Source organism: Glycine max, chromosome 8 (assembly GCF_000004515.6).
Source record: "Glycine max cultivar Williams 82 chromosome 8, Glycine_max_v4.0, whole genome shotgun sequence".
Classification (NCBI taxonomy): Eukaryota; Viridiplantae; Streptophyta; class Magnoliopsida; order Fabales; family Fabaceae; genus Glycine; species Glycine max.
The window spans coordinates 38,947,235-39,091,413 of record NC_038244.2 but is presented as its reverse complement, the minus strand read 5'-3'; the positions used below and the strand labels follow the sequence as shown (position 1 = coordinate 39,091,413).

The 144,179-nt window shown below is 32.3% G+C and overlaps 11 protein-coding genes, 1 non-coding gene and 1 pseudogene across 13 annotated transcripts; 8 read left to right on the top strand and 5 right to left on the bottom strand.

Annotated features, from left to right (window-relative positions):
• The first annotated feature begins 25,293 nt into the window (after positions 1 to 25,293).
• Positions 25,294 to 26,725, top strand: LOC121175332 (leucine-rich repeat extensin-like protein 3). Its single transcript, XM_041018497.1, has one exon. It carries the CDS (start codon positions 25,791 to 25,793, stop codon positions 26,691 to 26,693), a length of 903 nt encoding a protein of 300 aa, XP_040874431.1. The 5' UTR covers positions 25,294 to 25,790; the 3' UTR covers positions 26,694 to 26,725.
• A 403-nt stretch (positions 26,726 to 27,128) lies between these two features.
• LOC100807794 (proline-rich receptor-like protein kinase PERK12) lies at positions 27,129 to 31,768 on the top strand. The gene is made up of 7 exons (XM_003530596.5): positions 27,129 to 27,690; positions 27,802 to 27,888; positions 29,099 to 29,169; positions 29,284 to 29,360; positions 29,827 to 29,974; positions 30,776 to 30,937; positions 31,268 to 31,768. The coding sequence occupies exons 1-7, from the start codon at positions 27,336 to 27,338 to the stop codon at positions 31,571 to 31,573; spliced, it is 1,206 nt and encodes a 401-aa protein (XP_003530644.2). The 5' UTR covers positions 27,129 to 27,335; the 3' UTR covers positions 31,574 to 31,768.
• Positions 31,769 to 31,806: 38 nt separating this feature from the next.
• On the bottom strand, positions 31,807 to 35,573 carry LOC100807261 (transcription factor bHLH90). 2 transcript variants are annotated; one of them, XM_006585885.4, is made up of 8 exons: positions 35,368 to 35,573; positions 35,057 to 35,257; positions 34,848 to 34,896; positions 34,106 to 34,174; positions 33,478 to 34,026; positions 33,169 to 33,390; positions 32,882 to 33,061; positions 31,807 to 32,451 (listed from the first exon to the last, which is right to left on the bottom strand). In XM_006585885.4, the coding sequence occupies exons 1-8, from the start codon at positions 35,463 to 35,465 to the stop codon at positions 32,326 to 32,328; spliced, it is 1,494 nt and encodes a 497-aa protein (XP_006585948.1). In that variant the 5' UTR covers positions 35,466 to 35,573; the 3' UTR covers positions 31,807 to 32,325. The 2 variants fall into 2 exon arrangements, with proteins under 2 accessions (XP_006585948.1, XP_003530643.1); XM_003530595.5 differs by having other exon boundaries at positions 31,810 to 32,451; positions 32,882 to 33,058.
• An 8,117-nt stretch (positions 35,574 to 43,690) lies between these two features.
• On the top strand, positions 43,691 to 44,503 carry LOC102668895 (uncharacterized). The gene has a single exon (XM_006586481.1). The coding sequence runs from the start codon at positions 43,691 to 43,693 to the stop codon at positions 44,501 to 44,503; it is 813 nt and encodes a 270-aa protein (XP_006586544.1).
• A 12,036-nt stretch (positions 44,504 to 56,539) lies between these two features.
• LOC102668752 (uncharacterized) lies at positions 56,540 to 57,773 on the bottom strand. Its single transcript, XM_006586480.4, has one exon. It carries the CDS (start codon positions 57,443 to 57,445, stop codon positions 56,894 to 56,896), a length of 552 nt encoding a protein of 183 aa, XP_006586543.1. The 5' UTR covers positions 57,446 to 57,773; the 3' UTR covers positions 56,540 to 56,893.
• Positions 57,774 to 76,473: 18,700 nt separating this feature from the next.
• LOC100810291 (proteasome subunit beta type-1-like) lies at positions 76,474 to 79,955 on the top strand. The gene is made up of 7 exons (NM_001289230.2): positions 76,474 to 76,678; positions 76,779 to 76,886; positions 77,102 to 77,183; positions 79,038 to 79,167; positions 79,246 to 79,388; positions 79,482 to 79,568; positions 79,646 to 79,955. Exons 1-7 carry the CDS (start codon positions 76,632 to 76,634, stop codon positions 79,718 to 79,720), a joined length of 672 nt encoding a protein of 223 aa, NP_001276159.2. The 5' UTR covers positions 76,474 to 76,631; the 3' UTR covers positions 79,721 to 79,955.
• Positions 79,956 to 80,075: 120 nt separating this feature from the next.
• On the bottom strand, positions 80,076 to 87,655 carry LOC100806732 (uncharacterized). Its single transcript, XM_041018496.1, has 8 exons — positions 87,510 to 87,655; positions 87,328 to 87,384; positions 86,999 to 87,124; positions 84,788 to 84,857; positions 84,318 to 84,410; positions 84,071 to 84,184; position 83,179; positions 80,076 to 80,804 (listed from the first exon to the last, which is right to left on the bottom strand). The coding sequence occupies exons 1-8, from the start codon at positions 87,653 to 87,655 to the stop codon at positions 80,764 to 80,766; spliced, it is 648 nt and encodes a 215-aa protein (XP_040874430.1). The 3' UTR covers positions 80,076 to 80,763.
• A 3,098-nt stretch (positions 87,656 to 90,753) lies between these two features.
• TRNAK-CUU (transfer RNA lysine (anticodon CUU)) lies at positions 90,754 to 90,826 on the top strand. Its single transcript has one exon. It is a non-coding gene; the product is annotated as a tRNA-Lys (tRNA).
• A 1,742-nt stretch (positions 90,827 to 92,568) lies between these two features.
• LOC100809760 (zinc finger CCCH domain-containing protein 1-like) lies at positions 92,569 to 97,087 on the top strand (annotated as a pseudogene).
• An 8,595-nt stretch (positions 97,088 to 105,682) lies between these two features.
• Positions 105,683 to 109,312, top strand: LOC100809224 (probable nucleoredoxin 1). Its single transcript, XM_003531958.5, has 4 exons — positions 105,683 to 106,277; positions 107,204 to 107,683; positions 107,803 to 108,282; positions 108,412 to 109,312. The coding sequence occupies exons 1-4, from the start codon at positions 106,188 to 106,190 to the stop codon at positions 109,072 to 109,074; spliced, it is 1,713 nt and encodes a 570-aa protein (XP_003532006.1). The 5' UTR covers positions 105,683 to 106,187; the 3' UTR covers positions 109,075 to 109,312.
• Positions 109,313 to 111,092: 1,780 nt separating this feature from the next.
• Positions 111,093 to 114,638, top strand: LOC100808684 (uncharacterized). Its single transcript, XM_003531957.5, has 6 exons — positions 111,093 to 111,297; positions 111,897 to 112,028; positions 112,105 to 112,266; positions 112,732 to 112,854; positions 113,348 to 113,491; positions 114,000 to 114,638. Exons 2-6 carry the CDS (start codon positions 111,903 to 111,905, stop codon positions 114,447 to 114,449), a joined length of 1,005 nt encoding a protein of 334 aa, XP_003532005.1. The 5' UTR covers positions 111,093 to 111,297; positions 111,897 to 111,902; the 3' UTR covers positions 114,450 to 114,638.
• Positions 114,639 to 115,701: 1,063 nt separating this feature from the next.
• On the bottom strand, positions 115,702 to 123,832 carry LOC100808162 (pantothenate kinase 1). The gene is made up of 10 exons (XM_003531956.5): positions 123,375 to 123,832; positions 120,683 to 120,892; positions 120,027 to 120,073; positions 119,512 to 119,628; positions 118,857 to 118,976; positions 118,664 to 118,758; positions 118,482 to 118,575; positions 118,152 to 118,283; positions 116,887 to 116,999; positions 115,702 to 116,165 (listed from the first exon to the last, which is right to left on the bottom strand). Exons 1-10 carry the CDS (start codon positions 123,457 to 123,459, stop codon positions 115,937 to 115,939), a joined length of 1,242 nt encoding a protein of 413 aa, XP_003532004.1. The 5' UTR covers positions 123,460 to 123,832; the 3' UTR covers positions 115,702 to 115,936.
• Positions 123,833 to 138,687: 14,855 nt separating this feature from the next.
• Positions 138,688 to 142,404, bottom strand: LOC100807631 (ADP-ribosylation factor 2). The gene is made up of 7 exons (XM_014779316.3): positions 142,196 to 142,404; positions 141,453 to 141,622; positions 140,951 to 141,021; positions 140,720 to 140,839; positions 139,585 to 139,703; positions 139,421 to 139,502; positions 138,688 to 138,958 (listed from the first exon to the last, which is right to left on the bottom strand). The coding sequence occupies exons 2-7, from the start codon at positions 141,598 to 141,600 to the stop codon at positions 138,953 to 138,955; spliced, it is 546 nt and encodes a 181-aa protein (XP_014634802.1). The 5' UTR covers positions 141,601 to 141,622; positions 142,196 to 142,404; the 3' UTR covers positions 138,688 to 138,952.
• Positions 142,405 to 144,179: the final 1,775 nt, after the last annotated feature.

Here is a 144,179-nt window from a genome sequence, read left to right as displayed (position 1 = left end):
GTTCTGAAGCGTGATGTCGTGACATCCTGTACGACATCTGTCCCCTGGTATCAGAATTTCAATTGGTATCAGAGCCAACACTCGAAATCACAGAGTGAGATCTGGGGAGATAAATTCTGATGAACATGGAGAAAGAAGGAGGACCAGTGAACAGACCACCAATTCTTGATGGAAGCAACTATGAATACTGGAAAGCAAGAATGGTGGCCTTCCTCAAATCACTGGATAGCAGAACCTGGAAAGCTGTCATCAAAGGCTGGGAACATCCCAAGATGCTGGACACAGAAGGAAAGCCCACTGATGAATTGAAGCCAGAAGAAGACTGGACTAAAGAAGAGGACGAATTGGCACTTGGAAACTCCAAAGCTTTGAATGCACTATTCAATGGAGTTGACAAGAACATCTTCAGACTGATCAACACTTGCACAGTGGCCAAAGATGCATGGGAGATCCTGAAAATCACTCATGAAGGAACCTCCAAAGTGAAGATTTCCAGATTGCAACTCTTGGCTACAAAATTCGAAAATCTGAAGATGAAGGAGGAAGAGTGTATTCATGACTTCCACATGAACATTCTTGAAATTGCCAATGCTTGCACTGCCTTGGGAGAGAGGATAACAGATGAAAAGCTGGTGAGAAAGATCCTCAGATCCTTGCCTAAGAGATTTGACATGAAAGTCACTGCAATAGAGGAGGCCCAAGACATTTGCAACATGAGAGTTGATGAACTCATTGGTTCTCTTCAAACCTTTGAGCTAGGACTCTCGGATAGGGCTGAAAAGAAGAGCAAGAATCCGGCTTTCGTGTCCAATGATGAAGGAGAAGAAGATGAGTATGACCTGGATACTGATGAAGGTCTGACAAATGCAGTTGTGCTCCTTGGAAAGCAGTTCAACAAAGTGCTAAACAGAATGGACAAGAGGCAGAAACCACATGTCCAGAACATCCCTTTCGACATCAGGAAAGGCAGTAAATACCAGAAAAAATCAGATGTAAAGCCCAGTCACAGCAAAGGAATTCAATGCCATGGGTGTGAAGGCTATGGACACATCATAGCTGAATGTCCCACTCATCTCAAGAAGCACAGGAAAGGACTCTCTGTATGTCAATCTGATACAGAGAGTGAACAAGAAAGTGATTCTGACAGAGATGTGAATGCACTCACTGGGATATTTGAAACTGCTGAAGATTCAAGTGATACAGACAGTGAAATCACTTTTGATGAGCTTGCTACATCCTATAGAAAACTATGCATCAAAAGTGAGAAGATCCTTCAGCAAGAAGCACAACTGAAGAAGGTCATTGCAGATCTGGAAGCTGAGAAGGAGGCACATAAAGAGGAGATCTCTGAGCTTAAAGGTGAAGTCGGTTTTCTGAACTCTAAGCTAGAAAACATGACAAAATCAATAAAGATGCTGAACAAAGGCTCAGATACACTTGATGAGGTGCTGCTGCTTGGAAAGAATGCTGGAAACCAGAGAGGACTTGGATTTAATCCTAAGTCTGCTGGCAGAACAACCATGACAGAATTTGTTCCTGCCAAAAACAGGACTGGAGCCACGATGTCACAACATCGGTCTCGACATCATGGAATGCAGCAGAAAAAGAGCAAAAGAAAGAAGTGGAGGTGTCACTACTGTGGCAAGTATGGTCACATAAAGCCCTTTTGCTATCATCTACATGGCCATCCACATCATGGAACTCAAAGCAGCAACAGCAGAAAGAAGATGATGTGGGTTCCAAAACACAAGGCTGTCAGTCTTGTTGTTCATACTTCACTTAGAGCATCAGCTAAGGAAGATTGGTACCTAGATAGCGGCTGTTCCAGACACATGACAGGAGTCAAAGAATTCCTGCTGAACATTGAGCCCTGCTCCACTAGTTATGTGACATTTGGAGATGGCTCTAAAGGAAAGATCATTGGAATGGGAAAGCTAGTTCATGATGGACTTCCTAGTCTGAACAAAGTACTGCTGGTGAAGGGACTGACTGCAAACTTGATTAGCATCAGTCAGCTGTGTGATGAAGGATTCAATGTAAACTTCACAAAGTCAGAATGCTTGGTGACAAATGAGAAGAGTGAAGTTCTAATGAAGGGCAGCAGATCAAAGGACAATTGTTACCTATGGACACCCCAAGAAACCAGCTACTCCTCCACATGTCTATCCACCAAAGAAGATGAAGTCAGAATATGGCATCAAAGGTTTGGACATCTGCACTTAAGAGGCATGAAGAAAATCCTTGACAAAAGTGCTGTTAGAGGCATTCCCAATCTGAAAATAGAAGAAGGCAGAATCTGTGGTGAATGTCAGATTGGAAAGCAAGTCAAGATGTCCCACCAGAAGCTTCAACATCAGACCACTTCCAGGGTGCTGGAACTACTTCACATGGATTTGATGGGGCCTATGCAAGTTGAAAGCCTTGGAGGAAAGAGGTATGCCTATGTTGTTGTGGATGATTTCTCCAGATTTACCTGGGTAAACTTTATCAGAGAGAAATCAGAAACCTTTGAAGTATTCAAAGAGTTGAGTCTAAGACTTCAAAGAGAGAAAGACTGTGTCATCAAGAGAATCAGGAGTGACCATGGCAGAGAATTTGAAAACAGCAGGTTCACTGAATTCTGCACATCTGAAGGCATCACTCATGAGTTCTCTGCAGCCATTACACCACAACAGAATGGGATAGTTGAGAGGAAAAACAGGACCTTGCAAGAGGCTGCTCGGGTCATGCTTCATGCCAAAGAACTTCCCTATAATCTCTGGGCTGAAGCCATGAACACAGCATGTTACATCCACAACAGAGTCACACTGAGAAGAGGGACTCCAACCACCCTGTATGAAATCTGGAAAGGGAGGAAGCCATCTGTCAAGCACTTCCACATCTTTGGAAGTCCATGTTACATCTTGGCAGATAGAGAGCAAAGGAGAAAGATGGATCCCAAGAGTGATGCAGGAATATTCCTGGGATACTCTACAAACAGCAGAGCATATAGAGTATTCAATTCCAGAACCAGAACAGTGATGGAATCCATCAATGTGGTTGTTGATGATCTGTCTCCAGCAAGAAAGAAGGATGTCGAAGAAGATGTCAGAACATCGGGAGACAATGTAGCAGATGCAGCTAAAAGTGGAGAAAATGCAGAAAACTCTGATTCTGCTACAGATGAATCAAACATCAACCAACCCGACAAGAGATCCTCCACTAGAATCCAGAAGATGCACCCCAAGGAGCTGATTATAGGAGATCCAAACAGAGGGGTCACTACAAGATCAAGGGAGGTTGAGATCGTCTCAAACTCATGTTTTGTCTCCAAAATTGAGCCCAAGAACGTGAAAGAGGCACTGACAGATGAGTTCTGGATCAATGCTATGCAAGAAGAATTGGAGCAATTCAAAAGGAATGAAGTCTGGGAGCTAGTTCCTAGGCCTGAGGGAACTAATGTGATTGGCACCAAGTGGATCTTCAAGAACAAAACCAATGAAGAAGGTGTCATAACCAGAAACAAGGCCAGACTGGTTGCTCAAGGCTACACTCAGATTGAAGGTGTAGACTTTGATGAGACTTTTGCCCCAGTTGCTAGACTTGAGTCCATCAGATTATTACTTGGTGTAGCTTGCATCCTCAAATTCAAGCTGTACCAGATGGATGTGAAAAGCGCATTTCTGAATGGATACCTGAATGAAGAAGTCTATGTGGAGCAGCCAAAGGGATTTGCAGACCCGACTCATCCAGATCATGTATACAGGCTCAAGAAGGCTCTCTATGGATTGAAGCAAGCTCCAAGAGCTTGGTATGAAAGGCTAACAGAGTTCCTTACTCAGCAAGGGTATAGGAAGGGAGGAATTGACAAGACTCTCTTTGTCAAGCAAGATGCTGAAAACTTGATGATTGCACAGATATATGTTGATGACATTGTGTTTGGAGGGATGTCGAATGAGATGCTTCGACATTTTGTTCAACAGATGCAATCTGAATTTGAGATGAGTCTTGTTGGAGAGCTGACTTATTTTCTGGGACTTCAAGTGAAGCAGATGGAGGACTCCATATTTCTCTCACAAAGCAGGTATGCAAAGAACATTGTCAAGAAGTTTGGGATGGAGAATGCCAGCCATAAAAGAACACCTGCACCTACTCACTTGAAGCTGTCAAAGGATGAAGCTGGCACCAGTGTTGATCAAAGCCTGTACAGAAGCATGATAGGGAGCTTACTATATTTAACAGCTAGCAGACCCGACATCACCTATGCAGTAGGTGTTTGTGCAAGATATCAAGCCAATCCGAAGATAAGTCACTTGAATCAAGTAAAGAGAATTCTGAAATATGTAAATGGCACTAGTGACTATGGGATTATGTACTGTCATTGTTCAAGTTCAATGCTGGTTGGGTATTGTGATGCTGATTGGGCTGGGAGTGCAGATGACAGAAAAAGCACTTCTGGTGGATGCTTCTATTTGGGAAACAATCTTATTTCATGGTTCAGCAAGAAGCAGAACTGTGTGTCCCTATCTACAGCAGAAGCCGAGTATATTGCAGCAGGAAGCAGCTGTTCACAGCTAGTTTGGATGAAGCAGATGCTGAAGGAGTACAATGTCGAACAAGATGTCATGACATTGTACTGTGACAACATGAGTGCTATTAATATTTCTAAAAATCCTGTTCAACACAGCAGAACCAAGCACATTGACATTAGACATCACTATATCAGAGATCTTGTTGATGATAAAGTGATCACACTGAAGCATGTTGACACTGAGGAACAAATAGCAGATATTTTCACAAAGGCTTTGGATGCAAATCAGTTTGAAAAACTAAGGGGCAAGCTGGGCATTTGTGTGCTAGAGGAATTATAGCAACTACAGCAATCTGAACGTGCCCAAACGAATCACTTAACATTAATAGCACGTTCACTACTGAACCAAGGAAAATTCGACCGTTGCTTCACACGACCCTCTACATTCCTCATTCAAATCTATATCTGCTTGGCATTCGTGTTTTTACCAGCATTTCCCAATAGCCTTCTGAGATTTACGAAATCATTCCAAACGCTCTGCTTTTCCATGGCTACCTCATCAAAAGAAACTGCAGCTTCTGGTTCACCATCTGTCCCATCATCTTCACACCAGGAACAACCTGAACTCAACATCCAACCCATCCAAATAATTCCTGGTCAAGCCTCTGTCCCTGAGAAACTGGTTCCCAGAAGACCACAGGGAGTGAAGATTGCTGAAAACCCTAGCCCTGCAACGAGTCCTAGGGAAGTAGACACGGAGATGGACAAGAAAATACGCAGCATTGTGAGTAGCATCTTGAAAGACGCCTCTGTTCCTGAAGCTGATGAAGATGTCCCAACATCGTCCAACCCAAATGTTTCTGTGCCTGATGTCAAGAAAGATGTTCCAACATCTTCCGCTCCAAATGCTGAAGCACTCCCTTCACCCAGTGAAGAGGGATCAACTGAGGAAGATGATCAAGCCGCAGAGGAGACTCCTGCACCAAGGGCACCAGAACCTGCTCCAGGTAACCTCATTGACCTTGAAGAAGTAGAATCTGATGAAGAACCCATTGCCAACAGGTTGGCACCGGGCATTGCAGAAAGGTTACAAAGCAGAAAGGGAAAAACTCCCCTTAAGAGGTCTGGACGAATCAAGACTATGGCCCAGAAGAAGAGTACTCCAATCACTCCTGCCACATCCAGAAGAAGCAAGGTTGCTATCCCCTCCAAGAAGAGGAAAGAAATTTCCTCATCCGGTTCTGATGAGGATGTCGAACTAGATGTCTCGACATCTAAGAAGGCCAAGACTTCAGGGAAAAAGGTGCCTGGAAATGTCCCAGATGCACCATTGGACAACATCTCTTTCCACTCCATTGGCAATGTTGAAAAGTGGAAATATGTGTATCAACGCAGACTTGCGGTTGAGAGAGAACTGGGAAGAGATGCCTTGGATTGCAAGGAGATCATGGACCTCATCAAGGCTGCTGGACTGCTGAAGACTGTCAGCAAGTTGGGAGATTGCTATGAAGGCTTAGTCAGGGAATTCATTGTCAACATTCCCTCTGACATATCTAACAGAAAAAGTGATGAGTATCAAAAGGTGTTTGTCAGAGGAAAGTGTGTTAAATTCTCTCCTGCTGTGATTAACAAATATCTGGGCAGACCTACTGATGGAGTGATAGACATTGATGTTTCTGAGCATCAAATTGCCAAGGAAATCACTGCCAAACGAGTCCAGCATTGGCCAAAGAAAGGGAAGCTTTCAGCAGGAAAGCTAAGTGTGAAGTATGCCATTCTGCACAGGATTGGAGCTGCAAACTGGGTTCCCACCAATCATACTTCCACTGTTGCCACAGGTTTGGGTAAATTTCTGTATGCTGTTGGAACCAAATCCAAATTTAATTTTGGAAACTATATCTTTGATCAAACTGTTAAGCATTCAGAATCTTTTGCTATCAAATTACCCATTGCCTTCCCTACTGTATTGTGTGGCATTATGTTGAGTCAGCATCCCAATATGTTAAACTACACTGACTCTGTGATGAAGAGAGAATCTCCTCTATCCCTGCATTACAAACTGTTTGAAGGGACACATGTCCCAGACATTGTCTCGACATCTGTCTCGACATCAGGGAAAGCTGCTGCTTCAGGTGCTGTGTCCAAGGATGCTCTGATTGCTGAACTCAAGGACACATGCAAGGTGCTGGAAGCAACCATCAAAGCCACCACAGAGAAGAAGATGGAGCTAGAACTGCTGATCAAAAGGCTCTCAGAGAGTGGCATTGATGATGAAGAAGCAGCTGAGGAAGAAGGAGAAGCAGCTGAAGAAGAAGAAGAAGCTGCTGAGGAAGAGGAAGATGCAGCAGAAGAGACAGAATCCGATGATGATTCTGAAGCCACCCCATGATCATCCGACCTTTAATTTTGTTTTTACTTTTATTAGATATAGGGGCATGTTCCTTTGAACAATTCATTGTTATTGGTCTGTACTATTTGCACATTAATTTCATGCATCCTACTTTTGCCAAATTTATGTCTAAAAAGGGGGAGTAATAGTATTATGCTTGCTATTATGCATGATTCTGAGTAGTAGGATACTATGTATGATGTATGGCAGTAGGAAACGATGTATGCATGATTCATGATTTTGAGGGGGAGCTGTATGACGTTGAGGGGGAGACTGCTGCTGCTGATGATGCCTGATGATTGATGTAAGCTACTAGAAGATGCTGCAGTAGGAGCATGAAGACAGGGGGAGCAGATAGCGGATGTCACATGAGATGTCTCGACATCCTGAAAAAGACTAGTAGCTGATAGAAGATGAAGCAGTAAGCATGGAGACAGGGGGAGCAGAAGCAGAAAGCTGATGTCACGCGAGATGTCTTGATATCCTGGAGAAGACTTGTAGATTAGCAACTTGAAGAATTTCCGCTGTGCTTGATTACTCTGAAAATGGAAGTTGCTGATTCCACATGCATAACTGCTCGTACCTGCTCAGGAAGTGTCTAAGTATGTTTTAGACAAAATTTGCCAAAGGGGGAGATTGTTAGTGCTTAGCACTACTGAGTTTAAAAAGGTTGGCTAAGATTTTGTTAAAACATAAGCACTTAGACAATGAAGGAAAGCTGGAGTTGCTGCACATGATGTCCAACGTTATGTCAAGGAATAAGATCGGGCTGCATAATGCACAAGGCAAGATAAAGTGTCAAGTGATGAATTGAAGTTGAAGGATCCACGATGTCGGATACAATGTCCTGACATCCTGCTCGAGAATACTGGAAGTGCTGTACAATGCAAGATAAAAGTCAAGTGAAGCATTGAAGCTGCAGGATCCAAGATGTCGGATACGATGTCCTGACATCTGGCCCGATAATACTGGACATATAAATCTGTTATATCTTTAACAGATTATTGTGCAGTTAGCAAGAGATTAGAAGATCTATCTTTAGGAACGAATTAAAAGATCATTAAAGTTCGAATTTCAAAAGTAGAAGAGTTCGTTCAGGGATTAAAGATTAAAGATTAAAGATTCAAACTAAAAGATCAAAAGTTATCTTTTAGTTCTTTAACTGCAGATTTTTCAGAAGAAGATAGATCTCCTCCAGCATCAAGAACTTGCAGCCCAGAATCGTACACGGCTATATAATCATGGAGGCTGCACGAGTTCTGTACCAAGTTCGGGGATTGAAAGAGTTATTTTGTGTGTTTTGGGACTTGAGTGTTTTTGTGAGCCACCTTGATGGTATACTAACATCAAGTGTTGGACCTGAGTGTGTAGAGTTGATCTCTTGTGTGTAGAGTTGATCTCTATTGTGTAGGGTTGATCCCTTTTGTACAGAGTTGATCTCTGGAGTGTCTTTGAATTAATTGTAAACACGGGAGTGTGAGTGAGAGGGAGTGAGCAGAGGTTCTCATATCTAAGATTGGGTCTTAGGTAGAGATCGCACGGGTAGTGGTTAGGTGAGAAGGTTGTAAACAGGGGTTGTTAGACCTTGAACTAACACTATTGAGAGTGGATTTCCTCCCTGGCTTGGTAGCCCCCAGATGTAGGTGAGGTGCACCGAACTGGGTTAACAATTCTCTTGTGTTATTTACTTGTTTAATCTGTTCATACGGACACATACAATCTGCATGTTCTGAAGCGTGATGTCGTGACATCCTGTACGACATCTGTCCCCTGGTATCAGAATTTCAATCACATATTCAATTTATCACTTATACATAATTTTAATCACAATTTCATGATCCCAATATAACTATTTATCATGTTAATCCTATCAAAAACACAAACAAATTATATAAAAATATTTCTCAATCCACCAGCAGTTAAACCCCTCAAACAATTTCACATAATCATACCGCAAGAATTTCAATACAATAAACACCCAAAAACAAACCTCAATTTGATCTCCTAAGGATTCCTATACATGTTCATTCTAACCCCAATTGCAATAAACTCATCCCTTATCTCTAAGCGGGATCACGTGTGTTCCAGAAATGATAGCGGCATCTCTAAAGGTTCCCTGACATTACTCAAGCTTTTCTTCTGGTTTCTCTGATAAGGTTTCCAAACTTTGAAGAAAAAGAGAAGAGATTGAAGCCTTCATTCCACTGTTTTCATGAAATGAATATTTCTCCCTCCCTAGACATTTTTTTGAAAATCCCAACGGTGAAGATGTGAATAAATTAATTAGGAACATGGTGTCCAAATCTCACAATAATCCCACGGTTAAGGATTCCAGGATCTTAGTTTTATTGGAATAGGTTTTGGGTCTCTATGAGAAAGGAAAAGGTTACGATGCGAAGGGAATTTCTATCACCTTCGATATGTTTCACAATTTACAACGGTGAGAATATTTGGAAATGAGTTTTGAACCTGGTGCTTAAATTTCACGACGATCCAATGGTTAAAAAATTTGAGATCGTCATTTTACTAAGACAGGTTTGAGTGTATGCAAGAAAAAGAGAGGGTTTTGGGAGGAAGAGAAGGGAAAACGAAATTGAGAAAAAAAGAAAGTTATTTATATCAGTCTCTATTTATAGCTAGGTACTCTCAGTCTATTATTTACTCTATTTTTCTTTATTTTTATTATTTTATAAACAAATACTCTATTTTATTTCTTATCAAATGAATAAATCAAATATTATTTTCTATTTCCCTTCAAACCATTATTTTAATAAAGCTATTTCTCCTTATTTACTTAATTATACAAAACCTCATCATTTTTTCTAAAACTCATTTATTTTAAATGAAAAACCTTTTTAATTAATTTCACGAAAATTGGGATGTTACATAGTTTCATCCTCTCCAACTTGAATTGGATCCAAGTTTTCTTCCAAATCCAATTTGTCTACGTCCTAACCTAGACCTTTATTCTCCCCATGCTCATATTCCATAATCCACTCATCATCGGATGAAAAATCATCAAAATTGATAACAATTGGTTTTCTTGGTTGCTTCTTCTTAGCTAATTTTGAATTAGCCATCACAAAAACAACATCATTCATTGTGTTTTGCTTCAGTCTATTCCTTATCTTTGTGTGGACCTAAACAAATGAAAATCCACACATGTATTAGAACCAAATAGTAGACTAGTAATTCTATAGTTCATATTGGAGTGGAGAAATAACGACTCGGACAAATCACACCAGAATGAGAGGGGTCCAAAGGTTGTGCAAATATGGGACTATGTAATTGAGGATGACTTAAAGAAATTAATTGATATTATCTATACCAACAAGATGCATCTACTTTTCGATAACCCATCACTTAAGAATTCCACAGTTAAGTGTGCTTAGTTTGTAGCAATTATAGGATGGGTGACCTTTTGTGAAGTTTCCCAAAAAGCGTGTGAGTGAGGACAAAGCACATTGAAAAGTCTTATGCTGGTTTATGGGGATAGTCATTGATTCTAAAAGCAGCCAAAAAAAATTGTAGAGGCCTAAAAAAAAGTCTCTACGAAGGGTTCTGACCAACAAAAAGTTGAGTGAAGTGTCATCGTGTGAAGTATCGTAGTGTGTGAGCTGTTTACATGTCAGAAATTTAGGGTTGTTACAGAAAAAGCTCACCATCCCAAAGAAACTCCAATTACACTTAATAACCAAATGAGCTACATTTCAAACATAGTACATGATCGACAAATTTTTTAAGTTTCGGATGCTTATCCCTATAAGACTCCCACCAATCTGTTGGAGTCTTTAAATTAAGTGTCATGCCTATCAAGGAACAACCAAAATACTTAGAACTTTTTTTGAAATCATCAATTTGAACATCAATAATAGTTGGTCCATCCTCATCCTTCATCATCCTTGTTAGGTAATCCATTAGACTTGGTTTCACTTCCAAATCAGGTTTAAATTCATGATGATAATGCATTTAAGGGTTAAGGAAATATCCTACAACATGCAAAGGCTTGTGAATTTTCTTGTCCCGCCTTTCATCAATGATGTTCCACAAAGGCAAATAACTAAAACATAATATAAATTCATTGAGTCAGTTTTCTATTTTCTGTTTTCAAAACTAGTAACTGAATAAGTAAGCATATAGGTTATATACCTTTTTTTAAAAAAGCATTGAAAGCCTTTTGTATCTTTTCCTTAGCTTGGCCCATGGCTTCATAAATGAACCCTATGGCTGGTTTTTTTTATTCTAACCAACCAATTGAAGCACTTTAATTAAAAGCAAAACACCCTTCAGACAAATTATGATGTTCTTCCAAAATCCTTATCCAAAACTACATCCTCCACTATTTTTCCATCCTTAGTTTTTGCAAACCTACTAGATTTCCAATAATTTTTCGTAAACATTCTAATTAGAGCTCCCTTGTTCTCATGAAGGCACCCCAATGTCAAGTAAGATGTGGCAAAGTGAGTAATGTTTGGCCTCACCAAACCTCTTCCTTTAGTGATGAAGTGTTATAGTAGAGAAATGAGAGAAGTTCTAGAATAAATAAAGGTTTTTGATTCTTCTACCTTTTGGAATTGTCTTCTCTTTAGTTAGGACCTTCTTCTCATAGTCTTCCAAAATTAAGTCAACACAATGTGTTGCACAAGGTGTCTAGAATAGGATTTTTCTTTTTTCCATTAACATTTGATCAACAACTTTGAAGTTTGTTGCATTATTTGTAACAACTTGAACAACATTTTCTTCCTCCACCTCTTCAACAATGTTTTCCATGTTCTCAATTTTTTCCAGTTGTTTTGGATATCACAGATGCATCTATTGACTTCAAAACATTTTCCCCTTTGGGCTATTCACTAAGAAGTTTATTATTGTCCTTATTTTCTTGTCAGTCCAGCCATCAATCATAATTATGCACCATGTTTTCTTCCATGCTTATTTACGTGCTTGTAAAACAATTGATCTATTTTTCACTCCCTCCTTCAAATATTTGAGTCTAATCTCATGATAAGATGGATGCTTAAATCCAAGGCCATGCTTTCAAACCTATTCATACAAGCAATGAATTCTTCACTCTTTGGCACATTGAAAGGTATTGCATTGTTGTAGAAAAACTTAGCAATTGCTTGGCATGCATTCTGTCTCATTCCTTTCTTAAACAAGTAATTTAAAGAGAGAACAAGGGAGAAAGTGAAAGGCATTATGAGTGCTGAAACTGGAAAGAGAGAGCAAATGAGTATGTGAAAGGAGTCTCATTTTTGTTAGAAGAAATTAGGGGAATTGAGAATTTAGTGGGTGGTAGATTTTGTTTTAGGAGGGAAACAATGGAGTGTAGTAAAATTTTGGTTTTAAGGAAAAAAAGGAGTGCAGTAAAAACCACTCAGAATAAAAAAGGAAAAAAGTGGGTTGCTAGGGTTTTTTGGGCTACAAATTTTTGGATTTTTATACAGGGTCACAAACCCAACCCACGTTCAAGCCAAATAGGAACTCACACACGAGCGTTGCACCGTTGCGAGTGTTGATCTTCCATGACAATCCAACACGATCCAGCAAAAACATGATCTAGACCAGGCGTTGTAACGACCCGCCTTGTCGCTATAATATCACCACTCTAAACTGCAAGAAATTCAATTTTTAAATGAAAACTCCGTTAATTTGCTTATGAAAAATGAAAGTAATTTTTTTTTCTCGATATACATTCACCAAACAACGCGCCATTACATAAGTGAAAACATATATATATATATATATATATATATATATATATATATATATATATATATATATATATATATATATATATATATATATAGGAATAGTAACTCAGTACACATCATTCACATAATGGAAAGTAAATTTGTTCATACATATAATTAAATTTGTGATTTACATCCTCAATTCAACAAAAAGAATTATGGAACCAGCTATGGAAGAGTTGATTAATAAAACACAACTCTCTCCTAAAATAATCTCAACGTCATCACGTCGGCTCGGCGGCTCCACAAAAGAAGCTCACTTTTCGTACTCTGCTGCTATCATTCTACTTCCACGAACAAAGGTTCGCGATCATCATAGGTACCAATCACACGGTATAAAATTGCAAGGAGTGAGTTTATTATAAAAGAAATTAATACAAAAAAATCAAATAACCACAATTAGTAAGAAAACATTAACAAATATCATAAGCTTACACAAACATTCATTAGTCCAACACACACACAACAAATAGTCATCATTCGTCCATAGTTCCAATCAATCATGCTCGGTATGATGCATGCACCTGACCTTAACTCTCAAATGCAATGTGATATCATCCCCAAGGAAATAGCCTAAGCGTGTCCATACGATACTCTCACTTTGGAAAACTAGGCAGTAAGTGTCGATGTCACCTTGTCGTGCACAGGCAACTCCCCACCTCCCCCACTGTGATCAGTTTGAGTCTCAAGGGAGTTCCAAACTGAGTGACATGCCCCCCAAGTACAAGTATTTTTTCTCATGAAAAACTACGAGTACTTACTGACAAATTTTGTACATTTTCCATGCAATATGAAATATGAAACATGGGCACCATCAATGTACTGACCGTGGATAATTAAAGATTTTAAGTCATCCCTCTCCAAAGATGCTTAAAACTCTTTAACCACTATATTTCCCCCACCAAGGATATCCAACAAGGTTATTGCACCCCCCACGTACATACACAACATACAACGTATGAAACATGGGCACCATCAATGCATTGACCATGGATAACTAAAGATTCTAAACCATTCCTCTCCAGAGATGCTTAAAACTCTTTAACCACTCTATTTCCCCTACCAGGGATATCCAACAAGGTCACTGCACTCCCCATGTACATACACAACATAACATCATCATAGTGCATTTTCAACATCATCAACATTTCATCTCAATATCATCATCAACATCACAAGCAATCACATTCACATACATACACATAAATTCATGCCCGGGATTCACATTTCCCAGGTCTTCAAGCAACATAAACCTCATACAACAACAATCTATAATACCACGAGACTCATATTTTTTTAAGGAAAATTCTAAATTAAAGAGGAAACTATAGGATTCAAACAAACTCTTATGCCCATTTAAAATTTAATAAAGAAGTAAATAGAAGAACACATATAAAATTTTGGGCAGAGTCTCATCTATATTTAAGACTTTTCCCAAAAATTCCAATCAATACAACAACAACATCATTGACAATTTCTATCATCAGTAACAAACCTATCACATCCCATTAGTTAAAAATACAGTTTTTCTTGAAAACTAGCATGCACATCAATAACAAATATATCACATCCCATTAGTTAAAAATACAATTTTTCTTGAAAACCAACATGCAACAGGGACAGACATACATCTCTATAGTTAGGTTCCCTGACCCCAACTATGGTATTAAAAACTGTAAACAATAATAAACTCCCCTCACCTATCGTGAGCTCTACGTCAATTTCTCTTTGCGTTGCCCAGAGACCTCTCTCGTTCATGTTCGTAAGTCCAAATGCAAGGTTCTATATACCAAATTGAAGGAAATTTAGTATAAATTTTAGAAACAAGGTTAATGACAACATTCGAGGTCAAATACCTTTGTCAAAACATCAAGGGCTAAGGGGTGTTTCAGATTCTACTAAAAGGAGACATCATTTTAAAATTCCGATCACGCCAATGTGACTGGGATTCAATGAAGGTCACAAAAATAACATCAATGTTATAAAAAGATAACTTTTACAATGTTTCATTTTCAAGGGTTTTTCAAAGGAAGTGTAAAAACATCCAATAATGGTTCCCAAGTCAGAAGAGATGCAAAGATAGACTCAAACTAACAAGGAGAAGGCTTAGAATCACGATTACCTCGAAGAAACTGCGAAGGAAGGATTGGAGGCTTCGTTCTCTACCAATTCCTCGAGTTGAGTTTTGAAGATTCCATTCCGATTAAACTGTTCTTCTCTTTGCGGTGATCCAACGGCAAGCAAAGGTGGCTCATGGCGGTCACCAGTGGTCAGTGGTGGTGGAGGAGGAGCTTAGGGTGTTGGGGGAGGGTTTAGGGGAAGTGAAGGAGGAAGAAGATGGTTGTTTTACACTTCTGGACACATTTGAAGCCTGCAACACTCGCCCAGGCGAGTTTGGCTCGCCTGGGTGAGCTGATCCAACTCCATTTTTTCTGCTTTGGTAAAAAAATCATATCTCACACTCAAGATGTCATATTGCAAATAACAACAGTCAAAGTGTGGATAATTGTCTTAGGAACCTCTAGACAAAATTTGAAGACGATCCAACGGTTAACGAATCCGAGATGACAATTTTACTGAAATAGGTTTAAGTAAAATCTGAAATCTCATAATTTCAACTTAGTTCAACAAAACTCCTCATAATTCAATATCCACATCAAGAAATTTACACATGACTAATTCAAGTCATACCTCAACTCATTTAAGTCAACCATATAGTCAAATAACATAATAAATACAATTAAATATCGATTAATAATTAGTAATATTTTAGGATGTTACAAACGCGAACTCGCATAGGTTGAAGAAGATCGCAAATAGCATACAAGCTTATTCTCCAACTGGCACAATTTTTACTACCATGCTTTCTAAGCCTTCATGTATATGATTTTTGTTGGTGGGATTCTTGTCTTACCACTATTTATGAGGATGTATTTAGAAATAAAAATAGTCTTCCTAGGCATAGATTTAAATGATTGTAATTTCTCTTGTTACATGAGTTTTAGTTTATGTCCCCCATGTATCCTTGTTATCTTTTCTCTTTTTTTTTTTTTTGAATAAGCAAGAGGAATGTTGTAGGCGATTGATAGGAAAAGAAGTGTCAACCTTATTGGAATGTTTGAATATATATTCTATAGTACTGATCCTTTTGCATTCTCCTATTATTTACTAAAAAAATTAAAAATTTTATATTTCTAAAGGCATAAAATATATTATTAGTGAAAAGTTCAAGGTGGAGATTAAAATATGTAAGGACAAACATTGTATTAATCGATAAAAAAATAAAAACTTTATTAAATCAGTATAGAGATTAAATGTTCAATTTATAGACAAAGTTGTCTTAATTGAGATTAAAAAATATTTTTTAATGTGTATTTTTGGGTATATTTTAATGTTTAAAGGGATAAAAAAAAAACTAGTTTATTATATTAAATTATATTTTTAATAATTTATTTTTTTAATATATATTGAATATTTTTATCTCAGATACTTATGGACACACGCTAAGAAAATCAGAAGAGAAGAAAGTAGAGCCAAGAAGAAAAAAAAGTGATTAATTGGTTAATGTTCCTTTTGCTTGATGATGTGAATTAAAACTGTAAGTGGCTCTTACAAAATATAAATGTTGGATCATATCTCAAGAAATTAAAGGGTTAATGAAAAAGAAAAGTATAACTATGTATTTTCCTTACGTAGAAATAGGTGATATTCAAATCTAATTAATTGCCTAACCATACCTTTAGGTTTTTTTTTAGGATTATTATATACTAGAGAGATATCATTTTTTAAATTTTTTTACAATACTATTTATACAATAAAAAGAAAAATTAAATGTATTAGATAATATGTGTAATATGATTGAGATCCAAAAAAGGTGAATATATAAAAGTTATTGTAAAGATATTTATTGTAAAAATAATACTTAAAAAATATCCTACATAAAAATATCATGGAAATATTATTTTCAGGTGGAAAAAATAATATATATGGCTTATAAGAGATTAATTTGTAATTCTCAAGTGGGAAAAATATCCTACATAAAAAAATATGGAAATAATATTAATAAATTATTTATCGTCATAACCTTTTCTGATAAATTCTAAGAATCATATAGTAGGATTTTAGACTTGGCTTTATAAGCAAAGCTGCCAAAGAGTAAAAAATAATGTAAATTCCAACCCCACTTCATGAGAAACTCTTTGAATAAGTTTAAGCTAGCCAACTATTCTGCTTATACGACTTCGTAGTTCGGACTACGTAACATTTATTCAACCCTAATTTTTTTAATAATTAAATGCACATTAGAAAAGATGTCCTTTTAATTTTTAATTATACATATTTTAACATGATAGAGCATCTTCTATGATAGATAGTTAAAAATAAGCAATTGTTACGTAGTGATTTATAGGGTTAAAGTTATTAACATAAAAGAGATATGGGTTATATTAAAAATAAATAATTATGTATATAAATAACTCTTTTTTAATTAACTGTTACATATTAGAAAGTGACACATCTACACACGCATACACGTGTGTGTATATATATAGATATATGTGTGTACTTGAAGTAAGAGAACGTTATGTTATTAAATTCTTTTATGTAGGAATAAAAATGTTACTATTAGTAATTTAAATTAATCAAAGAAATGAATAAAAAATAAAAACAATTTTTTTTTGTTTTTAATTAAGATGTACTAATAATACGTAACAATAAGTAGAGGTTATTTTATTCTATTTTTTGAAACGATGAGATTGTAGTACCCATCGAGACGGTGTTAGCAGCCTAGTTGTTAGTTGCTACCCACCCCGGTAGTTGAACACATTAGACAAGGAAACATCTATTTTATTTTCATCGATTGTAATATAATTTTGGAAGCTGAAAATAGAACGTGTTTAAGACCTCGAGTATTAATTAAATAGCATACTGGGACAATCTTACTGGTTCAACAAAAGCATCATCATGCACTATTTAAATGTTTCAACCATCGTGAGTGACTCTCTTTGCAAGCAGGATCCTCTTCCTTCTGTTAAGCAAACAAAAAATAATTACACGCTCTCGATCATATATATATATATATATATATATATATATATATATTCATCTTAGTTGGCAAATTGCAATTGATTATTTGATGTTGATTGTTGAGAAAGTCACGCGCGTTAAATTGAACTATAGGACGAGGAGGAGGACTTCTTAAAAACAAACATTCACCGTCAATAATTACTACGAGACAAAGTGAGTAAAAAAGAATTTAGTGCAAATGGGTGGCTGAAAAACTGAAAAAGCAGTAGAATTTCATAAATAAATAATTGGGCTGTACCTTTTTTAGTATTACATTCAACACTCCATAATCGTCATGCATAAAAAAAATACTCCATAATCGTTGGAGTTTGATTCGCAAAGACGCAAACACAACAGAGTTTCTTTTTTTAAAACAATAGAGTTTGGTTTTGATCACACTTGAATATATAGCAGTTTTCAAGAATAAATCTGAGTGTTAAGAGATAATATTATACGCGAGAATTTGTGTATGGTTTTGTTTAGAGGATTTGTATATGCTTATTCAAGCGGGTTTTTGATAATGATAACTGATGGAAGAGATTTGGAGATAACACAATTAAATAACAAATTCATTGGGATTAATGGAGTCTTTTTTACCAACACATGTGGCCCCTATATTTTAAGTGATTTCAGGTCGACATAATTGATACAGCTAACTGATATAATTAATGCCATAAGTCCAGGATAAGATGGAGTTCTTTAGCTACTGATTGGGATGTTTATTCCGTTGGAAGACGTTTATTAAAGGGAGTAGATTTAAAAAGCAATTTGCCAAAATTGAATTTAGCAATGATTTCAACTTTTATTTGTTTTGAAGAAGTCTCTTTACTTGTACATAAAGCATTTAAGTCTTAGACTTATTATGAATTTAAAATAAATAAACAAATAAAGTCAATTAAAAATATAAAACTAATAAATTATGAAAGAAAATAATTTTAGGCTCCTACTAATTAATATCTCTTTTTATGTAACTTGATCATTTTAGGTGAGTTATTTCATCTAATTTTTCTTCAATACTAACATCAACAAAAATTATCCAAGAGGTGTATTCACCTTCATTGATCACCTCCAAAATAAATATTGAATTCTAAATAGAATATTACTTGTATACTTATTCGAGTGAAAACTAGTTGACTCATTACAAATGAGTGATTCCTTTTAGATGAGTGACTCAAAGAAGAGATTTTGTTCCTCTATTGGGTTCCCTAGTCTATCTCAAATAGCTTTCTAGCCATCATTGAACTGAAGCTTCTTTGCTACGCTACTTCTATGAAAATTGTAGTGAAACAATGCAATAAAATGACAGAAAGCAATAAAGGAAAATGATAAAGAAAGTAGTAAATAAAACAATAAATGATTAAAAAGGATATATTTGGTTAAGGACCTGCTTTACACCCAAGTTTTCCCGGTTGATAATGATAAAAACAGTTACAAACAAGTCAGTTGATCCTAACCCATTACCCTAGATTTCAGTAGACCATGAATTACATGATTTCAACCTCTTATCCTCTTAACATTGTCACCCACGTCTCCTAAAGCAACTACACGTTAGATCATGGGTATGGTACTTTCACTCTTCTAGTTTTACCTTTTTTGTCCTGTGTTGGCTAAGTATAGGCGTTCTATTGTTGGCTATCTATTAGACGATTGTTGTCAACCATTTTGTATATGTTGACTATTTTTGGTGTATGCTTCCATCATGGGTAGTTGTCCTAAAAACTATCCTTGAGCATTTCCCATGTTTTGACCTTTGTTTACTTCATTCTTCATGCAAAGAAATAGATGTTAACTTCCACTACCTACTTCTCTTATTTTTTAAGAAATCATGGCTTCATATGCATTTAGCCTTGAAAAAATTTCTTGCAATTGCCTTTCAGGTTCAAATCTTTCCTCCAACTTGGTCTCCCTTGAAATAGGTTTGATTTTGGATCACTTCTTAGTCTAATTCTAGTGCACTAGCCAACATAAATAGTCGTTAGTCATCAGTCACCAGAAATAGTCTGTAGATGTAAAAAATAATTATTTTAACTATTAGCCATCAAAAAACGATTACTTTAGTCGTTAGTCATCTTTAAAATTGGGCCAAGCTAGAATCCGTTTAGATTAAGCCGTATTAGTCAATGACCATCGAAGATAAATGACTAGCCTCAATAACAAAAGTTTTTAGCGCCAACATATCTTTGCTTCCAAATTGTGTTAACTTTTGGCTTCTACAAATCGACTTGCAAATTTTCTTGGTGATCCTAATCAAGTTATTAGCCTATAAATACTTCTTCTATGGCTAACAAACAAGTAGTTTCCGCTATTGAATGCAAGTCTACTGATAAATGACGTGTCTAGTGATTCTGTATTTAACCTGTCAAGATAAAAAGTGCATAAAAGGCAATTAAAAGTGAGAAGCCTTTCCTATCCAAACCAATTGTCTTCAATGTATTGTTCTTTTTTTTTTTTCTATTCCAATTGTACCAATATATGTTTTATTACAACGGCTAAAGTTAGTCCTTCTAAGGATAAATTGCCTACTATGATTGATGTGGATTCCCCAAGTTAGTCCTTCTTTGGCTAGCATATCCCTTCCAAGAGTCATTAATTATTGACCACAAAGAAAAGGAAAAAAGAACTAAACCACTGAATGTTGCAGTTCGTATCAATATTATGGAATCGCACCAATAATTCACGTATGCATCACATGATTCAAAGTCATTTGTGAATTGTGATTCATAGCATGATGCAAATTGTGAACTTGTCGAAGCATACTATATTTAATCATGCAATCCGAATCTTGAATCATGCATTTCTAAACTTAACAACTATGCATAATGCATAAAATTTCTAAAAAAAATCAATACACAGGGAACCAATTTGGCTCACAATTAATGGAGAAAAAAAAAAGGAAAAAAAATGTAATGCAGCTATTAGGATAGTTCACTTGATGACGATATGAAATTAAGTAACTAATGATGTTGCCAAAAAATATCCAAGGATATTATACCATAAAATATGAGGATAACTCTATGTAACATTAGTGTTCAAGCATGACATTTACTTTGTTGTATGAAACAGATGTCAAAATTCAATAACAATATTTAATAAAAAGAAAGTAATTGTATTGGCTAGAAAAAGAAAAGTAATTGTATGTTATATATATTTAAGGTTTAAAATTATTTGGTCCTTTAATTTAATTTTTAAATTTAATTTAATCTTCCTATTATTAAAAGGTTTATTTAGGACTTATAATTTTTAAAAGGATAATATTATTTAGTATGACAATGGATTTCATGTAAATAGCACAAATGCTTTTTTTTTTTTAAAAAAAATTCCACTTTATATTTGTATGTTTTTCCTTCCTGTAAGCGCGGTACATATAATAAGAGAATATTTTCAATTTTTTTTTATGAAAGTAAGTAAAAATAATAATAATAATTTATGCAAAAGGTGTAGTATTTTTTTGGTGCGAACTATGATATTTTTAGGTCAAAAATTAAGAATTAATCCTTCAAGGTAATTTTTTATTTAACTAATTTTTTGAATACTTTGTTTTACTAAATAGGGAGAATTAAGGGTGAGAATAAGTCAGACCAGACTTTGAAAGGCCTGAGTCTAGCTTACGAAAAAAATTTTAGGCTTGAGCCTGACCTATAGCCTATCAAAGGCTTTTATTTTGACTCGGTCTGACCTTTTTAAAAGTCTAGTTTGGCCTGATAGTCTTTTTAAAAGTCTTATTCTCATTAAATCTTTAATATCCCTTTGCTCTAGAGTAGGAACGTTAGGAAAGTTAAAGGAAAACGAAACGTTAATAGAAATAGGCCAATAAAAACAATGAGCAATATAAAAGGACGCATGACTCACACCTAAATTATAATTAAAGTCTCATTTGATTATAGGAATAGAAGTTATGAAGCTGTAATGTGTAATCAAAGTCTGATAGTTTAAAAAAAAATTAATTGTACCCAAAAAATAATATATATATATATATATATATATAGGCCGGCCTATCAGGCTTTTTAATAAGTCTAAGTCTGGTCTATTTAATTTAATAGGCTTTTAAAAAAGTCTGAGCCTAACCTTTTAATTAAATAGGCCAGTTTAGGTCAAGCTTTATGTAGGTCAGGTCGTAGGCCCCTGTAGGCCGGCCTGACCTATTCCTACCCCTATGGAGAATACTAATAAACTATTTTATTACGGAAGAATATGAATAAAATATAACTAATGGGATTATTGTAAATATATATTTTTTTGGTTTATTATCTTTTCACTTAATTAATTCATTGATTATTTTATTTTATTTGAGATACAAAATATAAGTAAAATTAATGTCTAAAATTTATGTAAAATTATGGGGTGGGGTCTTTCTTTCATCTTCTTTTCCTAGTAAATTAAGTACAATATATGAAAATGATAATTTTAAGACAAGTAACAAAATCTATACTTAGTTTATGGAGATGGACATTTTTCTTAAAGAGAAATAACATATATAATATAAAATATGAAATTTATTTTCAAAAGAAAATAAGAAAATCTATAATCAATTTACGGGGAGAAATATTTTAACTAAGCATAGAAATTATATATTCAAATATAAAATATTAAGGTAATTTCCATTGAGAAACCCTAACTTACCTAGATGTCGTCTGGGGGATAAATAAAGTTTGATTGAGAGTTATTTCCATTGAATTCGGATACTATCCTAAAGATAATTTTTTTAAAGCAAGTAACAAAATTTATACTTAATTTATGGGGAGTAATTTTTTTACTAAAGATAAAAAATAAATATAAAATATAAAGAATATTTTTAAAAGCAAGTAAGGATATCATTACTTAATATACAAGAATAATTTTTTTTTCCAAAGATATAAATTATATTATATATAAAATACAAAATATGAAAATGATTAAAAAAACAAAAACTATATTTAATTTTTAAGGAGTAAATTTTTTTCCTAATTAATATATATTTAATTACAAAACTAAGAGAAATTTGAATCAATCAAATTAGGATTATTAACTTCTCTATGACAAATTAGAGTAAAAAAAGTATAGGAAAATAATTATTTATTTTAAATTTAAATTATTTTAAACAAACATTATTAACTTCTCTGTTATGTAATTTTTGTATGTCGTCTTAAAATTTAATTTTTTTAGAAATAAGATATACTATATTATAATTGAATATCTTATTTTATTTAACATAGAAAGTATAAATAAAATTAATATCTAAAATCAAATTATAGGCAAATGATGTGTTTTTTTATTTATTATCTTCTTACTCATAGTTAAATTCTTAAAAAAGATACTTGAACAAATTTTAACTTTTTTTATATTGTGTATATTTAAACTTATTTTATATATATATATATATATATATATATATATATATATATATATATATATATATATATATATATATATATAATACAAAACATGAGAATAAACAATTTGTGTAATGAGAATAAGTAGAAAAAATTTACACTTAATTGATGGGTATGGACAATTTAGTTGAAATCAAATAAACATTTAAATCATTATGATAAAAGAATATATTTTAATTCATTTTTATAATATTTGTAATGTATTTTTTTCTTTCTTTTTTTACTTAACTAATTTTTTGAATACTTTATTCTACTTAAATGGAGAATACGGATAAACTATGTTTTATCACGGAAGAATATGAATAAAATATAACTGATGAGATTAATGTAAATGCTTTTTTTTTGTTTATTTCTTGCTTATTTTCTTTTCACTTAACTAATTCATTTAATATTTTATTTTACTTAAAATATCAAGTATAAGTAAAATTAAAGCCTAAAATTTACATGTAAAATTATGAGGTGAGATTTTTCTTTCCTATTCTTCTCCGAGTAAATTATGTAAGAAATATGAAAATGATATTTTTAAGACAAGTAATAAAATTTATACTTAATTTGTGGAGATGAACATTTTTCTTAAAGATAGAAACAACATATAAGATACAAAAATATGAAATTTAATTTTAAAGAAAGTAAGAAAGAAATTATATATTCAAATATAAAATATTAGGATGATTTTTTTATGGTCTTAATCCTCCAATTCATTAGGAAAAAGGGATTCTGACTAATTTAGAGTTCACCCGGGAGGTAAATGAAGCCTGATCGAGAATTATTTCCATCAAACTCAAATACCTTCCTAAAGATTATTTTTTTAAAGCAATTAAAAAAATTTATACTTAATTTAAGAGGAATAACTTTTTTACTAAAGATAAAAAATAAATATAAAATATAAAGATGATTTTTTAAAAGAAAGTAAGAATATTAATGCTTAATATACGAGAAGAAAGTTTTTTTCGCAAATATAGAAATTATATATAAAATACTAAAAGTACCATGTCAATGGAGTTTACTCTACTTGACCAACCAACATGTAGGTACAATTTCAACTTCATCAGTTGGTAACAGTATAAATGTATATAAAATCATGTTAGCTTTGATCTTCAATTGGTAAATTATATTACTCATGTATTAGTACTTCAATTATTTAGAATAATTTTACACAGATTGAACTATTATTTTGCATTTTTGGAGTATAAGTACAATTTTTTTAAAACAAGTTAATACAATAGGTGAATTTGTATGTAATATGTATAAGGAAACTTAAATTCAAGGTAATATATCAAATATCAAATATCAAATGAAATAACAGTAAGATCATGGTACCTGTAGTCCATGCAAGATTTCTGACATTGGAAGCTCAAGAAAATGTGCAAGATCAACAAACCCAACCTCTTTAGCCCTTTTAACAACACCCTCAATTTGTAAACAGATAAAGATTAAAAGAAGAAATGTTATTTTATATAGATGCAACACAACAATATCAGAGAAACATGTTTTTGAAGCAAGATTAGTGGTCTTAGCTGCAACGCAACAATAAAATGTAAAATTATTTTTTCTTTAAATTGAATCATATACTAATTACATTTCGTGATAGTTTACAATAAATCAGTATGTCCGTGCATTGTCCGGGCTCTAATACTAATAGTTCTATATAGGGTAATGTGGAACACAAGATGTATTCTAAATTACTCAATCCGATATTATATTGCATGACTTCCGAATCACCTATTCCATAAATATGCTAGTTATGGATTGAATCATCCAGAATGCATATTGTATTATGGAATACATAATTAATAATGGTTATCTGATTTTCATGGTTCCACTAATGGAGGAGTCCCTTATACATGCTACATATGGATGTTTTTTCCTATGGCCTTCTCCTTCTCCAACAAATTAACATGGTTGGAGCGATGACGAAGGTGGAGGAAGTTGTGGCGGTGGTGAAAGGAGTGGGAGATAAGAGGAAGAGGAGGAGGATGAGATAGGGGAGAAGGGTATATATGTTTGGGATATTTAAAGTTGTAGGGGTGCAGTAAGCAATTGCTGTATTTCTCTCTTATATAAAAATCTTAAAGCCCATTTATTATGGAGCAATCAGCAAGCCATTGTAATTTGTAAGAAGCTCATGGACTCGGGTCAAACGAGAGATATGTTAATCAACCCGGTTTAAATTGCGCGGTAACCCGAGATTCAGGGAGAAGAAGAGCACGCGGCAACAAAACATAACCGAAGAAACAAAACAAGAATCTAAGAAAATCACGAAACAGCACAATCTACGTGTCTCTTTCCCTAAAAAAAACCATGCAGCACAGAGAGATTGTAGGTTTCGTGATAGATGATTTTCCAATGGCCAACATTTTTGTTTTTTTTTTTTCTCTTTTGGTTCCCCTTTCGTTCAATCCAGAGACACTCACACATACTCTCTCTCAACCATCCCAACGCGTTGCATCATCGAGCTGGCAATTCTGTTCGCAGAACTTGCGCAGTTCGACGAATCCATGTTGGAACATAATACAACAACAATCCATGTTGACGTTGTTGCTTTGTTTTATTCCTTTTCTCAAAACCTAGGTTTGATTTGCCAGAACCTGTTTCAATTCCATTCACGTTACCTCCGTTTAAAAAAAGGAGGTGAAGGGGTTTCAATTTTCTTGCCATTCTGAGAATTTATATTTATATATATAAACACATTATATATATAGATTAATATGAGTACAAAACATACCGAAGAGGACAATGATTCTTCTTATCTAACTATACCTAACAAAGATAAAAGGAAACAAAAGAGTTCTCATGATAATGACAAGGAATCGGCTCCATCTCCAAAGCCTCCTGATTTAGATACTCAGGAGAGTGCTCCGTCCAACTCCCCACCGCCATCACCACCGCCACCACCGCCTCAGTTGAAACTGCCAATATTATCACCACCTCGGTTGAAACCTTCCTCAATATCATTGTTGTCACCACCATCTAAAGATTTAAGTGGATCACCATCATGGTCACCGCCACCTCCACCATCACGGTCACCATCACCTCCATCATCCTTGTCATTGCTTTCATCGTCATCACCCCCACCATCACCTTCATCACCCCCACCACCACCTTCATCGCCCCCACCACCACCACCACCTTCATCACCCCCACCACCACCTTCATCGCCCGCACCACCACAATCAGTGCCATTGCGCAATAACGGCAATCCTTCTCCTCCTCCTCCTTATTATCCACGTAAACAGTCACCGCCACAATTCCATGCTCCACCTCCTCCTTCTTCGCTTCCTCGTAATGCACCCTCCAATGATTCAACTCCGCGAACCTCTGACAAGCCACGATCAGGCCACCATGGCAAGCATGGTGGTGCTACTTCTTCCCATACAAACTCAACGGGTTCTTCTCCCAATCAAACCTCTTCTGATGATAATTCAGAAAAATATATTGGCTACACACTCATTGGGATTTTTGCTGTTGCCTTGGTTGCCCTAGCTGTATCTCTTGTTTTCGTGTTTAAGAAGAAAAAATCAAGAGGGGATGCCCATGTTACACCCTATATGCCACCCCTTAATATTCATGTAAAATCAGGTAATCATCTGTACTCATTTTACTTAGGATAAAAGTATAAAACCTAGATTCATTTTAACAGGAATATTGTTGTTGGTGTTGTTCTTCCATAAAAAGGTGGTCAAGAATCATCATAGTGCTAACTAATCTCTGCGTGACATGTAACGAAGTGTAGTTAATTCTTTCTAATAACTTGAAAAACTTGAATACGTCTTACATAGAGATTGTCTATCTGGGATCATAAACTCATGATGGTTCAAGACTACCTAACAATTTCTCCTTTTTAGGATAACCCTAGTGGTCGATAAAATGCAGGTTTTGATTGAAGAATAATATCAACTACCATTATCGTTAAGTTGTCATTTTAGCTATCAACAATACTATTTTGTATGAATGAGTTTTTTTCTTCTTCTGGAAATTGTAACAAATAATTTTTTAACTAATAAGGAGAGGAGTGAGTGTCTGAATAGGGAGAGAAATTATGGTTTTGAGAGAGAGAAATTTCACTTTCATGCATGTCTTTCACCACAAGTTTTCATACCAATCAGCATCTCTCTTTTCTTATTCATTGCCTTGCTACGTTTGATTTTCTTGTCTAATTGTGATGGCCATCAGGTGTTAATGGGCATTACTATGTACAGCAGCCTATCCCATCACCTCCCCTTGCAAACAACTATGGAAATGGGAATGCGAGCATGCACCATTTAGGAGCTTCTTTCGACTCAGCTCAGTTCAAAAGTGCTCAGATAGTTTTTACCTATGAAATGGTTATGGAAATGACCAATGCCTTTTCTACTCAAAATGTTATTGGGGAAGGAGGGTTTGGGTGTGTTTACAAAGGTTGGCTGCCAGATGGAAAAGCAGTTGCAGTAAAGCAGCTTAAGGCCGGCGGTAGGCAGGGAGAAAGGGAATTCAAGGCTGAAGTGGAGATCATCAGCCGAGTTCATCATCGGCATTTGGTGTCATTAGTTGGTTATTGCATATGCGAGCAGCAAAGAATTCTTATCTATGAGTATGTTCCTAATGGAACACTCCATCATCACTTGCATGGTAACGTGAGTTTCCCTTGATTTTTTTCTTTGAAAATGATAATGGAGTTCATGTTTTCTCTGTATTTCATTTGGTTCTCATGATCATATATATATGTGTGTATTATTACAGCAAGTGGAATGCCAGTATTGAATTGGGACAAGAGGCTAAAGATTGCAATAGGCGCTGCAAAGGGCCTGGCATATCTGCATGAGGACTGTGAGCATATTTGTATTTATTTTCTTCTCTTATAAGTTCTTATAAAGAAGTTATCTAAACAGAAACTATATATCAAGGGGATGAACCTTAGTTGGTTGAGCATGGTGTGAGTTATTGTAAATACCTTGATAACTGTTTTTGATTATTATGGATAAAAAAAAACCTGTATATTCTTCCAGTGGAATGCAACATTTAAAAAAAAAGTGACAGATAGGGAAATAATTGTGCTAATTGTGTGTGGAAAATCTGATCTGCACAATTTAATTTTAGGGGGAAACCAAACGGTTTAAGTGAGCTTGGTTAAGCTGTACATTATATGATGTGTGTAGGTTTTCAAGTGATGTGTTTTCTTTTATCGACAAATATTAGTTGTTAGTATTGTTAGTTTATGTAAGCAGAGGGATTCGAACTCGCAACCTCTCTCCTCTTCTCTTCTTCCATCATCACTAGACCAACCTTATATCTCCTTTCAAGTGTTAGAAAGTAGTGTTAACAATAACATGATACAAGTGAATATACCCGTAATCCTTGTCAACCGAGTCATAATTTTCTGCAATCTGAAGACACTCCTAGCTACCATGTAATTCTGGGTTAACAGATCATTAATTCTTAACTTGTTATCATATCATCCCTTAACTGTGCATGATGTTTGATGGAAGTTACAAGAAGGATAAGGGATGTACTGATGTAGAAAATTTTTCTGAAGCAGAGAACTGTCCCAAAGCCTATAAGATCTTACAAGTTACAATTGAATACCTCTTAAATCTCAATAGTGTTATGAAGTTAATTTCACGCTTTAAGAAAGATCTGTGTTACTTTTGAGTCACTTTGTCTATCTATGTTTTTATTGTATTTTAAGGAGAATAGAAATGTTGACAATGCTTTGGTTTTTTGAACATTTCTCCAAACACCAGAGTGGTTATTATCAGAAGCAGAACAAAATTTTGGGAGGGAGTTGACAACTATACAAACCATCTCAAATACAAAGTAGAAATTTAGAAGAGGAGGCATATTTTTAACCTTTTTGTGGACTTAAGGAATTAAGTATGTGGACTTAAGGAATTAAGTAGCACATGAATTTTGTTTTTGGAAGACAACTCCCTGCAATCCACTACTGGATTTTTATATTTCATATTTTATGTCAAAATTTCTTTTGTCAATGTTAATTTTTCATTTCCATGAATAACTAAAGTATTTTATCTATCTCTAGGCTGCCAAAAGATTATTCACAGAGATATAAAGTCCGCAAACATACTTTTGGATAATGCTTATGAGGCACAGGTATGCATATATTTTGTTTCTTCATGTACTATGATGAAATTTATTTTTCAATCTAGACACAAATTTTCTCTAAATGCAACGTCCAGATACTAATTCACCCTTGTTTTAACACAGGTTGCTGACTTTGGACTTGCGAGGTTAGCCGATGCTTCCAATACCCATGTATCAACTAGGGTTATGGGGACCTTTGGGTATGTTTCCTTTGCCTTAACACAAACAAAGGATAATAATGTATATAGATTATCATGGGGGATTGGGACTTGCAGTGAATGGAAATAAATTTCTAGTTTGAAGAAGGAAATCTTTTGGAGGAACAAAAGAAAAATGCCTTATTCACAGAAATTTTGGTTTTTGGTACCTCATCTGGTCAAATAAAATTTCCTTAGTTGTTTTTGTTGGTTAGTGGTTATAACTTCATTATTCATTAGTGTTATAAATTTTAGAATAAAATAGATTTCAACTTCAACGAGGGTGGCTTAAGTTTTGTTTTTGAAAAAGGTCTTATTAATATTTTAAGGTTTGATTCTACTACCACATGTCGTATCTGTGATCCATCAAAACATGTAGTTCAATAATGTAGATACATTTGCTGGAAAACCTTCTTCAATAATGTCCAATAAAATTACTACACCAACTCGTTTCTGACTTTAATTTCAGGTACATGGCTCCAGAATATGCAACAAGTGGAAAATTAACGGATAGATCAGATGTTTTCTCATTTGGGGTTGTCCTCCTTGAGCTTGTAACTGGAAGGAAACCCGTTGATCAAACTCAGCCTTTGGGAGATGAGAGTTTGGTTGAGTGGGTACGAATATACCTTCTACATATTTTGAAATGTGATACATACTCTCCTCTTTGCACAAAATGTTTATACATCTTTCACTCTCTTCCCTTTTTATCCCATGTCTACATGTCCTATTGGGAAGAAATTATTGAATGGTTAGGAATCATCACGAATCTATGGTATCGACCAATCTCCAAGTTGATACGTAGTCAACTTCTTAATTTAGGAGAAAGAGTTCTATAAACTCAGCTATATATCGCGTGGAGATTGGTTGAAACTTGTGGTGATACTAAACCATATAAAAAATTCTCCCCATGGTGCCTTTACAATAGATTTTTTGTGAATTAATGAGATGTAAATGCCCATTTCTTTAAATTTTTACCCTCACTTCTCACCTCTGTCTCTCTTCCCTTGCATCATCACAAGTCCCATTATGGTTTTGTAGTACAACTCATTTAAAACATTTGATGTTGTTTATTTAAAAAAGAAATCGCTTATTTTTATTAATTTCTTTACAAGCCATAGAAAAAACGATTATTTCCACTAAATTAATTGTTTTCAAACATATACAAGCTACTGCAAATAGGTGTAACCCCAGGAAAGTATGAAACACTCATTTCTCTTTTTTCCTTCCCTTATCTCTTCCCTTTCCTTTTGATGAGTACCAGAGACAATAGTATAAAAGTAGAAGCCAAGTTTATGGATAAAAATACTAATTTTAACAGTCCATTTTACAATAATCAAGCTATGTTTGTGTCACAAGTTAACATGTTCAATTGATGACTCTGGTTATTCTATTATGAGATTGTCCTGTGCCTACAGGCTCGTCCACTTCTCCTTCGTGCAATTGAGACACGTGATTTTAGTGATCTAATAGATCCAAGACTCAAAAAACACTTTGTGGAGAATGAAATGCTCAGAATGGTTGAGGTGGCCGCCGCTTGTGTTCGCCACTCAGCTCCTAGACGGCCTCGTATGGTTCAGGTGATAACAATACCAAAGATCTATGTTCTTGTGCATCCACCTACTATTTAAGTTTGTGCTTGTTATCATTTGACATGGGATGACTATCTTTGTAACAATTCTATCTCAACTCATTAAAGACATTTGACAAGGGTTAGTTAGTTAGTTACATATCTGGCAATCTGTTATGACAGTAGTATTTGGATGGAAACATTTCTGTTGTAATGTGACTTGTATATAACAGCTACATGAAATGATTTTCATTGTTGTATAACATCAGTTTTTTTTTTAAAAAAAAAATCATATGATACACTGATAATATTTACTAATGTTTCTTGTGGTTGATATCAGGTGGTAAGATCCTTGGATTGTGGAGACGAAAGTTCTGATCTATCTAATGGGGTGAAATATGGTCATAGCACGGTTTATGATTCTGGTCAATATGATAAAGAAATTATGCTATTCAGAAGGTTGGCCAATGGAACCTTTGTCGATTCTGATTTTGAGATATATAGTAGAGAATACAGTTTGTCAAGAGACACCTCAATGACCTCAAGAGGATCCCACCAAGAATTGATACGACATAGTTCTAGTGGGAGTTTGAATCTAGAGCTATCAACATGCATAGGACCAGTATTGAATGAAAACAGGGATTGAGGGAAAGCACACAGCAGCGCAGCACTGACCAATGGGCATAGATATAATGGAGTTAGAGGCTGCTGCTTTTAACCCAATTAGATTCCCCAAATTCTTCTAATGGACCATGACACTGCATGACCATCAAACCACATCCCATCCTGTATAGAAGCTTCACTTAATCCTTTTTTCTCTAATTTTTGTTCTATTTTCTTTCCCTCTTTTTTTTTTTTTTTTTAATTTGAGGGAATGTTGGCAGCTTGTAAAAAGATAAGATTTTTGAGGTCATTTTTTTAATCACTATTATCAGTAGATGTCTCTCATTGATGTTGGATTTAGAAGATTTGAGTTTCTTACTGCACATTTGTGATGATTCAATGATATTCAAAACAAAATAGTTCAAAATGTATGGTATTTGCAAGTTGGGAATATTTCTGCAACCATATTAGGCCTCAATCAAGAAAAGATTGATTACTAAACACATAATATGGCTTTGTTGCATAAGTTCATAACCATAGTCAGGAATTAGTAAACTGTTGTTGCCGGTGCCAAGAAAAAATTGGATATACAATTTAAGCTTCTAGTACAACTTCTATATAGTTGCGTGTGTTGTTTGTTTACAGACAATAACCAAGTCCTTAGCTAACAAGTGATTTTTCAACTTGTTCTCAGAATTGATGACTTTGCTGATAACTGTGTCATTCAAGTGCTTTGTTTCTCACTTGTAAACGAAATTTCCATGTACAGGGTGTCCAAACTTTGAAAAGAAACTCTTACTTTCTTGAACTCTTCATATCACCACCATTTTCTCGAACTTGTTTGCTACTTTGCCTATCATCGCTTGTCTTCTGTATTAAATACTCTTTAAGTTTAGTTGGGTGAATATCCTGTTTGTTTGCCTGTAGAAAAAATTTTAATCTCATTGCATTAGGAAGGGGATCCTATGAACTAATGTAGTGAAGGGGGACTGTGAGAGACTGAGTGAGGTGGTGGGACAGAAGGATGAAATGAATGCTTTCGGATAAAAGTTCTAATCCACCTAAGTTTTTAAATGTTGCAGGTTACATTTTTTTTTTTCATGAATGAAATCTTTTCTACTTTTTTGGTCTCGCCCAAAATTGTGTAATCCCTTCACCTCTTTGAAGGGAAAAGAGTAGTGGAGCCATATCCAATTTATAAACCCAAACTGGAATGTGATAAGTAGTAGTTGGTGTTGGACTTGGAGTCCGGCGCCAAATGACCATAAATTTGTTCGTGTATTTTTATGGTGCTACTGCTCCATATATTCAGCAAATTATTGCACTTTGCTATGAATTCTTATATTCTTACCTTAGCCGTCAGAATGTTAAGGACTTTGCCATCAAGTGTGGTCATATTGGCACTATCCACCTTTAGTCCAATTGAATGTATAGCTTCCATCAACTTTGAGAACCCACCTTGCGTCTGCTCACTGCATAACTTAATTAAGAAATCTGTCTTGCTAATGTGATGCACTTCTACTTGCACCTGCTAACGTGTTAACAGATTACATTAGGTCACTAAGATATGATGTACTGAAATTTAGTTTCATCTAAGATCTGGGGAAAACAGTGAGGAGGTTATGCAAACTCTTGTACCTCCATTTGCATCTTTTTAGTGCAACCAGAAGAACTTTGATTAAGAGGAGGGTTACTTCTGGTTCCTTCTGGTTTTTTGCCTTTTGTTATCATCAATTGTGGCGTGTTCTTCTCACATTCCTGTTCTTCCAAATCCCTGACCTCATCTTTAAGTTCTCTTACTTGTGTTTGCAATTCCTTTATATGGTCAACCGCGTCGGCAAGAATTGCAGCTCTATCCATCTGCCAAATTTTAGTTTTTCAGATATTAGACTGAATTAAGAAGGACAAGCATTATAAATATGCTTCTAAGTTATGCAGTTTATCTACCTTGGTTATCCTTGGGACTAGAGACCGCAGTGTAAAAAGCCCTTTTTTTATCTTGTTCCTCCTATTCCTCTCTGTGACAAGATTCTTAGCCTGGTAAACTTCCTTCTGAGACTCCTTGACTGATTTTGATTCATCGTCTTCCTCATTGCTACAATGGGAACTTAAACCTCTCTGCCATTTCCCTGAAGTTTTGTTGTACTTAGGCGTTTCAGTTTTGGGGATGGGAGATTTTTTAACTGGTGGTTTCAGATATTCATGTGGAATCAAGGAAGCAAACTTTGAATCAAATGATGGTTCTTCAGTTGAAGGATTAGACCCACTGGATGGTCCTTCAATGCTAGGATGGGAGCTGCACTGTCTCGTTGCAGGCTGATGGACACTAGGAGTTAAAGTTGGCATGTGTGGTGACCAATGTGAGTATTGTTCCCTTAATGGCAGATGTTCATTGATGTTCAGACTGGTGTAGCTCTGTGCAGATATGGCTTCTTGCTCTAAAGAGACACAACCATGTGCTGTTATGAACTCTATGATATTCATATCCATTGGAATCTGAGAAAGATGAGCACTTCATTAACATAAGAGTTTTCAGTCAGAGGTGTTGTTTACAAGTATCAAGATTTATATCTACCAGGTTTTCAGTGAAGAGCTCAATAAGACCACCAACAATAGGGATCAAAACTTGGGTTCCAATTGAATCCTGTCAAAAAAGTGAGAAATTTAGTTTATGATCTTATTAAACATGGTGAGCTACCATTAATAGTCCCAGTTAAAATGTCAAATATCGTGCTGTGTCCATGACGAATTGACAACTATTGTGCAATATACATTTTTTATGTAACCGATTAGTTACTTTGGGAAGGTGATTGTTTCAGCCTGAAATTTTATCAGGGTTGCCACTGATTCTGGATGTCCATGTATTAAAATTAACTCAAAAGTCATAGCTAGTTAATCAGAATAAGGGAAGAAAATCATTTGCAATAGCCATCAACGAACCAAAGGAGGTACTAGTTGATGCCGTTACAAGCACTTAATAGATGTAAGGAAGTTTCTAGCAACAAATGGGGAGTTTCATGCTAGAATGGAGAGTAAGTATGTGACACCTTTATAAAAAGAACAAGAGGAAAAAAAAATCCCTTTCATTGCATTAAATTTTTATCAGCTGAAAACAAAAGAATCACTCAAAAGAGTAATGTAACATAGTCATTTAGTATTTGGATCAAACAGGTTATCTACATGGGACAAGATTCAAACTTCAGTAAATACTAAAATGTTGGTTTGTTTCAAGCAATATCAGGAAGCCAACGTGAGAGAAAAAAGAAAAAAGAACAACCAGTAAAATATCTGATACTTTAATCCATTGAAATTACCACCTGGGTAAGCCATCTTGCTTGTTGTGATATGGCAACCTCTCCATGCACACTGAGTAAGATAATTAACTGTCGTTAGTGTTTCCTTTCCTAGTTTCCTTGGCCAAATTTACAAAAAAAAAAAAAAAAAAACTGAAAATTTACATACATGTGTAATAAATATTCACACACACACACACACAAACACAAGTCAGAACGAGAGAGAGAGAGACCCAGAATAGAGAGACAATGCAAAAGGAAGCTGAGCAAGAGCTTCACAAGCCTTTGTTCTAACTAGATGCTGAAAATGAAAATGATCATCCCTGCAACTTTGAGCCAAGTTGCACACTTCACCCTTTTCCTCTTCAGGCTTCACCACATCAATGTTCACACTACAACTCCCTCTACAACAGCAACCTACCCACTCAATAAACCTACACAGTGACCAAAATGCATTCAAAACCCTGATTCCCAAATAAATGAAAAATAGTATAAAAAAAGAAAAAGAAAAAATGGTTAATGTAAATTTGTAGTAGATCTAGACCTTGTTGGGTCATCCCCATATTTCCAAACAACTACATAATCCCAAGCATTGGTCTTAACAAGGGGTCTAAGACACTCTACAACACCCAAACCACTCATATTGTGTGTCCTTCAAAATGCAACTTTGCTTTTGGGGACTTGAAACTTTTGTGTATGCTTTATGTTACATGATGGACCATTTCATTTCCATTTTTCATGTACCCTTTATAACAGTTTTCCCAAATTGAAGCACATGATACACGACAAGTTCTTATATCAATTACTACGGAGTGGTGTATCATTCTCATCAGTAGCATATCTCTGACACTGGGAATCTTTGTACCTGCCAGTGAATGAGTGGCAGAAGCTGTTTTTGACTAACTAACCGTGACTAGAAATACAAAATAGTAACCATTTTCAACAAGTTGCTTTGAAAGCAACCCATAACTGCACAATCATTAGATTCCTTTTATTAGTATTTCTTTTTTTCCTTTTGTTTTTTCTGCGGGTTGGATATATATTTCCTGTGGGGTCACATTTTACCATTTCCTTTTGGCCACACCATAAATATTTCGAAGAGAAATACAATTCTTTGAAGAGTTTAATAGGTATGTAGTACTATTTAGTGTATACATTATTAATTAATAAAAAATTATTTGTTATGATTTTTAAGCTATTTATTATAATTAAAAATCAATAAATTTGTTTGTTTTGCAAGTAGATAACAGTATTGAAGACATTTACACCAATAAAGTTTGTAGATGGTTAAGTCCCTTAAATATATTGATCGTGTGTATTAATTTTTCTTCTTTGAAAAAAAGTCAACTTCTCCTAATCTCTTCATTGCCACTTGTTAATTACTAGCTAGATCAATTGCTGTCTAATTTAATCTTCAAAGTTTTGAAATTTGGGCAGTTTCACTGATGAGAAAAATCAAGCTTCATGAACCACGCATATAAAGTGTGTAACCCAAACTTGTTATGCACCATGCCAAAGAATTTTAAAATCAATGTTTAATATAAGTATGGATTATAGTGAAATGGCCTGCATTAGATAAAATTAAAAAACATATATATATTTTTTATTTTTTCTCTCTCTCAACAGAATTTTTCCCTCCCAGCCTGCAACCACCCCTCCCTCTCCGACCCACCCATCGTCACACCACAAAACCCTTTTGCCGCTGTCTGAAAGACAGTCATCACATCACTGTAGAGGAATCACTCGCTCCCAACATCCCCGGCTTGGAACTTTTGTGAAGGCGTCGTCGTTCATGGAAGCTTACGGAAAGAAGCAATCAATTTATAGCGTGAAGAAAAATGAGTTAGAATCAGCAACTGTACATTTCTAGATGGTTGTCACAGATTTGGGGTTGGCTTGTTGATGAAAGAGTTTCAGTTTTTGCTTCAAATTTGGGGATTTTCGTGGATGAAAGTATTTTTGGTATGATTAGTTTTTTATTTGAATCTCTGTTTCTTTCCATCATTATTTGAGGCTTGCTTCCCATTTTAGATCTCACTTCGGATCTGGACGTCTTGGTTAGAGAAGGAAAGTGGAAGAAAAGAAGAGGAGATGAAAAAAAGGAAAGTAGGAAAAAAAATCATCTCTGGCTACAGCAGATAGAGGTTGTCTCCGACGACGGCAAATGAAGGTGGATGGTGATGGTCATAAAGAAGGTTATTGTGTTGAAAAAAAAAACCGTTAATAAAAATGCAAAAATAATAAAAATTATTTTGGTGTATGTTTATCTATGGTATATCTCAAAAACACCTAGATCCAAAGGTCATGGTAACTTTTGCACCTACCAAACAGAGTTTCACCTATGCATGCTAGAACTCGTCTTGTTTTGCTAGGATTAATACATGCATATCTTTATCTTTTGGGTGTGTCAAAAAAAGAATCTTTACTTTTGGGATTTTATGCTTTTATTTATGTTTTCAAGAGTATTTGGGTACATATATTGTCGTACGTTGCTTGTACAGTAAAAATAGTGTGTCATTATCAAGAATGAGAGACATGTAATATTAACATGTTGTATAAATTTTAGAGTGCTTGATACGAACCTCTCAAGACTCAAATATCCTTTTCAATGGATAAAAAACTCATTAACAACAACAAGAAAAAAACTTTTCAAAGATTAATCATGGAGGTGTAAGTTAAAGAAGATTTAATCAAATTAAAGCATAAACTAAAAATTGTCTCATATCTATAATTTGAAAATTGTTTCGTCAACCTTGAAGACATACTCAGTCTAACACTTAAGGCTCAAGTTGCATCTATGAGTTGGAGTTTATTTAAGTGTACTATTTAACTTTTGGGTCGAATACTTAATTAAGCTAATTTCCTTATTTTTAATGTCATTTTCATAGTTATTTTTGGAAACATAAGTTCATATGTTTTTTCATCTTTCTTGGGTCAGCTTTTAGTGTTTTTTACCTTCCTATGTCATTATGATGGTTATTGAAACTTAATAAGTCATTGTGATGGTTAGCGGAAAATAAATATTTGGTGGGAAGTTAATGCCTAGTGAAGTTTGTTCTTGGAAATTTACTTCTTTTGTTTTAAGGGTTGCCTAGCATAGCCTATAAATATGAGTCTCTTGTAAGATTTCAAAGCATAATTTTCAAATTAATCAAATCGAGTGTGTCTCTTTGTGAGAGTTTCTCCTTTGTTCTTGAGTTAAGAACTTTATAGTGTTAATTCTACTAATAGGTCGTAGTTAGAGTCAGGCTTTCTTGATAACTTTGGTTCTAATGACAAGTCGTGATTAGGGTCAAGTTCATCTTTCTATATTTATAAGTTTTCAATACGCTCCGTAAATAGATTCATATCATTTGGTATGAAAGCTTCAACTCTAGAATTTAGGTTTCATCTATCCTTTCTTTGTCTTTTTCAATCCAAAAAAAAAATTGTCTTTGTTAGTTTGTTTCTTCTATTGTGTCAACTTTTGTGTTTTGTTCTATTTCTATTTTAGTTCTTATTTTCTATCCTCTTTTGTTCTCTTTGTGCAAGTTTGTTCATCTTCATTTCTTACATTCTCTCTTGTGTTTCTTTTCTACCCTATTATAGAAAAAGAAGAAGAAAAATTCGTGCAAAAAAAGAGAGAGAAAAAAGAAATTTGTCAAAAAAAAGTTTCGGATTGAAAGAAAGAAAAAAAAAGTTGCAAAAAAATGATAGTGTTCAATATTGTGCTTCAAATTACTTACTACACAATAAAAAATAAAAAAAAAAAGAGTGTGAATTCATTTTATATTATCTTTCACAAAAGTGTCACTTCATCTTATATTCTCTTACTCACAAAATTTCAATTGTGGTCTTATTTGCATTGTTGGTTCTATACACCTTTCTTTGATTTTTTCTATAAAAAATCTCTTGAGTTCCTTGTTGTTATGTTTATATTTTTCTTATTTATATTCTCTTACTCAAAAAATGTCAATTGTGGTCTTATTTGCATTGTTGGTTCTATAAATCTTTCTTTGATTTTTCTAAAAAAAATCTCTTGAGTTTCTTGTTGGTATGTTTATATTGTTCTTGTTCCCCAAAGTTATTATATTACCATTCTCTATTGTTTCTTGTTGAGTAGAATAATCCTTAAAGGCTCATAAGGTGAAGTTGAGTGGTAAAAGGCAAAAGTGGTGAGATTATCAAAGGGGAAAAGTCAAATTGAGTGAAAGCATAAGTGATTAAAACATACTTTGAATGTAAACATGTGAGAGAGTATTGTGTGAGGATTTTAATTTTCTAACTTAATTTTTGTAGCACTTAAAATCATGAGTGGAGGAGAAGGAGAACAAGAGTTTGATCTCAAGTTAATCATAAAGTTTTTTGAAGAAGGATTCCAAGTCATAAATGCAACATTGGATAATCTCCAATCCCCATCCAAATTTAAGAGTCCATGGTGACAAACTTATGAAGATGAGTATTCTAATGGAAAAACTAGAAGGAGAAGAGAAGGTGGATTAGAGCACAACAAATTGCAAAGTTTATCTCAAGGTTCAATGAGTATGGAGAAAGACCGTGATATAACCCAAAATGAGTATTATACCAATTGTTTTTCTTTTGTTCACAACAAACAGAAAATTACACTTGCTCCTTTGTCTCTAAAGAAAGTCTTTGAAGACCAAGAAAGTATGACAAATTAGTAGAAAAGGAGAGTAAAAGAACAAAAGAAAAGAGTGAAGAAGAAGGTGGAAAATCAAAAGAGAAAGAAAAAGAATTGAGAGAAACATTTGAGGAGGAAAGAGTTAAAAGAAAAAGAAAGGCTTAATTGCAAATTCTACCACTCAACTTTCATTATTTTGCAAATTTTATCATCCAAGCTTTCAATTTTTGTGAATTTTACTATCATTGACGAACAATTGATGATTTTGACTTTTGACCTTGGTTGTAATTATCATTGATGTAAAAAGTGACTTTTTACATCGATTAAAATCACAACCAATGTATAAAGTCACTTTTCTATATTGATTATATCTACAATCGATGTATAAAAATATAGAAAAGTGACTTTTTACATTGTTTGGTTACCAACGTGATGGTAAAATTCACAAAAGTCAAAAACTTGGATGGTAAAATTTGTGAAATGTTAAAAGTTGGATGGTTAAATTCATGAAAAAGAAACTCCAATGGTAAAATCCACAAAATTATGAAAGTTGGGTGGTAAAATTTGCAAAAATAAAAATTAAGGAGTAAAATTCACAAAATAATGAAAATTGGATGGTAAAATTTACAATTAAGCCAAAAAAAGAGATAAAAGAAAAGGAAATGATGAAAAATGAGAAAGAAAACGAAAGAACAAAAGATAAAGAGAAATATGATTGTTCTTATTTTTATACTTACCAATTGTTTGATTATGATGACCATCTTGTGAAAGGAATTGAAGAAGTGATGCTAAAGGAGAATGCAAAGTTTTATGTTTTAACACTTTGTTTCTAAGTGATGATTGTGCTTTGAAGGAATTTTAAGAAGTGTTCCCAAAGGAGGAAAGAAAAGCATCACATGGATATGAACTTGAGTTTTCAAAGACACTTGATGTTGCAACATGGGGGCATTGTCCTTTCAAAGTGGTTGAAAAGATCAATGACAATACTTATAAACTTAAGTTTTAAGGTAAGTATCAAGTCATTATCACTTTGATGGTTGTTAACATAACTTTGTTTGATGTAGATGCTGACTTTGATTCGAGGTCAAATCACATCGAAGAGGAAGGGAACGATATGAGTTTGTCAAGGCCCAAATATCCTTTGCAATGGATAAAAAACTCATTGACAAAAACAAAAGCTAAAAGAAGCAAAAAAGGATTTTCAAATATTAATCATGAAGGTGCAAGCTAAAGAAGGTTTAGCTAAATTGAAATCCAATTCAAGAATTGTCTCATCTACAAATTGAAGATTGTTTCAGCAAATTTAAAAACAAACTCAGTCCAACACTTAAGACTCAAGTTGAATATATGGGTTAAAGTTTATTTGGATGAATTACTTAGTTTTTGGTATGAATACTTAATTAAGCCCATTTTCCTATTCTTAATGTCATTTTCATAGTTATTTTGGGGGGCATAAGTTCATATCTTTTCATCTTTCCTAGGTAAGCATATAGTGTTTTTGAGTTTCCTTTGCCATTATGATGGTTATTGGAACTTAATAAGTCATTGTAATGGTTAATGGAAAATAAATATTTTGTGGGAAGTTAATGCCTAGTGGGGGTTGTTAGTGTAAATTTACTTCTTTTGTTTTAATGGTTGTCTAGCATAGCCTATAAATAGGATCCTCTTGTAAGATCCCAAAGCATAATTTTCAGATTAATCAAATTGAGTATTTCTCTTTGTGAGAGCTTCCCCTTTGTACTTGGGTTAAGGACTTCGTATTGTTGATTTCATTGGCAGGTCGTGGTTAGGGTCAAGTTTCTATTTCTATCATTTACCTGTTTTCAAAATGATCCATAAGTAAATTTGTATCAATACTACTACAATGTCATTAATGTCAAAAATAGAGAATAATTGTTAAAGATGCTAAGGGAGATTTCATTACCAATTGCATAATGAAGAAAATTTAACAAAGATGCCTAGTTACTATTAACCGCTATTTAAGTTGACTAGAAGAAAGAAGGAGGAGGACAACAACAACAACAACAACAACAACAATAATAATAATAATAAATCAATAAGATAATAAAAGTAAACCCATAAAATCATAACTATCAATATGCAGGATAGTGTGGAGAGAAAAAGGATTTATTCAGAGGAAAAGTCACCTTGATAATATCAACCACTTACAAAAGATTCATTTTTTCTATCCATGGAGAAATATCCATAATCACACTTAAAAATAAATAAATAACTAGAAAAAGTCATAAACTCTAACTGAATTTTATGACCAACATGAAAATAACGGTTTTACTAATTTGTCCAACAAGTTCTATTAATTTCATTTAAACAATATTTTAGGTTATATATAAATAATTAACCTTTTAACAATTTAAATATTTTGGATAAAATTTTCAAACATTTTCATTCAAAATAAATTTTTTATTTCTTGAAAGATTGAGATTATAATGTTTGATCACTTGAAATATATTAACCTTATGTTATTAGTGGAATCTTTTAGATAGATATTGTTCAAGCTAAGTAGAGAATCCTTGTGATTATCATTATAGTTTAAGTTTTTTTTTTTTACCTTAAAGACAATAGAGTTTGAATTTTCATTGATATTAATTGCACGTGTAGCTTGTTTTTATACCCTATTGACAAACATGGTGTGACATGATTGATAAATAATCTTGTCTCTTAAGCATGTGGTCATGGGTTCAATCCATGACTTGTGCGTATGGAAAAATATTTGTTGGGAGATGACAATCCCTTAAATGAATCTCGGTACCTCAAGGAATTAATCTTTTATTTTTGGCTGGGTATACCTTAGTTCAAACAAAAAAGATATCCTATTATTCACCCCACATATTCAAACAACATGAAAATTAAAATGGTTTTCACATAATTAGTGCTACAACAGTTTCTCCATTTATTTTAAAAAAATAACTACTAAGAGGAGCTATTATTTAGTCTCAAAATCTGAATTGTTTCAAGTATTAAAATGACAACTTAATAATATATTAATTGACAATGATTTACACATTATTGATGAAAACATGTTCAAAGTGGCTTCATACTTGGATTTATTTTTTTGTTCATGTGTAAAATAATTAAAATAGATGTTTCCTCTTAAGATTTCTTTACTCAATCTAATTTCAAAAAAATTGTTATTATTGTTTAATCTACTCATCGATATCCTTTTTCAAAATAGGTTCGAAATTCAAAATTGATAATTATTTTTTTTCAAATATAAGTCAAAAAATAATGTTATATAATTAACCTTTTAAAATTAAATTATTTTGGATAACCTTAGTAAACTTTTTCTTTCAAAATACCATTTTAATCTCCTGAAAGCGTTTAAATTATAATGTTTGATCACTTGGAATATATTATTCTCATGTTACTAGTGGAATATGCATAGAAGTAATTTGTATTTTCAAGCACTATATTCAAGTAGATATATAAATAGGAAACATTCCAATTGGCATGCATAAGGAGAAGCAACCATGAAGCCAAATGGACCATGTCACATTATTGCCCTTGTTCTACAATTACTATTGATTTTTTTTCCTATAAATAAACAATAAATGACTTCTCTTAATATTATTTCATAGATAAGTTAAATATAAATAATTAATGTTCCTCATAGTTTTAATCAATTTATATTAAAAAAAATCCAGTTTTATTTTGTTAACATATATTTTTGATATATTGACAAATATTCACATCAATAATTTGGACAAATATAAACTTTTTATTTTTTATTGTTAGTTCAACCTACATTTCTCTTAAAATGATATCTTTCAACTAAAAATTTAACGTGAAAGCTTATAATTGAGAAACAAACTTCAACTGACATCTTTAGTGAGAAGCAACAAGCGAGTTAACAAATTATTGAAAGTTACACTTTTGGTTAGGTTGTTATTATAATTTGTAAGTGTGGGTTACTAACACGTGAAACCATTGCAAAGTGAGAAAAACAGGAAACTAATTTACAACAAACCTTAGTCTATTATTATATCAACAAAATTAACTTTAGAAAAATACTACACAACTATTATAAAGGATAACTCACCAATTGTTGTGATAGTTCTCCTCATCCTCATTGTCTAACCACCTCCTTGAAATCTTTTAACCATCGCAATGTCATTTTAAAAGAGAAAAATAACCTCACATTTTATCACATGAATAAATTACTCTCATTTCTAATTTAATTATCATTTCATTTCATCTCATTAGACATTCATAAACTCTGATTAAAAGCATGAACAACATGCAGAATAAAACCTCAAGCATTAAGAAATTGAAAATGCATGCTTTATCTATTCTTCGAATGTCCCATTTGTTTCACAAATCTAATGACGTTGCTCCCATTCCTTCGATGCTCAACCAAAATTTCATAAGTGAAAATCAAATCCAAATTGACAAGGAAGAAAATTTTGAAGAGCAACAAGAGTTTAGTTTTCCAAACTTTTGTGCTCAAGGAACATTTACATTTGCCGATGACATCTTTGACAATGGCAAGATCCGTCCAAAATCTACTACTTTTGACCAATCTCTTATTTTTACCATCGTACAAGACAACGACACCTTGCATCTTCAACCACCATTGAAGAAGCTCTTTGTTGATAAGGAACTCAATGGTTTTTCCTCACAATCAAAAGGTACATCAAAAGGATCTTGCAACGAGACTTCACAAAAAATGACAATGGTTGAAGTTTTGACATTGAACAACCAATGCAAGAAGAGCAAATCCACAGGTTTCTCAAACACATGGAGACTACGGGAAGACATAAAGCTTCGAAGCATCAGTGATGGCAAGGACGCTTTTGTTCTCTTGAATCCTTCGGGGTCAATGCCTATGAAGTCCAACGAGGCAAAGGAAGAAATTGTTGTTTCAAAGAGAAAAAAGGGTGAGAAACGCAAAACAACTTTCTCACCTCATGAAAAGATTTACGTGATGAATAAAAAGAGGAAGGAAACCAATAAACGAAAGTCATTCTTGCCTTATAGGCAAAACTTGATTGGGGTCTTTGCCAACGTGAATGGATTTAGTAGGATCCTTAGTCCTTTTTGATATTCCAATTCTAAATTTTGTCAATAGTTACGAGTTGTTTTATCTGCTCATGATAAAATAATTTTATATGGGTTAATAATCTTTGTACAAAATATGGTGTTTACAACAAAATTGTGGTTTGCGGAATTTTTTTTTTGCTCTAAAAGAAAATAACAATTTCCAATTCCCTACAACATTAATATTTTTTGTAATCTTTAGTTATTTCATATCTACTTAATGTGGTGAACATTGTTTTGTTTTTTTGTTAGACATCTTTTTCCAGTTTTTTAAGAAAAGTAGTTTAGGTAGATCTTTTCTACGCATTATGTAGCGAATCGATGTGGTTACATCATCTTTATAGTTTAAGCTTCTCTTTTTTTTACCTTGATGACAAATTAGATTAAGTTTCCATAAATATGAATTTTAGAGTGTAGTTTTTTTTATATCCTATTTTTCACTCACATATCCAAACAACGTGAAAATTAAATGGTTTTCAATAATTTGTGCAACGAAACTTTCTTAGTTTATTTAAACAAAAAATAACTACTAAGTGGAGATATTATTTAGTCTCATGATTGACATTTTTAGCAATAAAATGATAACTTAATAATATATTAATTGACATTCACTAACACTATTTTTGGAAACATGTTCATATTAACTTTATACTTGGATTTATTTTGTGTTCATGTGCAACATAATTTGAAGAGATGATTTTTCTTAAGATTTTTTTACTTAATATAATTTCAAAATGTATTATTATTATTTAGTCTAATCATCCAATTCCTTTTTCAAATAGTTTTAAAATTTGAAATCAATAATTATTTTTTTAAAATATAAACTAAAAAATAATATAAGCTATATAATTAACCTTTTAAATATTAAATAATTTTCCATAACCTTTGTAAACTTTTTCTTTTTAAATGCAACTTTAATTTCCTAAAAGCATTGAAGTTATAATGTTTGACCACCTCTAATATATTATCCTCATGTTATTAGTGGAATATGCATAGTAGTTATTTTTATTTACAAGCACTATGTTCAAGTAGATATATAAATAGAAAATGTTCCAATTGGCATGGGTATGCAGAAGCACCACAAAACCTAATGGACCACGTTTCATTATTGCCTTGTTCTACAATTACTATTGATTTTTTTTTGTTGATAAACAATAAATGACTTCTTTTAACATTATTTCACACATAAGTCGATTATAAATAGTTAATGTTCCTCATAGTTTTAATCAATTTATGTTAAAAAAAATCCAACTTTATTTGGTGAACATATATTTTTGTTAAATTAATAAATATTTACATTAATATTATGAACAAATATAAGAATTTTATTTTTTATAGTTAGTTCAACCTACTATCTTTCATTAAAAACTTAACATGAAAGCTTATAATTGATAAACAAACTTCAACTGACATCCTTAGTAAGAAGCAACAAGGGAGTTTACAAATTATAGAAAGTTACACTTTTGGTTAGGCTATTATTGTAATTTGTAAGTGTGGGTTAGTAACATGCGAAACCATTGCAAAGTGAGAAAAACAAGAAAATAATTTACAACAAGCCTTATTCTATATTATATTAACAAAATTAAATTTTAAAAAAAGCTACCAAACTAACATAAAGGATAACCCACCAACAGTTGTGATGGTTCTCTTCATCCTCCTTGTCCAACCACCTCCTTGAAATCCTTTAACCATCACAATGTAATTTTAAAAGACAAAAGTAACCTCACATTGTAGCACATGAATAAATAATCTCATTTCTAATTTCATTATCATTTCGTTTCACCTCACTGGACAATCACAAACTTTGATTAAAACCATGAACAACATGCAAAACAAAAACCTCAAGCGTTGAGAAATTGAAAATGCAAGCTCTATTTATTCTTCAAATGTCCCATTCATTTCACAAATGTAATGACATTGGCCTCATTCCTTCGATGCCCGACCATAATTTCATTGGTCAAAATCAAATATGAATTGACAACGAAGAAAATTTTGAAAAGCAACAAGAGTTTAGTTTGCATACTTTGGTGCCCAAGGAACACTTACATTTGTTGATGAGATCTTTGACAATGGCAATATTCGTCCAACATCTACTACTTTGGACCAATATCTTGTTTTTACCACCTCATAAGTAAACGAGACTTTGCCTCTTCAACCACCACTGAAGAAGCTCTTTGTTGTTGAGGAACTCAAAGATTTTTTCTCACTATCAAAAGGTAAATCGAAAGGATCGTGCAATGAGACTTCACAAAAAATGACAATGATTGAAGTTGAGGCATCGAACAACAAATGCAAGAAGAGAAAATCAACAGGTTTCTCAAACACATGGAGACTATGGGAAACCATGAATCATTGAATCACCAGTGATGGCAATGATGCTTTTGTTTTCTTGAATCCTTCGAGATCAATGACTATGAAGTCCAACAAGGCGAAGGAAAAATCTATTATTTCAATGAGAGGAAAAGGTGGAAAATGCAAAACAACTTTGTCACCTCACAAGAAGCTTTACGTGATGAATAAAAAGAGGAAGGAAACCAATAAGCATAAGTCATTCTTGCCTTATAGGCAAAACTTGATTGGGGTCTTTGCCAATGTGAATGGATTTAGTAGGATCCTTAGTCCTTTTTTATATCCCAATTTTAAGTTTTCTCAATAGTTATGGGTTGTTTTATCTGCTTATAATAAAACAATTTTGTTTAGGTTAATAATCTTTGTACAAACTTTGGTGTTTAATAAAAATCATAGTTTGGGAAGTAGGCTTTTCGAAAGAATACTTGGGTGAAATCTGTAGAGGCTTGGAGAATAGTAAGTGGAAACTATAGAGGTCTAGAATACTGGTTGTGTAATAGTTTGTGGAGGCTTCAGGAAAGAAAGAATGTTATGGTTGAGGGCTTGGTCTTAGTGAAGAAAGTCGATAGGTGTAGGTACTGGATATAGCCTATGTTGGGGTGAAAAAGTAGAAATCCTTGGTGTGTTGTTCCTTTTTTTACTACTTCACTTTTTTAGTTGTTGTGCACTTAAGTTTTGTTTTTGAAAAACCTTGTTTATAAAAGATTTACATTGATATTTTATGAAAAAGGTTTTTATAAAAAAAATTATCATTCAAAAGCAGCACCTACTTTAAGTAAGAAAAGAGAATATCAAAATCTATTAGGTAGCAAAATCTGAGATTTTAATAGTAGCTTTTGAAGTAGTAATATACAAATTTTACTTGGATATTTGACTTTGTATTATTCATTTATCCAAGTAATTGAGAGGGGAGATTTGTACTACTCAAAATCTTATGATTTCCAAGCAAAAAGCTTGAGAAACAAAAATCGAAAGGAAAATGGCTTTTTGTAGAAAATAACATGATCAGTTTGTGTGTCATCATTCAACCTCTCTACTAGTGCCCAATCGATTTACTTCAAAAACTACAATAAAGAAGACAAGTGATACTAAATAAGGCTTACATTATTGAACATTACTTAATCTGGTTTCTTTGTTCTCTTCCATGATTTATAAGTTTGAAATTGTTAAGGAAGACAACATAAGTTTAGAACAAAATGCTAAATCATGTTCTTCATTGAGTTTTATGCAATATTTTGAATTTCTTTTCATCTCGATCTTAATGAGAAATGTTTTACGAATTACTCATGATTTATCCCAAGTATTACAAAGAATTTATCAAGATATTGTAAATGCTATGAAATTAGTTACGACATCTAAATGGAGGTTACACACTATGATGGTTAGTGGTTGGTATTGTTTTCTCAATAATGTTTCATTGTTATGTGAAAAATATAATGTTCTCATTCCAAATATGAATGACACCTTTCAAATACAAAGAAGGTCAAGGCACATAATGGAGAAATTTTTTAAGGATAAATATACATTTTTGTCCTTGAATTTGCTAAGCACTGACAGTTAAGTCCCTAAAAGATGAAAAATTAAAATTTTATTCTCAAATGTGCAAAAAGTATGACAAATTCATCTTATTGTCAAGTCTCCTCTGTTAACTCAAACGGTCGTGCCTACATGGCTCCTATGGTGATGACGCGGCAGCTAATAGTTTTCATGTGTCATCCACGTGGTTGTCACATGCCATCTACGTGGATGCCACATGTAAAAAATGAATTTTCAATTTGACCTCTAAACTTAACAACCTGTTGTCATTTTAGCCCCTGAAATTAACCACTTATTGACATTTTGGTCTTTGAACTTAACACGGGCTGTCATTTTGGTCCTTGAAAGCCCTTTCAAATTTTCAATTAAGTCTCATGTTGCATGAAATTATTAACATAAATGTTACCATGTTCTCTCACTATTCTATCTGCAATTATGTCATTGAAATTATACTATAAATATGAAACTATTTTATGAGTGATTACATCACAATAGTAAGTTCTAAATTGATGTCGTTACTAACAAGATTCTATAAGGTTCCAAATCAGATCCTCTACCCTAATCAAGTTATTATCTTATATGCTATTAATATGGGCTTTTTTTTACCAACATGGTGTAATTTTTTTGATTAATTACCAAAATGGATAGATTATAAAAAAAATTGCAGAAATGGGTAAGTCATTTTTTGAAAGATGATTTCCATTTTCCATCTTTTTTTAACAAAAATTGTGGCATCTTTTTGTCGATATCTAGAGGAAAATATCTTTATGGCAGATAACAACAACAATAGTTAGTTTATTGTTGATGGAGCATCTCTCACAGGACCTCCAGGCTTCACAGGAGAGGAGTATTCATAATGGAAGGATAGAATAGAGATGTATATCAAGTCCACCTAGTACAAACTATGGTTGATCATTACAATAGAGACATACACATCACTAGACCAAAAGCATAATGGACAAATTTTGATCTTGCTATAATGGAGCTAAATACAAAAGATCATTATACTCTGACACGTGTTGTGTCCAAGAATGAGTATAACAAGATCTGTAAACTGAAAATAGCCAAAGAGATATGCATTCATTGAGCATCAACTATGAAGCTACATAAGATGTTCAACTGGAAAATTTGTTACTTTAACGAGACATTATGAGAGCTTCTCCATGAAAGAATTAGAATATGTTGATAATATGCTTGGAAGACTTCAAGTGCTTCTAAACGGGCTTAAAGCCTTGAGGCACACCTTCACCAAAGCCCACATAAACTTGAAGATTCTTAATAGCTTTCCCAAGGTGTGGGAATAAAAAACAATAACCGTCTAGGAAGCCAAAAATCTCAAGACTCTTACATGGGATGAATTATTGGGCATCCTTCGAGTTCATGAAGTTCATTTCTAGAACAGAGATCATCTGTCAAAGAGAGCATCTAATGCCCTCAAGTCTAGAGAGACCAACTCCAGTCAAATGTATCATACAGTAGTTCTAGAGGATGCATAGATGATGAAATGGCTCTCATGTTCAGAAAGTTCAAGCAGATGTTGAAAAGAGATGAAAGTTCCAACACTCTTCTAGAAGGAAAAATACCAGATTTAAGAAGAAATATAAGGAGGAGAGCAATGAGATCATTTGCTTCGAATGCAAAAAGCCTGGACACATGAAATTTGAGTGTCCTCGACTATAGAAAAAGAGATATTTTGGTGACAATAAAAAGAAAAAGTTTGATGGTCACTTAAGATGACTTAGACAGTGAGAAGAGTAGTAGCTCAGACAATAAACCATCTAACATTTGTTTAACGGTCAACTCAGACAAGAAAGTTGAGGTTAGAACTTGTTCGGAATCTAAAATCTCTTCTATTGCTTCATCAGATGATGATGAAGAAATGCCTTATGATGTTTTTCTTCAAAACTGTTGTATGATTTCTCTTCAACGCAAAAAGTATAAAGAAAAATATAAAACATCCATTTGTGAAAACATTGAGTTAAAAAAAATCAAATGTGGTTTTGGAAAATGAAATCAAGACTCTAGAAGAGAGTCTAAGTCAAGCCAATACATCTGGTAAGACAGATGAACCCTCTATAGTTGAAAAGCTAAGAGAGGAGGCATTTTTTCTTACAAAAGACTTTGGAAAGTTCAAATACTTTAATTATGCTTCTAAAACACAATCAACACCCCCACCATGATAAGTATAACTTAGGCTTAGGAATTTTTCTCCATGTCACAATCTGAAATAGACACATGTGACTCCTCTGGTAAGTCTGGACAAGCCAAATTCATATGCATCCATAAGAAGAAACAAATGTCTAAGGTTACTAATATTGCTAGACTAAAAAAGATTTGGGTACCAAAATCTCTTATTATTCATATTGTAGATATCCTTGGTAGGAAAAGGCTAGGGTTTAAGTTGGTTCTTGGGAAATGGTTGCTCATGACACATGATATGGGAAAGGTATATGTTCCTCAATCTAAAGCCACTTGAAGGAATAGTAGTTGCCTTTGGAGGCATAGGCAAGATGAACATCACTAGTAAAGGTAAAATTGTTATTCTTTCTCTAGCATCCCTAGACAATGTCTTATGTGTTGAAGGACTAAAATAATCTGATAAACATAAGTCAATTTTGTGACAATTATTATGTTGTATCCTTCAACAAAGATCAGTGTATAGTCAAGACAAAAGAAGACACATCCTTCTTTACTGGCAGATGACACAACAATTTGTATGAGATTGATCTGATAGATCTAAGTAAACAAAAAATGTGTTTGTTGTTTAGAGAAGATGAGAGGTGAATTTGGCACAAAAAACATAGGTATGCCAACCTGATATATTTGTTTTTGGAGTTAGCTTTGATACTACTAGTTGCAACTACATCAACTAAAAAAGCTTTCTCTACTATGAATATTATTAAGAATTAGATGTGAAATTGTATGGGAGATGAATGATTGTTTAGTTAATTGAATTTAGAGAGAGATTTTAAAGTATTGAAAAGGAGTTAACCATCCAATGTTTTAGAATATGGAATCTTGTAGAGAAAAATTGTGATTTATATTTATACTTTAAAAATACTATTATATTTTAATGCTATAAATTTATTTATATGAGCGTTTCTCCCACTACTTTAAACTTTTGGATTTGTTATTGTTACTTAGACATTTAGTTTAAGTTTCAAGGATTACAAGTCAAATAAACTCACTTGCCTCTTTTACATACACCTTCCTTAGAACACACGAATCTACATATAAAATCTCTCTTATCTCCTAGGCTTGTTCATGGGTTGAGTTTGACTAAACCATGGCCTAATTGAATAAATATTATATAAGTTGGGTTGGGTTGGGTTTTTGATTTTTTTTTTTTTGGTGAGTGAAATCCACCACCAACCAACTTGCTTAGAAACATGTTGGTTTGGATTGGGTCAATTAGGTCGGAACATTTAAATTAAATTTTAAATTTTCTAAAACTTAACTTGAAATAAAGATAAAAAAATAAATAATGGAAATCACCTTGAAGTTGATTACTTTGATGTTGATGTCATGTTCTTATTATTTACAAAAGTCTTAATATCAAATTGGTCTTTGTAAGCTAGCGGTTTTTCATTTTTTTTATCAATGTAAGCTCATTTTTCTAATTTTAGTCCTTGAAAGTTGACATTATTCCAATTTTGGTCCTTGCCACCAACCACCATTACAAAAATTGTTAACAGTGACAAAAAATGTTGACATTATCATGTGCCACATAAGCAAAAGGATGATGTCATGATGACACTATCACATTCCATGTCAGCATAATACCATGTTAGCATGAATGACACATCATTAGTGTCACGTCAGCAATAGTCTCATGTCAACAATGATGTCAAAGGGACTGGAAATGAAAAAAAGAATTTACATGGACTAAAAGTGAAAAAAATTCATAACTTAGAGGGACTAAAATGAAAAAAAAAATACAAGGACTACAAATAAAAATAAAAATAAAATAAAGAATTTGTTTGTGTCTACAAAATATGTCACTTAAAGTTATGCATATTATCGTTTTCAAATATTTATGTGTTGCAAAAAAAATATGATGACATTAAGAGAAGAGTCTCATCTTTGCTCCAAAACACGTGAACGCATACCTTAACTAGCCAAAGTATTTGCCACATGATTAGAATCATATGGCATGCATGCAAGTGACAAAGTCCAATTGTTTCTCATTAGCACCATTATTTCTAGAATCTTAAATGCATATTTGTGCATAAAATAAGTAGAATTCTACCACATGTAGGTGGATCATATGATAGACATGATTATGAGACCAAGGTTGGGTTTCAAAATTTTTCTTGAATCTCCACCTGGACCACCACCTCTATGCCCAGTAAGTCATGGTGAGGGGTTAGAAATAAGTCAGGTGAATTGATAAGAGATATTAGCCATGAGGGACATCAAGGCCAAGAATGAGGTATTTGACATTAGTAAGGGAACATATAGTCAATCAAGATCCTAGACTTTATTTGGACAAAAGTCAATCACCTTGAAGTGAAAATCACTAACATCCGACATCATGCACCTCTCTTATGATCTTCAAAATAAATATTTTTTTCTTTTTTATTTTTGTAATCAATGCCCTAAGGGCTCTGGTTAGCAAGATCCTAATTAAAATTAGCCAAAAGTGATTGTCAATCCATAAACCTATCTTACATTTTTGGCAATTACAATTTATTATAGAAAATGCAATTAAGGACAAAAAGTAACTAAAGAACAAGTTGGTACCACATGCACCATACGTAAATACAAATAAATACAATGTTCTAAAATGTGTTATCACTAATATTTGTTTTTTTAATTTAATAATAATAATAATAGTAATAATAATAATAATAATAATAATAATAATAATAATAATAATAATAATAATAATACATCAACATGGCAATGGGTTGGGTTCACATGTCAACGTGTTTCAATAGGTTGGGTTGGGTTCGACGCAAACAATAAAAAAACCTTAACCCAAACTGATTAGGCAACTTGAATCAAATCAAGTTCACATGTGACCATAAACACACCTATTTGATATGCCATTGTTTTCAAACATCAAAACCAGTTTTAGTACCATAAGCATTGCAAAAATTTCAAGTTTCATTTGTGCTATTGAATTCCATTCCTAATTGAGGTTTTCATTTAGTTTAAGAATCTATACATTTATCTAATATTGTTTCAGCATTAATCCTCTTAATACAATAAATGTGTCAAATCTAAAATCAAATATTTAAGAAAAACTGGGGGAGTGCATTCTATGATTCTCGTACAAGTTGTCGGTTTCCCCTTTGTGCAGATCTGTTAGGGTTTCCCCTTAAGCCCTTTCACCCATGATCTCTGCCACTGCCATCATCTGCCCCTTGGGGCTTTCTTAGCCTTTTAGCCGAAAACTCAACACAACTCCCGAAGATGACATCCACACCCCCTCAAGGAAAAACCTTTGCCAAAACCCTTTCCAACTCATTCAACTTTCCTCTGAGTCAGTTACCTACACCATGTACCAAAGGAGGCTCAGTCTTAATCAAGATATCAGAGGACAAGTACAAGGAGGGCCTCCTATGCTATAAAAATATTTTACACGGTAGGATAATCCTCACTAAAGACTCCCCCCTCTTTGAAGGTGTTTGAATTCAGAGAGAAATTAGCAAAACTATGGAAGCCAATCGACCATTGGAAAGTGATTCCACTTGGAAAAGGCTTTTACAAGTTCTCTTTTGCATCCATCGAATACCTTAGAAGCATGTGGACTATAGGAGCCTAGAATTTGCAACTAGGTCTCCTGAGACTCTACTAATGGAGCAATGATTTCAACTCCAACAGAATGAAGTAGACACATACATTGGTTTGGGTTAGATTCTACGACCTACCACAAGAATATTAGCGACCAAAGGCACTATTTAAGATAACAACAACAATGGGAACCCCAATCAGTTTAGAAGACTAGACAAGAAGCAAAGCTTTTAGACATTATGCAAGGCTTTTGGTGGATGTAGACTTAGCCAAAACCCTCCCAGAAGAAGTGATGGTGGAGCGTGAATCTTACGCATTTTTGTGTGTCCATAAAGTATGCAAAACTACCCATTTTCTATACCTAATGTGGCATAATTGACCATAAGGAGCCTCAATGCAAGAAAAAAGGACAATCAAAAGGTGAAACAACAACCTCCAACAAATCTGAAACCCCTAACCCAGACCAAGGAATTGCCCAACTAGAGGAACCTAAGCCTTTAGAGCCTACAACTCAAAATGGAGTTTTGGGGGAGTAGAATCCGAAAGAAAATATCATTGAGAACATTGTATCTCCTATTTTACACGTGGATGATCATATTTCACAGGAGCCCAATGTTGAAGTGGAGACAAAGGTTGGCATAGAGGTGGAGGACACCCAATTGAGTGAACAACAATCTCAACCTTTTTTGTGAGATCTCAGTACCTTCCATTATGCACTTAAAAAAGATATGCTAATTGTCCCCAACTTTTTGGGTAATCTTGTTGAAGACATATCTGTTGACAATTCAGAGGACCTTAACAAAGATAGAGTAGACTAGTTCAAGCTTGTGGTCTCAAAGTCCAACAAGAAAAAAATGAAGAAGAATGAGAACCCTTCAACCTTGTTAGTCTCAACAAAACCTCAAACTAGGGGTGGTTCTTTGAAATATGCATCATGAACATAATCTAAGCACTAGACGCGGTGTCTCAGCAATAGTTGCTTCTTTCGCAATACCAATTCTTTATTTGCAATTATGTTTCTTTCTCTGGAATGGGGAGAACATCCTTGTTTTTTGTTGGTTCCTTTTTCCTATCTATATGTTTTGTTAAAGCTTTTGTTTCAAAAAAAATAATAATACAATAAATTACAATTTCTTCCTCTAAAAAATAATAATTAAGAAAAGTCAAGGCCTGATTATTTTGAGAAAATATTTTCATTTTTATTTCTGTTTTCATTTTTAATTAAATGGATGATCCATTGTTTTAATTTTTGTTTTCTATTTTTAAATTAAATTTTTTGTCATCTATTTTATTATTTAGGTTCATTTTGGTCCTTTAATTTTTTTTTGAGTTCAATTTGATTCTCTAATTCTTAAAATTGATTTAATTTGGTCCTCTAATTTTTAAAACTAATTCATTTTTTTGAGAAATGTGTATTATGTGGCGGTTTAAAATCACTTAGTGACAGTTTTAAACCGTTACAAAGTGATTTTATACAATTTAGACTGAATGATCAAGTTGAATCATTTCAAAAAATTAGAGGAAAAAATTGAACCCAAAAAAATTAAATGATCAAATTAAATCTAAAAAATAAATTAGAAGACAAAAAACTAATTTAACCTTAAAAGAATTATAAAAAAAGGTAAAAATGACTTTTTATTGTTTTTTATTTCACTATTTTCCTACAACTTTTTTTGAATGGAACTCAGAAATGGAAATATTAGATAATATTTATCAGAAGAAAAGCTACTGAAAGACAAGTGACAAAAGTGAGGAAAGCCAAGGTTGTTGTAATATTGTCATGGGATGATGTGGTATTATGGTTGCTATTGCAAGCCAACAGAGTGAAAGGCGAGAAGAATTTTGGCAGAAAAAGCAGAGCTTATATTGTATCTTTCATGAAGCCAAAAATGCAAATTATTACTTTGATTAATTAATAAGAGTTTTAAGAACAACGGCGTGTTTCATTCAAAAAAAAAAAAAAAACAAACAAACAAAGAACGACGACGTGTTGCAATATAAGCTAATTAATGAACTAAAAGGATCAATTAGACAAACAATGAATAAAACAAGCCCAAATTAATTTACTTAGGCTAAAAATTTAAGCAATTACATATAATTATATAATAAATTGTTTTTTCAATAGACAAAAGTTTAAAGGGAAGAAAGTTTGTCTTATTTCAAGAAGAAGGCATGCATGTCACAAGGTTCAGGAAATAAACCTTAAATTTGTTGTCAAGATTTTTTATTGGCAATTAATTTCATCAGTTGAGTTAATTTTTAGGTTTCATTACCATAAAAGACTCTTCATATGCGAAGATATATCCTTGCATACATACACAAAGAGACAGTTTTCCTATTTAAATCGATAACTAACTGATCACCAAAGCTTAACTTTATGATTGTCAGGAAAATTGCCCTCTTGAGCTAACTTTTATTCATTTTATTTTTAACCAACTAGAAATAAAAATAGTGATATTTCTGCATTATTTCAACAATTAAACAATAAACACGCATAAACCATGCATATTACACTTGAGATTTGAGAATCATATTTAAAAAAATGGATATAATAATATTACACACTTGACACTTCCAAAAATAAATTTGAGGGATAAAAAAAAGTAGAGAAAACAATTTTACATTTACATCATACAGTTGGAAATCTAAGACACAGAAAAGGCACAGAAGATAAATTAAAATTAAAAAGAGACACACATAATGATTGTCAGCATAAGATGTAGGCTTAGTAATTTACTATACACATAACATCATGTGTTATACACTTGCATCATGCACCTGCTCTAAGCACTTCTCCATGGCCAGGTCTCAAATTAAAATCTTTCATGGTATCATTAACATGATGTAACTGGGGTCCTCCTGTGCCAGCTGCTCCATGACCATGATGACCATGACCACGTTCTTTGGTTCTTATAATTGGTGGTGGCATTCTTATGTCACCCTCAAATTCAATGTCCCCTTCATGACCATGACCATGACCATGTTCTTGTTGGGTTCTTATAATCGGTGGTGGCATTCCTTTGTCACCAAATTCAATGTCCCCTTCATGATGATGATGATCTCTTGGATGCAAATTGTGGATCTGTGGCCTATTATGCTGCTTAGAGGGTTTCTGGCGGTTGCTGTGGCTATTATTATAGCGCTTGTTGCAAAGGCGCCCTAGAAAGCATGCAACTACAGAAATGACTAGTATTATGGCAAGGACAATGAAAACTGCCCCAAATGACCCATTTGAGTGATGAGAAGATGAAGGTGGCTGATTTGTTGGGTAAACTTGGACTGGTTGTTGTGGTTGTTGTTGTGGTTGAGCTTGAAGAGACATCTTTGGAGAAGAGAATTTGAAATTGAAATTGAAATTGGGTTTGAGATATTGGGAGTAAAAGGGGTGTTTTGGATACTATTTTGAAGGTTTTGTTCTTTGAGTGCAGGCCAAGGTTGGTTTTGGTTAACTCATCAAGCAAAGCAATTGCAATTAGGAGATTAGCTATAAGAAGAGGTTCTGTATGCAATTGGGGTTCCAAATAGTAATTAATTAGGATTTTAGTTTCAGAATCTGAAATGGGGAAAGATGGGAACAATATTCTTTAATAAAGTGACAACTAAAGACATTCCTTGTGTTCTTTACGTATTGGCTCTTTTAATTGCTTTGTATTGTAAAAAGAACCCTGCAAAAAAAGAAAATATATAAATAAAATAAATAATGCTTGGTAAGGAGAGAAAGCCATAAAATCTTGGTGCTCTTGGGCACGACACCCCCCTCCTTAAGGCTCTCCATCAAAGTATAACCTTTTGTAGATTGGGGTGTTCACATTTAATCATTGGAATGCAATAGTTTTTTATGCATATTATAATAACATTGGATAAGTAGAGTACAAACATCTTTTGATTTGTTGATATTGCTCGATGGGTATAGTTTGATCTGCACGGATCAAAGGCCAAGATATTTGTGAAAAGGATAACAAAAACTTTTTAACCTCATTCCCTTTTTCATGAATATGATATAATTTAGAATTTATTTTTAAGTAATGTAAATTATAGAATTTTTTTACTGTGTAGTGTGAACACGAATTTATCTTCAACACTTATTCCTATAGCAATGTTTTTTGTATGAAGTGATGCATCATATTTTTTTTTTGTGTATGTCTATATTAATTAATAATTCAATTTTTGTTGAATAAATACTATACCAACAAAAGAAATCTTAATATCTAACAATTTTTTTTGTTAATATATAATATGGTTTTGTGTACCGTATAGATTAAAAATTAGGTTTCTGATGAAACTGAAAATGGCACCAGAATTATTAGTATTTTAATGGAGATGCAATATAATTTTGAACACCCTCAAAAAAATAGAAACGTAATATGCACCAGAAATTTTTTTTTAATAAAATATGCTAAAAGGTTTTGAGCGAGAGTGATCATTTCTAAAAGCCATGTTGTTTTAAAAATAAATTTAAAATTACACCATACTAATTTTTAAAAATAAAAAATAAAGTTGCGCATACGTGTGAACAATAGCATGTAAAAGTGATAATCATGGCTTAAACTTGGGGCATATGTGTTGAAATATACATCACTAAAAACAATCTTATCTACTAAATGGGATCAAGCATCCCCTTTATTCCTTTTTCCTTTTAGAAAGAGCAATATGCTTGGTCGTTGAGTTGGATTGTTCTTACATTTTCCTTTTAATAGCACGACACCTATGCTGATACATAGGTTGTGACATTTTTTTATGTTTATAAGGAGTGAAAGAGGAGATCATCTGTTTCTTGAACAGTTCTTTTAAAAAAAAATCTATCAAATTTTTTAGTTTAACTGTTAATTTATATAAATATTTTTCTTTATAATGACTTGGCTACTTATTAATAAAGGTAATAAAGTGTAAAACATATTGAAGTGTAAATGAAAATGTTTGATTAAAAAATATATAGGAAAATTTTGGGGTAAAAATTTCCTTTTAGAAATTGCAGTATGAAAACTGCATGAAAGAACGAGATTTGTAAACACCTAAGTTAAAGTAGGAATAATAAATTATAAATCTTGAAGACATCAATATGTGAAATTATTTATTTGAATCATGTTTGAGATGATCAAACTTGCATTTATCAATGTTTTCTATATGTTTCCATGTGTAGCTTGTAAAAGTAATAATAAACATCAACGGTAAATGCACAAGAAAACATAAGAAGGAAAGTTAAATTTATTAAAATCTTTTAGAAAACACGAGTTAAACGTACGAGAGTTAATTTCTAACATAACTTAAACTTTATTAGGAGTAAATAAAGCCATAAAGGTTTAGTTCTACAGTAGATAACACTTTTATGAAATGTTTGGTTTGAAAAACAAAATGTTTTATCACAAGATCAAATAAATTAGGGAAAAGAGAAATAAACAGAAATGCTTATACTAGTTCATTTCACAACTCAAAACTATGTTCGGTGCTTGGCAATCACCAAAAATTCCACTATAACACAATTTTACCGGAACCAAGTTTTATATTATTACAAGTATTTTTTTTTTTTTGTCTAGTCTGTTCAGACGACTTAAACCAAGTATTATGACCAAGATAAAAACAACCACGTATTATTTCTAACAAGCCTCTTTAGGATCCCAAGTAATGTTTCCTTCACCTCACTGATCGATCTCTCAAGGTTATCACAAACCAAGTAGCTCTAAACTATAATCTTATATGCTCATTAGAAAATAAATGACATTCTACATGCTCATAGAGTTTTTACAAAGTTATATAGAATGTTACTCCTATATGATTGCACTCAATTTTTTGCTACCTGATTCCTTATATTTTGAATTGCTGCTATACCATTCCATTGGAGATGACTATCTTTCTGTTGTAGATGAATTCTTGGGTTCTTTATCACTTTTATGGATATCTATCTCCTACATCTCTTCTTCTAACTAGCTCATTTCTAGTTCTTTATCACTTTTCTGTTTCTGACTCTGAAATCTAATAGGTTCCCACTTCAATCTTTGTGATTCAATATTACAAATAAGTTTCTACCATTGATTGCTTTACATTTGATGCACTTATGACTTCACTTAGTAGCTGCCATTACAAAATCAAGTAGAAAGTTCTATGTTTTTCCATATTTTATGGGCAGTTCTGGCAGTGGCAGAGGAAGAGCTTTTGATAGAAGAAATGATAGGGAAAGAACAAGAGGGTCCTGTAAGCATTACTTGACCCTCTAATAACTTTTATTTTCCATAAACATTTCCTTATTTATTTTCTTCCTTCATAGCTGCCAAATGTGAGTTTCATTTGTTGGTTTCTATTTTTTTTTAACACAAAGTCAAAGTGGGTATTGTTATTCCTTTTATGTGTGGAAAGAGGTTTGGCAAAGGAAACCTTGTATTGTATGAAATACCGTTTGCCTTCAGATTTGAGCAACATAGTGAATGAACTTTGAGATATGTCTTAATTAAGTTGTTTTTTTCTTGATTCTTGTATGAAGCAAATTCACTCAATTTATCTATGTTTACTGTATGCAGGACACAAATTTTTACGACATATGGCATCTGAATTGAAATTGAATATGCGCAGTGGTGGTTATGCGAAAGTTAATAATTCGCTAAAGCTAAATATAAAAGCATTTGCTAATTTTCCATTGAGATCACACATGATATTAAGGAGGCCAGTTATTTTGATATATATTTTTTCTCTGTTTCAACTCATGCTCATTTCATTTTTTATGCAGTCATAGAGTCATGTCAATACCATTTCTTTTGTAATTAGCTTCTTGTTTCACATTAACTGAGAAGCATTTGGGAGAAAATATAATATATATATATATATATATATATATATATATATATATATATATATATAATTGTCATATTGTTGGTATTTACCAGACTCTTCAATATGGTGTTTACTATTATGAAGATTGAAGCATAAAAGATCAATATTGGGTATATTGACACCTTGAACCTTGAATAGTTGAACACTATTATACACTACATTTTATCCTTGTATTGGTTTGCTAGTTTCCTATCTCACTTCCTTAGAATCTCATAAGGCTGATAATGTAGCTTTGTACCAAATGACAAATTTTCATCCCTAAAGTATTACTCTCTCTCCTAAGTAGTAGTCCCTAAAGTAAACAAATTACATAAGTAATATCTTAAGTATTAAAAATCTTACTAAATAGTCTCGTCATATTGAAAAATCCTTTCAGTTAATCCCTGAACTCTATTTAAATATATTAACATTTGGACTAAATTGATGAATATTTAATACTTAAAAGACTAATTTTATAACTTCATTACTAAATAGGAAAGTTAAAGGAAAAGGAAACGTTAAGAGGAATAGGAAAGCCAATAAAAATAATGAGGAATATACAGGGGTACATGACTCACACCTTTGTAATTAAAATCCTACTTGATTATAGGAATAGAAGTTATGGAGCAGTAATGTGTAATCAAAATATGTTAATTTTAAAAAAAAAATTAATTGTACCCAAAAAATAATATAAGTATATATTGGTATCCAAAAAATAATAGAAGTATATATACATGTATATATATATATATATATATATATATATAGGTCGGCCTATCAGATTTATAAGGTTTTTTAATAAGTCTAAGTCTGGTCTATTTAATTTAATAGGTTTTAAAAAAGTCTGAGCCTAACCTTTTAACTAAACAGGCCAGTCCAGGCCAGGTCGTAGGCCCCTGTAGACCAACCTGACCTATTTCCACCCCTAAGGATAATACTTGAGCGACCTAATTGATGGTTTTCTTTTTTTGGCTTTTATCCTTTGCGTATTTTACCGAGGGCGAGGATATTAGAATCGCTAAACATATTTCATAAGAGATTCAAATAATAATTACTCCCTCGTTCAAAGTCTCAATATGGGTTTTGTTAGATTAGCTAGTAGCTGGGAAGCAAAATACCTGTATACTTAATGGTTTATCAGTAACCAATCATTTCTCTCCAAAATGATTAATAGTATTATAGATAGTTGTTTCAATTTAGTAATGCAATATCTATAATCACTACTACAAAAAGAGGTTTCTAAGTCGGTTCTATGGCATATTCAAAGATATTTTTGAACCGTCTTTGTAGTCAATGTCGTGAAAAGTTAAAACTTTTTACGATGGTTCTTAAAAAACCGTCTTAGAAAAGTTACAATCCTAAGACGGTTTTCAGGAAAATAACTAACTGTCTTAGAATGTATTATATATATATATATATATATATATATATATATATATATATATATATATATATATATATAAATTGAGAATTCTAAGACGGTTTGTCAAATAACTTTCTTAGAATGTCTATAATATAAGGCGATTTTTTCAAAGAACCATCTTATAATGTATTTTTTTAAACAAAAAAAATTATAATAATTTTAGGATTCTAAGACGGTTTTTCAAAGAATTGTCTTAGAATATCTTTTTTTAAAAAAATTAAATATATTATGAAACTTATTTTATTTATTTTATTTTAAAATTTACATATTAAAATATCTATAATTATGTGCTATACGTGTAGAGATTAAATTAAAAAGATTAAAAAGACATTACACATAAAAGGAACCTCTTGATAATTTTAACTACAAACACAGGCAGCAGACCAAGGAACTTCCAAAAAAGGGAGAACAATAATTACATCCACAAGAAATTCTATCATTAAAAATATAAACACTTTTCAAATATGATACTTCCACAAGACAACTAAAATTATAATTACCGTTAAATCAAGTACTACATAAGTACAAAGTAAGCCCTTCCCAACACATTTGAAAAAATGATAGTCTTCGTTTACCAACCCAATATTCTTTAGGTTTTTCTTGGCATGCATTGAACTCATGAAAACTTGCACTGGAAGATAAGAATATATAACAAAACAAATGCAATGAAACAAAAAACTCAGCAGATGAAAACATGCATTGGAAGATAAGAATATAAAACAAAACAAATGCCATGAAACAAAAAGGAAACATAGAAGAAATAAGGACAATATTTTTGCATCACAGATCACGTCTGCTAGTGTTTGAATTCTGAAGCTTGCATTACAATAGATGTTTCTTTAAGATAAAATAAATAAATTATTATTAATATATAATAGAATACTCAAAGCTAATCATTTCTTGATTAGGTAAAATGTTCACTAACTTTTGCTTAGATTCCTAGGTAGAAGCATCCTTTCTAATTCATTATTTTTTTTCTCTCTTTTTTTTTATAATTATTCCTAGGTGATTATGATTATTAAATAATTTGGCCATCAAAGTTAGTATTATTTTTTTAATAAACGTGTTCATATTTTAAAGGATATAAAATGCTTAGATTCATGTGCAAGAACAGAATGTATTACAATGATAAAAATTGATAAAAACAAATTATTTATAAAATTTAAGATTGTTGTCTTAATTGTGTATTCTTTACTTGCCATGCAACATTTTTAAGGTTCACGTGAGAAAGTAATCAAAATGAACACATTATTAGTTATAACTCATCAGGTTTTCCTCCAGAGAGTATTGAACTTTCAACTGGTTCCACACCATAAAGTAGGATAAAAATAAAATAAAATAAATAAAAAACAACGAGAAAGGGGGATCACTAAAGTCTACAACTGGAAATGAGAGGCAAAATATATCTCTCCATTCTCAAGAAAAATTACATGCACATATTTAAACATATATACAAATTTAAAAACTAATATTTATATTAGGATTCTTCTCTTTAAGAAATTTCCCTACATCCGTTATGGTACCACCAATACCTATACTGCTAACAAGTGCATCAACTTTCCCTCCTGTGCCTTCCCATATCTCTGGACCAGTGGTTTCATAATGTACCTACAGATACAATAATAAAAAAACTTCTCACCCAAGTTGTCAAGCATCCACTCTTGCAGTTACATAACAAATTTTTTAGATACACCAAATTAATGCCAACATTTTCGTTTCACGCATCCACTTCCTAGTATTTCTACATAAAAGTTGTAGTAGAAACTAACTTTCCTATGTATAAATACAAGTTCAATTAGAGTTTGAATAAATACAAGTTGTGATTTTAAAAGTACTCAACCTATTTGTGTTATTTTCCTATGAACTCCTGAACATATCAATAACATTAATGACTCCACTTCAAACCAAAATATGAAGAAAATAGAACTTGCAATTGCATGGCCTCAGCTGCTTGACAAGCAGAAAATAACCAATAGCTCAAGTTATTGATGGTTTTGCATAGCACTTTGAGTAACAACGTCCATTAGCCCTGGTAGTTATAAGTTTTGGATCAAGCACTATGTGCAACAAGATATGTTGCAAAAATAATCAAAACTTATAACTACCTTTGCCATTGTCACTGTTGTTAATGCCAGAAACAATGTGATTAGGTAACAAATGAATGAGATCTTATACAATACACACCGGCAAGTAAGCTGAAAAAAGAGGTAGGAAGCTACTGTAAGAATATTTACTTGCCTCTTTAGCCAGCTCTTGTGCCTGCACATTGTAGAAGCAAGCTTCATGATGATAAACCAAGCAATTTTGATGATGCCAAAATCCCAAATGATTGATTCAAGACTTCAAGATCAAGCATCAAGAATCCAATCCAAGATTCAAGAGAAGACATCAAGAAGCAACAAGTCAAGACTTCATATAGGATAAGTATTAAAAGATTTTTTTTCAAAAATCAAATAACACAGTTTTGTTTTACAAAAGAATTTTCTCAAATTTTCTAAGATACCAGAGTGATTACTCTCTCGTAATCGATTACCAATTGGCAATAATCAATTACCAGTGACCAGTTTGATTTTCAAAAAAAATTCAAATGGTTTGCAACGTTCCAAAATGATTTTCAAATAGTATAATCGATTACATTATATTAGTAATCAATTACAAGTGAATCTGAATGTTGGAATTCAAATCCAATTGTAAAGAGTCACAGCTTTTCATAAAATACATTGTGTAATCGATTACACCTTTGTGGTAATTGATTACCAGTGAATAGTTTTAAAGAAAAGTTAAGAGTTATAACTCTTAACATGGTTTTCTCAAAAGTCATAACTCTTTCAATGATTTCTTTGACTAGACATGAAGAGTCTATAAAAGCATGACTTTGGCACACGTTCAAAATATATGATATTCTTCCAAACAATTCTTTTTCTCAATCTTTCTCTAACCATTGCTCATTGCTTTTTCTTTGCCAAAAAGCTTTCTAAACTTTGTTTCAAAACTTTGTTTTTTCTGCAAGTGGAAATTCTGCAGAAAACAAAAGTGTGTCATCTTTTCTTCCTTCTCCCTCTTGCCAAAAGATTCAAAGGACTAACCGCCTGAGAATTCTTTTGATTCTTCCTCTTCCCTTTAAACAAAAGATTTCAAAGGACTAACCGCCTGAGATATCTTTTGTTTCCCCTTACAAAGATTCAAGGGACTAACCGCCTAAGAATTCTTTGTCTTAACACATTGGAGGGTACATCCTTTGTGGTACAAGTAGAGCGCACATCTACTTGGGTTGTAATACTGAGAACAAGAGAGGGTACATCTCTTGTGGATTAGTTCAAGTGAAGTGTACATCCACTTGGTTGTTCAAAGAGAACAAGGGAGGGTACATCCCTTGTGGATCTTTGCTTGTAAAGGATTTTACAAGGTTATTGGAAATCTCAAGAACCTGTGGTTGCTTGGGGACTGGACTTAGGCACAGGTTGTGGCTGAACCAGTATAAATCTTGTGTTTGTCATTCTTCTTCCCTACACTTTTTACTTTTCTGCTGTGTACTTTTGATTTTCGCTTTACTTGTGTCTAAGTTATTATTTCTGTTCTTTACTTTCGCATAACTTAGTAGTAAAACCTAATTGAATCTAGTAACATTAAGAAGGATAAATTTTTAATTAGTCAAGACACGTTCATAATTAATTCAACCCCCCCTTCTTAATTATTCCGAGGCCACTTGATCCAACAAGTGGTATCAGAGCAGGTTTCTTGAGAAAAGTTTCACAACTTCAAGATAAATGGCCTCTTTAAATTCTCTGTTTTTCGAAAGTAATTTCAGGTATAGATCAAATCTGAAGTCATTTCAAGATCATGATGAAGACCAAACCAACTTGTGTCTCAGGACAAAATCTCATAAGAACAACAAGGAAGAATCTGTAAGGAAGAAATGGTACATCGACAGTGGATGTTCCAAGCATATGATGGGAGATGTATCCAAATTTACAACCATTTCCCCCAAGAAAAGTGGACATGTTACATACGGCGACAACAACAAAGGCAAAATCATTGGAGTCGGCAAAATAAGTACGAGTTCCTCTAATCCTATTGAAAATGTGTTATTTGTAGAAGGTTTAAAGCATAGCCTATTGAGTGTTAGTCAATTATGTGATAGAGGATATAAAGTATCTTTTGATTATGAAAAATGTGTTATCAAGCATGAGCATGACAAAGACATTGAGCATATAGGTTTCAGAGAAAATAATGTTTACATGATTGATTTGAAACAAAAATCTGAATATGATAGATGTTTTCTAAGTAAAGATAGTGATCCTTGGTTATGGCATAAGAGAATTGCTCACATTAACATGGATCATCTAAATAGATTAATCTCAAAAGACCTAGTTGTTGGTTTACCAAAATTAAAGTTTGAAAAAGATAAATTATGTGATGCATGCCAAAAAGGTAAACAAACAAGAGCATCTTTTAAATCTAAAAATATTGTCTCTACCACTTAACCATTACAATTATTGCACATGGATTTGTTTGGACCCTCTAGGGTCATGAGTTTTGGTGGTAGTTATTATGCATTAGTAATTGTTGATGATTATTCTAGGTATACTTGGACTTTATTTCTTACTCACAAAAATGATGCATTTCATGCATTTATAAGACTTGCCAAAGTCATCCAAAACAAGAAAAGTCTCAAAATCATCTCCATTAGAAGTGATCATGGAGGTGAATTTGAAAACAAGGATTTTGAAATGTTTTGTGATGAACATGGCATAGAACACAATTTTTCTGCACTTAGGACACTCCAACAAAATGGTGTAGTAGAAAGGAAAAATAGATCTTTAAAAGAAATAGCTAGAACTCTTTTAAATGACACTCCACTCCCAAAATATTTTTGGGCTGAAGCTGTCAACACCGCATGTTATATTATGAATAGAGCCTTAATAAGACCCATTCTTAAGAAAACCCCATATGAACTGTTTAACAATAGAAAACCAAACATTGTTCATTTACATGTTTTTGGATGTAAATGTTTTGTCCTAAACAATGGTAAAGAAAGCCTAGGTAAATTTGATGCTAAGGCGGATGAGGGTATCTTTCTTGGTTATTCCCTACATAGCAAAGCCTTTAGGATATACAATAAAAGAACCATGACAATTGAGGAATTAATACATGTTTCTTTTGAGGAAACTAATATTATCCCTCTGAGAAAGGAGTTTCTTAATGATATTGCAGATTCTTTGGAAGATATGTACAATCAAGAAAGGAATCTAAAAAGGAAGAGAAATGAAGAAAACAAGGATGTTCAAGATGACCTAGCTCAAGAAAATGATGATCTTCCCAAAGAATGGAAAACTTCAAGAAATCATCCTCTTGACAATATCATCGGAGATATCTCATAAGGGGTAACAACTAGACACTCTCTCAAAGATTTATGCAATAACATGGCATTTGTTTCTATGATAGAACCTAAAAACTTTAAAGAAGCCATAATAGATGATCAATGGATAGTTGCTATGTAAGAAGAGTTAAATCAATTTGAAAGAAATAATGTTTGAGAACTAGTTGAGAAACCACATAACTACCCCATTATAGGAACATAATGGGTATTTAGAAATAAACTAGATGAAAATGGTATAGTAATTAGAAATAAAGCTAGACTAGTTACAAAAGGGTACAACCAAGAAGAAGGGATAGACTATGAAGAAACCTTTGCACCCGTAGCTAGATTAGAAGCCATTAGGATGCTTTTAGCTTATACATTTATTATGAACTTTAAACTATATCAAATGGATGTCAAGAGTGCCTTCCTAAATGGTCTAATCCAAGAGGAGGTATATGTAGAACAACCTCCCAGGTTTGAAGACTCACAAAAATTAGATCATGTCTATAGATTAAAGAAAGCACTTTATGGGTTAAAACAAGCACCTAAGGCTTGGTATGAAAGATTAAGTAAATTCCTATTAGAAAAGAATTTCATTTAAGGAAAGGTAGATACCACCTTATTCATAAAGAAGAAGGATAATGATATCTTATTGGTACAAATTTATGTTGATGATATAATCTTTGGATCTACTAATGAATCTTTGTGCAAGGAGTTTTCTATTGACATGCAAAGTGAGTTTGAGATGTCCATGATGGTTGAGTTAAATTACTTTCTTGGACTACAAATCAAACAAACAAATGATGGGATCTTTGTCAACCAAGCAAAATATTGCAAGGAACTCATCAAGAGATTCGGAATGGAAAACTCAAAACACTTGGCTACTCCTATGAGCACTGGTTGCTACCTTGACAAAGATGAGTCCGGTCAACCCATTGATGAAAAGCAATATAGAGGTATGATGGGATCTCTACTTTACTTATCTGCAAGTAGGCCAAATATTATGTTTAGTGTGTGCATGTGTGCAAGATTCCAATCAAATCCAAAGTTTTCACATCTAACTGCAGTAAAAAGAATCATAAGATATCTCTTAGGAACTGTTAACCTAGGATTATGGTACCCTAAGAATCCTTTATGCAATTTAATAGGATACTCAGATTCGGGTTTTGCCAGATCTAAAACTGATAGGAAGAGCACTACTGGAACATGTTAGTTCATAGGGTCTGCTCTTGTTTCTTGGCACAACAACAAGCAAAATAGTGTAGCATTATCTACAGCCGAAGCAGAGTACATCTCTACCGGTAGTTGTTGTGCATATATCTTGTGGATGAAACAACAACTATCTGATTATGGGATTGTATTAGACCATATTCCCAAAAAATGTGACAACACAAGCGCCATAAATCTATCTAAGAACCCAGTCCTCCACTCTAGAACCAAGCACATAGAAATTAGGCATCATTTTCTTAGAGGTCATGTCCTAAAAGGTGATTGTGTTCTAGAATTTGTAGATACCAAAAACCAACTTGCAGACATCTTCACAAAACCACTACCCAAAGATTCTTTCTACACTATTAGAAGAGAATTAGGAATTCTAGATGCTAGTGACTTAGACAAATGATTTGTTTTATGTTTTGATGTCTTATGACTATGTTTTGATACACTTATTAGTATATTACTTTCTAAATTAGTTGTTTTAATTTGGTTATCTTGGATGACTTTATCTGACATTTTATAGTTTATGGATAAATTATTATCTTCCTTGCTTAGTTTATGTATGAATTATTGTCCTCCTTGTTTGTTGTATGGATTAAAATGCTTGGATGATTATGAGTTTGTGTATGATTTTTTGTCTTTATACGCACTTTGGCTTTTTGTTGATGTCAAAGGGGGAGAGAAAGTTGAGATTAAATCAAGAACTCATATAATTAAATAACTTAATTTCAAGTGAAGCTTAAACTAAAAAACAAAAGGGGAGAATTAAGTGAGTGATCGATTAGAAGATAAAGCTTGTATGCATTTTTTGATTTCAGGTTTGTCATCATCAAAAAGGGGGAGATTGTTGAAGCAAACTTCATGATGATGAACCAAGCAATTTTGATGATGCCAAAATCCCAAGTGATTGATTCAAGACTTCAAGATCAAGCATCAAGAATCCAATCCAAGATTCAAGATTCAAGAGAAGACATCAAGAAGCAACAAGTCAAAACTTCATATAGGATAAGTATTAAAAGATTTTTTTCAAAAATCAAATAGCATAATTTTGTTTTACAAAAGAATTTTCTCAAATTTTCTAAGATACCAGAGTGATTACTCTTTGGTAATCGATTACCAATTGGCAGTAATCGATTACCAGTGACCAGTTTGATTTTCAAAAAAATTTCAAATGGTTTGCAACGTTCCAAAATGATTTTCAAATAGTATAATCGATTACATTATATTAGTAATCAATTACAAGTGAATCTGAACATTGGAATTCAAATCCAATTGTGAAGAGTCACAACTTTTCATAAAATACATTGTGTAATCGATTACCAATGAATAGTTTTAAAGAAAAGTTAAGAGTTATAACTCTTAACATGGTTTTCTCAAAAGTCATAACTCTTCCAATGATTTCTTTAACCAGACATGAAGAGTCTATAAAAGCATGACTTTGGCACACGTTCAAAATATATGATATTCTTCCAAACAATCCTTTTTCACAATCTTTCTCTAACCATTGCTCATTGCTTTTTCTTTGCCAAAAAGCTTTCTAAACTTTGTTTCAAAACTTTGTTTTTTCTGCAAGTGGAAATTCTACAGAAAACAAAAGTGTGCTATTTTTTCTTCCTTCTCTCTCTTGCTAAAAGATTCAAAGGACTAACCGCCTGAGAATTCTTTTGATTCTTCCTCTTTCCTTTAAACAAAATATTTTAAAGGACTAACCGTCTGAGATATCTTTTGTTTCCCCTTACAAAGATTCAAGGGACTAACCGCCTAAGAATTCTTTGTCTTAACACATTGGAGGGTACATCCTTTGTGGTACAAGTAGAGCGCACATCTACTTAGGTTGTAATACTGAGAACAAGAGAGGATACATCTCTTGTGGATTAGTTCAAGTGGAGTGTACATCCACTTGGTTGTTCAAAGAGAACAAGGGAGTGTACATCCCTTGTGAATCTTTGCTTGTAAAAGATTTTACAAGGTTATTGGAAATCTCAAGAACCCGTGGTTGCTTGGGGACTGGAGTTAGGCACGTGTTGTGGCCGAACCAGTATAAATCTTGTGTTTGTCATTCTTCTTCCCTACACTCTTTACTTTTCCACTGTTTACTTTTTGATTTTCGCTTTACTTGTGTCTAAGTTATTGTTTCTGTTCTCTACTTTCGCATAACTTAGTAGTAAAGCCTAATTGAATTTAGTAACATTAAGAAGGATAAATTTTTAATTAGTCAAGACACATTCATAATTAATTCAACCACCCCCCTTCTTAATTATTCCAAGACCACTTGATCCAACACACATAATGTGAATAGCTAGGTCTCATCCTTGAAGAACCCAAGTAAACAACTCCTCTTCCTAATTTGTTTATGAGTTCATAACATTTTTTAATCTCTTCTTGAACCTGTAATATTAAAATAAAGAAAAAAAGTGAGTCAGTTTCCTGGATTTTTGCTGGAATTCCAAAGGACTACAAAAATTCTTGATAGAAGAACTCTGTGCAAAGTGCTTTTCTTGTGAACCCAAATATGTACAATTTAGAATCATTTCCAGCCATAACAAAATTTATACCAAAAGCTTGAGCTATTATTTCTTTATCCCTTCATATAGCCATAACACAATGGGAGCAAAACCACCAATGAGAACCCAAAATTCACCTAAGTCTGACTCAGTATCCAACTTGCCATCGTCTGGAGACAAAAGGTCATTTCGCTAAGAGTGTGTTTGGATGGAGAAATTTAAAATTCTGAGAAATTTTAAATTCTAAGAATTTTAAATACTTCAATTGAAATTCTTTTATTTTCAAAATTTTGTGTTTGGATAAAAAAAATTAAAATTATGAGGATAAAAAAAATGAATGAAAAAAAAGAGAAAATATGGTTGGTGTGCTAGTTATATGTGTTCCTCTGTGCTCACACCCGATCGATATTTTAGGAGCTCATACTGTGTTTCTTTAAGAAGACTGTAAGAAGAGAATTTCAATTTCTCACCTTTTAGAAGAAAATTGAAATTCCAGATTTTTAGTTGTTTAAAATTTTGTTTTAAAATTCCAAAATTTTAAATTCTTCATAAAAAGCATCTAAACAATGAATTCTAAATTACAGAAATTCAAATTCTCTGATAAATTACTTTCCTCAGTTAAAATTCTCTATCCAAACGCACTCTAAAGGAATATAACGCAACACAAAATAAATAAATAAAAAGCCATATTACAAATAGTGCTTGATCCACATCAAATTGAAAAAGCAAACTATAAACTACTTGAACCTTGAGCCATATTGTAGGCATTTAGAATATGTTGCATTTTTTTAATTATTTTGAATGGAAAGAAGATGTTGATGCATCATGCACAAATGACTAGCCCTGCCATTTGCCAACCAGAGTTGCACAAAGTGATGGAGGGTGCTTGTGTTTTTTGCACGGCCAAAAGATTTTTAAGGAATGACTTTTATTACAAAAATTACAATCAGTGTAACGGCGCCTATCACCCCGTGGAATTTCGAGCAACTCGTGAAAGTCCAAATCTGAAGATTAACATGGCAAAAACATTAGTAAAAAGTAAAACTTATGATCCATTATGCAAGTTTTAGATATGGTAGGCAACTTATGTACGGAGAGTTTCCTACGTAGTCTATTCTAAACATCTCCAGAAGTGCGTTATTCGACTTTGGCTACATAAGATAACCACCAGCAATCAGAAAATGTAGAACAGTATCCATTTAGAGCTAAGTAAATGCTGCTCAAAATTTAATCTGCCAGATTTCTGAAGATGCACTGAAAATTCATAACTCAACATTCCAATTTTAGTTAAGAGGAAATACATTACTAATGTGACATTAATTTTCTAAAAGAATGAAATCCAATATGGTTATCACAACTAATAGTAGCAGTAACCAATGAACTTTCTTCTTTTTATACTAAGAGCTCATAGGCTTGAAAAATTCATTGCTACTCCTATACGCATCTATGGCATATATAGTCTATATATACACACACACACACACACATTTAATTAAAGAAATTATTAATGAAATAGTCAGAAGTTTTAAACTCATTGTCATCCAAATTAATGATCGAAAGAAATTGTAGAGTATGAAACGTATGAAGTAGCAAGAAAACCCATCAGTCAATCCACCAATAAAAATGACTTGCCGCTTCAAATCACCAGTCTTAAATGCAACCTGTAAATAAAAATAAAAATCTATCACAAGCCACTACACAAAAATCAGAAAAAAAAAAAAAAAGAGGAATTGAGAAGTAAAGAGATTGGATAGAGACTGAACTATGGCATCTCAGGAACCAAAATCACAAAAGAAATAACACAATAGAGGAGAAAGTATGAAACATTAACGCTTACACAACACACTAACTGAATAATTACTACTTATTTTTTTTGGTTTGTTTGAAAAATCAGAGATCTCGAAGGCCAAAGACAATGTAGAAGAGTAGGTGCAATATTTTACTAATTTAAAATCAAAATCATCCACGATAAAATTAGATTTAATTTTTTATAAAAAGCAATAAGGTAATGGACCTGAATAGGATTGGGACAATACTTGAAAAGAACCCCTCGGAACTGATTTTTGAGGACGACGAGGATTGACAAACCTTGAGAGCATTGACTAGATCGGCGTGATTCTCTTCATTGAGGGCTGCACATAGAGGGAAACAAAAAGATGATTGAGAAAAAGAAAGAAAAGAATGAAGTGCGAGAGGAAGGAGATGCAAACAAGAAGTGAGATCTATCATGATGATGTTGTCGTTGGTCATCGAGAAGGTGTGTGACCGAGAGAGGCAAAAATGAAGAACAAAAATAGCGTCGATCTAGCGCAAGAGGCGTTTCTCCTCTGCCTGCCATGCATTTCGGTGCGAGGCGAAGATCTCCACTACGTGTGCATTGGCCTAGGAGTCCTCTTGCCGCCGAGACTTCATCTGCAGGAGCTCCTCGACCACAGCGGTGATGATGAACGATTGGGGTTTCGAGGGGGGAGGGAGGAATTAATTCTTTGGTGCGAAACGCGGGTCGAGGTCTTTTTAAATGACGCAAGAATGACAATAATTTTAAAGATGATTTTAAGAAAACCGTCTTTAAATATTTGACTTTTAATACGATTTTAACGTCTTTGAATACTTATTTTCTAAAATGGTTTTTTAAAAATCGTCGTAATATATATTATATTATTTACAAAATTGTCACCGTATTATATATTAAGACAATTTTTTAATAACCGTCTTAAAAGGTTCGTCGTGAAAATTTACTTTTTTAGTAGTGAATCATATTATAGACAATTGTTTCAATTTAGCATCTCTTTACCCCTTTGCAACCTATGTGCTGAAGGGTTAAGGCCGTGAGATTGGAAATCTCCTTTCATCTGACATGGAAAGTGTTGTCCCAAAAAAATTGTTTAAAATATTAGGTGGCTTTTGGTTTGAGTTTTTTTTCAAAGAAAATATAAAATAATAATAAAAATACGTTCGCTTAAAATTTAAAAAATATTTTCTCTGAAAATATTTTTCAAAAATAGGTTGAAAACTGAAAATAACAATTTAAAGTTTTTAGTCATTTTAAGGAAGTAAAAAAGTGATGACACCTTAAAATACTTTTTTTTCATATATATTTTCTAAATCTTAAAATTTTGAAAATAAAATACTTTTTAGAAAAAGAAAATAAACACTCAAGAGACACCTAAAATTTTTGCATGGACCATTTATTTATCTATATTTTTTTCCCATGTATGAGGCAAGATGTCAATCATTTCTTCTTTCTAGACATTAGAAAGGCATTGATGAGAACAAGTTCATCTTGAAATGTTGAAAGTTTTTACAGTTAATTTGTTGATAGTAGGTAAAATCTAGAACAAATAAGGATACTGAATTTACATTTGTGACAATGTATTCTTGACTTTTGTTGGTGTTGTTCCACACAACTATTTTGAAACGATCTGGCAGACACCCTATTCCTTTTTAAAGTTATCTTACAATTTTGCTTTCTTACGTTGGGATCACAGTGTGTGGAGGATTACTATTTGGCCTCAGTTTCTTCCGACTAAGAGCCATCATTCGAATTGTGTATGATATTTACGTGTGCCGAAAACATTAGTCCTTGAAGTTAATAAATATTAAATAAATTATGAAAATACAAGTCTAAAAACCTAACTAAAAAATAGATTAATGTGACTTCTGATTTATAGTTTCAGAGATTTTTATTTTAATTTTTTTCAATTTAAAGACCATATTAGTATATATTGGATATTAAAAAATAAAATTAAAAATTAAAAACCACAATTCATATTATGTATGATGTTTTACATTTACAACATGTGATAAAAATATTAACCCCTGAAATTAATAAAATATTAAATAAATTATTAAAATATCAAATAAGTCTCTAAACTTAACTGAAAAATTAGGTTAATGTGACTTCTGATTTATAGTTTTACGGATTTTTTTTATTTTCACCAAATTAAAGACCAAAATAACGACTGTTTCAAAAAAATTAATAAGTAGGTTTAGAATAGCAAATGGACACACTATTATATAATAGAATAAAACTCCATTCTTATATTATAAATTAAAATAAAAATTTAGAGAATGCAATTATTTTCTTCAGTGTCTCAATTATACATTTTAAATAATTTTTCATTATTTTATTTAAATTCTTAAAATAAATATTTTCGAGTTTTACCGTTTTTATTATTGTTATTATTTTAATGCTTTATGCTTGTTTTGTTCCAATACAAAGATATACTTTGAACAAAATTCTCTTTGTATAAATTAGATTTTAAATAAGAATGTTTTAAAGAGATTATTTTGAAATAAAGAAATCTAAGAATTATTTTTTGATAGGAGAGAAATTTAGGGTGTGTTTGATTTGCATTTTTATTTTTTATTTTTATTGCATGTTTTTATTTTCTAAAGACTGTTTTCATTTTTAAAACATTAGAATTCTGAAAACATGTTTTGTTTGACTTCTTGTTTTCTATTTTCTGAAAAATTATAATATATTGACTTCCTATGTCTTTTTTATATTGTTAGATTTGTTTAAAATCATATTTGTTGTCATTTCATTTTCATTTTATAGGTTACTTTTTACAACTAAAAACACAGAAAACAAATCTTATTATTTTCATTTTTTAGTTATTTCCTGTTTTCATTTTCACTTAAAATGTTTTCAAAAATTCAACCAAACATATTTTTATCATCATTTTATATTTTCAGTAAAAATGAAAACAGAAAACACTCAAACTAAATATCCCCTTAAAAATTTGTTTTGAAGAGTAAAATTTCTTTTTAGATTCAATAGTAAAGTTTTTAAGAACTTTCTTAATCTCTCTTTTTTTCTAATTTATAATTTTTTATTTTTATTTTAAATTTAAGATTTTTTTAAATTATAAATTATTAAAAATATAAATTTTAATCATAAATATTTATTCAGTATAAGTTTTAATCATAAAATAATTTATATATTTAAAAATATTTATCTATTACTTTAAAAGTTGATTAAATAAAATAAATATATGTGCTGCATTAAACAAATTAAAAGATAAAAAAACTATTTCGTGTTAGCGAAGACAGACAGATCTGAAGTGTGTAGAGTTAAAGACTGAGAGAGACGAAGCCAGAGAAAACCAAAAACCTTACTCTTTTTCACGCGACGCCCTAGTTCATTTTTCTTCTCCGTTCTCTTCTCTCTCTGTTCTTCACTCACTCTCATTCATTCACCATGACGAAACAACATGCCAATTGGTCTCCTTACGATAACAACGGAGGGTAAGGTTACCCTTTCTCTCTCTATCTCTAAAAGAGTATGTATTATTCAATTTTTTCATTCATTCGTTTATTTGTTTTTTATTTTCTTCGTTTTTTGTAGATCATGTGTTGCGATTGCTGGAGCAGATTACTGCGTTATCGCCGCAGATACGAGAATGTCCACCGGTTACAACATCCTCACTCGCGATTACTCCAAAATCTCCCAACTGTATGTTTTTTCCCCTAAATTATTAATTCTCGCCCTAAATTATCAATTTTTCGAATTTTATGATTGGTGCTTTGAATTTGAGGCATTTGGGTGCCGTTGATTTCATTTACTTGATCTCAGCATTGCACAAGGGACACATTTTTTTTGTTTGGTTTGTGTTGTTTAAGGATGTAAAGTTAGGCTTTTTTTTATTTATTTATTGTTTCGCCTGACAGGGCTGAGAAGTGTGTGATGGCTTCATCTGGCTTTCAAGCTGATGTCAAAGCTTTGCAGAAGGTTTTGTCTGCTAGGCATTTGGTGAGTCGAAAACTTAAAACAACAACTTAGTAGTGCTTGTGAATTCTTTTGGGGTTGCTTAGAATGTTACAAACTACAATATTCTATTTTAATCTCTTGGTTGGTATATGTTCTGTAAGGAACTGGAAGTTTAACTACGTTGATGTTGGATGTTTCTGTTATGCTTATGATGGAAAAACAACTTCAATTGGGTTTGGGTCCAATCTTAATTTGTTTTCAACCTTCCTGTGGTTAAAGTAACTGATGTGGAATTATGGAACAATAAACCTAGAGTAATTTTCTAGGGCAAATACTCATCTAACTTGGGTCTGAGATTTTTTATCTGGCCAAACAAACAAAAATCTCAGTAATATATTAATCAATATTTTTATAAATAAGGTGTTGAACTTGAATGTATATGTTTATGTTTTCGATGGCGTGCTGGATTGATTTGATGATTCTCAGTTTAGCTAATTTTGAAGAAATATTCATTCATTTTTACTAACTTTTTTTAAGTGGTAATGCTGTATTTTGCAAAATGTGATTATTTCATAAAATTTGAGTTATTCCAGACGAGCACTAATTGCACCAATCATAAAGGTAGGTCTTTTATCAATGTGCATCACCTTGGTAATTGTTTTTTGTTTTAGATTTTAGTGATAACCATAAACATCAATGAAGATTGAAGCCTCTACAATCCTACCCCTTAATGCCACCATGAATGCAGAACTCAGTCACCATCTAATACCTGTAATGATTGCTGACAACCAAAAGCTACTCAGCAGGCATTTGCATGAATCCCGTTTATATGCCAATTCTGTGCCTAGTAGATTTTAATTTGGTAGAAAGTAGAAACCTCTAAAATTTTAAATTTTCCAGATTAATTCCTATGGTACCTAGCAACTTAGCATTTGATTATTAGGGGTCAATGGTATCATCTGATACTTTACAGTTAGAGTTACTTATGAACCATCTCATAATTTATCCTGTCTTCAATTCTGTCCAGTCACTATAGTCTTTCCAGACTGACCTAGTTCCCATTTTTATGAAGTTCTGAAACTTTTCTGAGTGTTAGACATTTTTATGTTATCTACATGATAAAATTTGAAGGCATTTTAGTAACATTAGACTCCTCTGCAATCATGATGGAAAGAACTGCAAATATTTATTCTACCAATCTATTCTCTTCAATTCATTTTTTTTCTAATTGCACAGTTTCACTTGCTTTTTTGCCTTGAAAATTTTCAAGCACATCTACCTAAATATTATCTGCATCATATTAAAATTCTAATTTCAAATTCAAATGTTTTGCCCGCTTTCACTATGACAGTTACAATCTTTTCCAGCATATTGGTGTTTGAAATTAATGACCAAGAAGCAGATATGGGTGGATATATGAAAGAATAGAACAGAAAATACTTCTAGATTTGTATAAAGTGATCAGTTTTAGAGTTGGATCTGTGTCCAATGAAGTCAAGAATCTTCATGGATTTGCATAAAGTTATCACAATCATTAAAAGTCAGAGAGAAAGGAGAAAGTACAATGTACATATGCTTGCCTGATGTGACACAGGGAATACATACATTATGATTTTCTGCCCAAGTAGTAACAACATAAATGGGTAAATATTTGATATGTACCATAAAGAATGGGTCTTAACTTTGTCTTTAAGTTTTCTACCTATACATTTTACATTTAAATTCCACCCTCTCCTGACCCCACTAGGCAGGAGTTTCAAGCTCTGCGAAAGCACTGTATTAAACTCTTAAATAGTTGTGTACCTTCAGTTTCTCCCTTGTTTTAAGTTTACGATGGCAAAAAATGGAAGCCCTTGCTGGAACCTTTATGATGTCATCTTTTGACTCTGAATGCAGATTTATCAGCATCAACACAACAAGCAAATGAGTTGCCCTGCGATGGCTCAGTTGCTCTCAAACACTCTTTATTACAAACGGTTCTTTCCTTATTATGCTTTCAATGTTTTGGGTGGCCTTGACAATGAAGGTGTGCTACTTTTAGCTTTCTATGCTTGTTCATGCCTCATTTTGTATTTTTGCTAATTGCTACTTCAACCTTGAATAGGAAAGGGATGTGTCTTCACATATGATGCTGTTGGTTCTTATGAGAGGGTTGGATATAGCTCTCAGGGTTCTGGATCCACACTTATTATGCCATTTCTTGATAACCAGCTGAAGTCTCCTAGCCCACTCCTGTTACCTGCCCAGGTGAGGTTCTGAAATTGGCGCTTTTCTTGAAATATTTGATTCTTCAACTTTATTGACTGACATGCCTACATTAAAAAATATGATTTCTTTTAGGATGCTGTTACTCCATTGTCTGAAGCAGAAGCAGTTGATCTGGTCAAAACTGTTTTTGCATCTGCAACTGAGAGAGATATATACACCGTAAGTTTGTGCTAAATACATAATTACCATTTGATTGTAGGATGAACGTGTAACTAAACTATGGATGTTTTTAACAGGGAGATAAGGTTGAAATCGTCATCCTAAATGCCAGTGGTATTCATCGTGAATACATGGACCTAAGGAAAGACTAATGCTTTACAGGAAATTGTTGTTGGAGATACCTGTCTTGGATTGAGAATGTTTGAAATGCTTCTAAAATTTAAAATGACGTAGTGGGTTTTTCCCATGAGGCGAAATTAAGAATAGCATTTCCAGTGAAATTGCTTTGAACAAGTACTAGTCTGCTCACATTATAACTAGACTGCTTTCACTTAAATTTGCATTGGATTTTTGTCTGAGTCAATTTATTTATAGCTTTAGTGTGCATTTTCTATCCTATTCTAACATGTTTGATTGCTTTGCCGTTTGTTCAAGATGCTAAATCAGCTTGCATTTTGTTTGACAGAAATTTCAATTAAAATTCAACTTCAATCTCATTCGCCCCAAACCCACCAAACATTTTCTCAAAATAAGCTATAAACCACTAAATTAAACGATAATCATTTAGTGTGCATTTTCTATCCTATTCTAACATGTTTGATTGCTTTGCCGTTTGTTCAAGATGCTAACTCTGCTTGCATTTTGTTTGACAGAAATTTCAATTAAAATTCAACTTCAATCTCATTCGCCCCAAACCCACAAAACATTTTCTCAAAATAAGCTATAAGCCACTAAAACGATAATCATTTTGACCTTGAGGTGGCTAGCTTTGCATTTGTTGCAAGGAGGAATTTTCTGGAGAGGATCAATGAGATTGAACAATTTCTGAACATCAAAGTAAAAAAGCATTTGAAGTAACATAAATAAAGAATTTTGAAACAAGGATGATTTAATGTAGATTGAACTTAGTGGAGTAGTAAATGTGTGGACCAATCAGTTAACTACAAGAAGATATGGGGCAACATTTTCGTTTCATTCCTTCCCCAAGAGTTTAAAGTATTGTTCTCAATGATTTCTACAATTCCAATAATCGAAGAAAAGTTTGCTTTCAATGATACTGAGATTTATATCTTGCACAAAAGTAAAACGGTTACAGAGTATATGCAATAATAGCTTTACATAGCGGAATTCAATTTATTGTAGTTGCTTAGATGCTGATGGAATTTTGCTTCAGTTAATTCATCATATTATGTCTTCAGATTCCCATCCTTTCTTCTCCAACTCTTGTCGCAGTGCCTGTCAGCAACCAAAATGTTTTCATCGCACAAAACAAACACACACATATATATATATACTCGAGTAAATTCTCTCTTCATTGTACAACAGCTAAATACTCTTTGTCTCTACCAATTAAAATTGTCAAAAAAAAATTTCTGATCAAATTACAGTTAACTAAATTTAATTTCAGTTAAAATAAGTGACTAATTTAGAAGTAATTCATTGAGACTCAAATTTAGTGAATCATATAAACTGACACGAAGGAAAAGGAACCAAGAATTTCTTTAAACTAAAATATACTTAAAACTTGTTTATGATTTTAATTATATTCAGTTTGGTGCCTTATGTTTTTAAAAAGTTTAATTTAATTATTTATGTAAAATGAGTTAAAATGATTTTTCCAAAATAATAATTTTTTTATTTTCATATATGATTTTTTAATTAATTTGAGATATGAAATTTGTCAATAAACTCATGTACATTGAAAATATAGAACCTAATAGACGTTGTTATGAAAGGAATAAAGCAGTTATAATAGACTCAACAATGGAATAATACTGAAACAAAAATGCTAAAGGCAGATACAAGGGAGACAAGCGCAAACTAGAGGTCAGAAGGAAAATCATCATACCTCAACATTTGAGGGATTTCTATAACTAATTCGACAAGGAGTGCTGAGCTGGCAGAACTTAATTGGCCAAAGGAGCGTATGCTATCTACCCTTTATGCTTTTCTGTTATTTGTCAAATTTTGTCAGTGTTGTTTCTTAGAATTTGCTAGAATGGGATAGCAACCTTTAGTATTTGGCACTTATATATATGAATGAATCATGTAATAGAATGGAAGCATAAAATAATACAAGTTTTTCCTTCCCTCACCTTTCTCTTAGGAGGTTCCTAGGCCTCAAACACCAAGGAAATTCACTGAGTTGATCTTAGCTCATAACAATTTAGTGCTTTCATTAAGCTCCAGTGGTTGCCTTCCATGGCTGTCATGCCAGCCCAAACCACCTCTTCCCACGACATCCATTCCACATAGCCACCCACCAGCACCCATTTTTGTAGGACCTATCCCCTTCGTTTCCGCACACCCCTTATCCTTTTGTACATCCAGCTCAATCCCTTGGGATTGATTTTGAGAGCACCCGCACACGTTTTCTTGGCTTGTTTGGTACCGAGCGAACTCTTCCACCATCATCTCCCATCTTACCCCCAAAAATGGAAAGCAATTTCCACATAGATGTTGCGGACTTTGCTATGGACTGCATCGAAGCAGCCATCACGAAACTCACCAACAATAAACTCAAATTGGTCGTTGCCGTTGACACCATGGCCTCCACAATCGACGACCTTCTTCAACGACTGAGCCTTCACCATCCCACTCTTCACTTTCCATCTTCCTCCCCTCTACAGTCACCGCCACCAGCCGCCCCCATACCGACCACGCCTCCCATGCCAACATCTCGCATCCTTGCTGGCTTCGCTTACTAGCAGAGGAGACACTACGGGGAAGCTTGTAGCACCACTTCACCCTACCTTGCCTCTTGAGAACGGCAACAACATCCACCATGGTACCCGTTTTCCTCTTAACGTACTTAGTGTAGGTAACAGAGTACCGTAAACAATCCTCAAGAAAGTTCTTAAGGACTCTGCGAGCCAAACAGCGAATCCCGAGTTTCATAATGTTCTACATGTTGTCGCACAACACCACCTTGTGCCCCTTGGCTCCTCCCTTGCCTCCCTCCCACAACCACCGTATCCGCCGCCGTCACCTCCACCACCACCACCGAAGCCACCGCCTCCACCACGACCACGGTCGGTGCAGGTTTACGCTTCGTGGATAGTGATGTTCGACCATCAAGGTCTTGGCCGTGCAAACTGCTATTCACAACTCTCGCTCCCTCTTTTTGCTTCTTCTTATGACCATGAAACAATAGTATCTCTTCAATTTGGTGAGTCCCCTTCGTGGCTTGCACCCATTGGAGCAGTATTTAGAGTTGTTGGTGTTTCCGTGAGCCACAACCAACCAGAGAAAAGGCGTAGGGATAGGATTAATGCTCTGTGACGCAGGTCACCACCCAACCCACTCACCTTCACGATGTTGGTAACCCTCGAGGATTATCATTGTCAGGGCCCCAACCAGCCCAACAACTTCACTTATGTACCTTTCTTCTTTCTATACTCACCCCCTTGTTTCAGCTTGTTTTTTTTATCGCCTACTTTTCTTTTTCTACACCTCCATCTTTCCCATAGCAAGCCCAAATCACCATGGCCCAAATTTTACTCACGTGTTATTTTTCTTTTTTTCTAAACCCACCTCGTGTTTTAGCTATTTTTTTTTTTTGAATTGTGCCACCAAGCTATTTTGAGGTCTAGATTTGAGGTCCCAACACCCTGAGGACAAGGTGTTTTTGATGGGCTAGAGAATGTTATGAAAGGAATAAAGCAACTACAATGGACTCAGCAATGGAATAATATTGAAACAACAATGCTAAAGGCAGATACAAGGGAGATAAGCACAAACCAGAGGTCAGAAGGAAAATCATCAAACCTCAACATTTGAGGGATTTTTATAACTAATTTGATAAGGAGTGCTGAGCTGGCAAAACTTAATTGGCCAAAGGAGCATATGTTGTCTGCCATTTATGCTTTTCTATTATTTGCCAAATTCTGTCAGTGCTGTGTTGTTAGAATTTGCTAGAATGGGATAGTGTTGTGTTGTTAGAATTTGCTAGAATGGGATAGCAACCTTTAGTATTTGGCACTTATATATATGAATGAATCATGTAATAGAATGGAAGCAGAAAATAATACAAGTTTTTCCTTCCCTCACCTTTCTCTTAGGAGGTTCTTAGGCCTCAAACACTAGGAAAATTCACTGAGTTGATCTCAGCTCATAATATATGTTCAAACCAAAAAAATTATAAAACATTAAAAATTGCATGAAAGGTGAATTCAATAAGGAATCAATAAATTTTAAAAAATTAATATCAAATTCTTTTTTAATTGCTTGTGACACTCATTATTTTTATCATATTGATGATTTTTTTTTTCAAACATTAGTCAAGTTGCATAATTTGCATGTAAGTAAATCTAATAAAAAAGTTTTACATCTCGAAATAGTGATCATTTTGATTCGTTTTAAAAACATAAAGGACTAAATTTAACTTTTAAAAAATAAAAAATCAAACTAAATATAACCAAAAAACCTAAAGGACAAAATATCTTTTAATCATTTCTTCATGTTAACTACCGAGACAGCACAAAGGAATGATACAAACATACCTTTATTCTTTTCTTATTCACATCAAAATCAAAGTTCCCCAACCGAGATGCAGATCGATACTCCACAGTAGAACCCTTACCCAGTGGAAACCAGAACTCAACATCATGCACAAACTGCTAGCACATGGCAGAAAAAATAAAAAGGAGGGGAGAAGGGATTAGAGATGGTTCTTGATTATCATCTAAAATGTACAAAATTATTATTTTTCTCCACGATGAGTTTCCTTTTGATGTAAGTTACACATACCCCCAAGATTGAGCTTTGGTACTCCACATGAATATAGTCTTCCTTCCTTTCAACTATTCGTGGTGTAAATTTGTCTGGTGTTGTTGATTCTATCTATAAAATTATCCAGAGCTGGATTTTAACTTTACTTCAATGATTGGAAAAAGGTAAATAACCTGCTATTACAAGCTACAACTTACAACCAAATTATAAATGAGAAAAAGAATTATACAGTGACATTATAAATTTTTTATACAATTATTCAATTATAATTCATTATATACGGTAAATTTATTAACTTTTAAATTAATTATCTTAAAATAATTTAAATGATGATTTATGATTAGATATCAATATAAAATTATTATATACGGTCAGTGCATGAAAATTAAACTTATTATAAATAATAACATTTGTTGATACACAGGCTAGGAAAGGGAAATTGCAATGCATTCATGAAAATAACTTATGATTTCAGCTAGATTTATTACCACGTCTATCAGTTCCTCCATTGCCTCTTCTCTGCTCACAGGGTTTTTCCTACCTTCAGGATTGTAGTTCCTGAACAATAATTAAAATTAAAAATTTAAAACAAAGTAACTCCACGATTCATCTTTGTCCAATAATAAAGTTTGGATTTTGGAAGTAAAGGAAGAGTTGATTTTACAAATTCAGTTTGCAAAATGAATTTCATCTAAAATTTACAAACTTTAATTCAAATATGGCGTTACTCGACGGAAAATTAAGGTCATAAAAAACAACACAATGAAATCTAAACATCATAGTAATCATACTTAAACTTAGAGTGTGATTGGAAGAGCTTATTTAGGCTAAAGATGTTGTTTGGATCAAATTGGCCATAAACAATTACAAATGGGGAAAAGAAAAGGTAGAATAAATTGTGTTTTTCTCTTAAATTTAACTTATACACTTAACTTTGTTAAAAACTCTCTCATTTAACTTTTTCAAAACCTGAGGTGTTATGATACATAAGTTGATTTTAACTTAAATCAACTTATGGAAAAAAAATCAATTTATTTTACATTCTTATCTTTCTTCTATTACAAGTGCTTATAGTATTTATATAAGTGTTTGGAATATTTAAAATAATTTTAAGATATGTATTTATGAAATATCCACAATCTATTTTCAGTTTATTTCAATAAACTTTCCATAGCTCATGAAAACATATTACAATTTATAAGAAAATAATTTAACTTTATTTTCTCTTCAATCACATAAACAACTTATACATAAGTGTTTCAATGAATCAGTAAACACTTAATTATGTTGTTTACCTGAATGCAATTTTTTATATATAAAAAAAAGGTTTACTTACTAGAGTGGTGCATTTTTTATAAAAAAAAAATCCCAAAATAGGTAAATTTATTTTTAAAAAATCAATAAATGAGCAAGTTGTGTTTTAAAAGCACAACATTTCAACGAAAGGTATATTTTCAAACATGACTTCTTTATTTATTTTTTAAATTTACTTTTATTAAAGCCATCTTTTAATTCGTGACTTTAACTTAAAGTCATGAATTAAAACACAATTTCCTAATTTTTAATTTTTTTAAATAAAACATATATTTAAACACAACTTTAATTTTTATTTTTTGTTATGATATAACTAAAGACGTGTTTCTAAACTAAAAATATACATTTCTCGTAGCTGTCATTAATCGTATTTATTGGCTCGTCCTGTTTGACAAAATTTAGTTGAATTTCTAAGCACTTTCTAGATTTTTCTCCGCTCAACCTTTTGTTTTCTAATTGCGTAGTGTAGAGAGAACAGGGTAATAAATTTTGTTGAATGTGGAATTGAATTTTAAAGGCTAGTAATATATTATAATGTTACATATGGTTGATGTCAACATCGGATTTTGCTGTGAATAATTCCAAAAGGCTTTAGGCTTTATTTTAGCATGAATCGTATCTAGTTTTGGTCTTGTGAAAGGCTCCAAAACCCTAGTGCAACTAAAATAGACTTGTGCATGATGAAGGTTTTGGTCTCATTGTCTATTCCCGCAAAATATTGCTAACTGGCGCTTGATGATGAGCTAAGACAAAGCTGCAGTTGTGCTTCCACGTGTTCTTGAACATGAGGTTCAGTTTTGGAAACCAAGCCATGACAATTTCTTATTTTTATTTTGTTGGATCCATAAATTTTGTATGATAAAACCTTGTTCGAAAATAGGCTAAAATACATTCAAATTCCTGATAAACATTTAATTTATTTTAAGATTTCTAATAAATAAAAATTTGTGTGGGATCTCACATATTTGAAAATTTTTGGTTTGAGTACCTATGTTTAAGTTAAGTATCTTAAGTGTGGACCTGACTTTTAAATTTTAAAGATGTGATTTTTGTTTTAAAATGAAGAGAAATTTTTTTATTTTGATGAGAGATCACAAATATTTTTACTCTTAATCAACCAATTGAGTTAAAAATTAATCTTATTTTATTTGTTATTATTATTGGTCCAAAAACATTTTATACATGATAAAAATCAAACAATTTCCCCTTTGACCAACTACAATCACATATTATAAATATAATTAGTCTTTGAACCAATTATTTGAAAAATCCTATGTATCATTCAAGGACCAAAAAAAAACCACCAATACACGGTTAAAAAATTAACTTGGCGGTTTGAAAAGGAAGGCTAAAATTAAAATGAGGAAAACAAGGAAAGTTTTTACCAAAGAGGAGCATAATGAGTGCGATCACTGATATTCTCAGAGGTTGATACGCAGTTCCTAGTTACCGGACACAGAGCTAAAGCTGGTGGGTTTTTCTGCACTCCAAGATAATCAGGTTTTTTCCCACTGCACCACAAAAAAAAAAAAAAAAAAAAACACACAATACCCTCTTTTTTAATAACTACCCATTTTCAATACAAAACAAAACTAATACTAAAAACCAAAAGGGTCTCACTACTCACTAACAAAATCAAATCTTGAATTAAATTTACGTTCAAAATAAAATGAAAAGAAAAATTTCTAAAAAACAGAGGAGGGGCCGGGGGTACCTGAAGTCGAAGATGGCACCGATGGTCGCTATTTCGCTGCTTCTCAATATGAGTTGTCTTTAAGATACAAAATCATTGACGTGTAAAGAGATTTCAGAAGATGGGTATGCATGAATAATTATGAATAATCAATAGAAATTAGAAAGCTGTGAGAAAGTGCATGAGAGTGTGGAGAAGTGAACCTTCGGTTGATTTGGTCAGTGGGTGTGTGAATGTCATCGTGGAGGTTGTGACAGAATAGAATACGGGGAAGAGAGGAAGCACTGCTTCTACTATCGTTGGGTTTGGTGCGAAACTTGAGGGTGCAGAAGGAGAACGAAGAAGCCATTGTTCGGAGCTGAAAATGAAGGAACTTATAAACGTAATTTAAGAATGTTACTATCTATATAAAACTGCTGCAAATTGCTACAAGAATCTTTCAAGTCAATATACACTAAATGCTAAACTTATTATAAAGATTATAGTTAGTAAATTCCAGCATATCATACTGTTTTTTCTTTAACAATGACACTTAATATTTGAACTTAGAATCTCATACATATTATTTCAAATCTCACCATTAAGTGGACACTAGAGGTATATCATGCTGTTTTAGAAATAATATTTCCAACTCTTTATTTATATGCATTTTATTTGTAATTAGTAAATAATACTAATGTTATAGTATGCAATAGTATATTCATAGAAAATCCATATTATAATTACTAAATTTTTTGCAATAAATTACAAATATTAATATAAAAATAGATTGTAAAGATACTAAAAAGATGAAAGATAAAAAAAATAGTGAAATATCATCATAATCATTGAAAAATTATGAAAAGAAGTTATCAAAATCATACAAATAGATTATAACAAATAAAAAGTAAGTTAAATGTGTAGTTAATCTAGTCCTTGTAGTAAAAACTCATTAAATTTGTCTTTGTATGTACAAATACTATCGATTTGATTTATCTTTATGATGTCTTTTATGCATTCTTAATTTAATCTTTGTATGTGCAACACATTCTTAATTTGAATTCTAGATATGTAATTCATTCTTAATTTGGTGATATACTTGTAGAGCATTTCTTAATTATTATAAAGATCAAATTAATTAAGAATATATTTTACATATAATGATTAAATTAAGAATGTGTAAACGGCGGGAACACATGCAATTGATAATGTATATATGAGATTAAATTATATACATAACCTAAAAATTAATAATAAATAAAATAGTATTATAGAATAAAAACAATATGAAAAAATAAATTAAAATTTTAAAGTTTTGTAATATGAAATATTTTTTAAATTAAATTTTTTTGAAAGGCTTGTTTAATATAAAATAAATCTTCAAAAGATAAAATTTATGTGAAATAAATCTTTAAAAAAACTATATTTTTTTAAAAGTATCAACCAATAAGGTTTTTTTTAATGATTTTTTTGTGTAGCCAGAACATATTTGGAGCTTTTATTTTTCGGAATTAATCCTTCTCCCATTTGGATCCATCCATAATATAGTGGTATATTTTCAATCATAATTCCTTTTAGCATAATATATTATAGAGCAAGGCTAGGTCACCTATCTAGTAGTCCTCCCTAAACCCTAACCTTGCTAAAATTACAAATACACAGTTCAACGAATTTAAGACTAGATAGGTGAAACTAGTATTTTCTTTCTACTTGCACGAAAGAATGTTGAAAGGACTAGAAGCTCTTGGTCGGGAGAAGACTCTCTTCAATAATTAACAACTAATGCTTGCATCAATAATTTTCTATGTAGGGTTGTTTATGGGTATAAGTCATCCACAAATTCGAATTGACCCAAATTGATTCGAATAATTTGAATTAGATTATTGATATATTTGGATCAAAATTGAATCGAATCGATCAAAACCGTTCATGTACGGGTCAAGTCATGGATTTTGATTTATAAATTCGATCAAAATCGAACTGATGAAAATTTTTAGAGTTATTTGATTTGACTTTAAATAATGTTAGTATTGGAATTTCAAGTGTTGGTAATGTAGGTGTTGGGACTTCTTTAAGATATTACTTTCATACATTGCTATTTGTTTGACTTTTTTTTCAATATTTATTTTTTTTCTCATGTTTATAATATTAATGTATCATATTTTATTCATTTGTTTCAACAAATCGCAACAAATCTAGTTGCAGCAAAATTTATTGTAAGAAATTAGTTTGTAGAAAATAATTGTGATTCAAACTACTAAGTACATCTTGTTGAAAAATATTTTATTTTAATTTGTATTAGTTTATTTTAGAATATTATGTTGATGGTATTAAATGAATTAATTTTATTACTTTTAGACATTTGATAATATTGTGTTAATTGTATTGAATATGTGGATGAATCATGACATAAAATAGTAGTTCTAAGAAGAAGGAAAAAAATTAAATTTAAATGAGTAACTCGTTGATCCAAACCGATCATAAATGAGTTGAGTTTAGTTTCAAAAAAATTATAAAAATCAAATCGATCAAATTTAATTGGGTTGAATCCTAAATTTGACTAAAATCGATTCGAATGGACCTGTGAACACCCGTATTTCTATGGTGCACTCTTAAGTGATCTATTTGATATTTCAATTTTAATTTCATGGAACAAAATGCTTGTAATATAATATAATATAATCAGTTTTTTTTTTCTATAGTTCGCTCTATTTGTATTGAGCAAAAGTAAATTATATTTCATTTTTTTAACATACTTTCAAGTTAAGCGTTTTCAATTAGCCGTAATATTTGAAATAATAATAATATAAAAAAAAGTTTACTCGATCCTAGGTGCATGTGATTTTTCGTTTTAGTTTTTTTTTCTATATTTATGTTTCTATTAAATTTTTTTGAAGTTCTTAACTTGAGTTTATTCATAACATTGTTTTAAAAAATATTGTAAATTTTTAATATATTTTTTTTACTAAAAGATTAATTGTCAGCATAACATATTTGTATACTTTCAACCAATTAAAAATTATATAATGTATCACTTAAGGTGATTATTATAAAAATTAATAAATTTATGTAATGAAAATTTTTTAATGTTAGTATAATTTTTTTATCATTGCGAGTGTTTTTAAATTATTTTATATTTGATTAATAGAAACTCTACTGTGACGATTAAAATAAAATAATTTTAGTATAATACTATTAATACAGTTGCTCACGTTCCTTGCCAACGTCAAAGTTTGTGCGTGCAGAATGTTCTTTTTTTTTAACTCTTTTAAAGTAAATAAAGTGTAAAAATTAAAAAAAAAATGATCATGAATTTCTATTTAACATTATGAAGTATTCTAATTAAAATTATATATATATATATATATATATATTCCATAATTTAATGCAGAAATAAATGTGTAATGGTAGGTGACAAAACCCGGAGGAAAAATTTTAAATAAAATAAAAGTCACATTTTAATTGTAAGCCCGTCTAGCTCAGTTGGTAGAGCGCAAGGCTCTTAACCTTGTGGTCGTGGGTTCGAGCCCCACGGTGGGCGTTGGTGATAAAAGTTTTTAAAAATACTTTTCTAAAATCTGTTTTGTAACATTTTCTATGTTCTTCATTTATGCAAGGTGCTGTTGTAGTTTACCCAACAAGTACTTGGTATACATAGGACACTCCATTTTAATTAGCACCAATCAACGATAATTGCATTTTATTCATATACACTTTTTCATCATACATTCCTTGCCTTTTTATGTTTTCAAACCTCAACTCAGGCTGGTCAATGCCGGAAACATTTTATTGGAGCAATTAATTTTAATGACATTCTCTTAACATAAAAATTAAGCACTAGAACTGCAAACAAGAACCATCAATCAAATATTTTCATTAAGCTGATGTAAACAAGCTGGAGAAATAAGATAGGCAGGATATGAGCCTGCAGTATAAAATAAATTGTTATTGGTGTAGAATTAAGAAATATAATCAATGAGACCTCTATAAAAGTTGTTAACATTATTCCTTGTTTCACCAAATTATTCAAAGTGTATTATTATTGATTTCAACTAAATTGTTGTTAGCCTCTATCACTTAAGAGTAATTGCCACCACATCCTTTCTAACTTTTCCTTTTTCCCTCTCTTCATTCATATATTTTTGTACAAAATCACAATTTCATTTTTTTGAATTTTTTATTACTCAAATTGTATAATAAATTTCTTACGCAACAAAAGTACATTATCTTTTTAAATTGTTATAAAATTAACTGTTACATATATTACCTTTTTATTTAATTTTAAGTTAATGATAACATATATTACTCTTTTTAATTGTATTAATATTATGAATTGATTTGATTACAATTAAAAATAACTCTTATAATAATTAATTTGATGACTTTTATCAATTAATTTAATTTTAATTAAAAAATATATTGAGTACTATTAAAAATAATAAATTATATCACTGTTGATTTGATTACTATAAATAAGATAACTTGTATTTATAAGTAATAAAAATCATATAAATGTATTTATAAGTAATAAGATACCTAGAGTAGCAAGCCAAGAGATAATATTAACAAAAAGGGTGAAAAAATAACAAAAAACATATTTATTCCTATAGAATTCTGTAACTATAAACTGTGCCTGCGGGATAGAATCCCATCAAAAAGAAATCATTGAGGGCAGGGGCTCTGTTGGCAAGTAAATCAATAATTTAATTGGTAATTCATTAACACTATATACTTAATCACGTTTCTTCAAAAAATTTCTTATTCAATTATAAGTATTTTGTTTATTATTATTAAATAAGGCTGATGTTTTAAGTATGAAATTCACCCAAATAAAGTACCAAATTCCTTCTTATAATTTTTGTTGAAAAAATATTAGGTGGAGAATAGGGTATTTTCTTTCCGAACTTGGCAAAAAAGAGAAAGGGTATTTTCTTTCCTTTTGAGGGCTGTTTGGCAAACAAAAAGGAGAAAGCGCTTCCCACTTCAATACTTTTATTATTCTCCCTGTCCAAATTACCTTTAAGCTTAATACTAAATTTGATTGAGCTAGCTGATCTGATAGGAATCCGCTCAATAAAACGTAAGACTTAAACATTAAAATTCAAGTACTTTTAAATTTTGAGTTTGAATTAAACGATAACTTTTTTTTAGCTTGATTTGATCATGACCTGAACAACTTTAGCTCACAAAATCCCAAAAAAATTAGATTTTGATGGGGCTGAAATTTCATTTTAGAGACTTTCATTAAATTCTTTAATTTATTTTTTTTACCTTACTTGATATAACTTGCAACCTGCATCCTACCGGATAGTTGTTATATCACACCTCTAATTGGAATGGAGAAAGCCATTTTCCATTAATAAAGTTAGAGTAGTTTTTATTTTCTTTTTGCTAACGTTCCCTTCTACCACTAGTGTCCTTGTCATCTTATGATGGAATTAATTGTTGGAACATCAATAACCTATTTCATTTGTTTGTTCTCAGTATTTTGTTTGGGGTTCTGCCAACGGTGGTTAGCAGTGTAAAAGGAAGTGCTTCACTTGAAAATAAGATACTACCTAGTTTTTGTTCCTTGTTTGTAAATTTTCACAATTGCACTTACTTGTCTTGGATGATTGCTAACTTTTGATCTGCAAAAGCACCACCAGTTGATACTTTTGTTACTGGATAGATATGAACTCGTGGCACACGTTTTCATTTGTCCTCTTGGAACTTGAAAGCATACATGATACTGAAAACAAATCTAAATACTCAGCTTCTGCTTTTGGGTATGCTTCTTGGGCCTCTATTTCAGAAAACTGGGTTTCTCTGATTACACACCAAATATAATTATCTATTTTGTCTTATTATCTACGGGACCATTTGGTTTGAGAAAATGCTTGTTGTTTTCATTTTCAATTCTTACTGTTTCCTGTATTTTGAAGTTTATGCAGGAAAAAGGTGAAAATGAAAAACAATAAAAAGTTGTTTTCATTGTTTCTTATACAAATTTTTGAAGAAAAAAATAAAAATAAAGTGGAAACTGAAACTGGAAATAGAAAATATTTTCTCAAACTAAACAGCTTCTAAAGTCTGTTTGACTTTTCCTTTCTAACCTTATCTGGCCCGTAAGGTGTTTAATTTAACTAGCAAAAGGGTAAAAAAATAGTTGGGTTGGTGTGGGTCTGGTGGTCAGGTTGCCCTTTTTGTTGAGTAAATTCTAAATGAGATTTTTGATATTGGTTTTTTAAATGACTTGGAATGTACTGGTTTAAACAATTTGTAATAATAGGTTAATAGATTTGAAATATAATATAGTCTTATTCATTATTTTGATTTGGATGTTAAATTGTGATAGCTGCATATAAATCTGATATAGATCACGAATTAGGAATTTCATATCCAAATCTTGAATTATTTTAGTCTATCTTGTTTGTCTTAATAAGATCTTGATATCAGAATCCTGATTCAGATAAGATCATTATTTTATCCATTTGGGTAATTGTTAGGGATATCTTTGTAGCCAGCCTATTTAAAGGGCAAACTTGATTGAAATTTCATCAATGAGAAATAACATTCAGAAAAACTTGTGTTAGTTTAGGAGGTGCTCTCTGTCAAGGACGAGTTTACTTCTCACTTTGGTCGAAAGAAGGAGTCTTCTGTGTCTTGCAGTGTCTCTAGCCGACGCAAAGGTTCATTCTAATCATGGGAGATTCTGATCAACTCTCCAAATCTGCCAAAAACCAGAAAACTGAACAAGGTATGTTGCTTATTTTATCTATAACTTGTTCATTTCTGCCCATGCATTGGGCCAAAATTTCCAATCTTGTTTGCTTTTGTTCTCTGCATTATACTATATATATATATATATATATATATATATATATATATTTTGTTTATTTTCAGTATTTAGTTTCTTCAGAAAACCTGTTAACAAAAAGAATATAAGGAAACAGACTATTTGATAATGAAGATAATGAGGAGGACTCAAACAAGGAGAGCTCTCTGTTGCATATTCAGAAAAAGACCTTGAAGCCTGACAATAAGTTGTACTTTTCCACTGGGTCTTCAAAAAGCTCTGCATCTGCTGAACCAATTGAAGAATCTGGGAAACCAGTGTTTCAGTTTGAGTCTTCAAAAGAGATTCAAGTTCAACATGGTAGCAAAGCAACAGCAACTCTAGAGACCGAGACTGAGTTTTCCAAAGATGCCCGTGCCATCCGTGAAAGAGCTCTTAAGCAAGCAGCAGGGAGTTTGAAAGGGAAAAGTGCAAGTTCTGAGGATGAAAAATTATATAAGGGAATCAACAATTACAAAGATTACAAGGCTGGCTTTCGTAGGGAGCAAGCAATTGCTAGTGAAAAAGCTGGTGGGTCACATGGTCCTCTTTGGGCTTCAGCTCATATAAGAGTTTCAGCAAGGTTTGATTATCAGCCTGACATATGTAAGGATTATAAGGAAACTGGTTGCTGTGGATACCATGATTCATGCAAGTTTATGCATGATCAAGGGGATTACAAGTCTGGGTGGCAGATGGAGAAGGAATGGGAAGAAGTTGAGAAAGCAAGGAAGATGAAATTGGCTGCAGGTGAGGATGCGGATGAGGAGGAGGGTGCTAATTTGACTGATGAAGATGAAGATGGTTCATTACCATTTGCATGTTTCATTTGTAGAAATCCTTTTGTGGATCCTGTTGTAACCAAATGCAAGCGCTACTTCTGCGAGCATTGTGCATTGAAGGTATAGACTTACAGTTGTTGCAAATAAGCTTTAATTAGTAGATTAGTAATAGTTTGAAGTTATATAATTTTGAGTGTTTGATTCAATATTTATAATCAATATTTTATGTTACTCATTTTAGTTTGATTATATTAGGTTGCAGTTGTTATATGATTGATTACTTACTCTGGTTTGTTAAATGATTCAGCTCTGAAAGAATTGACAGATTACGCTGACCCGTTATTAATGTATACTATGGGATGTTCTTTTGATCTTATGTTTTGGGAATAGGCACAGGATGTGTTCCTTTAGACTTGTGACATTGTTATTATAGTAACACGTAATTTCTTTCTATTTAAGTATGTCTAACTTTCTGTCTGTTTTATTTACAGCATCATGCTAAGAATAAGAAGTGTTTTGTCTGCAACCAGCCAACACTTGGAATTTTTAATGTTGCTCATGAGATACGCAGGAAGATGGCCGAGGATAAATAATATCTCTAGGATCCATGAATCTCTTTGCTGTAAGGAAGTTATCTTTTCTCCCCCATTTTTGCTGTTTTAAAGAGTTATGCTACGTAATTTCATTTTATTGTATATCTTTGACATGTATAGATCCCAGAATATCTAACAGTGAGAAACATTTACCCATTTGTATATAGCACATCAGTTGTGCATACCAAGATTCTTTTTGCTAGTTTGTTACTAAATTAATTTTCAATAGAGTGATCTTTACATTCACAATCTGTGTATTGTTGAACTATATTGTTGTCAAGACTTAAATCAGATATGTGGTCCTGTTGGCAGTTATGTTGAGATTGTGGAGCCTGTGCTTTCGACTTCACCGTTCTGTTCTGCTCGTGGCTGGAATCGTTGGATTGTACACTTTTGTTGTTTGTAAGGAGACCGTTCAAAGCCTTTAAAGAACCATTACTGTGAGCTGTGTCAGTAAGTTGAGTTGACATAACTCATAGTTTTATTATATGTGCATACCATGTTGAAGCCCTGATGTTTTTTATTTTTGGGGGGGCCAGAGTGATTTTTTTCCTGTGACAAGGGACAGTAGACAAAACGGTAACGAATAACATTAGGGTTATTTTCTTGCAACTCTGTTCATCTTTTTTCTTAATTGCTAATCTGAAATAGTGTTTTTTTTTTCTGCTGTTCCTTCAACATGGTGCCGTCTTAAATGGTTTTAGGTTATGACAACCTGATTCTTGCTTGTGTGGGCAAAATGCTACACCATATGCATTGCTTACATGTGATGTGACCTTTGTGGCTTGTAGACTTGCATTGTGTTAATTCTGAAAAATATGTTTTCACTACACATAAATATATGTTTTTCCTATAAATGTTTTTTCTGGTCGTAAACTTCAATATTTTTCAATTGCTACCTATAACATGTTTATAGGATGATTAATGAATCCAGCATTCAGTTTTTAGTTATTATTCTTCGTGTTCTCTGCTAGTTTTAAGTATTCTAGTTTTATGTGGAGTTATTCTACTAGCAAAGGAACATTCAATGAGGATTGGCTCGTTGGTCTTTATTAGGATACGATATGTCAAATACTTCTTTCTCGTTTTGGGTTTCCGAAGACAAAAATTGTGGACGAGTATAAGATACTAATTATTTGAAATGGATGAGAAAGAAAAGTTTTAGACTATATATTTGAAAAGACACTGCTCATGTGCCTTCTAATTAGGGGTGAAAATAGGTCAGGTTAGGTCAGACTTTAAAAGGCCTGAGTTTAGTCTACAATTAATTTTTTAGCAGAATGGGTACATAAAATATCTACCAATAAAATTAATAATAACGTCATTTCATCATTAGCTCCTCCATATTCATCATAAGATATGATATGATTTTTGTATAGGGACATAATAGGATATGATAGGAATGTAATAATATATGATAGGATATGATTTTTATTTGCTCTAGAATACAGGAGAACGTAATAAAAGAAAAATGAAACTTACCAGGAATAGAAGAAGGAACTATTAACAGAAATAGAAAAACTAATAAAAATAATGAGAAATATAAAAGAACACATGACTCACCGTTTGTAATTAAAATTTTACTTAATTATAGGAATGAAATCTGCTAGTTTTTTTAAAAAATAATATTAATTGTACCCAAAAAATAATATAAAAATATATATATAGGCCGGCCTATCAGGCTTATAAAGCTTTTTAATAAGCCTAAGCCTGACCTATTTAATTTAATATACTTTTAAAAAAGCCCGAGTCTAGTCTTTTAATTAAATAGGTCAGGTCAGGCCAGACTTTATGTAGGTCAGGCTTTATGTAGGCCAGGTCGTAGGTCCCTGTAGGCCGGCCTAGTCTATTCTCACCCCTACTTCTAATTGAGACACTTTCTAATTTCTATTTTCTAACTCTATTCTAATTTTTATTTAATTGTTGAAATTTTTATTGTTCATTTATAGCATTAAACTAATTATTATTATTCAAGTTTTATCCAATATTTCATGAACTTTTTTTAATACTTACTAGCATAATTTTAAAACCACACAAATCAAACCAAATTAAATTACAAAATATTGGTTTGATTCAGATTTTATAATTAATTTAAATCAAACCAAATTATATCACACTTATTTTTTTGTTTGGTTCCAACTAATTTTAAGATAAAATTATACTAAACCATATCACTAATACCCCTAATTCATGATAGTGAGTGGGGCTATCTAGAAAAGAATGGCTTAGGAATTTGGTGCTTAATGCCTATGATTTTAAATGTCATTTTCTCATCTTTTTCTTCCTCTCCCTAAAGGTGTGTTTGGTATGAAGGAGATAAACAATATACCAAAGAATTTTTGTACTTTATTCTATGGAATCCACACTTGTATTTTAATTCAAAAATTTCTAGCTCTTCTAAATCAAACACACTCAAAGTGTGTAACAAAAATTCCTCTCTTCTAAATCAAACCAAAGTGTGTAACAGTGGATTTGCACAGGCTTGAGGGAATCGTTATTGTATATGGTTGAAATGTGAACTGATTGGGTGGTTATCAAGTATTTATGACTATTTATTGTCATAAATAATAGTAATAACCATTTTATTCAGCGTCTACATTTTCATATATGGGGGGTTTTCTTTTTGCTGGCATGTTATGTTTGTAAAATTAACTTAATCCGCTGAAAAAAAAGGAGATAACGAAAATTTAGAGCTCGGAGGATGGAAGACTCACATTGGATTTTTTATTATTACTATTTGGAAATGAGAGTATATTGTGCGGGTGGTAGTAGTAAAAATAAGTGAAGTGAGAAAGACAAAAATAATGAAATTAAAATAACAACATGTTTAACAAGTTTTTGACGATGATATAATACGATTATTGTATCATTGATCTAAATCTAATGCTGAAAAATTAAAAGGGATAAGTTCGTCATCAAGATCTTAAGATGGGTATTTGGAGAAAGAAAAACAAAGTGTCATAAATAAATTCAATGGTTAAGATTAAGAGAAAGAGAGAGGCATTGCCATAGTAGTAGTAAGAAATAAGTGAAGTGAGAGAAAAAAAATAAAGTTAAAGTAACAATGTATTTAACAAGTTTTAGACGATGATGTAATATGATCATTGCATCATTGATCTAAATCTAATGCTGAAAAATGAAAAGGGATAAGCGAGTCATCAAGATCAAGATGAATATTTGGAGAAAGAAAAATCAATTATCGTAAATAAATCCAATGGTTGAGATTAAGAGAAAGAGAGAGGCATTACCATATTAGTAAAAGAAATCTAATCTTGTTTTTTTTTTTGGAACTTAGAAAATTCTCTAGTGCAAGAACTTGCTATTTCAATGGAATCAACTCACACTAAACTATGAATTAAATATAGTAATTGTGATTTTTTTATTGATAAATATTAATTATTAATTTTTTTAGTAGAATGAATTGAATCTTTTTTTTTTCATAGCCAAATCAATAGTTTTATTGAAAGCCTTGCACGGCACGTGTATAATATAGCAACAAGTAGTTTCTAGATTTCTAATTGTGACATGTGTACATCCTTTCACATGGCCTTTCTTTCAATATTTTAGTATATAAAATTATAGATTATCTAGATTGATCAAAATCGAAAAGGAAAAGCACTATTCTTGTTCGCGAAGTTATTCCCATGAGAGTTAAGACATGGGGATGGAAAGAACAAGAGAAATTTTGTCGTACATTCCTTGTCAAGTGCGTGTTCTAAAGATAAGTTGCGTTGACGAATGAAGTCTTTGCATGTTGTTTCCACACTTTTCAATTAGTGTTTTCGTCGTAATTACCAACGAGGCAATGACGTGTTGCTTACTACTCCCTCTGTCCATTCTTATTTTTAATAAGTATATTTTAATTATTTTTTCTTCAAACATTAATAAAAAAATAAGTAAATGAATAGAAAAAAAATAGATAATTTTGAAATCATAATATAATAATTGATAAATTTAATACAATAATTATTTTTTAAAAGAATTTGGACGGAAGAAGTATTAATTTCTTCGGATGATTGTTGTCCAAGGATACTTACTTCTTCGACCGACCAATGCTTTCCCACTGATGATACTGACGTTGCGTTATGACGTACGTAGCTCGCGGTGGCAATGTATTGATAGACTTTTTTTTTTACAAAAATTGGCATTGTTAAAAAAAATTTATCACGAGTGTAGTTAAAAACAATTCACGTGTTTGGATAGAGAATTTTAACTGAAAAAATTAATTTATCAAAGAATTTGAATTTTTGTAATTTAGAATTCATTGTTTGGATAATTTTTATGAAGAATTTAAAATTTTGAAATTTTAAAAAAATTTCAATTTCCTTCAAATTAAAATTCTCTTCTTCAAGGAACATAGTCAGAGCTCCTAAAATATTGATCGGATGTGAATATAGAAAAACATGTATAACTAGTACATCAACCATATGTTCTCTTTTTTTCATTCATTTTTTTTATCCTCATAATTTTAATTTTTTTATTCAAACACAAAATTTTGAAAATAAAAGAATTTCAATTGAAGTATTTGAAATTCTTATAATTTAAAATTTCTCAGAATTTTAAAATTTCTCCATCCAAACAAGGAAATATTCGTTTTGTTTCCAAACTATGAATTGTGTTTCTAAAAACATCAATTTTTGTAATTAAAAAAAAAACAAAAGTCGTATTGATAATACATTTTGAGAAAATTACTTATTTTGGTCATATGAATTTTTATTCTTTACACTTAAAAATTATCCTTTTTAATCTTTATATAAACACTTTTTTATTTACTTGGCTCTTGCTTTATTAAATTTTTACTTTTTAGTTGTTGACTTCGATAAATGAAAATTTAGGATAAGAAAATGATGCTCCAATCTAAAGCAGAGAAAACTTTTAAATTCAAAAAATATTTATATAAATACTTACATTTACCTCACTTAAAGGAAATAAGAGGACATTCGAACCTATAATCCAGTGCGAGATCTTACCATATTTCATTCTATCAATTCCTTTATATTCTCTTTAATTCTTTATCATTATGTAACGATTGAAACTAAAAGAAATTCAAAAGTTATTATAGAATGCTACAAGGGACGACTTGTAAGTGTAGGAACTAAAATACATTTTATCCTATCCTTAAGACACTTTCGATATTAATCACACAAATCAATAAAAATAATCAACTCTGTTTATTTTATTATTATTATTTTAAAAAATATTACTAATTACCAATGTTGTACTTATTAATAATCATTAACTTGTTACAAGAGATATGAAAATATTAAAGTTTAAAAGAGCATTTAATAAGGCAACTAATGAAAAAAAATATTTCATAAAAATTGTAAAATATCTTATAAAAAAGTTCATCAATTCCTTCTAATTTGTGTTTTATAATAAGGACAGAAGGAAATAAATTTATGAATATACAATGATTAAATGAGTAATTTTTTCATATATATTTTTATATATTATTTACAATATATGTTTTTTGTACGGAAAATTATAGGATTATATAAAAAGAAGAAAAAATATAGGAGAATAAATAGAAAAGGGAATTCACATGTTTTTTTAACTTCTTAGGTAATTTTTTTTAAAAAAAATATTTAAAAGGTGTGCTAAAATATAAGTTATTATTAATATGTTGAATTAAATACAGCGTTAAAATATGTGTCATGCCTACATTAAAAAGACTTATATTTAAATTATAGGTAATAATTTTAATATTCATTACAAGATTTATATATATCAAGTGAAAATTATTTTTGTGAAAACAATTAATCTTCATCTTTTTTTAAAAGGAATTAATCTTAATATTAGGTTAATTCATAAATGATTAAAATTAATTTTAAGTACTTCATTTGTGGATAATAAAAAATAAGGTAAAACTAATTAATTTTATATAAAAAGAAAGTAATAGAAAATAGCAAGTACCTAACCTGCAATGAAGGTGTGATTGAATGCTTCTTGTGAGCAATGATTGTTCATGATTCTGATTGAATGCTTTAAATATGAAAATGAACACAGAAAATAAGTACATAATACATAATAAAACACAGTCAAGTATCAAACCACAAAAAAAGAATAAATAATTATTTTTACTCCTAAAGGTGTAAAGCGCTGACAATTTTGTCCCATGATTGCTGAATAGATTGGATCAAAATATAAGTAAGTTTTCATTGGACTAATTTGTCAGATCCCAAATTTTCTTCAGGCGGCACACTAAGTGTTCTTTCCCTAGTTCTACAAAATCTTTTTGGTTGCTCCATATAAATTTCTTCCTCTAAGTCTCCATGTAAGAATGGTGTTTTGACATCAAGCTGCTCAACCTCCAAGTCTTGTTTTGCAGCTAGACCGAGAATTGCTCTAAACTAAGAATTACTAATCAACCTCCAAGTCTTCACCACCGGTGAGAAAATTTCTTCAAAATCTATGCCTTTCTTCTGGTTACATCCTTTCAGCACAATGCAAGCTTTGTACCTTGGGTTTGGGTTGTTCTCTTCATTCTTGAGTGTGAACACCCACTCATTTCTTAATGCATTCCTTCCTTCTGTCCACTAGATCATATGCTTGATTTTCAATCAAGGACTGAATTTCTTTTTTCATGGCTTGTATTCATTTTTCCTTATCATCTATCTCAATGGCTTCCTGGAAACTTTGAGGTTCCCCATCATTAGTGAGATTGACATATTCATCAGAAATACCTCTTTAATGGTTGTCTGACTCTTGTTGATCACCTCACTTGAGATTCATCTTCCGTTTGGATAGTCTCCATTGTTGATTCTTCCATCGTCTGAGTAGGATGCTCCGTCTGACTCTGCTCCATCTGGTCAGGCTATTCTATCTGAGGAGGTTGCTCCATCTAATTGGCTTCTATCATCTGAGTGGGTTCTGCCTCTTTTAAAAGAGTCTCTCCCCTTGAGTTTCTCACTATGGGCTTTGACTTCTCAAATCATTGGATATCATGTATTGTCTGATCTTTGAAGAACACCACATATCTACATCGAACAGTCTTCTTGTTTATAAGATCCCATAGTCTAAATCCAAGTTCATCTCTTGGCGAACCAAGGTATATACTCCTTCCCCTTAGCATAAAGCTTTGTTCATTTATCTTTTGGAATGTGGATAAAAGTCTTACACCTGATGACTTTCAAGTGACTATAGGAGGCTTTCTTTCCAGACCAAACTTCTTCTAGTATCTCTCCATTTAAAGGTCTTGAAGAAGACAAATTGGTCAAATCAATTGCAGTCTTCACTGCCTTTCCCCAGAATGTCTTGGGGAGTTTTGAAAGTGAAATCATACATTTGACTTTCTCTACAATTGTTCTATTCATCATTTCAGCTAATCCATTCAACTGAGGAGTTTTAGGAGGCACCTTATTGTGTCGTATCCCATGAGCCTTGCAGTATGCCTCGAATGGGCTTATGTATTCTCCATCATTGTCTGATCTCAAGCATTTTAGCTTTCTTCCAGTTTCCCGTTCTACTAAGGCATGAAACTCCTTGAAAGTTTGAAGAACTTGATCTTTTGTCTTCAACGGATCCACCCACAACTTTTTGGAGTAATCATTAAAGAAGGTAACAAGGTATTGGGCACCACCAAGGGACTTTTTAGACATTGAGCAAATATCTAAGTGGACAAGATCAAGGATTTGCTTTCTCCTTCTAGTTCATTCAATCTTTGGAAAGACACTCTGCATTATTTACCTGCAAGACAATCTTCAAGGATTCAAGTGGTTGCCTCTTTATGTTTGGAAAGTGATCATTTGCTAGAAACTTCAAACCTTTCTCACTCAAGTGACCCAATATCTTGTGCCACAATTCTTTGGTTGCATCTTGAGCAACATTTGTCTTCCCTTTGCATATCTTTCCCTGCATGATGTATAATGAGCCTTCCTTCTTACCTTAAGCAACAACCATGCTTCCTCTACTAAGCTTCCATCTATCTGTATCGAACTGGTTTATCATCCCATCTTCATCTAGCTTTCATGTTGAGGTAAGGTTTAAACGCATCTCAAACACATGTCTTACTTCCTTTAGCACAAGCTTGCTTCCATTTTCAGTCATTAGAGTCACCTCCCCTATGCCAACAATCTTGCTTGTGATATGGTTGCCCATCTTCACCATACCGAAATCCCTTTTTTGATATGATGAGAAAAAACCTCTATGAGGAGTAACATGGAAGGATGCTCTAGAGTCGATTATCCATATACAATCATTAGATGCAATATTTAAATAATTTTCATTATTGATAAGAAAAACATTCTCATCATCTGATGCCACGGCAATAGTGGTTTCACCTTAGTCTTTTTCATTGAGTCAATTTGATTAGCATGGACAGTTCCAGCCTTTTGATCTCTCTTCAAGAATTTGCACTCAGACTTCTTATGGTCTAACTTTCCGCAGTAGTAGCAACTCAAGCCTTTGGGATGAGACTTGGATCTTTCTCGCGATTTCTCATGGCCTCCTTTACCGTGGTGCTCGTTCGTTCCTCTATTTTCAACAACTTTTGCTATGAAATGACTACTCAATCCTCTCTCCTTTCATTTGGACTCTTCATTTAGCAAACTATTTGTGACATTATCCATGATAAGCTTTCCATTTGGTGCAGAGTTGCTGAGAGTGACAACCAGTGTGTCCCAACTCTCAGGAAAAGAACTAAGGAGTAAAAAAGTTTGTAATTCATCATCTATATTCATATATATCTTCTTCAATTTATTAACAATACCTTTGAAGGTGTTTAGATATTCAATCATGTTATAACCGTCCATATACTCCAGCTTGACTAAGCGTCTGACAAGATGAGCTTCATTCCTCGATGTCTTCTTTTGAATCAAAGATTTAAGCTTTGTCCATAACTCATACACATTTGTATAAGTTGATACATGCTCGAACAAGCTTTAGTCAATATACTTACAAATCATAGCTACAACCTTCCGATTAAGGAGCTCCCATTCGTTGTCTTTCTTCCCTTTCATCTTATTCTTATGGGTGATTGACTCGTGCAAATCCTTGCAGTACAGATGATTTTCCATCATTGACTTCCAATAGGAGTAACTTTTTGCAATTAGCTTGAAAATATCTCCATCATGAGTGATAGCTCCCTCCATCTTGAATCACACAGGATAATAGCTCCCCCCAAATCAAGCAAGCTCTGATACCACTATTGGGAAACACTAGCTCTATTTCCCTCTCTGTAGACTCAAAATAGACACTTAGCGGAAATGAACAAAAAAAATAGAATAGAGAGTAGAAGAATGACACAAAGAATTTTTAACGTGGAAAATCCTTTCAAAGTGAAAGATAAAAACCACGGGACCAAATCAATAAATATCTTCACTATTAAAAAGTAGAATTACAATGACTCTCTTAATACAAGAGAATATTTCTAAACCTTAGCCAATAAGGATGATTTACAATTTCTCTCAACTCTCACCAAGTGTGATGGAAACTAGAACTCTCTTTCTCACTATCACTCTTGCTTTGCATCTCTTTGGATGGGATGAGATTGAATGTTTCAACTCTTTACAAGCCTCCTTATTTATAGGAGAAGGGTATGACTTCTTGTAACTCCAATCTTCACTTTCCTAAGTGAAATATGTTAGTCTTAAATTCAAAGAAACCAATTCCAAGCCCTTGGAAAGTGCTCCACAACTTCCTATGTATGCCTTAAAATGTGTTCCTCAATTTCCTATGTATTTGAATTTGCATGTTTACTTAAATGTGAACCAACCTTAATTATGGAGGAATTGCCAACACAAAGGTGGAGGATTTGAGGGATTTTTTGAAGTGAAAGGAAAAAGGAAAGAACAAAATTATTCTTCTCATCGTGGCTGACAGCGGGTTTGGCCAACGTGTGATTTTTCTTGAATTGTTTTTGGGAGAAATGTATAACGAAAGATGAGAATCGTTTTAACTGGTTCATTTTTTCTAATCACGGCCTAGTCAGGCTAAAAATCTCATCAGAGCTGGTGATCAGAGGAAGGTTTTGAGGTATTTTTTTGACCGGAGAAGAGAATAAAATGAAAGAAAAAAAATTTTGAAATTCAAAATTTAAAATTTCTGTATGATTTGAAGTGCTTTTATATGAGAATGTAAAGTTAAAAGTGGAAGCTTTTTTCAAATTGGTGAGAATTATTAGAAGGGTTGAGATGATGACACGTGAAAAAACTTACTCCAATAGTGAACTTCATTATTATAATTATAGATTATGAGACGAAACAAGCATGAAAGTTAATAAATTTATTGTAGATATCAATTTGCGATGGAATAACATTTTCATCTCAAATCTGTCAAAAAAAAACTGTCATGTCAAAAACTATTTTTATTTTTGGAAATTTGAAACCGATATTTTAAATTAAGAGAGAACTACGTGTTATTTGGCTCTTTATTGGTTGAGACTATGGGAACCACCTATTTTTTTTCTTATGTCGGTCAATCACGAGTGTAAAAAACATGTATTTTTTAACTATGCGTATTTTTTTTCGTATGTCGGTCAATCACGAAGAATCTTGTTTACTATTACGTAGCAATAGGGAATGATTTTCTTAGTGCCCAAGAAAGAAAGTTCGAGAAAGTTTACAATTGTTTCATCATTTATTTATATTTTTTTTGTCTGACCTATCCCTTATAAATATTCCTTGCTAGTGGTGTTGTTTTCCACGCATTTTCTGTTCTGTTTTGTTCTCATTCTGTGACTCTGTGCTTAGTTAACGTTAACAGTGACTTAAGATGGCGGATTCTGCAGATGTCACCCACGATGTTGTGTCCCTCCTCTCTTCTCCTCAAAGGGACTTTCTTCTTCGAAACAACGGCGATCAGGTACCACCACTTACCAAACTCTTGTTCAAGATTTTACCTTTTATGTTTTCTCGTGAAAGCCAGTTATGTCTGACAGTGACAGTATTACGGGGTCCCTCCTCGTTTTCTTTGTTTACTTGTTGTTTCTGCTTTGTTTTGGGGAACCCATTTTGTCTAAATTTTCACTAGATTCTGTTTTTCGATCATCCATGGTTGTTATTTGTTGCCTTTTATGTTTTTTTGGTGGTGGTGGTGGTGATAGAGGGTAATGGATCTTTCATGGATTTGATATGAGATTTTGATGGGTAACATAAGCCATAAGGGGTCCCTCATTTTTCTCTGCTTTCTTTTAATTGTTTCTGCTTTTATTTATGTTTTGTTTTGGGGAACCCATTTTGTCTCAAGTTCAACTAGATTCTGTTAGAGGGTAATGGATCTTTCATGGATTTGATATGAGATTTTGATCGGTGACTTGGGTAACAGTTTTTGTAGTGACTTTATTTGGGTATCTGATGTTGACTCTGCATGTGTTGTTTTTGTTGATGTGAAAATTTTAATTGCTATGATAAATTTTATGACAATTTTAATATGAATTCAAACAAAAATGTGATTCGGGTTAAATTGAATTGAATTCTCTACCTGTTGGGAGGGTATGGGGACTGGGCTAATTTGATTAAAAAAAATTGAGGACTAATTTGAATGGAACAAGGTCATGACATTTCTGATCATAGGAAATATGATAAAAGGAATGGTCATTCCATTTTGTTTAAATTGGAGGTCATTCCAATGAACTAAGAGTGTTAGCTTTTACCCATGGTTGTTTTATTCAATATTGCAGCTCATGTCAATTTTTTGAAGTGGTAGCTTAATTGAATGAATAAGAATCATATATGTACTTGTACTGGTGGAAAATTGTGGTTTCATTTGTTATATTTTGGAATTCACAGGTTAAAATTGACAGCTTGAAGGGTAAGAAACTTGGTTTGTATTTTTCGGCATCCTGGTGTGGTCCATGTCAAACATTTACGCCAACTTTGGTGGATGTGTACAATGAGGTTGCAAAAAAAGGTGACTTCCAGATCGTTTTCATTACGGCTGATGAAGATGATGAGTCCTTTAACGGTTACTTTTCCAAGATGCCATGGCTTGCAATCCCATTTTCTGATTCAGACACACGCAGCCGCCTTGATGAATTGTTTCATGTGAGGGGGATTCCCCATCTTGCATTACTTGATGAAGCTGGCAATGTTGTCACTGAAGATGGAGTTGATGTTATACGCGAATACGGTGTTGAAGGATACCCGTTTACATCAGCAAGGATCCAAGAGTTGAGAGATCAAGAAGAGGAAGCTAGGAGGAACCAGTCCGTGAGATCTCTCTTGGTCTCTCCATCTCGGGACTTCGTAATATCATCTGATGGAAAGAAAGTAAGCTAGTAACTTCTCTTTGTTTGTATGAGATTGCAGTTTCCTCTTGTTAATGCTTGGTTGTTTAGCTCAACATATTTGTTCATTTCCAAATTTGACTTCTTTCCATGTACCAACAGACACTTGTCTCTGAGCTTGAGGGCAAGACAGTTGGTCTGTATTTCTGCGTGAAGTCATTCGGATCATGCAGTGACTTTACCCCAAAGCTTGTGGAGGTTTATGAGAAGCTGAAGGCCCAGGGGGAGAACTTTGAGGTTGTGCTGATACCCCTAGATGATGATGAAGAGTCATTCAAGGAACTATTAGAAAGTGTGCCTTGGTTATCCTTGCCTTTCAAGGACAAAATCTGTGGGAAGCTAGCTCGGTACTTCGAGCTTTCAACCCTCCCCACTTTGGTTATTATTGGACCAGATGGGAAAACTCTTCATTCTAATGTTGCTGAGGCAATTGAGGATCATGGGGTTGCTGCATACCCATTCACCCCTGAAAAGTTTGCTGAGCTTGATGAAATACTGAAGGCCAAAGAGGCAGCTCAAACCCTTGAGTCAATTTTGGTGTCTGACGATCAAGATTTTGTCATTGGGAAAGATGGGGTGAAGGTAAAACTTTTTAAAACAGAATGTTCAAGTGCATTTCCCATTTCCCTTCTTCATTTATAGCATTTTATCATCCTTTCCTTCTCCCTCTTTGCTGTGATATTAACAAGTTAGTACTTATTCCCATTTCAGATTCCAGTGTCAGAATTGAAGGGGAAGGTTGTCCTCCTCTACTTCTCAGCTCACTGGTGTCCTCCATGCCGTGCATTCCTTCCAAAACTTATTGATGCATATAATAAGATTAAGGAAAAGGGCAATGCATTAGAAGTTGTTTTCATCTCAAGTGACAGAGATCAAACCTCCTTTGATGAATTCTTTGCGGGAATGCCATGGTTGGCACTTCCCTTTGGGGACTCGAGGAAGAAATTCCTGAGTCGCAAATTCAGGGTATCTGGCATCCCCATGCTTGTGGCCATTGCATCAAGTGGTCAGACATTGACAACAAAAGCTCGAGATCTGGTTTCACTCTATGGAGCAGATGCATATCCTTTCACCGAGGAGAGAATAAAAGAAATAGAGACAGAACAAGAAGAGACTGCAAAGGGGTGGCCGGAGAAGCTGAAGCATGAATTACATGAGCATGAGCTTGTGTTGACGCGCCGCAGGGTGTATTACTGTGATGCTTGCAATGAAGAGGGACATATATGGTCCTACTACTGTGGAGATTGTGACTTTGATCTCCATCCAAAATGTGCATTGGAAAAGGAGGACAAAGAAGGAAGCAAAGATGATGCCAAGGAAGAAAAGTCCAAAGATGAATGGGTTTGTGATGGAGAAGTCTGCAAAAAAGCCTAAAAGCTGCTTGTCAAGGGTTTTGGTGATGAATAATCTGAATATTTGGATGAAGTATTGTGAACGCCCTTCCTAGTATGTTTTATGAGTTGTGCAGAATAATCTGAATATTTGGATGAGGTATTGTGAACGCCCTTCCTAGTATGTTTTGTGAGTTGTGCAGAATAATCTGAATATTTGGATGAGGTATTTTGATGTTAATTATGGTCTTTAATATATATGGTATAATGGTTTACTCTTATTTCTTCTTGTGTACTTATGAATTACTACTTACTGGGCAAAAATCGTGTCTATATCCCTGCTTGTCTTTTAAATTTCCTTTTCTAATCTTGGATTTTGCTTCCAATGAATTAAAACCTTCAATAAAGCGTTGCTGCTTTAACAGCTTTATTGTTTCAACGATATCATATAAACGCATTAAGGGATATATATGGCTTTACTACAAAGTTTACGATGGAGACAGTAGCCTAAATTGTGATATTGTTCATATCTATGAACCCTCACTCATTTGAAGAAACAATCAAAGGCTTTTCAATGCCACGGATGGCTTTTTCTTTGAACAACAAAAGCTGCAGTGAGCAGAGCAGTTCCTAGAACTTTGATTCATGAGCTCTGTATTATTAAGAACAATATTATCAAGCTGTTGCATGGTGAGGGTGGTACTAGATTATGATGTACAGAGAAGAAGAAATGGAAGACAATTTGCTTAGATATTTTTCTAATCATTTTAGAACATGTTCCCATCTAAGGATCTGTTTTGATAAAAAAAAAAAAAACTAATTTCAGTTTATGGAGAATTTTTTATTTTTTTTCTTTCTAGAAGTGCTTCTGGAAATCTAAACATGTTCTCTTAGGTCTACCAAGTACTGAAGACTTACCTCTGGTCATTGTAAACATTTTAGTAGACCTTTTACAGAGATAATATCAAAACAAATGAGTCCCTTGAAGAATGAACGCTCTGGGTTTGGATGGTTTTCCTGCCTTTTTATTTTACCAAAGGTAATTTATAGGAGAGGATTTTATTAACGGGTGCTTAATGTTGATTTGTATCTCACTTCTTCAAATCACACATTCACAACACTCATTTAAGGCAAAAAAAAAGTGCTTCCAAAAGATCTTAGGCCAATAAGTATTTGTAATGTTTAGATGAAAATAATCATAAAGAATATGGTTAGTAAACTGAAGGAAACTCTACCTTATACTGCTGATGAGGTCTGGAGTGCTTTTGCTCGAGACAATGCTCTGTTTGTTGGCTTTTGATTCTTTACATGGGATGGAAAATAAGAAAGGAGCTTCTTATGACTGAATTTTCAAAATAATTGGTGGAATTATCTTTTCCAACGTTCACATCTATTACTTATCTGAAATAACAAACTATTCCTTTTGGCTACCATATTAGCTTGATTCGTTCGCCTAACTAAATCTTTAAAAAATATTTTTGATTGGTAACGTATACAAAAATATAAAACTACTAAAAAAATATCGAACAAAGAGTTATGTTTTGAGAGAATTATTTTTAAAATATAAAAAATAAACAAAATAAAATTCATAATTTTTTTAATAAAATTCTTATAAAATTATTTTATTATTAAAAATATTAAAAATGTATAAAAAATAGAGTAAATTACAATTTTTGATCCCCTTTAATTTATAATTCACGATTTTAGTTGTCTTATATTTTTTTCTCATATTTTAAAAAAATTTATAATTTTAGTCAATCCTCAATTCTTCAAACATATATTTCTTTTATTTTAATCCAATTGAAATTTAGATCTAATATTTGTATTTAAGGTACATTAAGAAATAATTTAATTAATTAAAAAGTAAAAATTAAAAAAAAAATAGGGTATAAAAATCTGACAGTTAGATGAATTTTTTTTTTTTATAAATGTGGGAAATAAAAGTAAAAAGAAAGACAGTCCCGGATAAAAATTAAAAGAGATAAAAATTAGAGAGAAAAAATATATATTGCTTGCTTTGGTCAAAATTCAAATGTACGTACTTTGAAATTTGAACTTCTGTTTGATGGGTCAACTACCAAAGTTGAACATGAGGTGCACGTGTTCTCTTATCCTCTTTCTCCATCGTCCATGCCATACTCTTTTCATAAAAAAGCAAAAAATAAAAAACAAAGCAAAGCACTATCCATTCCATTCCACGTTCCAAGCTAAGATCTGGGCTTTGGCTTAAAGGAATATTCCGTGGGGTGATCATAGTTTTTACCCTGTGAGTTCAATCAGTTCATTTTTAATCTCTCCTCTGCAAAGTTTGCATTTTTCAATTTATTATTTCACTGATCTTTATTTCTTTGTTCTGAATTTGTTTTGTCTTGCCTTTCCATTGTGTTTTCTGATGGATCATGCCTGTTCTAAATTTGGGTTGACTTCAATTCACTGTCTTGAATTTTCTGCAGTACTTGATGTATGGTGCATTGATACTGCTTAGTTTGCTTGTAGCAATTTGTCTTTTCGTTATCAAGTTTTTGTCTTGTTGATAACATCTATCTAGATTCTGTAATTTATTAGTTTTTTTCAATTTGGATTCTGTAATTCTGATGCTGATCACTTGTTGAGAACCAATTTGTGGTTCACAAGGAAAATTTTCACCTTTTGTTACAGGAACATTTTTTTAATGTTTATTTGCATTTAAAACTCCTGAATCAACTTATTACTGGTCCAGAGATAGATTCTGTAATTTTCCTTAACCTCCATCAAGTTGGGAACATAGTGGTAGAAGCTTGAATGTCTGAAGAGATTGTGAATTGCCTTTAAGAAAATAATAGTTTTGAATGTATGAATTGTCTTAACTGTTTTAGAAAATTCCAGGTTCTTATGATGGGTGACTCAGAGGTGGCAAAGTTCGGCTTAAAAGTCGGGAAGAATGAGAAAAATGGGTTCCCAAGGGGACTAGATCCTGCAATATCCAAGTTTTTTGTGCAGCTCCAAAGTGTTGTTAAGGTCAGTCACTTATCTGTGGCTTAAAATTTTATTAGGAACCTGGTTTGAACTTAACAAACTATTTTTCTGACTACAGTCTCGACTTAGTAGATTAGCAAAACAGGATGGAATGAGTTTGATGAGTTCTGTCCAAAGAAAAGGGGATAAGTCTTTCAGTTACTCTGAAGCTGAACTAAATGAGCAACTGCAAGCATGGAGAGAAAATCCATCTTGGGTTGACAAGCCTCCACTAATAAAGGTGAGGAGCAGTTAAATGGGAAAGTTTGATTTTTCTTTTAAAAACATTGGTTTCTAAATCGATTTTACTAGCTTCAGACTGTAGGTAGACTACCTTGCCTTAGAGATGTATTCCTAAACTGTTGATCTAAACTTTGTTTAGATACTTCTAAAATTTTAGAAATTGAGTATCTAGCAAGTTTTATTCAATTCTATTCAGATTTTAAAATGCTTTATTAGTTAACTTCTATTCGCCTTTAAGATGGATGCTTTGTTTGTGGATGAAATCTAGTGGAGAATAAACTGCTCGACCAAACAAGGCAATGTGTAACACATTTAGGCCAGCTAGATCCGAGTGGATGTAAAAGTTCAGTGGTTCAGTCTATCAAACTTTCAGAACCTAAAGAATTGAAATCATTAAGGAAATAAATATCTATATCTGTTTATGTGCAACTGTAAATGCGTAATGTAATGTTTTTGTGTGCAGGTCACTGCTCCCAAAGGTTCTCTTTGCAACCTTGATGTAGAAGTTGATGTTGGCCTACCCCCTGATGCAGTATATAATATAGTGATAGATCCTGACAATAGGAGAGTTTTCAAAAATATCAAAGTAGGTGACTTTAATCATCCATAATTCTGCTCTCAGTGTGTTTGGTTACAACCTTCCTCAAAAATAGTACTTCAAAAAACATTGATGCATTCTGTTTCTTCTTAGCCTAGATTTGTTTTAGGTTTAGTTACTCATTTGATCTCTATAGTTACGAAAAAATCCCTTTTAGTCCCTGTACGGCTATACTTAAACATCCTCTTTTAGTCCCTACACTACACATACTTCTTTTAATTCCTTAGTCCCTACACATCATTTTAATTCTATCCCTTTTAGTCCCTGAGGACTAAAAGGGATTAGAAATGGTATGTGTAGGAATAAAAAGGTGATGTTTTAAGTATAGGGACTAAAAGGGAAAGTTTTTGTAACTATAGGGACCTAATTAGAATTAAACCTTTTTTTTATTGAACTTCTAGCTTGCATATTTGTCTGCTACATTATTTTCCTAGTCTCTCAGTTTTCTGCAACTCAACTTGGTGATTTCTTTCTTTGTCAGGAAGTGGTATCCAGAAAAGTGTTGGTTGATGAGGGTCATAGGCAAGTGGTTGATCTTGACCAAGCAGCCATTTGGAAATTTCTTTGGTGGTCTGGGACTATATCAATCAATGTTTTGGTAGATCAAAACAGAAAAGACCATTCTGTAAGGATCTATACCTCTTTTAGATAATTAATGTATTCCATATTTGATGCACATAATTTATTCAAGGCAAACAGAAACTCACCATAGTTATACATACTATCTCCATTCCAAGACTCTCTTCTTTAAATGCACATTTTATATATTTATTTAGTTACTTTGCTTGTTCTTGGGTTGAATCAGTTGAAAGTTGAACTTTAGGTAGAAGGCACTCCTTGGGGTTTCTGAAAATGTACCACCCTGATAGCATTTTGGTCTCTTGCTCCCTTCTATCTGAGATGCGAGCAATTGAATTTTTATTATCTTATGTTACTCACAAATAGTATTCAATTATCTAAAATTGGAAGAAAAAAAAAACTGGAATTTTTATCATATATCCTTTGTAGACATAAAGATTGGTAAGCAGTGACATTAGAGGGTAATATGTCATATGTGCATCAACTCTGACAAGCTCCTGCTTTTCATTCAACTAAGGACTTATGTCTTACATACTGCTATATAATTGTGTCAGATGAAGTTCAAGCAAACCAAGGCTGGATTCATGAAAAAATTTGAGGGCTGCTGGAGAGTAGAGCCTTTATTTGTTGACGAAGCAATGTGCCATCCCTTTAAGCCAGTGACAAAGGAAGACTATTATGCATGTGCAAGAGGCAAAGGAAGAATTGGATCTAAAGTTAGCCTGAAACAAACACTTCAGCCATCCATTGTCCCTCCCCCTCCCCTATCATGGTATTTGAGGGGAATTACCGCCCGGACGACTGAGATGCTTATAAATGATATGCTTGCAGAAACTGCTAGAATCAGAGGAGGATATGAGGCTGAAAAGTCTAAGGCAGAGGAGCTTCAGGGAAAACCTGGTGAAAATGTGGACCTGGTTTCTAACACAAGTGACATTAAAGAAAGATGGAAATTGCGTAGAGAAAATGCAAAGCATAGCCATAGAAGACTGCTGACCAAGTGATATTCCTATGTTTGTTTTATTTTTTCAGCAATCTATCTAGATTGTTACATGTAGTCCAGTTTAAAGGATTCTAATGTATGCATTACACAATGTTAAAGTCACTAATTCCAGCTCATTGCATGACATTTCAGTCGGATGAGTTGATGTATCCAATAGCATAGCAAGAGGGAAACATTGCAGTTCTTTTCATTTTTTTCCTTGTTTTTATTTTGAAGGTGGGGAAGGGTGCTTCTTGATTTTAGATTACTTAATTCATTTGAATATGAAGTTGTCAAGGGATTATTGAATTGTTATAACCATGATTTTTAAAATCAGTTGAATTGGGAATCGGTCAAGTGACCGGTCCGAAGATTCTAAAAATTCAGAGCATCTCAAAACCAGTGAATAATCGATCAAATCGGCATAAAAATGATGTTGAATCAATATAGAGAACCGGGATTGAACCGGTCTTTTTAATTTTTAATTTTTTTGTTTTATTTTATTTTATTATTTAATCTAAAACATTTTTAAGATAAATAAAAATATATTCTTAATATTTACATTAAGTATCAATTATTTTTTCAACTATTACTAGTTTTTCTTATGTAACATATCATTTAATCATTTATGATTTTTTATCCTAATTTTTTAATTTCAACTACCATTGAACCTTGAACTAATCTCTTCATCAATCACGGTTCCAATTTTAAAAACATTGGTTTATAACTATGAGATGCCTGATTTTAGATTTCGGAGCACCACAAATATAATTTCTCCATTTGTCAATTCTGAGTGGATTATTAAATGCTTAGAATCCACATGAAAGTTTCCAAAATCATGTTTTCAAACTCGCGACTCTTCCCTCAAGTCGATGATCCTCTTATTCGAAAAGTATCATCCAAGATCGATCGAGTACGGGTGTAAGGGGACACGTAGAACTGTATCCGCGAGTCAGGAGACCAGCCGTCGTCACTCATCCCGCAGCGGAGGAGCTATTGACTGAATGTTGTTGTCGTGTCCTACTTTCCCTCCAATTTCATATGCCGCATCAATATTATTCTCTTTGAAAACACACAAACAATATCTTCTCTTTGTATTCATTTTTTTCACTCTCATAATTTTAATTTCTTTTATGCAAACATAAAATTTTAAAAATAAAAAAATTTCAATTGAAATATTTGAAATTCTTAAAATTTAAAATTTCTCATAATTTTAAATTCTCTCATCCAAACACACTCTAAAAGACAAAAAAAAAAAAAAGTATCTCACTAAATGAGTAACATGGCTGCACCTTATGTATTCATACAAATCATTAGTTGTTATACAACACAATTCATTGGGTGAAACTGTGAAACAATAACAATCACTTGAGTAGTCGCTCTAATTTTCCCTTTTGCATTCTAAAGCCAATAATCACTAGTTATAATTCTTACTTCCAACCATTATACAGAATCAAAACTATAGAAGTTACAACTACAAGTCATGAAAGCAACGAAAAATTGCTTCATCTAAGCTGCATATACACTGCACTCTATACTTTCATCTCCATTAAACTCTCCATCTGGTGAACCATGCAATGTTTTATCCACGGCAAAGGATAACTTGCTGGGACTTCTTTGCACCACTTGATTGGCCAATAATTCCTTGAGGCCATGTTTGTCAGAACTCATGAAAGCGCCTACACCTCCTAGAAACCCTTCATGCCGCAAAAACATTGCCTTAGCCTCACCTTTAGACCTGAAACAAATAAATAGCAGATTAAATACTTTTTTTTTTATAATTATGCCAGAAGCAAGTAGGCTCAAAAGTCTTATCAAACCTACTATGCATTATAGCTAACTTTAAAAATAGTTATAGCATCATGCAAATGAAAACCTACACTCCCTCACACCCTCCCCTGCCATCCCTAAGAAATCAGGATATGTCATTATGCAAGTTAAGCATCCCGTTGAGGGTGCAGAAAATTATGCTAACACAAATAAACACTTACTTTTATTGATGGAACAAAATAGAAAATGCGTATGTTTCAAGATTAAATGGTGAAAGAGAAATGTTAGGAACACACTCTTTTGAACAAACTCCTTATTATTGGAAATCACTAATTTTGCTGGATCCCACTCATTATTTAATGAGTTTCTTGATTTTTAATTTTCAACAAATTTTAACCAATGATAAAGTGTGTGTTTGAAAGATTGTGTTAGAAACTGTGTTGTTAGCGCTCCTCAAAGCGAGAAATCATTTTTCTTTTGATCATTCTGAATATAAAGTTTATGACTAGTATTTCTTTGGTGCAGCAGCACTCAAAACTACTATGAATGTTTTAAGAGATGGAATTTAGACTAAGACAGCGGCAATAAATTCTAATAGTAATAATAAGTCCATGTCCCTCAACGTAGATCATGGTTAGTTATGAAGCACCAAATTGGCAGTATAGTGGAGGAACATCCTTCTCACTTACCAGAAATTAACAGCAACAGATAATGTGTCCATAGTAAAAGGATGCCTCCGAATAAAAAATCCACCAAAAAAAATCCTCTTCAGCCCAAAGCGAAGGGCATTCAAGTAAGAGATCTGAAAGCAAACAACAGAAACAAAATGATCCCAAATACATTTCACTATTTATGACAAGATAAATACTATCATGACCTTATTTTTAAGATTGGGAGCAATGAAAACAAAAGCACAACTAATACAAACAGGCATGTACTCCCTCCGGTCTCAAATATAAGAAAAAAAATAACATGTCACGCTAACTAAGAAAGTTAGTTAACCACATCTAATTGTATTAATTTCAATTAAAAAGCCTCAATTTATCCTTCATTGGAACTTGGTAGCAAGAATAAGAAAGAGTCATTGAAACTAGCACGTCAATTAAATGAAGGGTATTTTAGAGATAGTAGCATTAAATAAAATAAAGTTAGTTGAAATTTTCTTATATTTGAGACCAAGAATAATGTATTTTTTTTCTTATATTTAAGACAGGAGGGAGCATGTGTTAAGATCCGTTGACAGTGGTGAAAATCAAAAACAATGTTACATTCATGAATAACTTTCTATAAAATGAGTATTCCACTATATTCACATTTATTGAAAATTAGCATTATGCAGATATTAGGGTAGTTCATTGAATGCAAAGGGATTATTGCAAATTGTGTTATAATACAAGGGGACACCTATTTATACTACTAATATAGGTCAAGTGCACAAGCCCATACCAATAAGACTCCAAATTCTAATATCTAACCATCCTCTCCTTCCGTATAAATCAATGTAAAATATGTTTTTAAAACAAAACATCAGCCAGTGAAGAAGCATTTACAGTTTAGCTGACATGAAAATTACTTACTACTTAATACTTGTATATGTACATGAGGAGGATTTCTTAACTGATTTAAGTATTGGCATACTTACCCTACCTATCAACGAGATGCAGCTAGATTGCTCCACTAATCACTTTTTTTTTTGGAAAAAAATGCCAGCATAGAGAATACAGGAAAAAAGACCAGGGTAAGCATAAAATATCCTACACTAACCAACTATTATAAAGATAGAAAGAGTACATTGAAAATCATTGCAGAAAATGCAGACAAATTGCAGGCTTGGAGTTTTGCCATGAAGCACTGGATGTATTATACACACACACACACACATATACTTTAGTTAATATTATCATGTAGTGAACAGTAGTGTTCATTAACTGCAAATCTACAGTACACAACTGACCTGTCCAATATTATTTGAGATCATTCTTAGAAGAGATCGAGCAATATCTTCAGGTTTGTAGTCTCCACGCTCCTTATTATCAGAAATTGCCTTTCCAAAACTAGAGGCTATTGCAGTGGATGAAAGACCTATCTGTTATCAATAAAAGAAACATATATGATGTATTCCAGCAAAAAATCATTAGAATAACTAGATAACATTATTCTCCATTTGAACAATCACTTTTACAAAAGCTATTCAAATTTCGAAGAACCATCAAATGGTAACACAGAGAAAGACTGTCTTATAATTTTAAACAGGAAAAGGAACATAAACTTTCACCAGTCATACCTTAGAATAGTCCATTCCACCATAAATATCTCCAACAAGCATATCTACCGCTCTATTGTTCCCCCGATAACTTAATTCCAGCAGCTCATCAAAACTGAATCAGAAAATACACTAATGGTAATCTTATGCTATATAAATCAATATTCAATAGTGCATTGGTCCCAGGAAAAAAAAGCCCCCACCTCTTGCACTTGGTTAAAAGCTTTCCTAAACCCCAGAAAGTGCCTCCGCCTATACTTGTTCCACTAACTCGCTCAAATTTTCCCTCTCCTTCCACCTATATGAAAATATTAAAATATTATTTGAAGTGCTTAGAAAAGGGAACATATTTGGAAATTGGAAAAATATTGCAAGTAATGCAACTTGGATAACTACCTTAATCATGCCAACACCAGACCCAATATTAACAAGAAGATAGGGATACAGATCATTCGGGTCAATCTGTACAAATTGCTTTTGATCACCCATGTAGGTAAATGCTTCCTGGTGGACCACCTATTAAAAGTATATCAAGACACAGATGAGATCTTCTGTGAAGAAATTCTCAAGGGGTATTATTAATAATGAAGACTTAACAAGTAGTTTACAGCAAACTGAAGGAACAGTGTATGAGCAAAGCCCCTCCACAAATCAAAAGGACAACAAATGGAATTCCTGAAACAATTCCTTACAATTACCTGATAGTGAAAAGTATATGGAAATGCCACATGCCTTAAGGCTTCTCATATGCCAGCAGTATCAAGAAGAAAAAGATAAATTTAACTTGAGAGAAAAATATACTCAATATGATTTGGGTACAACAGTCCTCAAAGCTTACAACACCCTAAGTCCCTAACCATTATGTATGTACTATCAAAGCTTCACAGTTCAACACATATGCTAATGTTTTACATCAGAGACTATTTGTTGAATGAATGGAGGAAAAATGAATCTGAATCTCATAATAATTTTAATTTGAAATTTAAAAATGAGAGGATGTTTGTTTTGTACCAAAAAAATGGAAAATTTAGAATGTGTTTTAGGATCCTACCTCAAGAAGAAAATTTGCTCCTGCAACAAGACAATCCATTTCATCTTCCTTGTCAAGAATGATTCCTAGTCTTTCCTTGAAAAGGTCTGGATATTTGTATGCACCACCACCTGTGGCCTTCTCACAAATAGTTTATCATTAAATACATGACTTAAATCAAAGTACCTTAAGTCTATGTAAACATTATTTTGTATCAAATTGAAAATCGAATATTTTTCATTCGAAATATCTATGAAAGCTTGAACATGTGCATGAGCGTCTGTTACCTTTGGGAACTATTAATATTCTTTGAATTTTAAATCAGATTCTAGGAATTACATGTCTTCCAACCATGGCAAAACAGAAGACAAGGAATAGAAACTGTTTCAAATCAAGGCAGAGGCAAGCTTGAATTGGTTTGTAACTTACAATCTATAGATTTTTCTCAAAACATCTATCTGTAGTGTACACTCAAAGACAACAATAGGAACAAAATATTCATAATATGACATGCTTAAACATTTTAGTTTGATTACCTTAATAGCTATTGGCTGACTTCCAGGATTTTCTTGTGGCTGACTACCTGAATTCATTATCAGATGCAAAAATTTCAGAATGACCTCAAAAATGGATTGGATATCATGATGAAACATAAGATGAGTATATATGTTTCTAGGGATTATTTTAGTAAGAATCATATAGTATATATGTTTTAAAGGATATCCATTAGTTTTGGCTTTGGATTCTGTGTAGTTTATTTGCCACCTAATTATCAAACTAAGATCAAGCTCAGTTTTCAAGGTCCAAGCCTCAAAGGATAACAAATATATAGAACAACTGTTTCACTAACAAGTACTTGAGACTTCTATGGCCAACTATATATAGAACAAGTAAAGCAAAATTTAAAAATGAGGAAGGCATAAAAGAATTTAGAAAAAAGATGGATGAGAGATTCTAATCAGTCAGCTCGGGAATCTAAACAAATAAGGGATCAATACAACGATGATTGTAGGAGCCAAAATGGTTTGTCAAGTTCAGTTCAGCACGCAAGGTAATCAAGTCTCCAAAAGAAACAAATGCTGCTAAGTGCTAACCATGAACATGGTTGCATGCCTTGGAAAATTCAGTTACTCTGTGACACAGTATCAAGATCAAGATTTGCAAATATAAAGGAATACCATTATGTACGCACCTCCAATATGAAGTTTCATGGACTTGATAAACTCTATGCAATCATTTATCCTGCTTGTTTCAAACTTCTTAAAATTGAGCTTCCCATTAAGAACAGGATATTGCTTACTGCTGTCGGATTTCTCCAAAGCCTTTCTATGAGATATCCCTTCCTCGCCATCAACCAAATGATCATCATCTTTTGTGAAGTATACTAACTTGGCGAGAGATCCTGTCAACAGGTGGGCAATACTATTTTAGGCCAGAGCAAGCTGATGTGGAAGCAGAATTTCTCTTCACAATTCACCAAAACCGGGCAGAAGTTTGACAATATCATTAATGATATTGATAGTTGGACAGCAAGGTACCAATCATCAATTCATATTTTCTAAAAAATGCAATGTTGTTATCAAGATTCAATGTATATGCATTCTTAATATACCTGTTAGTTAAAGAAAAATGATACCAAAATTAAAAGATATTCCAAAGCCAATGACATGACATGCAATCAATCAACTTGAGAAATTTAACGCATACACGACACACCAGGACAAAGTGCCGAACTTCCAAGCAAAATACCAACAAACCAAAACTCATATAATTCAACACCCATTTAAATGCAGGCAGACAGTTTGCTCTGCTTAATAATTATGCTATGTAAATTCAAGGTCTAGCTAACCGGTGCTCAAAAGGGTTCTGGTTAAGAAACATTAAATATACCGTATTACATGCTTTCAATTACTTTAAAAGCATCATTGAATGAATGACTTTTGTATTTTTTATACAATAATTGCTTTGTTTTTCAATAAATACTTTCGGTATTTGTTTCCTTAATCAATTTCCTTAGGACTTCGGTTAGCATTTCCCATAAGCTAATAGCAATAAAAAATATAAGAAATATCAAATCCAGTTGAAGGTTTCAATTTTTACAATCAACCCAGAAAAATATGAGAAGCAAACATGCAAAGTTGAACAAATAATATGAAAATTAATAAAACAAACCTGCAATTTTGAACCAAAAACAACAGGACATACACTACAACCAAACCTTTGGCTACATAGAGATTAATCAATTCAATTTGGCTTTATCAAGAACCAAAAATTCTCAATAAACAAAATTACCATCTTCTTTAATGATTTGATTTCTCCTGATATTTTCACCATGATTTAAATAAATAAATAAATAAAAACGTTTTGCAAGCGCAATTGCAGCTGCATCAGTAACATTTATCCACAATTTCTGCAATATATAGAATTGTATCAAATCACACACCCACAAACATGACTGCTATTCAAAACCTAGGTTATGAAAGCTCTTCTCAACCCCTTTTGATCAAACCATCTTCCATTTTATACACTTTTCTCAACAAAGTAACAATCATTTTTCTTCTAACATGACCAAACCACCTTGTGCATGTTTCTGTCATTGTCTCAATTGCTATACTAATTTCCCAGGTTACGTTCGTTTATTATGTTGTCTTTTCTCATATTCACTCATCCACTTCAGCAATTTCATCTCCACTAAACTTATTTTATTTTCTTTTTGGCATATCCCTGTCCAATATTCACCATACAGCATCATTGTCCAACAGGAGTTTCCTTTGAGTTTAATAGGTAATTTGAAACCATATATTAAGCCTGAAGCATTTTCTTTCAATTCACCCACCTAACCTGAACAGGCACACCCATCAGAAGAACAGATATTTTCAGCAGGATTATAGACGTTGGCCCAACCAATTGCTTCAGGGAGGCAAAGTAAAATTTTGAAGTTTTCAGACGGAACACTTTCAGTGCCCAGTTTCATCACTGGAGATAATTGCCAAAATGTGGTCCAAGCAAAGAAAAAGGAATAAGATGATTCACTGATTAGAGATAAGCATGAATTACTTTTGTTCGATATTAGAAAATGTTTGAGACAACAATAATCATGCTTGACACATCGGTATTTCAGTTTAAGAAGTGTATGATTCCCACAATCAAAACAATACTCAAATTTTAGAACCTTTACTGTCAATTTAATAACCTATAGTATAGACTGATGTAATAGCAGTGAACGGTGCTACAATGCAGATTAGCAATCCCCCAATTAAGCAAATTTCCAAAAGCTCTAGCATGGAGAACATGATCTCCAGAGCTCTGACATGATTTGAACTCGCAGAATTAAATAAAAAAGATATCCACTTTTTATCAAAAGTAAACAAGTTCCAGAGTCCACCCCATTCTCAACAAACAAGTTAAGCCAACCAAAGATATCTATATCTATGCAACTGCATAACAATGATCCCTCCAGAAATTTCACATTGTTATGAAGAACCAGAATCATTCTCATTCATTCCCAATGCTCAAAGTACTAATTCAGGTGCAACCAGAATTCAGGCTTCAGAAACTTTAACTCTATGCAATTGAATTTGAACAGCAAGCTGGATTACCAAGCAAAACACCAAACCAAACTACTCGAAACACATGTATCCTTCCATGCATATGATGAGAAACCAAAGGGGTTCAAGAAACAACCATAGACAAATACATAACAAACCAAAAACAATGCCATATGCATCACTATCAGCCAGCCAATCAAGATTGAAACTTTTCACCAAAACATGTACATCTCACAAAATTTCACAACGCAAAGATGTCAAATTTACATTAAAATCACCAAACCAACAACAATGAAAACAATAACAAAAAGTGAAAAGTGAAAAGCAGAAACCTACCTCCAATATCCAAAGCCAGATGATACACATGAGATGGTTGGTTAGGATCCAAGATTGGTTGAGTTTGACCCTCTCTGAGATCCATTGCCTTTTGTTATTTCAGTCTCTAATAATCTAAGCTGTGTATTTATTTACAATAAATAAATGGTAAAGACGTAAAGTGGTCAAACTCCTTCATCTGTAACCATCTGAGATAAGCAAATTACTCATCCGTTGCTGTTGCTGGCATTGAAAGAGATAATAAAAATTTAATTAATTATAATTAGTAACCTTCTCAATAAGAATTTTAATTTTAATTTGTAGAGTTGATTAGTTCAGAGAGGGAAAGAAAATAGAGAGAGAGAGAAATGGAAAGAAAAAGGGTAGGTGGTAGATGTGATAGGGTACGGTATTGTTTTCAAGAATGAAAGATTGGCCATTGACGTCACGCAAACAACATTGGTTTCGCATGTTGTTGTTGAATTGAAATTCAATAAATGGAAGACTTGCACTTCCCAATGATGCAACAACAGCAAAGTTTCGGGATAAGTAGGATGTACAACAAATACTATTTTAACGCATCCATTAATACGGTTAAATTTAATGCAAATTTTATTATTCTTATTATTGTTATCTAGTAGTATTTAAAAGTAGAAAAATACTTATATTATTATATAATTAAAATTAAATATGTACCAAATAATTTTGATAAATTTATTTATAAAATAATACTAAATATAATAAATACTCTATTTCATGATTAATATGGTCAAAATTATTAAATATATTAAAACTAAATTAGATAAGAGATAAATGAACTTAAATCAGGTCAAAAAAATAAGAGAGCATTTATTTCACAAAATCGTCTTATATTTTTGGAAATTTGAAAGTAGCAATGTTAATTCTTGTATTTACTAGGAGATTATCAAAATATTTCTAAATATTTTCTTCTCAAGACTCAGGCTACTCAACTTTTATTCTCACTAGTAGGAATGTATGCACGGGTCTGTTGTTATATTTCAAAAATTATAAAATTGTTATTTCAACTTACGCTCATTACATATATTAAGAATTATAAAACATAAAATTTTGATTGATGATTACAAATAATTAATCTAATTTAAGTTTTAAAAATTAATACACTATATTTGACAGTAAAAATACTTAACTAAACCAAAATATTATTTAAGTCACTTAACCACAAATATTAATAACATTCATAATTGATGTCGTGGGTATTTGTGGGTTGATTCGGATCGATTTTAGTCAAATTTAGTATTTAATTCAATTAAATTTGATCGGTTTAATTTTATTTGTTTTTTATATTATTTTTTTTGAAATTCAACTCATTCATAAACGGTTTGGTTCGGTTCGGACAACAGATTATCCATTTAAATTTGATATTTTTTTTTCTTTATAACTATTATTTTATATCATGATTCATCCAACTATCTAATACAATTAATATAATATTACCAAATGTTTTAAAGTAGTAAAATTAATTTATTTAATATCATTAACATAATATTCTAAAATAAACTAATACAAATTAAAACAATTATTTCTTACAATGTAATAAATTTTGTTCCAACTAGATTTGTTGTAACTAGGTTTGAAAAAATAAATATGAAAAAAAGTTGAAACAAATAATGGAAGTAATACCTTAAGGATTTACAATACTAGTAAAGTTAAATCAAATAACTCTAAAAATTTTGATCCGTTCATTTGAGTTTTAATCGGATTTATAAATTTAAACATGTGACCCAACTCATATATGAACAATTTTGATTGGTTTAGTTCAATTTTGACTCAAATAAATAAATGATTTAACCCAAACAGTTTGGATCGATTTGGGTTAATTCAAATTCGCGAGTAACACTTTAAACATCCCTAGTTTATGAAATTTATAAGTCCTAAATAAAAAAAAAGTATAGAAACTAAATTAAAATTAAATTAAATCGATGATAACAATTATGATAATTGGTTTCTACCCATTTTAATTTTTAAAAATAATTTAACTTATGTACTTCTAATTTTAATTGGTAGATTTTTTTATTTATCGTAATTTCTTTTCAATTTCTTACCGCAACTTTCTCTCATTTATTTTTTTTATTCTTTATCCTTTAAATCATTTGTTTCTTTAATTATTAGTTATCCTTCAATTTAAATTTAAATCAATTTAAAATGATGATAAGGATGATGATAATTTATTTCTCTTGCTTTTAATAATTTACTTTTAATTTAATTAATTAATATTTTTTTGTCATGATTGATTTAAAATTTTCAAATTGTTCTATTATTCAATTTTTTATTGTAATAATCATTTTCTTACCATAATTTATTGTTATAATGGTTCCTTCATTTTTCAAACTTTTTGTTAATTATTTTTATTTTTTAAAATTAATTAAGAGTTATTTTAATTTAATTTGTTAAAATATTTACCATGCTTTCATTTTATTACTATGCTAAACATTGGCATGTTTGCATTTTTGTTCTCCATTTAGGTTTTTTCTCTGTATCACCATGTTTTTGTATAACGAGTAACTAAATATTATTCTAAAATTAAAAACAAATTAAAAATAAGAAATACTTTTTTATAATAGTTTCTACAATTAATATATAAATAAATATTGTTAGTTATTTTAAAAATTAAGATACCAAATATGAATTTTTATTTATAAAGTTATTAATTTCTTACATTGTATTATGGTTTGAAGGTTTATTCTTATTATCTATTGTCTTATCTTTCATCTCACACATATATTTCATTTTCATATTGCGCCACATCATTACATAACTCATCTTGTATATTTTATTTAGTAAAAAAAATTAAGTAAAAACTCATATATTTTAAAACTCTCCATAAAAAAAAAAACAATACATCAAGTTACGTACGAAGAAATGAATTGGTGTAACATCTTTTATAAGTTAGTAAATAACATGATTTACCCATAATTTTTATCCATTTTTATCTTCAAGATTATACCTAATTTGTTAAACTGAAGTAAAACAAAATAATGATACGTAAGAATATATATATATATATATATATATATATATATATATATATATATATATATATATGTGTGTGTGTGTTTTTTTCATAATTGATTTAATTATTTAAAATAAGAATATACATTTATCATAATTACCTTAAATACTCTATTTATATATTTTCATAATTACATTAATTTCTATATTTATATAATTTTTTAAATTAAAAAAAAAGATAAAAAAAATTCTCCACAAATTTCCGACTTAAATGTATAAAGATAAAGATTCAAATACTTGATAATAATTAATTTATAGTTATTAATTATCATAAATTTAATTGTTCATAATTTTAAATCATATGGATAATAATTAATTCAATTCTTAAAATTTTCAAAATATTTATTATAGTTACATGATAATAATTAATATATAATTATAAAAATTATCTAAAAATAAATTATCTCACATTTTGGTTATTATAAATTTAATTTTTCATAATTTAAAATCAAATTGGAAATAACTAATTTAATTATTTTAAATTTCAAATAAATATCATAATTACTTGATAATAATTGATTTGTAATTATAAAAAATCTAAAAAAATTATCTAAAAAATTTCATCTAAGACTTCTTTTTTTTATTAATATAAAGATAAAGATGCTAACAGGACAGGACTATGAGAAATTATTTTCTAACTCCACTAGTCATTTGTCCGGACATAATTGTGGTACTAAATTTTTTTTATCGATGAATGTTAGGTGTTAATATGTTAGTTTTTGTTAGTAAGGATACTCGAACCCACAAACTATTTGTTTATCCCTTCTGCCTTCATAAGTTTACTAGCAAGCTGTTTTATACAGTCTCAGACAACATAATCAATAGACAAAAAAAAAAAATATTTTATAATATTAATCTTATATTATCATTAATTAATTTATAAATTTTTTTATTCACTATTAAATTATAAGAGATATAAATTAAATAAATAAATAATATTACATTTGAAAAACTAAAATGATAATTATTTTTTAAAATATATTTTTTTCTCTTACACAACAACTATAATTGGATTGAAAGAATATAATTTTTATTTTTACTTTTATTTTCTATTTATTATTTTAGTCAACACAGTACTTTAAAAATATTCCTTTTTTTGGCAACCAGGGGGTCAACACAGTACTTTAAAAATATTCCTAGAAATATTAAAAGTTATCAAACACATTTTTACATATGTCAAGAGATAATATTCTCAACTACAATATTCATGAGGATATGATTTCAAAAAATACAAGATGATTATGTGAAATAAACTGTTCCTAAAAAAACTAAATTAATTGACTATCCTAACAATTTAGAGAAAACCTCTGCAAAATGATAAATGAGATAGACAGATTAGTTTAAATCAAGAAAGAAATGAAAGACATAAAGGAATATTAGGAAGGAAGAAGAGAATTTTTGTAGAATGAAAAGTATTTGCACAATAGTTCATTTTGCTTGAAAGAAGAGAATTTAAATAAAATCAAATGTGAAAAAATATAAATAATAGAGCACTCACAAGTTAAATAGTTATTCTAATTTATCCATATAAAGGATTAATTTAACTACATATGTGAATTAATTAAAATTAATTTTTTTATTCTAAAGCGAACGAACACTTGTTTTACTTTAGTCAGATGCTAATACGCGTTTTTTTTTTTACTATTAATAATCCTACAAGAAATACGATACATCACTACACGTGATAAGCATGATATATTTTATAAGAATTTACAAAATTATATTTTATTCTTAATAATATTAAACTCGAAACGTTTTAAGTAAAATATCAAATGCGTGGACTTTTTGGTGCGACAGTAACGGGACCTGGGCAAACACTAATATTACTTTATTAAAATTCAAAAAATATTAGGGCACGTTGGACTCGCGAATTTTGGAATTTTAACGTAAAAAAAAAAGACGCAAATTAAATTTCAAATAAAATTTAATTTTTAGATAGACGCGGACTTATTCTTCCAAAAACGCAAAACATAAAATACAGCAAAAAGAAAAAAAAATAAAAAAAAATATATTTGACAAAACAATTCAAATTATTTATTATTTATTTTATTAATTTATAAGCATATTTGATTAGATATTTTTTTGATAAATAAAATTATTTTAATAATTATAATATTTTCATATATTACTTAAATAATATTGAATTAATAATTTGTAATGTAGTATTATTTTTAGTTTAATCATTTTCAGCTTTTAGACAATAATTCTAGCTAAAAAATAACATTTCAGTGTTTGTTTAGCTTTTTAACTTTTAATTAACTTCTCAAAAAAAATATTTAACCTTCTCTAAAAAAATTTACCTATAAGTTTTTTTTTTTTTCTAAGAACGAAACTTAATTAAATGCAGTATTTTTAGTGTTATTATCCAATTAAAATTGAAGTTTTATCTTGATAATCACATGATAAAAGTCACCATTAGAGACTATCACTAGATACCAACATGAAAAATCAAATTTAATTAAAAATAATGTAAAATTACTTAATAACCACATAATAAAGCTTGGTACTAAAGATTGACACTAGTTAGTAGTATACCATAGTAGTAGCATTACTCACAAAGAATAGTTATATATCTTTTATAAATTTTTTTACTAATCTTCCTATTAAATAAAAATAAATAAATAAATTTTAAGTTTCTTAGATATTAATTGTGTTTATTTTTAATTTTTTTTATAAAATATTAGAATAATTAATTAGAAAATCCCATAAACGCATTTCACGAAAGTGAACAAATTTGTTATGAATATCTTAAATATTAACATGGACCAACCTTGATGATCTACCAAAAAATATATGGACCAGTCATGATGAAACATTTCGCAAACATTTGTCACATGCCAGTTTTTTCACTACTCCCATTGCCAACTACCATTCAACTAGTATTTCAAGCTTTAGAATGTTTCTTAATCCTGGCTTTTATTTTTTTTTCCTAGTTGAGAAAGCAAGAGTGTTTTCGAATTCACTAGGTCAAAAATTAATCTCACTCACAATGTATGATTATCGCTAGTTCAAGAGAATTTTACACAGTAATAATCGAACACAGATTCTCCTACTAAATAGATCATTCTCACTCATGTGAATGGAGTGAGATTTTACATCACTACATCAACTCTTTGGTTTATCTTGCCTTTCAATTTGTGTTTATATAAAAAAATATTGGTTTCTAACTTGGACTACTTGTTTTCTTAGGGTACTTTCATTACATTTTTAGTGTTCATTTAGATTAGATGCCAAAGTTTTGAGAATAATGTTTTCTTTTTGTAAAGGCTCGTTTATTTGACTTACATTATTATGCATGAGGTATTCTTAAACTATTATAATTTTGGAATTTCATATTCTTTTTTGTATATTTTTTTACGAGTTGTTATTATAATAAATGACATTACATTTTGGTATCAGAGCCAGGTTGATCCTATATCGGACTGTGTTAGTGAGTTGTTTTCAAAAGATCAAATATGGGCACATAAGACTGCTTATTAGAGTTATAAATGACATGTTATTCTTTTAGATATTGGACTTTATCAACCTAATGTTTGATTGGTGGTATGTAGATTTATGGCACCTAATAGGCAAAGGGCATTGGTGGAGCAATACTCAAGGGAGTTTGGCAACTCGGGGAGCTCCTATCACTTGGGAGGAGTTCAAGGAAGTTTTCTTGGAGAAGTACTTTCCTCACAGTGTTCGTATCCAAAAGGAGACCGAGTTCCTCCAACTTCGACAGGGAGAGATGATCGTTGCCGTGCATGTGGCTAAGTTTGAGAGCCTAGCAAGGTTTTCTCGTTATTTGAAGGATAATCCTCAACGTGATTGGAAGGCTATCAAGTTTGAAAAAGGCTTGAAACCGAAGTTACAGAGTTCTATCAACATCTTGGAACTTAGAGATTATCCTACCCGTTGATGGATTGACAAGTGTACCAATACGTCTCAAGTAGTAAAGTTAAAATGGAAGTCCGAATATCATATCCACAAGGACTTTGTTTGTACTTAGGTAGATAAATATTTTATTAATAAAATAAGTTAAAGAAAATTGACTCAAAAAAGTTATGAGAAAAACAATAATTTAAATTGGCAAAAAATTAAATCAAACAAGAAGAGAAATTAAACAAGAATTTAAATTAATTAATTAAAGACAAAAAATGAGAAAATTCAATATTATTGTAGAAGGAAATTCAAAAGATGAGAATGTTGAGAACTTAGCCTACCAGAGCTATTCTTTGATGTAATGTTAATGATTTTTCTCTATTTATAATTATTTCAATTTACACATGCATCTACTAGTATACTTTAACTTTGGTCCCCCGCATGAAAGAACTTAATTTATCTATTTTCTCTCCCAAATTCCTTTGCAGAGCTAAAATAGTAAATTACATTAAGAATAGAGATGTATAACAGGTTAAACAAATATCAACCTAGCCCTAGTGATGACTTTATTTAGATACTATTTCCCAGTTCTATTAGAAAATAATGTTTCACAACGCTACCCTTAAAATTTACCATGCAAATGGGTGATCAAGCACAAATAATAATATTAAGCACAATAAAGGATAATGCGAATGTGATATTATTAAATAGATAGGAAGAGAAATTACATCAAGAGTAGTTGACTGCCAAGTTCCCAACAAAGGGGATTTAGTCTCTCATTGTCATGGAGGTTTTACAATTGCAAGAGGGAAATATTTAGTAAATGGGGAAAAGATAAGAAAGGGAATGGAGGGAAGGAATGACTCTCAATACTTGTTTCTCCTTCTTCTAGTCTTTGTCTTCTATAAAAAAAATGTATTCTGTTGGAATTTCTATCTGTTTTTTCCTTCTTCTTTCTTCTTCTTTTATAGGTGCATATTAGTAGGCTTCTTGCATTAAGCTCGGCTTTACTTTCCTTAATTAGTCATGTTTTCCTTAATTATTCTTCTTTCCTTAATTAGTCATGCTTTCCTCAATTAGCTTGTTTTCCTTAATTAGCTATACTTTCCTTAACTAGCTTGCTTTCTTGTGCTTTATTTTACTCACTAAGCATCATAAATTCATCACTTTTAATATTCTCTGCACAAAAACGTAAACGATATTAATTTAACAATTATTTTCTCAAAAAAGAAAAATTAAGAGAGAAAAATTATAAATTCCTATATAATTTAACCCCAAAATATACTTATAATTAGCAGTTATCACTACCCTAGTGAACAAGTGTTGCATAGCAGAGTAGAAAATGCAAGCAATAAGGGATCAAAGATCTAAGGAGAAGGCTAACTTTGATGGGAAGAAATTCCATAGCAAGGATGACAAGTTTCAAAAGCAATTGCGACATGTGCCCACCATTAACAAAAGGAAAACATGTGCAAGAAGTTAGGAATGACAAAGGTGTCGGATGTCAATGGTGTGGCTTGATTCATAGAGATTGTCCGTGTCCTACAGCATAAACTACTTACTACAAATGTGGGAAAGTGGGACACTATGCTAGAAGTAGCAGGGATAAGGGGCAATCCCAACCAAGGCCACAAAACCAGGGGAGAGTCTTTACACTCCAAGGGGAAAAGGTGAAGGAGTCTGATGGTTTGATTCAAGGTGTGTGTTTTATTAAAGAAAGAAAAATAATTATATCGTTTGATTCAGAAGTGACACATTCATTCATATCTCTTGATTATGTGAAAGATTTAGCCTTGCTAGTTTCTAAATTGCCTTTTGATTTAAGTGTTGCTACTCCTGCAAAAGAGAAGCTTATTACTTCTATTGCTTACTTTAATTGTTGATCTTATATGCTTGCCTTTGTTTTGTTTGGATGTCATATTTGGTATGAATTGGTTGTCTTCAAATTGTGCCATCATAAATTTTTTAGATAAAACTATTTCCAATGCTAAACAGCCAATGCCAATTGATTCCTCTATGTCTAATTCCATTGTCTCTGTTGTTGCTTGCCTTAAGTCTTTAGTTTATAGGGCTCAAGGATACATGTTTTTGTTCTCTGCTAAAATGGAGGCTGAAAATGACATGCTAGCTATATCTATAGTGCACGAATTCCAAAATATTTTTCCTAGGGAAGTCTCTGATTTACCTCCAAATATGGTTGAGTTTAACATAGACCTTGTACCTAGGAGTGGACCTTATCAGTAGCACCTTATAGGATGTCACCTCTAGGGTTGAGTGAGCTCAAGAAACAATTAAAGGAGATGTTGGAGAAAGGGTTCATTAGGCCTAGTGTGTCTCCTTGGGTAACGCCAATACTCTTAGTGAAGAAGAAAGATGGAAGCATAAGATTATGTGTGGATTATAGGCAACTGAACAAAGTGACTATCAAGAATAAGTAACCATTACCTAAGATAGATGACCTTCTAGATCAATTGTGTGGAGTGTCAATGTTCTCTAAGACAGACTTAAGGTCGGAATATCACCAGATTAGAGTCAAGAGTGAAGACATTCCTAAGACTGCCTTTAGGACAAGGTATGGGCACTACAAGTATGTAGTAATGCCTTTTGATGTGACCAATGCTCCAGCCGTGTTTATGGATTACATGAACCGAATCTTTAGACCATTCTTAGACAGTTTTGTGGTGGTGTTCATAGATGATATCTTGATATACTCTAAAACATCGGAAGACCATAAGAAGCATTTAAGAGTAGCGTTGTAGATTTTGAGGGATGAACACTTGTATGCCAAGCAGAAAAGTATGATTTTTGGCTTGATGAGGTGAAGTTTTTAGGGCTTACCATCTTTCGTAGGGGTTTGGCAGTTGATTCTAATAAGGTTCATGCGGTGTTAGGATAGGGACAACCTAAGTTAGTGACATAAGTAAGGAGTTTCCTAGGATTGGCGGGTTACTATAGGAAGTTCATGGAGGGTTTCTCTAGACTAGCTTTACCCTTTACCAAGTTGACTAGGAAAGGGAAACCTTTTGAGTGGGATAAGGAGTGGGAAGGAAGTTTTCAAGAGCTAAGAAGTGGTTGGTCTCATCAGCGGTCTTGATTATACCAGATCCTTTGGTGAGCCTTGAGGTTTATTGTAATGCTTCTAAAAATGGCTTAGGGTGTGTATTGATACAAGAGGGCAAGGTGGTGGCATATGCATCTAGGAAACTTAGGACTCATGAAGGAAATTACCCCACCCAAGATCTTGAGTTATCAACTGTGGTGTTTGCCTTAAAGATTTGGAGGCATTACTTGTATAGTGCAAAATTTAAGGTTTTTAGTGACCATAAAAGCCTTAAATATTTGTTTGACCAGAGGGAGTTGAATATGAGACAAAGAAGGTGGATAAAGTTTCTCAAGGATTATGATTTTGAGTTAAAGTACCACCTAGGGAAAGCGAATGTAATGGCTGATGCTCTTAATAGGAAGTCCTTGCACATGTTTAGCTTGATGGTGCAAGAGATGAACTTGATATAGGAGTTTAGGGACTTGAATTTGAATGTGTCTCTGAATGCATTAAACATGAAGTAGAATAGACTGGAGATTGGTAGTAACATTAGAGACCTGATTAAGAAGGAACAACTTCTAAACCAAGAACTATAGTCATTGGTGAACCAATAAGTTATACCTTATCTGTCGATGACCTAGTGTTGTTTAAGGAAAAAGTCATAGTCCCTAAGGAGGGCAGTTTCAGAGAGAAAATTTTAGAGGAATCCCATAAGGGTAAGTTCACGATACATCCAAGGATAACCAAGATGTATCAGGATTTAAAGAAGATGTATTGGTGGATAGGGATGAAGAAAGATGTGGTTAGATTTGTATCTAGGGGTTTAGTATGCCATAGGGTTAAGATTGAACATCAGAAACCTTCAGGTTTGTTGTAACCTTTACAAGTTCTTGAATGGAAATGGGAACGAATCTCTATGGATTTTGTGATGGGTTTGCCTAAGACATATGGGTAATTATGGACATGCTAACCAAGTCTGCTCACTTCTTGCCAATTAAGGAAACCTACAGATTGGACAAATTGGCATTAGGGAGATAATTAAGCTTCATGGCATACCTACCTCTATAGTGTCAGATAGGGATCCTAGATTTACCCCTAGATTTTGGATAGTGTTCCAACAGGCTTTTGGGTCCAAGCTAAGTTTTAGCACAACTTATCATCCTCAGACAGATGATCAGATAGAAAGGACCATACAAACCCTTGAAGACATGATTAGAGCATGTGTTCTTGATGAAGGTGGAAGTTGGGATAAGTTTTTACTCCTTATAGAGTTTGTGTATTACAACAATTATCACGCTAACATAGGCATGGCACCCTTCGAAGCCCTTTATGGGAGGAAGTGTAGATCCCCTTTATGTTGGTGTGAGGTGGGTGAGAAGACCTTGATAGGGCTAGACATAGTTCAGGAAACCACAAATAAGATTAGGTTGATTAGAGAAAGGATGCACACTGCTCAGAGTAGGCAAAAAAGTTATGTTAACAAGAAAAGGAAGCTTTTAGAATTTCAAGGAAAAGAACATGTATTCTTGAGAGTTACTCGTAAGACTGGGATTGGGAGATCCATGAAGGTCAGAAAGCTAAGTCCTCATTTCATAGGTCCATTTCAAATCCTAAAAAGAGTTGGGCCTATTGCTTACTAATTGGCTCTTCCACCACAACTGTCAAATCTTCATGATGTCTTCCATGTTTCTCAACTCCAGAAGTATGTACAAGATATTTCACACATCATAGTTCTTGAGTCAATACAATGGAAAGGTAATTTGACATATAAGCCTAGACCTTTTCAAATCACTGACAAAAGCACTAGGACTCTGAGGAATAAGACAATTCATTTGGTGAAAGTAGTTTGGGAAGGATTGACTCTAGAAGAGGCTAACTGTGAGCTTGAGGAAAACCTTAGACATCAATATCCAAACCTCATTAATTGAGCTATGTTCACTCTTAAACTGTTAATAACACTGATTGTTAATCTGGTTAATAAATATTATTAATTTCTAAAAATAATCCAATAATTATTTAGATAAAGATATCTAAATATATCTTTTAGTAAAGAAAAATATAGATTAAATTGTTTGAATATATTAGATTGATTATAGATAATTATAATTAAAGATAATAGAAATAATAGATAAAAAAGATTGATTAAACAAATTTCAAATTAAATACAATTCTTATATAAGAGTAGACAGTCATTCTCTAAGAATCACACACATAAACAATCTTTATTGGTATTAGTGGGTTGCTCAAAGACTAAGAAAAAGAAAGAAAGCAAGAGAATTCTTTTGACACAATTGGTTGAGGAGAAGAAGAATATCAAGAGCACAAATTTCTTGCTTCAAAGAGGTGAGTAAAACAACTTTTTCTAAACCTCCATGGTATGAAGTCATGGTACGAATGCTTAAGAATGTGTTTTCTTTATATATATATATATATATATATATATGCATTTTCTAAAGGGCTTTATCATTGAATTAATGAATATATAATTTAACCTTAAAGATCAAGACCAATTTGAACATATGTGTGTTATGTTATAGTCATTGTAAATATTATATGTCTTAGTTATTATATTACATATATAATTGTTGTTATATATGTGGTTTCATATTATTAGCTGATTATATTATTGTTGTGGTTTAATTTTGAGAATTATTATTGGATGCGTGAAATTAGGGAGTTTGTTGGTATTTTTTTTAGAATGATATTCTTGTAATTTTGTGAGTTGATCATCACCTTCTGAGAAGGAATGATGATGTACATTTTATTATGAGATTATAATGTGTTAGATATCTCCATCTGGGATGAGAATAATATTTATTTATAGATACCTCCATTTGAGATGGGGAATCGATTCTGAATACCTCTATTTATGATGAGGAGGGGAAGTCATTGCATGAAATATGAACTCATAGACCCTTTAAAGAATCTGAGATTTACACTGGTTCCAGGAATCAAAGAATTGAGTCTTGTGATTCTGAAAATCACTAAGTTGTGTCTATTATATATTTATTTGGATGTGATGAGGTGTTGTCGTTTATTTAAATATTTTATTTATTTAGAATGCCATGAATTGTGATTGTTTTATTATGATTTTTTACTGGAGTGTGTGTATACACACACACAATCTTATTTTAAATTCATTGTGGATACTATAGTTGATTTTTTGGATTACTGTGTTGGTTGAGGACAACACTATTTGTGAATTCTTTTTAGTTATTTTATTCATTGGAATTATCATCTCATTATAAGTGTTGTTTTCATATCACGAGACAAAAAATTGTTGAGTTTTAAGAGACTTGAAGACATAGTATTCTTAGTTACATTTATTTTAGCTTGGTTAGTGCTTCAAAATAAAACGTTGGATGCTGCTACTTTTGTTATATTTTTAGCGTTCATTTAATTTAGATGTCCATATTTTGATGATAATATTTTCTTTTTGTAAAGACTCGTTTATTTGACTTACTTTATTATACATGAGGTATTTTCAAACTATTATAATTTTGGAATTTCATATTCGTTTTGATATATTTTTTACGGGTTGTAATTATAACAAAGGGTATTACATTGATCACTCCTTTTCTGTTTGAAAAAACTTTCTTATAAAAGAATTAGTGAATTAGAAAAAGATAATATGTAAATATTTCATTTTTCTACCAATAAAAAATCTCATTTTCTATTGCAATTGATTAGGTCTATGATATTTGTAATTAAATTGATTAGGAAAAAATTAGATTAATTTGGATGTGAAATTATTCCTAAATCTCCAAGACCTATGAGACTTGTGTCTCCCTAACTAGAACTCTGAGACTTTGGGAGATTTCTACAAGCAAACGCGAATTTGAACTTCTTAAACTTGACTCTTGAATGTGGAAACTTGATTCCTCAAGTCAAACTCAAACTCCCTAAAACAAAAATTTTGAACCTTTTAAGCCTTGTTTGATTAAGGTGATTCCATTTCCTACCTAATTGTTAACCCTAATTCAATTTTAGTTCTCTAAATGGATCATTGTAGCTTGACTTAATTGGTTAATGAATACGAAGTTTACACAATATTTCTAAGTTCTTGGGAAGGATCTTCAAATAGTTGCTAGCTTTTGGCTTTGTCTTCCCTTTTTAGAGTGCTTCAAGAGTTGGTTGTCATTACCAAAACTTTTTCTTATGTGTCTTCATGTGTTGGAAGTTTTCAACTAAGGAAGTCATGATTTACATTGCATTTACACGTAGGTTGGATACACTTTGTATATTGATTGGAATTGTTGTTTCAATGCTCAATTGGTGCTATGAATTGTGATACGGTAAGACATAGTCATATTTTTTCACTTTTAATTGATATAAAGACCTTGATTAATGTTCTCCTTCTCCTTATTACTTTTTTTAAAAATAAAAAAAAAGACAGTGCAATTTCCCATAATTTAAAAAGTTAAATTCTCTATCCCTCCCATTCTCCCTTGATCCTTGTTTTTGCATCCTTCTCTCTTGGAATTTCATTTTTTAACTAATTCTCTCTCTCTCTCTCTCTCTCTCTTTATATATATATATATATATCTTCTATTTTTAAATATATTATTTTCATCTTATATTTATATTCAAAATAAATAAGACATTTAGGAACCATACTCAGTATGCTACCTAAAACATTTAAATCTCAAAAAATATGAACAAAAGTGGTTTCTTATGGGCAAATAAAATAGTACCTTTTCCAGGCACTCGTATCTGTCCTAGAGAGGCTAGAACAATAAATTTTTAAGTTGAGTAACGTGACACATTAAATATACCACATGAAATGAATAGACGATAACAATTAAAAACACACAAAATAACAAGGAGTGACAGCTTATTATAGATTGAAAAACGTAATACATTTTTCAAGTACATTTTGAGTGCAAGCACGTAAATCTTATTTTAGACCGTGCAAACATCTTTTTAATGTTCAAATTCAAGTTTCTGTTTTAAAGAATATAAAATACGTTTTTGAGCTTTCAAAGAAAAAAATACACCCATTACAAACTTAGTTAAAATGAAGAGCAACTTCATATGTGAAGACCTTATTAAGGCCTTTAACCCTTTACCCTAAAAGGTGAGATAGAAGTTACACCCATTGAAGCTAACTACAGATCTACGCCATTGTTGAAATTCTGCTTGGCGTGACAACTGGGAAACATTACTCTGTTCTATGGTGTTCGATTTTATCCTATAGTGGAGCAACAGAGGAACATGATTGTCGAAAAATATAAAAATGGCCTGGCTAGTTGCATAGTTGCACTATGCAACGAAGGATGAATATTGCAGTATCACCGAGCACTACAAATATTCAAAGATTTCTCATTTTTTGGGTATCATGCAATAATAATCATGAGGAATATTAGCAAAATAAAATCATAACTCAATGGGATGGCGCATTGATTGGTATCAATTACAGTTATAAACATTGAATCCAAACTCAATTAAAAAAAAAAAAAACTCAAAAGTATTTAGACATCCCATGAAACAAATTCCTACTATAATTTTAGCCATCAAGATGTCCTAAGCCATAAAACATTAACATAAAGCCAATTTGTCTCATGAGAGAACCAAAAAAACAAACTAGATAATATTCACCCCTGCATCCAGAATCACCAATCCACAAGAAGACTCCCAAAAAGCATCAAGCCTGCAATGATAATCACACGAAGAAAAAAATCAGCACAGTTCCAGAAAACTTTCACCTTTTTTCAATTTATAAAACTCAGAAGGGCAATGAAAAGGTATATAGGTAGGAGGCAACCCCCCACCCCAAGAGCTAAGTCTCATATCAGCTAGAAATAATACCAAGTAAAGTATATAGGTAGGAGCCAACCCCCCACCCTAAGAGCTAGCATTTGAGGTTGAGCTAGGTTCAAACCCACATTCTAAGAAATTCTAAGAAATGTTATATAGAAAAAGAATTGTACATTTAGGGTTAAGGTATATATATATAAAAAAAAGAACCCATATACTCAAGCAGCTTGTATAATGCACAGATCAATTTTACTACCATCTCCAATCAACTAAAACGTCAACATACTTATAACATGCATTTTTAATCAAAGTCCAATGCCCAAGATAAAATGCAAGAAAGAAATCAATAGCTAACCTTGTTGGCTATGTTGTTGGAAAGCCAGTCCAAACCCTCATAAAGACCCTCCCCAGAGGTTGCGCAGGTGCTCTGGATGTACCTGAAAGAAACACAAAAGCATGTTAAATTTCAATAGGATAGCTATCAGTTCAGGAGAAGGGTGTCATGATCAAAATATTTACCAGTGGCGCTGTCTGAGAGAGTGGAGACCCAGCTTGTCGGTAATTTCAGCAGCATTCATTGCATTGGGAAGATCTTGTTTGTTAGCAAATACGAGCAATACTGCATCTCTCAGTTCATCCTGAAAAGAAGATTGAAATATTTAAGAAAAAATTAGGTCATTTTATCACAAGAATATAACAGAAAGCAAAAGTAAAACCATCAATGGTTCTGGTCATGATGTCATTATTAACATCAAGCCAAAAAGACAAATCAATAAGAACTCATCTTCCAAGGGTGCTTGAATGTTGCAGACACTACAGTTCCACAAAAAGCAAGTCAATTAACTAAGTAATTTTAAGAAAGGCTTTCTATTATAAATTCCTTTTCATCAATAGGAAAACACCCATTTTGGGCAATAGAACATCAATTTTGAAAACTTATGTATCATCATTAACAGCATAGTATCAGCAACATAGTCATACCAATAGCAGATAGAGAAAATTGCTCACTGCTTCAGCAGGAACAGTTCTTTCCTTCCATTTTTTTTTTAGATTTAATATGATATTTAAAACTATATATCCTGACCAGTTTAATATCATTTTATCTAATTCTGTGATAATACACCCCATCTATGCAAGTGAAACTTTTGATGAGTGGAAAGAAAACGACAGAAAATTTTGAAATTTGAACTAGGGAGAAAATTATAGAATTTTTTTCCCTTAGAAGTCAACTTTTCTCTGTTCTTTCCCCTCATTTTCTCTTCAACCAAACAAAAATAATTCAAAATTCAAAAATTTGCTCTCCTTATTTTCTTTCTCTACATCCAAACTTAGGGTAAATGCCAGATGAATATCTAAAATGAACAGACATGAAAACAAAAAAATATATATCATGACCCTAAGAGAACCAATCTAACTGGGGAGAAAATTATAGAACTTTTTTCCCTTAGAAGTCAACTTTTCTCTCTTCTTTCCCTTCATTTTCTTTTCAACCAAACAAAAATAATTCAAAATTCAAAAATTTGCTCTCCTTATTTTCTTCCTCTACATCCAAACTTAGGGTAAATGCCAGATGAATATCTAAAATGAACAGACATGAAAACAAAAAAAAATATATATCATGACCCTAAGAGAACCAATCTAAATGAACTATTACCTCATTCAACATCCTGTGCAACTCATCTCTGGCCTCAACAACTCTGTCCCTGTCGTTGCTGTCAACCACAAAAATGAGACCCTGTGTGTTTTGGAAGTAGTGCCTCCACAAGGGACGAATCTGCAAAAGAAAACATGAGCATTCATCTACTGACCTCCAAGACAAATAACTCAGCACCATGAAGGCTTTATCAAGAAATTTCTAAGAATGCATAAAGATCAAACTTTAAACCTTGTCCTGGCCACCAACATCCCAGACAGTGAAACTAATGTTCTTGTATTCCACAGTCTCCACATTGAACCCTAAAACAATTAAGGGAATTAAAAATAAGAAAACATAAAATTGTGAGTAACAGCATCCAGCTGATCTTACAATTTCACCCAGTTATGTAACAATACTTGAAATAAATAGGAACCCTGAAATCTCTCTTTAGTATGAAAGAAGTTACCAAGTTGTTTGTTTTTTTACAAGAGCCAGTAGTTAGTTATAGTAGTATCAATAGTTAATGAGAACAATTATAATATGTTCATTACAGATTCAATAATGTATGATTCATCATAAAGCTTACTAGCGTGTAACTACCTCCAAAATTAGTTATTTAACTAATGGTTCTACAAGGTATTAATAGGATCAATAATGAAAATGTAGGCACATTAATACTCTATAGGTAAAAAATTACAAACGCACACACACAAATTATATATAACCAAAATCAAAATCAAGGAACACTTACCAATGGTGGGAATTGTGGTAACGATCTCTCCAAGTTTGAGCTTGTACAGGATGGTGGTCTTACCAGCTGCATCGAGACCCACCATCAGAATTCGCATTTCCTTCTTGGCGAAAAGCCGGCTGAAAAGCTTGGTGAATGTCAACCCCATTTCTCCTTCAGTTAGTGGATCCCTACATTCACAAATTGCACTCAACATTAACACAACTGAACCTCAGCAACATTCAACCAAATCATTCCATTCGGCCAAAATAATCCCAAAAAATAACACAAATCAAACACTTCTTCCAGCAAGCCATATCAATATTAATTAAATGCGTGAATTAACAATCAAATCTGCGAAACTGGATTCGGCCAGATCTCAATCCAAACGAAAAAAACAACAGCACGCATTTCGATCCGCAAAATCATCACACGAAAACCGAAACAGATCGCGAAAAAGGAAATGAAATCACAAAATTATCGCAACGCGGATTGCGAAAAGGGGGGACGATCTGAGCATCCGGATCCCGAAACCTTCAGATCGAACGAATCAAAATTCAAAGAGCCGCAACGCAACAAACCAAAGCATATAAGAAAAACGAACGAAGCAGTTCCCAAATTGAACAGCGAAAAAAGCTCAAAATTCATTTCACATGCAATACAAAGCATGGAAGAGGGAAATGAAATTACGAGCGGTGGAATGGGTTCGCATAGATAGATGGAACAGAAAAGAAAGAGAAGGTGATAGCTGAATTTGAAATTACCTTGAGGGATCTCGAACGAGAAAGCGTAGAGAGAGACAGAGAGAGAGTAAAAAGAAGAGAGAGAAAGGCGAAGAATGCTTTACAATAACGCAAAATGGAAAGAAAGGGTTTTATATAGGAGGGAGAGACAAGAACGGGGGTACCCGATTTATATGCGCGTTTTGGATCAAATACCATTTGCACCCTGCAATGCATCTCACACGCTAATGGTTTCGAACCTTCCAAAAGCAATGCTCCCTTTTAAATAATTCTATTATTCAAATAAGCTTAATTAACGTATTTATATTTTGAATTTATTCGTAATGCCACCATCTATCATCTAGATCTAATAATCTAATCACAAATAATAATAGGTTTATTTTAAGATAAAATAATAATAAGTTAAAACATATTTAGCTTCATATGAATGTGGTGGATTCTTAATTATTCCACGTATACGTGAAAATTTATTAAAATTATCATCACAATTCATTATTAATTTGGTCGTTATATAGGAATCAAATTAATAATTTGTTACATGTATAAGGATCAAGTTCTTATAACTTAAAATATTTCATTGTGATCTTTATAGTTTTAATTTTTAAATTTATTTGATCTTCGCAGGCAAATATTAATCAATGTTATTTGAAAAAAAAAAGTGATATGGTTACCCATTAGACTTCATATTGCTACTAAATGAATTTCCTTCCTCCTTCCTTGATGAAAAAAAATACCCATTGTTCATTATCACCAAAGTGTTCTATAAATGCAAACCACCACCTACAACAATGCTTGTTGGAAATTGAAAACCCACGCCTCCAACAATGGATATTGTGAATTAAGGAAAAGACCCACATGTCCAATGGAACTCGTGGGGTGCTGAGCAATACTCATTCTTGGCTTTGTTCACTAAATACAAGTTCTTGCCATGTCAAAAATGTTACCTTTGAAACCAAGGTGACACTTTGACAATGATAAGTCTTGTAATGTTCATCTCAAACAACGTTAGGTGACTTTAGACAATGAAGATGAAAAGAGAAAAAGATGACAATTATATGAGATGTTTTAAACTATAGGAACTAAAATGAAAAGTTATTGCAACTATAATGACCAAATGAATAATTAAACCTAATTTTAACATTTTTTTTTAAAATAATATGGTTTCCAGATTGCACAACTCAAATTCCCTATCGAAAAATCAAATTGAACCATGTTCATAATTCAATGACCACAACATAAGAAAGTCAAAACCCCTAATATGCAATGACTAAACCACTCATTGAGACAACGTGTTCCTAATGAAGCTTATAGATGTGTGAGTTACAAGAGTCATGTGTTCATGCTATGCTCCAATGATGAAATTCAAATGACACTATTGGACACGACTCTAATATTTGGCTTGTCAGTTGCTGGTAACCCTATGGTGTTAACAAAAATGGAACTATTCTTCAATGGATTCATAGTTCTTGCACTTTCTCACAATTTTGGGTAAGGTTTCTATTTTTGCTTAGGGTGTTATCGTTGATGATTAGGGGACTGAGGATTTTGACTTGGTTGTGTGTTGGTGATTGGATTCTAAACTTGGTTTGATTCATTTTTTTTATGGGAGAATTGGGATGTGAAATTGGGATTTGAGGATTGGGAAAATGAAGGTTCATTAGTGGTTTATAATTTAGGTTTAAATATGTTAGTGCTTCCTAATATATACCCAAATGTCAGTTTTGATCCCTAATAAAAATTTTCTTCGTTTTTGCTTTCTGATATTTGAAAAGTTTTTTTTATTCCTATCATTAGAATTTTTTTTGTTAACTGATGACATGACCATTAGCTTTTTAAAAATATGAGTTGTGGCGGTTTCAAAACCGCCAATATTCTTTTTAAAATTAAAGTTACAATTTATGCCGATTAAAAACCGTCAGAATCAACTAAAGTAATAACTACGTAAGTGAATGCATTGATTCCCCCAAATGACATTTGTTTCCTGACAACCCCATTGGTTCTTCAA

Coding starts and splice junctions, on each gene's coding strand:
- LOC100806732 (XM_041018496.1), bottom strand. CDS start 87,655: ATGGCTTCTTCGTTCTCCTTCTGCACCCTCAAGTTTCGCACCAAACCC. Junction 87,385..87,509: donor ACTGACCAAATCAACCGAAG/GTTCACTTCTCC, acceptor TGTATCTTAAAG/ACAACTCATATTGAGAAGCA. Junction 84,858..86,998: donor ACTCATTATGCTCCTCTTTG/GTAAAAACTTTC, acceptor ATTATTGTTCAG/GAACTACAATCCTGAAGGTA.
- LOC100808684 (XM_003531957.5), top strand. CDS start 111,903: ATGATGGGTGACTCAGAGGTGGCAAAGTTCGGCTTAAAAGTCGGGAAG. Junction 112,029..112,104: donor AGCTCCAAAGTGTTGTTAAG/GTCAGTCACTTA, acceptor TTCTGACTACAG/TCTCGACTTAGTAGATTAGC. Junction 112,267..112,731: donor ACAAGCCTCCACTAATAAAG/GTGAGGAGCAGT, acceptor TTTTGTGTGCAG/GTCACTGCTCCCAAAGGTTC.
- LOC102668895 (XM_006586481.1), top strand. CDS start 43,691: ATGAACAACATGCAGAATAAAACCTCAAGCATTAAGAAATTGAAAATG.
- LOC121175332 (XM_041018497.1), top strand. CDS start 25,791: ATGAGTACAAAACATACCGAAGAGGACAATGATTCTTCTTATCTAACT.
- LOC102668752 (XM_006586480.4), bottom strand. CDS start 57,445: ATGTCTCTTCAAGCTCAACCACAACAACAACCACAACAACCAGTCCAA.
- LOC100808162 (XM_003531956.5), bottom strand. CDS start 123,459: ATGGATCTCAGAGAGGGTCAAACTCAACCAATCTTGGATCCTAACCAA. Junction 119,629..120,026: donor GTCAGCCAATAGCTATTAAG/GTAATCAAACTA, acceptor ATTTGTGAGAAG/GCCACAGGTGGTGGTGCATA. Junction 118,576..118,663: donor CTTTTAACCAAGTGCAAGAG/GTGGGGGCTTTT, acceptor TTTCTGATTCAG/TTTTGATGAGCTGCTGGAAT.
- LOC100810291 (NM_001289230.2), top strand. CDS start 76,632: ATGACGAAACAACATGCCAATTGGTCTCCTTACGATAACAACGGAGG. Junction 76,679..76,778: donor CCTTACGATAACAACGGAGG/GTAAGGTTACCC, acceptor CGTTTTTTGTAG/ATCATGTGTTGCGATTGCTG. Junction 77,184..79,037: donor TTTTGTCTGCTAGGCATTTG/GTGAGTCGAAAA, acceptor CTCTGAATGCAG/ATTTATCAGCATCAACACAA.
- LOC100809224 (XM_003531958.5), top strand. CDS start 106,188: ATGGCGGATTCTGCAGATGTCACCCACGATGTTGTGTCCCTCCTCTCT. Junction 106,278..107,203: donor TTCGAAACAACGGCGATCAG/GTACCACCACTT, acceptor TGGAATTCACAG/GTTAAAATTGACAGCTTGAA. Junction 107,684..107,802: donor TATCATCTGATGGAAAGAAA/GTAAGCTAGTAA, acceptor ATGTACCAACAG/ACACTTGTCTCTGAGCTTGA.
- LOC100807631 (XM_014779316.3), bottom strand. CDS start 141,600: ATGGGGTTGACATTCACCAAGCTTTTCAGCCGGCTTTTCGCCAAGAAG. Junction 141,022..141,452: donor TACCACAATTCCCACCATTG/GTAAGTGTTCCT, acceptor TAATTGTTTTAG/GGTTCAATGTGGAGACTGTG. Junction 139,704..140,719: donor TGCACAGGATGTTGAATGAG/GTAATAGTTCAT, acceptor TCTTCTTTTCAG/GATGAACTGAGAGATGCAGT.
- LOC100807261 (XM_006585885.4), bottom strand. CDS start 35,465: ATGAGTGGTTTGGGTGTTGTAGAGTGTCTTAGACCCCTTGTTAAGACC. Junction 35,258..35,367: donor TATGGGGATGACCCAACAAG/GTCTAGATCTAC, acceptor GTCACTGTGTAG/GTTTATTGAGTGGGTAGGTT. Junction 34,027..34,105: donor AGCTCTTCACTGAAAACCTG/GTAGATATAAAT, acceptor CATCTTTCTCAG/ATTCCAATGGATATGAATAT.
- LOC100807794 (XM_003530596.5), top strand. CDS start 27,336: ATGCACCATTTAGGAGCTTCTTTCGACTCAGCTCAGTTCAAAAGTGCT. Junction 29,975..30,775: donor ATGAGAGTTTGGTTGAGTGG/GTACGAATATAC, acceptor CTGTGCCTACAG/GCTCGTCCACTTCTCCTTCG. Junction 30,938..31,267: donor GACGGCCTCGTATGGTTCAG/GTGATAACAATA, acceptor GGTTGATATCAG/GTGGTAAGATCCTTGGATTG.